General features: G+C 42.2%; 2 protein-coding genes across 3 annotated transcripts; both read left to right on the top strand.

The window, feature by feature from the left end:
- Positions 1-55,455: 55,455 nt before the first annotated feature.
- On the top strand, positions 55,456-129,868 carry fat1a (FAT atypical cadherin 1a). Of its 2 annotated transcripts, XM_008282080.1 has the most exons (29): positions 55,456-55,645; positions 57,117-60,406; positions 73,819-74,133; positions 84,908-84,969; positions 89,719-90,048; positions 91,001-91,217; positions 93,180-93,319; positions 100,037-100,312; positions 100,590-100,800; positions 101,790-105,863; positions 106,472-106,668; positions 106,792-106,945; positions 108,341-108,574; positions 112,864-113,250; positions 113,943-114,157; positions 115,718-115,855; positions 116,084-116,227; positions 117,839-118,036; positions 118,595-119,191; positions 119,810-120,032; positions 120,504-120,635; positions 120,788-120,945; positions 121,804-122,275; positions 122,852-123,005; positions 123,291-123,401; positions 123,551-124,194; positions 124,825-124,962; positions 126,755-126,790; positions 128,228-129,868. In XM_008282080.1, exons 2-29 carry the CDS (start codon positions 57,145-57,147, stop codon positions 128,899-128,901), a joined length of 13,893 nt encoding a protein of 4,630 aa, XP_008280302.1. In that variant the 5' UTR covers positions 55,456-55,645; positions 57,117-57,144; the 3' UTR covers positions 128,902-129,868. The 2 variants fall into 2 exon arrangements, with proteins under 2 accessions (XP_008280302.1, XP_008280303.1); XM_008282081.1 differs by lacking the exon at positions 126,755-126,790.
- A 2,425-nt stretch (positions 129,869-132,293) lies between these two features.
- Positions 132,294-137,940, top strand: LOC103357498 (protocadherin Fat 1-like). Its single transcript, XM_008282083.1, has 4 exons — positions 132,294-132,318; positions 132,895-133,032; positions 134,827-134,862; positions 136,300-137,940. Exons 1-4 carry the CDS (start codon positions 132,294-132,296, stop codon positions 136,971-136,973), a joined length of 873 nt encoding a protein of 290 aa, XP_008280305.1. The 3' UTR covers positions 136,974-137,940.
- The last annotated feature ends 6,239 nt before the right edge of the window (positions 137,941-144,179 follow it).

The following is a 144,179-nucleotide window of genomic DNA, read 5'->3' as shown; positions in this document are numbered from 1 at the left end:
ACATGACATGTGACATGATCGAAAGCTCAGAGATTTCTGAGCGGACTTTGAGGCAAGATTTTTTTTTCATTAAATTATACATCGATTGATTAGTACCAGTAATCAAAATCATTCAGGCTAGATCCCCGGGCCATGTGAGCTACCAGTGGAAGACTGTGTGGAAGGCTGGAAGCATGTACAGAAGGTTCATGTCAGAATATTGATATCAGCGTGCTAACCTGCTGATATGTAGCAGACATGTCCGTCCTGTCCAACATGTTAGAGTGTAAGAATGCTAATTTGTGCCAAATATATGGTAAAGCTAATGAGTTTTTGCAGGTATTTTGTCATATACACAATGCACCTGCTGTTTGTTTGTGAGGTACGACCTGACACACTTTGGTTTTGGCTGAACAATTACAAAAATTAGATCATATTTCTATGCAACAAACATACACGTCTCTGTTACACATGAAGTTTGTTTTTAAAAAAAAAACTAAAGTGCACATATCAGCAGCATTGCACAGATTCTTTCATGACTGGAAAAATTGATATCACACAGATTCTTGTATATATTTTTTAATAGAGCTTCGCGTTAGTTCAGACAGGCATGGAGTCAGGGTGTCACATGGCCCCTCCTGTCCAATCGTCATCGCTAAAGTCCAGCCACCCACTTAGCGTGCTTTATAACTGAGGCAGCGTTCATTCATTCTGCCCGCTTCACCACGTCGCTGCTACTCCAGCCTCTGCAGATCGACAAATCTCCTCCTCCTCCCCAACCACCACCTTCTAAAAACAGTTCAATCTCATATAACCCCGGTGTTTCCCATATCGTGGGACTGTAGGTTGCAGATGGTTCATGATTGTACCTTGAACTATGTAATCTAGACTCTGTTGGTAAAGACTATTTAGTTGGTCTTCTGTTCTCGTGTTCATACCATATTTGAAAAATTGTAAATTGTAAATTCAAGGCTCTGCGGGGGTTTGTGATCTCAGGGATTATCTGTGTCATGCTTGCGCAGATCGTTCCAGAGCATCACGAGCAGAGTCACCGCCAAACTAAATGTATGTGATCTCAAATAAATGGTTCAAATCTGACAAAGTGTCCTGTCTGAAATAAATTAAACAAACAAAATATCAGTTTGTGGTTTCACCAAAGTCAGTAGACTCCATCATCTGGGGGTCATGACATTTTGTAATTCATTCAGTAGTTGCTGAGATCCTGTCAGTCTGAACCAGAGCCGCCTGTAACTTTTCCCCTTCAAGCAGATCTATTGAGCTTTCAGTAGAACAACATGACTGGACCCAGTGTTCCTCACAGTCATTAGAATAAATTCGAACAACAACGCTGCCTGAAACTGGAGACGGCGGTCCTGTGTGGGGTGACAGTTGTTTGAACGGTGATAGCGATCTAATGGCGTGCAGGCTGAGGGGGAGGGCCAGGACCTTGTGGGTACTTTGTGACCCGAACACGTCTCCCTGATAAACTGTCACGGAGGGCTCTGCTGAAAAATCTACATTCAGCCGAGGTGAGGGATGCTGGCAAGATGACCTTGCTATCATCATCCATCAGCAGCGAGCTCGTCAGCGATACATATTTGTTTGACGCCCACAAATTTATTCTCCGTGGATGAAATCTTATTTTAATCCATTGTGTGGACGCTGTGTTGTTAATTTTCTGTAATGACAATCACATATTGACCGCCGCTGAAATATGGCTGACCCAGAAAGTAGAGATATTAACAAACTGGACATGCAGCAGTTTGTCACCAAAGAAAAGATGAGCTTCTTTTCTTTCTTTTCCATTAAATACATCAGTCTGCGAGGCAGAAAGTCTTTGCATTTCACTTACCTGTAGCCATCTAATTTTCTCCAACTTAAGGGCTTTTCAAGAATTGCACTGACCTTTAGATACGTGAGGGGGCACAATTACAGGCGAGAAAATTACCTTAAATGATGCAGCGGAAACATACCTGTGCATGAAAGTTGGCACTTATATGGAAAAAAAAAAACACTTTTTAATGTGTGTTAATATCGAATGACTTCTTTCTACAGTTGTTCATATGAAAGACTTCATGAGTCAGATCAGGAAGTTCGGTAGGCAGGAAAGAAAGCAAAGTAGGGGAAAAGAACGGGGGCGGTACAGCACTTAGTTTTTATTTTTAACATCATAAGATCACAAAACTAGATGCAGTTAAAAATTCACTTTACACTGTTTATGCAGTACAATTCAAATAGCAGTGTTTTACTTTTGATACTGAATACCCAGTTTGACAGCCATAGTTAGTAGTGACTGTATTATTTAGATTCTCTATATAAAGCAGTTACAATTTGATCTAATAATCAAAAAGTTAAATGGTATGTGCGCCACTGTAATAGTAATTATTATGCAATATCACAGAGGCTGTTTCTCCACACATTCAATTTTTATGTCTTTTTTCCTTTAAATTGGCTGTGATTTCCTCGTCTTTCTTTCTTTTTTTTTTCTTTCTTTATCAATCATGGATTTTTACCCACTACCTGTATCTATGCTCCAAACAACAAGCCTACACAGAACGATCAGCCGACTGCCTCGCTCAGCTCTTCGGAGTATTTCGGTGTCTTCTCGGGTCATTGTTTGGAATTTACTGCAGCATTACTGTTTTGATTCACTCCCACCACTCATCTGTGTTTTTTTTTTGTTTTTTTTTACAGTTGCAGCAGGCAGCTGTTTGCAGTGAACAAACTGTGATAGAAGCAAACGGCAGACAGCATATTGTAGCATTTAGCATTTTGTGTGATTGTTGGCGAATGGGCTGGATGTGTTATTAGGCGGCGGTTTCCGAGCAGGTTAGCTGTAACAGCTTTGTCAGTGTGTAATATTTCAGTGTTGTTGTCGCGCTACACAAAAAATGGCCACAAAAATCAGTTAGAGTTGGTGTAAACAGCATTCCAGATTGGCATTTTGACATGTAAATGTGCAATTTTAACGCACGTTTTTGACAGAGACACAAAAATAAATCCATAAAAAATGGTGGAAATCTGGCAGCAAATCAGTGGACTACTGTAAAAACTGTAAAAATTAGATGCAAATATCTTTAAAATAAGTATATTTTTTATTTGATTTAAATACAGAAACAGTTTTTGGACATTTTATTCAATTTTATGCTTTTAAAAATCCTTAATATACATAATGTTTGTTTCAAGCAACAGCAAATATCTGTAAAATAATCTTGTGGTATTTTTTTCCAGTAAAAGTTGTGTATTTTCAGTCAAATATTGTAAAAGAACAAATACCATTCATATATGTATATATTTTAAAATTGACTTTTAGTGTTGACAGTTACTGTTTTGTTCTGTTTTTTAGCGTTAAACACACTTTTTTGTGATTTTGCTAACTTTTGTTTGTAATTTAACAAAACAAGGAAAATCTGGAAACTAACATTAAACTGTTTGAAGAAAAAAAATACACTGATTTAGTTTTTACAGTGCCCATACATAAAATGAAGTCTTTTTCCACGGCAGGGTTGCTACTTCCACATAACCTCGAAGGTGTTTTCATTGGTTTGACTGATTTGAACTTTATGTTAACGTTTTTTTTTTTATATATGTTTACTTGACCTGACCTTTGCTCACTGGATGTTTTTCTCTCCTGTTTCCGCACTCAGCTTTCAGTTTAGGAAAAGATTGCTACCGGTGTTATGTGGCACACAAACAGCAAATGTACCCATAATAGTCGCATTGAAAGCCAGGAGGGTGAAATCTGGATGTTTTGTGTTGATCCCCAGGGTGCTGATTACTGGATCTATACAGCTTCGCGCTAAAGTATCCTCCAGTGTGAGATTCAGAAAGTGAGGATTTATGTGAATAAGCACAACTATTTAACTCCTACACCTGAACACCACAGGACTCAGGCAGAAACCTGCTGTGACTTCCAGCTTAGTCACTTTTCAGTAACTTCCTTTTGTCACACACACACACACACGGTGAGTTTCCTTTGCTGTTTATCTTCACTGAGAAAATGAGTGTATGGAGTCTGTATGTATGTATGTATAATGGGTGTATGGATTCTGTGAGGCCAAAATGAGCCAAGACATGCCACTGGTCCAGTCATGAGGTCCATTAATTAATGATGATATGCAGGGAGTGTCCCTGTGTGTGTGGACACAGAACCGGCAATCTCAAAGGGCTGCTAGCCGGAAGAATATGATGAATATTGCATGGCTTGTTTGGAGAAGCCTTTTAGAGGGTAATTGTTCCAGCAAAAACAACTAATACGTCTGCTTGAATCGGAGACATCCGCCGTCCATTAAAGGCGTCGTGAGCATGCTAAAGCCCACTGCTAATGTATTAATAATTATCTCACTTCACACTGTGCTTACTGTCTCAATTTGCTGTGCAACAATGTAGACTTGCTATCTTTTAAACAAAGCAAACCTTAATTTGTATTTCGCTCCATGAAGCTGCGGATATGTATGCTGCAGCTGATAAGTGAGAATTAATAAATAATTGTCCTGTTTTTGAAGGAACATTGGAAGCAAAAGAGTGCACGAGCATGTAAGACAGCGGTGACTTTTCTTAATGGCATACGTCATACGTCCCTAACCACAGTAATCTATCCATCCATTATCTATACACCGCTTAATCCTCACTAGGGTCATGGGGGGCTGGAGTCTATCCCAGCTGAGTTAGGGTGAAGGCAGGGGACACCCTGGACAGGTCACCAGTCTATCACAGGGCTACACTTAGAGACAGACAACCAAGCACACTCACATTCACACCTACGGACAATTTAGAATCACCAATTAACCTCAACATGTTTTTGGACTGTGTGGGATGAAGCCAGAGAACCCGGAGAGAACCCACGCTGCACGGGGAGAACATGCAAACTCCACACAGAAAGATCCCGGTGTCCTAACGCAAGCCGGAGATCTTCTAGTTGTGAGGCGACGGAGCTAACAACCGAGCCACGGAACTGATAGTACGAGGTGTGACAGAAAAAGTTCCAGGACTGGTGTCACTAAAGATATATTTCAAACCCAAACTACAAACTAGGAGTTTTCTCCTTAAGATGATCTACAAAGAGATCCTGCAGCGTTTGCTTCGTTCAGTGTGCGAGAAGAGGCCAGAGTTGTGGCAGGACAAGTCGTGGCTGCTTCACCATGACAACGTGCCTGTTCACAATGTCCTGAGCATCCGACAGTTCCTGGTTGAGAAGAACATGGCCGTGCTGGAGCAACCTCCCTACTCACCCCACCTGGGTCTGTGGTGTTTTTTCCTCTTCCCCAAGCTCAAGGGGGTCATCAAGGGGACCCGTTTTTAAGACGTGGACGACATCAAGATGGCTGTGACGACGGAGCTGCAGAGGATCCTGGAAGAATCCTTCCAGGAGTGCATGGCGGTAGAGAAGGCTGGGGAAGTGTGTTAGACTCCAGGAGGATTACTTGGAAGGGGACAACTTGTAGTTTGGATTTGAAATATATCTTTTGTGACACCAGTCCTGAAACTTTTCTAACACACCTCGTAAAAGTGACTCTATAGAATCCAACAAACAACAAACTTAGAAAACAACACACTGCTTATATACTGTATATGTAGTTGTTAAACTCAATAAACACGTAGCTTTAGAGAACTTCCAAAAATGTAAAAGATAATGCGAAAGTTTTACTGCAACTTTTTTTTTTGTACCCAGTAGGAACATTGGATTTGTTGACGCCGTATTAAACCCAAGAGTCCTGCAGCATTGTTCCAAAGACGTACTGTATTGCTGTGAAGAGCTCTCTTGGTATCAAGCATAAAAAACAAACTGGAGTGGATGTGAGTCATCCGTGTTAAGTGCAGTACAAATTTGTTAGAAAATGACCCACATGGGTATAAATCAGTGGGACTGCTGCTCCACGTCGGCCCACTCTTGCCTCCCCTGCAGAGCTCCCACTCAGCATCACGGCACCGCGAGGGTCGTAGCAGACAGGTCTCGGTGTGAGATTAACAGATGCAGTACGTTGCAGGGTACCTGCCACGATGATGGTGCTTACATCGAGATGGCGAACAGCTTGTAATCACCAGTGTGGTTGAAGATTTTCTCCTCCTGTGAGCATTATGTGAATATATTTAAATACACCGTTCTGCACAGACGCCACTTGGAACACTTAGCCAGCAATGCTTTAGATTGCAACCTGCAAATTACAGGTCTCAATACTTTTTCTCATTTAAGATATCAAAAAATGGGTACCAGCAGGATATGTATAGAGGAAGCTGACAAAACGCGAGTGGAGAATATTTTTTTAAATTGCGTATTTCATCATTTTCATTAGCAAAGCTTTATTTAGTTATGTTGTAAAGATTTATAAATGTGGAGCACCTCTATTGAATCTATTTTACAATCAAAACTGATGTTAAAAAGAGAAGAACTTTTATGTTTGTGAAGTTTGTGGGACAAATGAGCATTAGGAATAGTGCGACAAGATGAATGCACTGTTTAATCTAACAAATGCAGTGAGCAAAGGCATGCATGAGCAATTCCAAACGAAGGAATAGGTGTTACTGGTGTTGTTTATTCTGGCTGCATCAGCAAAAGAAAGTAATAGTGTGATTTGTAAAATAAAAAAAGGAAATATCTGCAACGTAGCACAGATGATGTTTTTAATTGCTGCCAGTGTAATGAAGGAATGTTCACCCTCAAAATCGACTTTTACCAACATCCCCTGAACGCTGGGTGCTGCCTGCCATTTAACAAAACAAGCTGGTCACATGCACAGATATTTTTCCTCCTTCATTCACAAAAAAAAAAATCTGCAGCCACGTTAAAGTGCAAAAACACAACTGATACCCAACAATCCTGACCCCAAACCCATGTTGGCCAATCAGAAGCCTGAAAAAAAAGCTATTACTGGTTCCAGGCATTTCGAGGAAGTGGGGAATTCATAAGTGTGGACTGGTTGTGACGCCTCCGACGCAGAGGAAGAGTAACTCTACATTTATATGCAAACATGTAAGAAAAAGTCTTGTTCGCAGCAGTACTGTTTTGATCGTTATATTTTTCTGCTTGCCTCATCTAAACGCCGCACACTGTGACTCTCACAAGCCGAAACTTTTTCCTCCCTGTCTACATTGCAAAAGGAAGTTTCTAAAAAATCTTTTCGCTGGAAGAAGTTCTGCAAAAGGTTTACTTTCAGCGACCAAAAGCTGTTTGCATGCGGATAAAAGAGCAAAACACATAGAAGAAGCTGCAATTTGAGAAATACTCAGATATACAGTTGCAACCAGAAGTTTACATACACTGTACAAAATGACACGTAAGCTTTTTTGTCTCACTGTCTGACATTAAATCAGACTAAACTTTTCCTGTTTTAGGTCAGTTAAGACTATTTCTATTTGGTAAATGCCAGAATAATGAGAGAGAGAATTTTTTTAAAGATTTTTTTTCTACTGTCTTCAGAGTCATATTTTTCCACACATTTCCTTAGTATTTGGTAGCATTGCCTTTCAACTGTATGACTCGGGTCAAACGTTTTGGGTTTCCTTCCACAAGCTTCTCACAATAGTTTGATGAATTCTGGCCCATTCCTCCTGACAGAACTGGTGGAACTGAGTCAGGTTTGTTGGACGCCTTGCTCCACACGCCTTTTCAGTTCTGTTTGTACAATTTTGTACAGGATTGAGATCAGGGCTTTGTGATGGCCACTCCAAAACATTTGACTTTGTTGTCCTGAAGTCTCTTTGTAACTAATCAGGCAGTATGCTTCTGGTCATTGTCCATTTGAAGACCCATTTGCACCCAAGCCTTAACTTCCTGGCTGATGTCTTGAGATGTTGCTTTAATATTTCCACATAATGTGCTTCCCTCATGATGCCATCTATTATGTGAAGTGCACCAGTCCCTCCTGCAGCAAAACACCCCCACAACATGATGCTGCCACCCCCGTACTTCACAGATGGGATGGTGTTCTCAGACTTGCATGCTTCCCCATTTTTCCTCCAAATATAATGATGGTCATTATGGACAAACAGTTCAGTTTTAGTTTCATCAGACCACAGGACATGTCTCCAATCACCATCCTCACTTGGGTTCATTTTTATCTTATGTGTTACTTTTCTAATGTCTATCAGGCAGATGTTTTCCCCTCCCTGGTTCTTCAGGAGGTTTCTTGCTGTTAAAGGGAGTTTTTTTTTTCTTTCCTCTGTTGCCAAAGAGCTGCTCAAAGGGAACCTTAAGCCTTCACCTTGCTGTGTGAAGTGCCTTGAGCTGGCATATGTTGGTCATTTGTTGCTGTATAAGTAAAACTCGAGCTGAAGTAAGTTTTTAATTAGCAGTTAATCTGGTTCTGATTTTGTTCATGGTTATTTCATCTCTATTATCATATCTGCTCGAGTGGCAGATTCAATTTGATACTTTTAGTAAAATCCACTACAGTAACAATAAAAAAGATGTGGTTGTTTATGTTGCTCTTCTTACTTGTTTCCTGCTCTTTCAAACAGTTCTCTCGCACAAGTTGACTTTGTGTTTGTATTTTATATTTAGAGTAGCTTGGTGGATTCTGTGAACCCCCCCACCACAGCAGAACGCAGCCAAAAACGCCCTCTTTGTACAGTCACCTCCAGGTTAATTAACACATGGAGAAGGAGCCATCTCCCCTGACTGCCACTCTCAGTACAGTCTCCTGCCAAAAGCAGCTGCAGGTGGGCCAACCAATGAGCACAAACAAATCCTGCCTTTGTAGGTCACATTAATTGCATCCCACTCGAACAGAACATACCAACACCAGGTGCTGCAACCAGATGGATGCCATCTTACAACTGTGGCTTCACACCAAAATTCAGAAGCGCTCTTGGTCATAATCAGTTGTCACTCTCTTTGTATCAAGAGAATTTTTTTTGGTTGACGCGATGCCAGGGGACCCGCTGAGGTGAAACTACTGCTCAAACAAGTTCCAGCCCTGTTTATTGTAGCAGCATGCATTTGCACTTATTTGATTTTGGAAATAATTCTCAAAAAAAAGAAAGAGAGAGATGTTCTGAAGGTTTAACTTGAAGTGATGTGTTCTGTTGTACCTTATCCAGCAATCTACTGAACCTTGTCTGTCTCCTGTGTGGTTGACCTTAAGGTCAGGTCTTATTTTTGATGTGATGCCCCACCACACTGCTATGATGAGCAGCGATGCAGTAAATCTCTTGCCGGGGGAGTCCCCATAACAGAGCCGGACAGTCTGCAGGCAGTTAGGGAGGTGTTCATGAAAAGGACTCACCATGGAAGGTTTCTATCACTACACAGTCAGTTCTTATCATTTCTCCCTTTGATGAGAGGAGAGTGGGGGGGAGATAATGTCTGAAGGTCAGCTTTCAGCAGCGAGCAGGAGTCTGATAAGGACTGAGAGTATACATCGAAAAAGAAAACCTCCAGACCTGACCGACAACCGGTCGTCTAACTACGCATCTCAGAAAGAGACAGAGAGGCTCCTTTGAACACAGCAGCAGAACATATTTGAAGTTAAGATAAACTGTTCACTGAGTGAGACATCTGACATGGAGAGAAAAAAAAAAAAAAGTGCCATTCACTCTGATCTCTTTTTAATTAAAAGTTACGCTATAGTTAGATTTCTCCTCAGTTGTTTGGTAAACAAGCGTAAATATATAATGACACTCCAGCTGTCCCGTGCATTTTTATTTCTTTTTCAAAACAGGATACTGCAAATATGCAGGATGCGTATTGCAAAAACTATTTTTGCACCTCGTGTTTGTGGGGGTTCTCATGAGAGTGGTGCACTAACATTTGGAACCTGGTGTTGCTCAGCAGGTTGAGCACAGAGACCAACACTGATCGGTTTCTCATTCAACTTAGAGTCAGCTAGGTGAAGTTAGTAGTAGTAGTTGCCATATGCAGAAGGTCTTTCGGATCCATTGGACCCCAAGAAAGAATATGTGCAAAATATTTGTTGGTATTCATCATAGATTTTTATACTATGTTAAATACATTTTCTGATATGTTGACGTATTTTTGGTTCCAAATGCATGACAAATGTCCCTCTTTTCATATTTAAAAAAAAAAAATCGTAAAAAATAAAACAACAATACCTGTCACATAAACCAAATGGCCTGGGGTCCAAAACACCCCTAAAGTCCTAAATATGGTTAAGACATCCGTCTCTTTAGGACATTCAGGTTATATTTCATGGAAATGGGATCTGGGGTTGGTGGTCCCTCCTGTCCGGCCCAGTTGTGAGCACACAGCCCTTACACATGTAGCTCTTGGACGTATCATTTTCAAAGCTTTCTGGCTATAAAACCTTTGTATTCATTTACCCAGATCTCTCAGACTATTGGTTAGAAGACTGCTGGAGAAGGACTAATTTTTTGGTTTAAAGCTGATAATAAAAAAGAACAGTCGTGGAATCTTCATAGTTGTCATCACACTACTTTATGCACAGCAGCTGTCAATCATGACGGCACACATACGTTTGTATAGCATCAAATCTCGTGGTTATCAGTCCAATGAATGGCCTTTTATCACTTGTGGCCATTTCCATAGATATGACTAGAAGGCACCATCCTCCAAAAACTGTTATCACCTCATTAAAGGAGGTGCTTCCTGAAATATCTCTAAAAGAGGCAGAGCAGGCATTTCACCAAAGATACTGCCATTCATGCACTGTCGGGGACCATTAGTATTGGTTTGTGTTTAGGCTTTTGTTTTATTGTAGGTTTTGACTTACAAAAATTATTTTGTTAGGTTTATACAACAAAAGTATGTGGAAGTGGCGTCCAGTTTGTCCAATGTGAGCCATCACTATGAGAGTGGTGACCAGTGATAGTAGCAGTTTGACTCAGGTGCACCAAACTTAGGAAGAAAAAAAACACCTGAACAAACATCAGCATTTGCCGGTTTGCGTCCCGGTTGAGGCACCGGAATCTTTCTGTGTAGAGTTTGCATGTTCTCCTGTGCAGCGTGGGTTCTCTCTGGGTTCTCTGGCTTCCTCCCACAGTCCAAAAAACATGTTGAGGTTAATTGGTGATTCTAAATTGTCCGTAGGTGTGAATGTGAGTGTGCTTGGTTGTCTGTCTCTAAGTGTGGTCCTGCGATAGACTGGTGACCTGTCCAGGATGTCCCCTGCCTTCACCCTGAGTCAGCTGGGATAGACTCCAGCCCCCCCGCAATCCTCGAAAGGATTAAGCAGTGTATAGATAATGTAATGGAAACATCAGCATGATGAAAAGTAGTTTATATGATAGAAACCATAGTTTAGCTCCTGTCCCATCCACTAACATGGAGTCTGCAGGGGTTTAAGGCCTATACGGGCAGCCACAAGGGAACGACTGAGATATTTTGACTTCACTTCACTTCATCTTTATATTCAGTCTATGGTTGCCACCGGATGCTAACTTTCATTCCTGTTACATTTGTGTGAGTCACAGTGTGTTTGTCCTGCAGTAAAGAAGAGTCGAGCTCAGGTTAGCTGTCTCTTCATGTATACAGCCATTAACTATACCTGTGTATCATTTTAAAGCAGGGGTCTCAAACTCAACTTACCGCTGGAGATAGAGAAAAAAATGGTTTCAAGTATTCCAGAAACAGTACAGCTGATCCCATCTTTATGAATAACAATTCAGGACATGAATATTCTTCAGAACATAGGCTTCTCCTACCTGGTCCTTGCTACCAGAGACCTGGCAGCACCTCGTCTTACACAACTGAGCCACGTTTGACTTGAGGGAGAAAACAACTGAGACCCTCAGTCTGGTTTGAAGATGCTCATGAGTGAGTTTGGACCTGTACTTTCTCATTCATGACTCATTAAAGTTCATGGTGGAGCAGAGCTTCTCACACAGATAGAAAAAAGCAAAAAAAAAAAAAAAACACGTTTGCACTGGGTGATAGGATATAGTTTCCCTCCACTCGGTGACACTCCCAAATTACGTTTCAAGTGACAAACTTATTCTGAGCTATGGGAGCCCACAAGTGATATAAAATATGAAACGCCCAGGGCAACGACTCGCATAGGTGAGAAAACTTTGATGTCAAGTAGGGGGCCACAAAATGTCGTTCCGTGAGCCGCAATTGGCCCCCGGGCCACGAGTTGGAGACCCCCTGTTTTAAAGGGTTGCAGCATAAACTGGAGCCTTTCCCAGTTGACGGAGGGTGATAAGGAGCTCACCTTGGATGGGTTGCCAGTCGGTCACAGACACATCTTTCTCAGCTACTTGCAGTTATGGTGACAGCAAATGACCAGAAATGACTTTTAATGCCACTTTGCTGTTTGCTTAAAAGTCAGGATTAGATCTAAAAAAAATAAATGTTTTAAATTCATGTCATGTAATTCTGATTTTCCTTTTTGTGCTACCCAACAAAAAAAGAGGCATTTTGGAATGTCATAATTTCTGGACGCTTTCTACTCAGTCACACAGCACGAGGCCAAATCGCCTCAGACTCTGGACGACAGACAATTGCTGCTGCCAAAGCGAGAGCAAATGTGTGAAAACAGTAGGGACTGGAGAAACCTACTGACCAGCTACAGAGAGTAATATTTAGGCAGCTGTTCAGAGTTCCCACACTGAGAACGACTTGAACAACCCCTCTGAAGACACGGTCTATTTTCTTAAGTTTGTCGCTACCAATTTTCTAAATTCCTAAAAAAAAAAAAGGAAAAAAAAAAAAAAAAAGACTTTATTGCCTTTTTGCTATTGTCAACGGTTGGGATGGACGATATAGTTACAGGTGCAGTGTATTGTCAAATAATAAGTAATTAAATTCCTCTTTTCTTTAAAATACATAGAGACGGCAGACAATCACAAACCCACCGGAACCAATCGGTTGTTATAAAGAAAATAAGCCACTTATTCACTACTTATTGTGTCCATATTCAAAGATGTGGGCTGTTCTCCAGTGATAACAGATAGTGGCGGAATAATATTATCTCCCCCCCTTTGTATTTGAATTTAAATTTATTTGAATCACAATGGAATGTACGAAATGCCGCCTCTAAGAGATATAAAGAACATTTCAAAACATTCCGATTTGTGTTTGTTAGTTTCATCTAATTTATGCGCGCATCTCAATGAATCGCTCGACTTTTTTTTTTCTTAATGCTTCAAAACCGTCTGTCACTCACTTTTGTATTCGCAATAACACATTTCTATCAATCACGCCTTTTTTTTTTTTTATTATTCCTTACAGCGCCTCAAATGTTTTCAAGCCAAACAATTGTGAATTTAATTAAGCTCATGTTATCATCTTTCTTTTAATGTTGTCTTTGAGGCTTCGCGCTATTTTCATTGCAGCGGTAGCCGCTCCGCTGTGGGAGCTAGTGATCAGTGGACTAAAGTTCCCACAAGAGGAAAAAAAAAAATACTCATCCAGCTAAAGCCAGGAAATTTCAACCAATGTTGACGCTAAAGTAAGAGCTACAGTAATAACTTTCAGCCATATTTCCATTTGGTGCGCCTTACTCTGTCGAAAGACCGAAGATGTCACTCCCCATCCTAAACGTATTGAACACCAGCTTCCCAACAAGTGATTCAGCCTTTCACTTCGGGGTCAGGAGGGTCGTTGCATTTAGCAGCCCAAGTACACCGTGTGCTTTAACGGGGAGATGCAAGTAATTACTCTGTATGGTAATTACTCACTGTACTATTACTGCCCTCATCCAGAGGTAACACAGAGGCTACGGCAGTCTGAGGTCAGCCACATGGTTTGAGGGTTTCCAATTTGCCTAATAATACAGTAAAAACATACTAAATACCCAGCAACAGCCGCTTTAATGCAGTGTAATTTAGATCTTTGCTGGAACGTGCATCCATTGACCCTCTGAACTTCGAGCAGTTTCTCTTTTTCATTCACTTGGGGACTCATTTTTTCACTGTGTTTATAAAATCCTGCCACTCTACGGAAACAGCACCACCACGGCTGGACGTAGACGGAAAATGTCCTCAGTGAAGCATGATACGGTTTTCATTCCAGATATCATTAAAAAAAAGCATACTATATATACAGTTGTCCTCAAATGTGTTTCAGTTTCGAGTTATTTGAGCGACTGTTGTGAATTTTGCCTTTTCTTTAATAGAAGGGTTTGAATACATTTAAGGACGACCGTGTATAAATATTTTAATTATTTGAGTTTTAAAAATAAGAAAATCTGAAATCAACATGTAAAATATTTTTCCAAGTGTCCACAGGAAAAGTTACCAACACTGGGAAAAAGTGGTGACTCTACATACTATAGATATTTTACCATCGTAGTGAGCAGTGGCGTCTCTGACATGAAAATACAGCTGTGAGCAGCAAATGATTCCTCTGTGATTCATACAGTACAAGCTGAGATTGATCTGTATTGAATGAACCACATAAAATGGCAAAACCTACACATTACATGCAATTTCATATCAATGTAACTCAAGAATACAACCTATCTTTTATGCATAGCATTGAAAATAATGGGTCACTAAAACATGTCACTCACAGGAGCTGTTGTGGCAAAGTGCTAAATGTAGCCCCTACCAAGAATCTGCTTCATTTTTTATTTTATTTTTTTGTTCGCTCACAATGAAAAGCAACCTGGCTTGCTACATACTACATACCAAAACTGTACACCTTTATTAGGCCTTGACGTATATCATTCCTGTATTTTCATTGGATGACTTCGGCTGTGCCCTGCGGCTGTCTATGGAGAGCAGTTCTGGACATGTGCACCATGATTTCAGCAGTTCATCACTTAAACCAACGCTGATGGGCCGTCCCATTCTCAAGTGCGTCAAGAGGAATGAGGCTACTTGCCGGCATAAATGTTTATCACGAAATCGTCTTGGTAACATAATTGGTCTTTTTAGAGTGTTATTATCCATCCATCCATTATCTATATACTGCTTAATCCTCATAAGGGTCATGGGGGGGCTGGAGTCTATCCCAACTGACTTAAGGCGACGATAGGGGACACCCTGGACAGGTCACCAGTCTATCACTTAGAGTCAGACAACCAAGCACACTCACATTCACACCTACGGACAATTTAGAATCACCAATTAACCTCAACATGTTTTTGGACCTTGTGGGAGGAAGAACCCGGAGAGAACCCACACTGCACGGGGAGAACATGCAAACTCCACACAGAAAGATCCCAGTGCCCCCACCATGATGCGAACCGGCGACCATCTTGCTGCGAGGCAACAGTGCTACCAACTGCGCCACCCTGCAGCCCCAAGTATTATTATTATTGATAAAATATTCTTTATAGATTATTACTCTATAAAGACTGATTTTTTTTCTCCACTTAGTTATTTTAAGCCAGCATAGAGCTCCACAGTAACATTCGGCCCAAATGCAGAGACATCACTGGCAATGAGCATCTCTAAATGTTACCACTGTTGTGATTAGCTCATAAGGGAGACCTAAATGCAAATACAGGATTCAGGAAAAACAAAAACAAAATAAATCCAAGGAGGAAACAGGAAGAAGGATTGAAAAGGAGAACACATAGACGATGAAACAGTTGGTGATCCATCAGAGAACACAGGCTACATGCAAAACCATGACGGACAGGGTGATCATTTTTGTTTGTTTCCAGGACGAGCTCACAGGACACCTTTAAGGGACATTTCAAAAGAGCTACAAAAAGTGTAAGTGCTCGCAGGATAAGATTTATATCATGACTAAGCAACTGTTCATGAATATTGATGCGCTTTAGGCTTGCCCTTTCGAGGATCATTATTCAACTAAATGTGGCCACAGTGTATCCGTCAGACATATTTAATCCACATTGCAATCAGCCCAATGTTTTTACAATCCCATACAGACGGCAGGCTTCATTTTGTTAGCCAGACGCGAGCACGTTGTGAAAGTGCAAAATCACATGAAGCTGGAACTGGAGAGGAGGATGTATGTAATATGTAAGTGTAAATACTTACAGTCCAATACATATACATGTTGTGTGTATGACTGCTCGCCTGTGGGTGTGTAGACTAAATCCTAATCCTTTTTCTGCTTTGCGCTAATATCCATCCCTAGTCACATTACGCTGCATTACAGTACATTTGCATATATTCTATTCTATCCAAAACAAACTGCAAATAAAGCCCCCTGTTCATCGTGTTACATTACGTTCCTTATGTTGACGCCAGTGCTCATAAAGCGTGAGAAATTATTGCCTGAGAAGGTGACATTTAACCAACAGTAAAACTTCAAAAATACAATTCTGGGCAGGGAACAACTGGCTATCTATGAGGGAGTCAGCACAGTATCTGCTTTCTAACCAGGTGGGCAGGTTTTTTTATGAGCTGGAGTGAAAAATAGAGTAGGGAGGTAAAAAAAAAAAAAAAAAAGTACCAATACTTGGACAGACTTAAGAAAATAAATGAGAAAGTAGAGCAAAGAAGGGAAGTACATTGAACGTGGGAGCCAGATAATGCCTTATCTCACTGCAGTCAAGGGTACTCTGACCACAAATTCTGACACTGCAAATAATCCCAAATGGTAACTTTTAAAGTTTTACCTCTTATCCATGAAACTTTATTATTCCATCTATTTTCTTTTATTTACATAGACATTCTTAAAATTGACCTTGCAGTTTTTTAGCTGTGCGCCGTGTGATGAAATTAGAATTGATTTTATCGACCCGAGTTTCCCTCTGTTGCAGTTACTATGGACTAAGTTGCACTTTCTGATTCAGTCTGCAGAACATTTTGCAGGTAATGATCATAATATAGATCTACTGATGAGCACGAGGCGTCCAATAATTGAAGACATTACCATTTCAACAGTCTCATATGCCGTTCCATAGTCACATTAGAAACTGGCGGAGCAGAATCTCTTTGTTCATCCTCGCAAAAGGTGATGCTGGTGACTTTACAGTGACATGAATTGTGTGTTTTGTGGTAGAGAGCTGTTACTGGAGCAGCTGTGACTTTACACAAACAGCAGACTTTTCTGTTTGTGTGCTGTATTGTTTTAGAAGTTTTATTTCAGTGTATTTACATTTTATTTACATAGTCAATACATGACATATGTCAGGGTTCTCGAACTCCGGTCCTCGAGGGCCGCAATCCTGCAAGTTTTAGATGTTTCCTTCTTCCAACACACCTGATTCAAATGATCAGATCATCATCGAGCTCTGCAGAAGCCTGATAACGCAGGATTGCGGCCCTCGAGGACCGGAGTTCGAGAACCCTGACATATGTCAACTCAGTAAGTAAGATGAAGGCCAAACAAATGCAAAGAAAAACCCAACAAATCAAAACATTCCTCTGGATTCCCTTGAGCAGCACTTGGCAGGAGTGGGAAGGAAAAAAAAAAGAACTCCCCCCTTATCAAGAAGAACCCCGTTAGCAGAACCAGGCTCAGGGCAGGCAGCCGTCTGCCTCGACCAGTTGAAGCTAAAGGGTGGAAACACTTTGGAGGTCGGTGAGGCCAAGAGTAGCTCCACAGAGATGTCAAGACAAAACACAAACTAATAAAGGTAGCAGTTAAGAGGAGAACAAATCTGGCTAACCAGCAAATAATGTTAACTAGATACGTGTTAACAATCTTTCTCCAGAATCACAGCCTCACATTTATTAGATGATTGGACGTCTTTGAAACATTTGTCCTCCACACTTAACCACACAAATAAAATTATATTAGACAATCCAAAATCCCAGCTTCCAACAAATGCCAATAATAGAAAAAATGTAGCTCTTTATAATATCAGCAGAATTAACAGGATGATTAAGGTTGATGAAAGATGTGTTCGGAGCAAATAAGCGGTTCTAAAAGATGGGTACGGCACTTTTTGATTAATTGAAAGGTAAGTGATAAATTCAGGACACATCTGCACTCCCCTCATCTCCTCACCCTTACTTTGTGAGGTCAGGGTGGATGGATGGATCAATGAAGCATTACACTTTTATTTTTTCCAGCATGACAGAGATCGTCCTCCAACCTGAACTATGAATGTATCGATGTAACCATAATGACATCCTTAACAAAGTAGTAATTGCAATCAGAAGTTTCCTTAACTTAAATTAGGAGCTTATTTTAACCCAAATCAGGATTTTCCCCCAAACCTAACCAAAGCACCTTTATGCCTGAACCTAATTAAACCTGATCCATAATGTTGTCACATCATAAAACAGATTTGCGATCACAGTGCTCATAGACGCAGATCAGAAAATGCATAATGCTGAGTTTAATTCATTCCAAAGCATGAGAAGGACCCTGAATATACAGTCAGTCGTAAAGATTTACCGTAAAGGCACTACTTTTTCACACACTTTGAACACTGCGGCTTAAACAGTGATGCAGCTAACTTAAGGATTTTTACGATTTTTTCCGAATTTGCCTCAAGACGAAAGTGACATTGAGAGCGACAACGAAAGAGGGACTGAGGAAGTGTGTGATGGAGTAATTCTGAGGCTGTTCAATTCCGACACTGAAGAAGACGACTTTAGTGGTTTTAGTGCGCAGGAGGAAGATGAAGATAGCCATCAATGACTTTTCCTGGTAGGCTACTGTGTTTTTAACTTTTTTAACCAGCCGTGTTACAGGCAGTGTTCGGGAAAAAGCGTTTCCGGTACGTATTTGTGTATGTTACTGGTACTTATTTAACTGAACGTTTGAAAAATCTTTCTGTGTAAATATCTTGTGTTACAACGTGCGGCTTATAGACAAGTGCAGCCTCTATATGTACTTTTTTTTCCCCTTCTTTTTAAAGTTAGTGGGTGTGGCTTATATTCAGTCCGAAAATGACGCCACCTTCAACGACAAAAGAACAAGGAGTCCTGCAGCAGATGGTTAAGTTGCTGCTGAGCTCTGATCTCAACGTTGTGAAGTCAGTCTGGGATTACACAAGAGACAGAAAACAGTGAGACAGATTAAATCCACAGAACAACTCCGACAAGTTCTTTAACAGCCTTCCTGCCAAGTAGCTTAAAAACTGTGTGAATAGCAACCAAGCAGAACTGGTGCTGTTCTGGTCACAACAAAATATCCATGTTCTGCACTATTAATCAATGAAAAAAATGAACCATGCAAATCGTGAAGCGCAGAATCGATATGCAAGTAACTCCTAGGGGGCCGGCTGCTAATATGCACAAATACACGCCGAAAAAAAATGATGTTCAGATCAAAGCCATTGATCCACTGCTCGGAGACGTTGGACCAAGCATGCGCCACACTACCAAACATGAAATTCACATTTAATGAAGGACACAAACCTAGTCCCGGAGATGTTTCTGTGATTGATTGTTTCATGCACAGATGATCTATCCATCTTTAATGAGTCTTAAATGAATTAGCAGTAATGATGATCCCACTTTGCTGAAGAGTCATTCTTTATGGTACTTTGCAGTTCCCTGAGTTCAAATGAATTTAAAGCCCAATATTCTGCACAGCTGGTCTTCTGCATTATTAAGGGAAAGTGGAGGAAAAAAAATAATTGAATGAAGAACAACGAAGTTTTAGTCTCTAATTAAAGTCTGCTCTGTTCTAAGGCTGCACATCTCTGACGTTCATAAGATGTGGAGGACCACGTTTCTGCTTTGTGTGTAGATACTGTACAACACAGCCAGGAGTGAAAGTGAGAAGTTCTACATTTACAAATTTTTTTTTTTTTCCTAAATAAATATTATGGATCGTTCCACAACCTTTATGCCTCGTTCCGTCTTTGCCTCGGTGTCCAGGAATGCTTCACAAATCAATTCAATCTGTCTGTTCATCTGCCCAACTGCCCCCCCAACCCAAACCATTTGCATGTCCTCACGCCCACGCACTCACTTTTTTTTTTTTTTCCATCAGCAACGAGATACGAAGATCACATACAAGAGCCTCTCTGCGCCCCCTCATCCCTAATATCAGCCTGCTCTGTCTCCACTTGATTCGAGTAGTGACTGGCAGCGAGGAAATTTTCTCTGAGACTGGGCTGATGCCAGAGACTCTCTGCGGTGGTTCAGTTTTTTTTTCTCTCTTTTTTACCACACCAGCCTATTAGATCATACATCTATTACTCATGACAGACCAAGGAAGGATAGGAGGAGAGATGTGAGGAGATGAGACATATAAAAGTTCCCTCGAAGATGAGAGCGAAAAGGAAAAACACAAGCATTCATTCACGAGCCTCGTGTTCCCGTGTCAAGATGTTTAAACGGGACGCGCCGTGGGATGAGGTTCAGGTAAAGTGCAGTTTAAGCAACTAGATAAGGTTAAGAGAAGATCGGGATTGTGGTAAAGTCATTCTTGAACCTGCTTTAATTGATATTTGTGTTCAACCAGTGATTTACACACATGTCCAGCAGACACAGAGCAACATCAGCTTTCATTTGGAGCTGTGCTTCTGGCTTTATGCTGAAAATATGAAAACAACAATGACGATAAAGCGAATGAAAATATTAAAGACGTCGGCAATAAAATCAAAAACAATGACACAAAATGTGCTTTTGAAAAACCGGCTCCACAGAGCTGATGAGGGCTGTAATCACTGTCTGGGGCTTCATCACTGGAAACCCTGTTTGCATTACATGCTGTTATTTTTGAGCCGTTGTTGATAGAAAAGTTCTGATTAGAGCTGCTTTAAGTCTGATTCATGCTATCAGTAATTTACAAGGCTGCAACGGATTCAACCCACGCCAATTATTATTCTTAACTAGCCCTTCCTGGGGTTGTTTTTTTTTTCATTACAAATGGCCTTTATCGCCAAACTGTGTCAACAAGTGTTTGTGCGATTCACACCGTCCCCGTCAGAGCCGAGGCGTCCGTCATTAGATGCAACACAGATGGAACAGAGTGGAACGTGTAATAGTTCATGTTGATCTGTGAACTGACATGTTTTCAGGTTTGCTCCTTTAATCAGACAATTAAACAGAAAAATAATGAATCTCTGGAGTCGTTAACACTGTGGGGTTTTAAGCGACAATATTCATATTAGTTAGAATAAGTTCTGTAACTTAAAATAACATACAGTCGTGTCAAGCTTTATTATTACATTAGCTAGGTTATTCTCCATAATTAATAACACCGTGGGCGCTCACTTTAATATATAATACAGTCAAGTAAAGCTGTATTTCCTGCAGTTTTTGTGAGGTTTTATTCCTAATATGTAAATTCCTCAAGTATAATGACACCACAGGGGGGAGGAGGAGCAGCTCACATGTGCCATATAAAACAACTCACTATTTTATGTTGTTTGTTTGTGAAAGGTGCTCCACAAATAAAGTTCTGAATGGTATTATGATCTTATTATCTCCTATAACCCACATTAATGGTTTGATAGTCTATAGACAGGAGTAGACTAATGAGGAGTGGCGTCAAAGAGGCTGGTGAGTAATCTTATCATTTCATATCTTGTGTAATATTGGTTTAATCTCTCGAGTTGGCAAAAAGAATAAAGCGCCATTGTTTCAGGAACTGCAGATGACAGCCATAAATGTTGCTGAAAGAGTTCACAGGTCAGCCGTGATAAATGTCATCATAGAGTCTTCAGTTTAGTGATAAGTGATGTTTTCCTTGAATTTTACTTTGGTGCCTTTTCTAACCCTTGTTTATTAGCTGCGTAAATGAGCCACTTAATCACTGGTTTCACATCACTCCCCCTTTTTTCTTTTTTTGTCCGGCGACCTTAATCACACACACACACCGTTGGTGGACCCAGATCTCAAGGTGGGCCATCCTCACAGGTTGCTGAACATGCTTTAACGCGATTCCATTAGTGGTCAATTGTGTCCGATGCGGGTCAAGGACTCTTTAAAGGAGCTGTCTCGCCAGATTATAGCCTATGGGAGTGTACGCTACCCATGAAGCATATAGCAGTTCATACTGTTTACAGAGACGCTCCAAAATGATTTTATATTATGGCAGTTGAATTTAGAATAAACCCAGCTTTGGATCTGCATGGTTTCACCTTTTTTTCTTTTTTTTTTAAGAAATTACAATGCCGAAGAATTTCTTTTGTTACGCAGGTGTCGGATTTCAAATAATGTTCCGCTGAGATTTATCAAAGGAGCGCAACACATGGTGGAAAATGACATTTTGATGAGTGTTTTGTCTGTTTGAATTTGTCCTCTGTTAGGTTACGTGGAACTGTAGCGTGGGCAAAACGGGGCCTCTGGTCGAGGCGGTTGCCCATGTGATGTGCCGTTTAGGAGCCGGAACACTTGCGAATGTTATTGGAGGCAGAGGGGAAATGTGAAGGACTCATTAGGTTTAAATCCAGGGCAGGGAGCGAGGGAGGGAAGATGAGGGGAAAAAAGCGTAGGAGAGATTGGAGGAGGAAAAGGGAGGAGGGGGTCGACTTTATAGTTTGCCTGTGACGGGGGGGGAAAAAAATGATCCAAGAGGGAGTCGGAACGCAAGAAGCAGGCAGGCAAACCTCCTGAGGGGGAGAGAGGGGGTGATGATTATGGTAAATGATAGACAGCTGCAGGGGTTGGATGAGCTGAAATGATAAACGATACATAATCTGAGGCACATGAAAATCATGGGGCCAATTGATTGACAGATAGGCCAATTGGTGGCGGACGAGTGGGGAAGGCGAGCTACAAGTCACGACTAAGTCAGAGTCCATCATTACAGTTCCCGATTTATTTGTCAGAGATAAATCTGTGTGCTCTGACAGACAGAGTGGGCTGTGTGCAGCACTCACAACGGATAGAGATGGAGTGCACTAACACTAACTTTAACGTCCACACAGGAGTCTAGTTCAGAAGTCTGAGTGGGATAAATTAGAATGCTAAATATTGTCCTCAGTGGTTATTTTTAAAGACTCGGTGGTTTCAAACAGTCATGAATAAACCTCACTTGTATTAAATTTACAAACACGGACCTCTCTAAGTGATGGAACGCCTTTTTAAGTCATGCAATACAATAGGTGAATGTCGTTACAGCCGCTGAATAACACTCAACATATCACGGTTAAGGGATTAATGGAGCCACTTGAGGGCTGATGTGCCAGATGAAGCCTTTAGTAACAGTGTGGCTCCAAATATTTCTCATATTAAACTGACCCGCCTGACACGAGCGCCGGGGAATGGAGTTCACATCAGTTTCACACGTGTCACTTTTTCAATCATTTCTTTGGAATGTATTTACCCCAAAGTTTGTACTTAAGCAGTTCATCGAAATGGGAATGTATTTAATGGTGGTAAGGTAGGTACAGCGATATGATGAGTCTGGACACAATAACAATGCGATATAATATGATCCAGTACCACCAGCACTACCAGAAGTTCTTACTACAAGGCTGATATATTGTTATATATTGTATTCATTGTGCCGCTGAGTTCATCGTCGTGTCACAGACATCATCATTTATAAGAAAATATCCACATTTACTTGTAGTAACGACAGCATTATTATTATTATTTTTATGGTTGTGTTTAGGTGTTCGCAGCACTTGGTTTAAAGACCCCTATGGTGTTAGGATGTCCATATGATGTTGTTTTTGTATGCTACAAAACATATCATGATATAAGTAGTCAAAGCCATGGCTGAGCATTTCCACCTTGAAGCTGCTCTGATCTGCTGACAGTTTCAGAAACGCAAATTCTGCGGTTTCACATCCGTCAGATGTTTGCGGTTTAATAACTTTTAATCACCACCTCCTGTAGTTTGTGCTGGGGAAGTTTCAGGTGTGAACAAGTTTCCCCCCAAGGAGGAGATAAGCAAAAATCAGCTGTAATGCTCGCTGGTTTTTCAAAGTTTCCTGTCAGGCTTACAGAAATGTCAAAGTGACATTTTTATGCATCCCGACCTGCTATACATGGCTGCCGAATTTCATAGCTCTCCGTGAAAATTTGTCCCGACGGTACTCTGTTGAAATTTTCAAGGTGGCACTGTGGAGCCATTTTGGAATTCACATGTCCAAGTCCTTTAAAATGTTCACGAGTCCTGGTGTGTCTGGCGATTTTGGTGAGTGTCTGGGTGTGTTTAGACCCTCTAATTTGCGTTTCTAAAGTTGGTACAAAAACAATCACTGCGGTTCCAATGGGGTCCTTGCACTGTTAGTGCTCAGACACTAATTAACCAATCCTGTCAACTTGGAGAAAGAGACTTCCTGTTTCACTGCTCTTCTTCTGAATCAGTTTCCGGTTCAAACATGTATCGCTGAATTACTCCATTATTACTGCTTGTGTAGCAAAGAGTAGCTTTACAGTGTCACAGGTGAGCTGGTGTGCTTAGCTGCAGCGAGTGGGAACTTCCTAGATCTAAGCATTCTAAAGGGAAGCAACGGTGTAGAATTACATCTATGACATTTTAAGGCAGAAAGGGATTATTTTCATTGAAGAAAACACACAGAAATGAGTTTTTAGGGCTTTAATCAACAACCAGGGAGGGGCTTTAATGTTAGGGAAAGTTTTTGGTCTCATTTTAAAGTCCACGTCCACTTGAGACAGGGTTAGGGTTCGGCAGCGTGCTTCAAAATGACAATCTTTCCCTAACCGTAATCTGGTGGAAGAGTTGTGTGCTCTGTACGCCCTCCATCCACCCCAATCACCGCCTGCCAACCGTGGTGCTGTTTATAAATGTGACATGCCATCTAATCAAAGAAAACTTTAGCCTGTGAACATTATTCAGCCAGCGACTACATTCCCACCACAGTGTGATTAGGAAAGTAACTCAGTCTCCTACAAACGTAATTTGCAGGAGACGGCAGCCCTTTTATTTATATATTCCTTAAGCACTGTTTTATACGATGTAAATTTTCCTAGTTTCATCCTTGAAATCGTCTTTGACAGAGAGAGAATTTCTGATTTCTTCTTGTGAGTCATCATTATGGATCTTGTGAAATGGATGATATGTGCAATGAGATGGTGTGTCTAAAGGTTCCCCGCAGAGTTCCTGACCTCTGTTTTTCTGAGTGGGTTCAATAGCCTGCCAATGGTGTCACATTATTGATCCACAGTTGACCGTAACGCACCAACAAAGGCCGAGAAAAAGAAGACTACTAACCAGTAAAAAATAGAAGGAGGAGGGAAAAAAAGCATTTAAAATATTTGCTTTGAAATGTTTTATGAGGATGGAAATGATTTCAGCACATTTATTCAAGCTCAAGGATTCACACAATGCATTTTTTTTTGTGACTAACACAGAACATAAACACAAGTTTAATTTGTTTACACAAGGTGCTTTTTAACTTGTACTTTTTAATTAACTTTTTCCTGAGCGTAGCTTTTCTGGCTGAATGCTGCTGTGGCTCTTCATCCTGCAAATGCTTTAATGCTGAACACATGAGCACACTCCAAGAGCAAAAAGAAGGGGGGAAAAAAAAAAAAAAAGCACCGTCACCGTTTATTATCCAAAATGTTTTATCGCGCTGTCGTCATATAATCTTCCAATCACATTCGACTATAAACTCTGAGGCCTTGAATTGTAAATGGTTTGGAGATTAGACTAACAATGAGTCACATTTTACGCTCCAAAACAAGATAACAAAAAGGACTAGACCTACTGTAGCCATAAAGAACTCCACAAAATGCTTGTATATGAGCAAATATAGCCGTTTGAAGCACCTTAAAGCTAAAAAAAAAATCACTAAATGTTACACACAGTATAAAACTAAATGATGATAACATCCTGTGAACTTTATTTACAGCCACTGTAATACAATTACAGCTTCTTTTTAAAGTTTCCCTAATCATTCCATCATGAATAATGCAACTTAAAAGACACACAAATAGCTTATAACTGATAAAACACTTGAGGCAGGGGAGGAAAAACATTAAAACAATAGTTAATTTAAACATACTGGACTAAATTACAGCTACTACACACTAAATGTGTTTGTATAGTAGTGATCAGCCAGTCTTTGCTATTTTAGCATAAAAAACAGAAACGCCGGGTGAAACTTTAACCCTTCCCCCTGGTGTGGAAACAGCTGTGGTCACTGCTGTGCAAACACAACACACAGCTCATTCAAAGTCATTAATCAAGTGAAGCTTGTCGTAGCAGCATCATATATCATCAACCGTAAACCCTTCTTCCTGTACAGTAACTCTCACAGTCCAGAAACTGCAGCTCTCGCGCCAACGACATTTGACATGCAAATTAAAAATGTATAATTCATCATTTGTGGCGTTGGAACATTAAACAGGAGACGTGGAACATGCGGCAGGGTAGGTGTTCTTTGAGTAACATATCAAACGGGGGAAATTTTCTGCCTCGCGGCTGATAAAAAAAACGCTATCACCCCCTTCCCCGGTAAGTTATAGCCTCACCTTCTCCAAACATTCCTCGTCAAAAAAGGTGAGGCCGGCGATTCTTATCGGAGAAAAGAGGAGAGTCTGAAGCTTTTCTTACGGGTGACTTGTACTGTTATTTGATTCCTGCGGAAGGAGTAAATGAGCTGTGAAGGTGAGGCAAGAAAAGAGAGGGATTGACACCTTTTTCTGACCATGGAAATGTGTTTACACTAAACCTGCCCCCCTCCTTACATAAGTCAGCAGCTGGGCAGTCCACACAATAGACACACACACACACCTTCCCAGCAGATGGAGACTTCATTATTCCAGAGGAGAAACAAGCCTTTGTTTAGAGCACAAGCACAGCCAACTCAGACTATAGTGGAGGGCTGTCAGTCTATTTCCAGCAGTAAATTAACTCTGCGTGTGATTCTCCCCCTTTGTGACACTCTTTTGTTTCTTATAGATGTGATCAGAGGGAATTATTATTTTATGGCGTTTTTTTTTTTCTTTTGGAAGAGAATACGACTTGGGCACTTGAGAGAGAAATTTCACAGCACTTTCTGTGGGGTTGTTTATTTAAAAAAGAAAGAAAGAAAAAAATCACCATAGTGCTTGAAAGTGTCTCCCCTCCTACTCTCCTGTCTATCTGCAGCCACAGCATCGTAGCGCCTGGCTGACAGTCCCTTGGCAGGTGGAACAGCGTGCTGCTCTGGGATTCTGCTCAGATGTTGTTAACTGCAAATCTGTCCCTACAAGCAAGAAACAGCGAGGAAATAGATTTGCCCCCCCCCCTCAACCCACCTCCTACCCCCCGTTCAGCACTTTGGGATATACAGTACCGGTAGCTGCAAGCCTGTGTGACCACAGAGAGCATATTTCATTACAGCCAAACAGACTCTGTTGCGGTGGCTCAGTGTAGCCAGACATAAATACAAATAATTAGTAGTCCTCGTGCGCACACACATACGCTATTGCCTTTGTAATAATGTTTTATAGAGACACGCGTGTAGCTTGGAAACGCGACGGCGCGAGTGTAAATCAGAGGTGATTATCAGGTAAATGTCTCGTGAACGCCTGTGAACTGTCGAAAATAAATGAACCCCTACACTATATAATCTAAGCCCGTATCACACTTTGCAATAGGCATCGGTGTGATAAAATAGGTGATAAATATTCATGTGTGGATGATGTAATTGTCAAATTGCAGGTTGGATACAAAGCGAGGTTTCATTTGCTTAGACAATGGATAAAACATGACGGAAGTTTCATGTCAAAATAAGAGCTGGGCAAGTCAAGAAAACGCAAAAGGAACAGCGGATCTGTAACATCGATGTTTGTCTTGTGTATTCCAGTTTCGTCTGCGAGTTTTCACACTGTGACCTTTGCACATTGGGATTCGCTCCAACCTTCCCCCCCCCGCCCACCATCCATGAGCCGGCACAGGAACCAACAGGTGACGGAAATAATGAATAATGTTATCTCTTTCTCAGCAGATGTATAATCACCCAAATATATGCAGGCGTGGCAATGCAACAAGTCTATTTATGAAGCAAATTACCAACCAAAATGCAATTCAAAGCGCATCAAAAACTTTAAATTGGAAGTTAGGCGTCAAAAATAGAGAGAGAAATGAGAAAGACAAAGAGAGAAATATATCCAATTAGGACGTGAGACGGGGGTGGATGAGGTTCGGCCAAAAGCGGCGGAGAACATAAACATTTTTTTTAAAATCAAGATTCAAAGCTGGCAAATCTTTATCTGTTTTTGCAGTTTGTTCCAGGGTTTTTTTTGGGGGGGGGGGGAGTTTTTAAAAGATGCTGCATGTTTAGTTGAAGCTTTGGGAACAATTAGCCCAGTTAAACCCGAGATATACGAGAGTAACAAATGGGTTTTGAGCTTAAACTGTGAAAGGAAAATCTTGAAATTGGTATGATGCTTTCAGTTCTGTTTGTCTGTTTTAGGACTCTAGGAGTCAAGTGAATGAGATTAAAAAGCAGTAGAGAAGCTCAACTTAGTCAAGTCCTTGAATTCTGTTTGTAAGAAATTTTAAACTTTAATGCAGCCATTAGTTTTTAGAGTTTTCTTTTTTTTGTTTCCCAAAGATGGATCATCAAGATGACAAAATAGTTATTCCATTTGTGTCTTTATTTAGCTCAAGAAAGTTAAGGCGCATCAAATCCTTCATTTGTTCAATTTGCTCATGAAAAGAAGCAATGGAAATGCAATTGCACGCAGACAGAGCTTTGCATAAATAGAGCAATGGAAGTGTGTCAGTGTTAAATAGAAGAGATCTAAGAAGTGAGCCTTGGGGTACGTTGCATGTCAAGTTGAAATATGCGCTACACCAGTGTAATCACATGTGCAGTGTGTGTCCACAATCAAATGTATTTTATGTGTTTTTTTTGTGTGGTGTCTCTGGTCTGTTTAAAAGCAAAGGGTCTGAGAGGAGCCCACACAGCTTTGGCTAATTACACTCTAATGACCAAAAGCTCTGGTGGCCAAAAGCTCTGTGAAACTGACAGGAAATGCAGATGTGACATTTACCAATAATGTCTACATGACAATCTCTCCCTTATGTAATAGAGCAATGATAACAAAGGACAGAGACATCTGCCCCCTTTTTTTATGTTAGCCTCCAGTGGCTCCTGCTTTCCATACAATATGCCTCCATCAGAGCCTGACAGTGGAAGAACCTCAGAGTTAGACGTTCAGCCGAAACATTCACTTTAAACTCTAAGTAAGGTTGTTTTTGCACTCAAGGTAACTCTGATCCATTTGCCCCTGGTGTCCTTTAAGATCAGATTGCCAGAGAGAGAAAGTTATACTGAAAATAATCCTCTTTTTTTAGCCCTGCGATAAAATACCAACCTGGGATTCTCTACATTCTGCCCAGTGGATAGGCCGCTGCCCTCAGTCAGCCTAACTGAGGATAAGTGTGTAGGATGGATGGATGGATGGATGGATGGATGGATGGATGGATGGATGGATGGATGGATGAACAGAAGAACAGAAAGGAGAAACAGATAGATGGATGGATGGTTGATGGACGCCTTAACTGATGAATGAATCGTTGTGTGTTGAATGAATGGGAGGATGGGTGAGTGGTTGGATGAGTAGAAAGATGGATGAAAGGCTGAAAGACTGGATGAGTGACATACTACATATTTGGATGCGTAAATGGTGGAATGCATGGATGTATGGACACATGGCCGGATGGATGGATGAAGTGACCTATGGATGGATAGATGAGTAGAAAGATGAATGAATAATTCATCTACTTATTAATTAATGGAAGGATGGATAGCTGTGTGAAGAGAGAGTCCTACCAATAGATGGGTGAACTGATGAATGAGTGAGGGATGAATGGATTGATGGCCACACAGATGCATGATCGGCGGCCGGAGGGCCAGATGGATGAATGGATTGATGCAGTAATCCTCTTTGTCTCAGTGAGAGATGGGCATCAGCGGCAGTCACTTACTGAAACCGAGTCCTGTTGGAAACATGCAGCGCCGCGAGTGTGTGCATGTCTGAAGCCCCCACGAGAACCATTGTATCTTAACAAACCTCCTTTTTTTTCCCTTCTTCAGAGGCAAACAAGTGATTATGCAGCTAACTAAGCTTACAGGCAGGATGAAGAAGAGTCTCCGAGGATGCGTGTCTCACCACACAGAGCAAAGCCGTGTGGTTCCGGCGCTAAGACACGCCGCAAAAATGTGAGAGGGCTTTTTTCTGTACAACAAAACAAACGTAGCAGCTCGGAGAGGGTGGCCGCACACATTTTTTTTACTGATCTCATTATTTTTAATAGATATGCTTGCACACTTCTGCGTAATATTTAGATGTTTTATTCCAACACCCCAGCCCACTCAAGCACTCTTTGTTGCCTTTTTTTTTTTTATTATTATTTGTAGCAGTATTCATAATTTGAGCTAAGCCCGTCATTCAAAAAAAAAAAAAAAAAGAATCTCATGCAATTTCCAAGATGGATTTAAGGAGCGTTTTGGATTCAAGCCTTTGGATTTCTTTTGGGAGATGCAAGCGTGTGCGTTTGTCTAATGCCTCACATTAACTAGTGCGTGTGGATGCCGTGTGCTTAATGGTCCAGTGGAAGTAGAGATGCAAAGAGGTCACCAACAATGCCCTCTGATTGTTTTTCGCACTCCTTTGCTGCATACACAAGCCGACACGCCAAGCCAGCTGCTCTCTGCCACAATTGCTCCTGGGATTTGTGTGTGTGTTTGTGTGGATTCATGAGTGTGTTTTATCATAGATTATATCATAGATTTTAGTTCAATATTCTAATAGGTACAGATTTATAGTATATTTTCAGAGGAGATTTACCAGCAGTCAGGTGTCCTAAATTTTATGCTATAAAGCGTGTGTTTGCATGTGCGAGAGGGAGAGAATAGAGGGGAAAAAAGTGCACGTGTCTGTGCTGCAAAGCAACAATACATGAGTCACATCATCCTCATTGGCCGCTTTACAAAAGGAAATTGGATAGTTTTGAAAATTGTTGGTAAAAGCAGCTGTTTAAACAAATTTGCTTCCTATTTCATGCTGCCCAGCAAAATGTTTTTTATCTGGGGATAAAATAATTATTTTCCAGATGCGCAGCTACAAACATCCAACACGCTGTTACACTAATAACAGCAACTACCAAAAATTTCCCAGAATGTTCCGAGGCAGCCGGCCAGTTCCGAGGTTGGATTATAGACATCGAGCCACGTTTGTGTATCTCCGAACCGTCAAAGTCATCTCACGCGTTAGGACCGTCCTTTGATGTTGTGCCTTACAGCCGTGATGCTGTGATCTCCACGGCTCGGATAGAAGCACGATTCACCAGATACTTACGACTGCAACTTACACATCGCTTTGATTCCTTGATATTCATATCTTGTGATCGTCGCAGTCGGAAGCACTGAAAGTAATTTGTACTTTAGGTGAAAAGTTAAACCGTTTCGTATGTGTAGCTTCTTTTTTTTGGGACGACGAGATGAAAGAACGTGGCGTCCCCTCGCTTTTTCAATAATATATATATATAGAAAACAACTTTAGTAGTGTCGACTGGTTCCAGCTTTTTAAGACTCAACTCTCTGTCTTTATAACTGGGAAAAATATATCCTATTAAAAGCACTGAGCCAACAATAAATTGACTTTACTAACAAGTATTATGTGGGTCGCCAAAGCCTGGCAGATTGTATTCCCCTGTGCCACAGAGCTCCCAGAGCACAATAATGAGGCACACTGTTGCACTTGGTGACATGTTCCTAAATTGCACTGGACACTACATACTATACTTTATGTTAACTCGGTGCCACCTACAGCCTCATGGCGCTGTAAATAATTAACAGTGTGCGTCCACCCGTGGTTGAAGATAGTTTGTGTATCATTTGCATTAATTCGTGTAACATTTGCTAAAAGCTGCAGCGTCAAATGACCGTATATGTTGTCCCTGGTTTTCAGTGGCTGGATGCCGCAGACAAAATTGTTGATGCTGTTTCCAACCATAAACACTGATGGTTGTGATCTTCGCACAAGTATCTCACGGTCGTCTAAGAACTACGTTTTGTATGCAAATCGGGTTCTCTGATCGCCATAATAAATTCAGAAGATTGCGCAGCCTTGGCAGAAGTATGCTCTGTTTCATGGCCACAATAGCTCAAGTTTTTTTTATTTTTCTCCAAACAATATAAACAATGAAAAACCTACAAAGTCCCATAGCATCCATTAGTGAGGCTGTTTACGCATACTTAGCGTGAAGCTGTGATCAATACTCTGGCCGTGGGGCGCACTCGAATGTGATTTTGACTGCTCCGTTTTCAAATCTGCCCATTTTCCCCATCATCATCCTCTGCCACCAACACCTTTTTACTGTGCAATGCCGGTTACCTGCCTTCAGGTGTAAAACACCAAGGCCAATTTTCTTCTCTCGGCGCCTCGCTTGAAGATCGGACCTATCAGGGCTACGATGTAAAATAATGGCCCGAAGCGAAGCCCAGATTTGGAATCAGCCAAGAGGTTAGAGTGCCCAGCTGATAAAAAGTATAACTGTGGGATATAAGATGACAGTAATCACATACACATGTAGGCGCCGGTGAGCAGCACAGTTACAGCTGTAATCAAGTGCAGTGGGGTGTAACAAAACTGCCCTCTCCATACCATAGTGTAATACAATTTTTATGTGGGAGTTACCAATGGCCAATGCTTCATTCTCTCTCATATAGCTCCCAGCGTCTGTGTCACAGAGCCGACCGGCCCGACCGCCCGGCGCACACACACACACAAATACAGACATCACACATACATACTGAACAGCTGTCTTGCAGCTTCACACTCCCTCCAGGCTGGTGGATGGTACATGTGAGCAGAATGTAACCTTATTTATGAAGCGAATAACATTCTCTATGGGGAAAAAAAAGCATCTTTTTTTTACTATCTTAACTCAAATCTCTTCATGTTTTTTCAACGTCAGCTTTGCTTTGAAGACGTGTTACAAACGGCGTCTAAACACATCCTGTGAGGCATATTTTTGTATTTAGCTCAGCGGTATCTTTAGTTTATCTGTCTGTTTGTGGAGTAATCTACTTATGACCCTCGCCTATCCTTTTATCTCTGAAACCCAATTTCGCCACGAGTTCACATTTCCGTAAAGGGGATGGAATTAAAACCTAGCACACGTGTAAACACGCTGTTTCGCGAAACAGCATTAATTTTCTGATTTATAGGCGCGTGGAGGTCAAGGGAAGAGAGCCCAAATGTGGATTTTGCATCTTCATTCTGACGGAAGGGGAACTCCGCGCTGTCAGTCAGACTGCAGTAAAACACTTCCCACATCTCAGCGTGACATGCGTGGAGTCGGGTTACATGTAGCTTTACAGCTACAGCGCTTCTAGAATGTTTTTTCTACAGATCACAGACGAATCTGACCCTTCACTAACCCCCATCGTCCTCTTTTAATGTTGCTGCGAAGCATTTCATTTCAGCACAAATGCATTGATTACAAAGATAGGAGTGGCATTTTACCATTAAGAACAACTTTTATTTTGAAACAGTGACTTCACATTTATAGAAAGATAGAACGGTTCAACACTGAATACAAAACAACTATTCGCAAAAGTACTAAAACATATGTAATAGCAATATTTGTTACATGTAATGTGCAAAATATACATTATATAAAATATGCAGTGCAATACTGTAGAAACTCTCTTGTGTAAAAACATGCAGCATGCAAAATGACCTGCATGTATCCAGTGTGCAAAAAGTGATGCATATGTATGTCTAAAAACTCCATATGGCATAAAATAGACAAACATACATCAGCATATGTCTCAGAATGTGTGTAACATATGTATAGAAATAAATATTTCAAGAGAATCATTAGTAACTGATGTGGAGTTACCACACGTGGCCACTTTTTTCCCTGATATTCTGAATGTAGCGCACCGCACATCTCTAAATGTACGACATATCCAATCAGTATTTTTGCTAATGGTTCAGTTGTAAATGGTGGCTAATAAGCCAAGTGAGCCGATGTCACTGTATTCTCCACAGGATAGATTAAAGCCGCTGATCAAGGGATTCAGAGAGCAGAGATCACATTAGAATGAATTGTTAATTAATTAGGTCTATTTGTCATTGCCACCAGTGTGCCGTGGGACTGCACAGAATCCGTACTTGTGGATTCTGGTAGCTGCAGCTGTGGGGGTATCAGATTTCCCCGGAGTGTCGGTGTGGCGCAGGCGGGCTGAGAAAAGAGTGAGTGTCTGGTGGCTGAGGCGCAGACAGACACGGCCTGCTGACCTTTGAGCCAGTTGCTGATTCTGCGGGTGGTGGCATGAGGGTAAATAATGGTGACGTGCCTGTCACCTCAGGGTACAACTGCTCAGAAGTTTGGGGGGGGGAGGAAGCTGTCATAAATCCACCCAGGGGCCAGATTGGGTGGTCTGCCGCTTCAACTACAGAACATTTACATTTGGTTTGCAGAGGAAGCTTAATGAACTGAATGCAAAAGCAAGAAAAAGACATTTCAACCCATCTCTGATCATTAAACATCAGCGCATTAGCAAACAGAGCGGTAGCTTAGAGTGCAACGGCCTCCAGGGACCTGAACAAACAACACGTGTTCTTTTCTCTCTCTCTTTTTTTTTTTTTTGTCATCATTTGAAACTCAATGAATCAATGTATTTCATATTAACTCCGCATCAAATTTATGAAAGAGGTTAATGATGAGAAACAAATATCAGTCAGCTGGAGCTTTTTTTTTTTTGCCTCTTCAAGCTCATTGTTTTGCTTTTACTGCAAGGTTGGGTCACCACGTTCTCATCAAACCCATTTTCCAGCAGGAACAGGCTGTTATTTTCAACAAACAGGCTCTGATAAAGTGAATGCCCTAATCAGCCAAGGTGGACAAATAAGGATGGCAGCTACGCGGAGCAGAAAGGCAAATATTTGACATTAGTCTTAGGGGCAATTACGTCAGTATGATTACATAAATAATGCAACATTGTGTCTGTGTAGATGTTCTTTTGTGGACTGTCTGCGTTGTAGGTTTATATAAGAACATCTGTATCCCATCAAAGCAAAGAAAATATACAATGGTTTAGTCTATGACCACCAAAGCAGACGCTAAATATTGCAGATATGGCACTACGGCCTCCGAAGACAAACTCCTAATTGTAATTCAGAAAATCAATTCACTTCATTTGTCTCCTTCCACTGCCAGAGTGGTCCCAGCATCGAAAATGCTTCTTAGCAACTTAAGGGATCAATAGAAAATAAAAGCCTGACAAAGATTTATGGTGGAAGCGCCATCTTAAGAATAAATGAGTTGGGGAGGGGGAAAAATGAAGTGTGTACCTTTTGTTCATAGATGCGGTCAATACGCGGGAAATACATAAGTCGTGGGTGACATTGTAATTGTCACCAAACACTGTGGCAATTTTCTGCTTTGAGCAAGCATCATTTTTCTTGTCTGAGTGGAAATGGAAAGTTGTAATTTCCGATTCTTATCGTCGATATGGCTGAATGGGAGACTCTAATTGTTTGATTTTTTTTTTACTCGGCAGATAAAGCTCAGACAGTTTGCGGATCTAATCTTGATAAACCTCGACAGATAAATAGTTTGTGTAAACGGCGCGTTGCTTGTGTTTCGGGATTCGGCGTTACTCGGTGAGGCCAGAGAGCCACCAGTTTATTACTGACAGAACATCCCAAGACCTCACCTTTATAGGTTGTTATATATTTCTTCCTAATAGAAGCCAGTTGACAGATAAATGGATTAGGCCCAACTAGAGTAAAGGCTGTACAACATTTTTCACCTTTGTTACACATAAATACCTACTTACTAGGAGGTCTGTGGTGTAACGTTGAAAAAGGCTGCAATCCTTAACATTTTTCATTAAATCAAACTACATTTTTGGGGCATTATTTATGACAAAAACCCATTCAAATGTCTCGTAATTCTTTCTACACTGCTTTTATTGTTAGTGGCGGAGTCTGCCGTTCCTGCTCTGGATTCAAATTACGTCTCCACAGTCCAGGAATTCACAGGAGGTGAAACATGCATGTCATCCAGCATGGCATTGTGTAGTTTTATCTATAATGTCAGCCTTTTACCTTACATCACTGCTTTCTAACTACTGCCGTTCATATTTTAAAAAAATCTTCCTGGAAACACAAGCGGGGGTTTCTATTGTGAAGCAGTCACAAAGAGGTAATTCCTCACTGAGCGCTTATAATGATTGTCAATCAAAAATCCATCTACAAAACAAGTCGTGGTCATTTTCTGTATTTTTTTTTCCACAGAGGTTATTTTTGAATATCGTGATGGTGGAAAATAACCGACTGACTTCCTCAATACTTGAGAAGCCACTTAAGAATAGTTTCCTGTGGCATTAAGGCTAATTTGGGGTTTCCGCATCCATGTCCTCTGACAGCTGCCGACCCAAAACAGTGGACCTGCACGTGCTTCTATATATACTACAACATGGAGTATGTGGAACCCTTCAGACTCGGAAACCGTGACTGCATTCCAAATTGAACACTGTTTCCTTTTTCCTCACAGTGTGTTCTGTAGCTGCCTTTACAAAGACCGTGCTGCTCTGTGCAGTGTGCATACAACACGGACATGTCAGAGTATTGCACCTTAAACTTTTACACCCTTTTGCTTATACATCAGTGTGTTGTGCAAAATAAGCTGTCATCTGTGACTCTGACCATGCATTTGACATACTATGCATTGGGACATACGAAACCTTTTCCTTACATACTGTATAGTTTGGTAGCATTAGTACTGAACTGGCCGTTAAACTACACTTGCTGCTACCAGTGGTTCTGTTTTCCAAATCAACCAGGGCTGAAATCTTCAAGCAGAACTCGACGGATTTTATACATCAGAGTGCATATGTGAAAACGTCGTATAAAGCCTTTTGTGACTGCAGAGGGAACCACATGAAGCCGAAAATAGATTCAAGTGATGTCACTTCAGTCGGTCGGGACCGGAGACTCTATCGCATGAAAACCATCTGAGGGTGTGTAGAAATAAGGGATGTTACCAGACCTCTACCTTTTCTGTGTCTCGTTTTAATAAACACAGTTTAATAAATTATTGTTATTATTCTGAATGTTATTAATGTTATTATTAATCCCCTAAGCAGTCTATTCCTACCATTTGTTTTCTCAAGGAACAGCAATAAAAGAAACATAACAGCATATGGCCGAGCATAATGCCCAGATGTCATTGCAGAAGCGTTGCCCTCCCCTTGACTCATGGGTCACCACGTCAGCATCTGTGAAATGAATAAATGTATAAATATATTGCGTTTCTTACCGTGAACCCACAAGCCTTGGTCATGTGCTCATGATCCTTTAATGACATGCCTTGATGCTCGAGCTCCAGCCGTTCACACAATGAAAAAAGACTAAGGGCATAAAAATGCCAGAGCCTTTAAAAGGTTGAAGATTGGACTGCATGTCTCACTAGCCAAGGGCAATTTTCCGCTCTGAACTAAATGACTGATGATGATAATAACATCCCGGGTCACCCCTGCACTTGTGTAAAATATTTCTGTCCAATCTAATGTATTTTTGGATTCTCCAGTATCAGCCGTGTCCACAGGCTGTCCGTTGGCCACCGGGGCCCTGTTTTCTATATATTGTCAGATTATGATGAAAGGAAAGAAAGCAATATCCCCTTTAATTTCACTAACTCTGAGAAACCGCTGCAATTTTCATGATACTTTACTGCTTATGATAAAATAGTCATAATATTCATTATTAATATTTTAACCTCATGCTGTAGCTTTTTCATGCTGCTTGCAAGAAGATGAAGATTCATGCGTTATTTTGAGGTTATTGCTCCTTTAGGCTCAGCACATAGACGCTACTGTGTTGTGTACAAATGACCATGTAAACGTAATAAAACCCATTCGTTAATTCTGACAGTTTCCCAACATATAGAGATTCAGTCCCGCATTACCACATTACATTCGCACTACATTATCCGAGCATAAAGACAGCTCCTTGTCTCCCTCTTCTCGGTTTGTCTTCAATCCCAGAGGAGTTGGGAGATACTCGGACTGATCAAAGAATTTGAATGAATCATTCTGTAGTCTGCGAGCCTGTAACTCCACGGAGAGTCACAGCCTGATTGGATTTTCCACTTTCAGGAGCAATCTTCTGTAATGTCACTGACACCTCACTAAAGCAACACTGTCATAGTGCGTTATCTGGTTCAATATTCTCCTATTGGCATTTTCCTGTCTGCGTAGAGCTCGGGCCATACCAAGAAAATGAGACAAGTGATGGAATATTCCCCGTGTTATTTCCAGCTGGCAAGAAAAGGGAGAAAAAGATGCGTGTTTTTCTTTTTTTTTCTTTTTTACCTTGACAGAAATACGAGGCGGCCCTTCTCTGCAGGGAGTCGACTGTAACAGCAATTTAATTCAGGGAACATTACAGAGCGCCATATCAAACTTTTAAATCCACAAGTACAGCAGCACTTCATCAATTATGCCCAGCGACTGAGCATGCAGACTTATTGACTCTCGTGGGAGAACTCAGTCTGTTCGGCGGGCTCGTGTGTTTGTGTTCCAGCATATAATAGCATATTGCGTGTGTTGTATCATTAAATATCTAACAGGAGTTTTGACAAACCCTCGTCTATAAGGGAACTCTTTGAGGTGGAAAACGGACAGACTACACTTATCATTCCGGGACTCCGAAGTAGATGCAATAAAAGTCGACAAATTCTCCTCCCTCCTGCGTTTATTCACCTGAAATATGCTGCGAGCTTAAAATAGTAGATGAAAGCTCACCTTGAGATTAGTCACAGCGGTCTGTCAATTGTACTTATGTTACTTTATCATTTTCCCTCCCGGCTGGAATTCTCTCTGATCATCATGTATAAATATCTGATCCCTTCTTTTGTTTTCTCTCAGTTGCTTTCAGTCTTCACGGTTTGACATTTCCCTGTGATTACCAAAAGTTGAGCCAGGAAATGCAAAACTAAGGCAATCTTTCTGTTTTATAGTCTGTGCTGCTTATGTCGCACTGATACGTCTCTGTCTGATTCAGCTAAGTAAATTCTGCATGCGTAAGGCACTAGACAAACATAAATATAGTCGTTTATGCAACACCGTGGCGTAATCTAATAAACTTTTTTGATTTAGGGAAGTGGAAGGTGCTAAATTCACCTTTATCTTATCTGTATGTATGCATATTACAGTCTGACTGCAAGGCCAGTTGGACAGATAAGCGTATTAGATATATGGAATCTGTGAATGTGATGGATGTAATGCAGGTTGTTTTTGTTCTAAAGAGTGAAACTGAATCATTATGTTGCCTAATGTGCGTTTAACTCGTCCTGGAAACACAAAATCTGATGGACTTAACTCACCTCCTCTGTGTCACATGTTGGACGGTGATGCATTCACTGTAAATGCATTACAGTAGTGCAGAGTATGTTGGAAATTCAGTAATTGCGTTACAGCTACTAATCCGAATAATGGAGTTTGCTTTTATTAAAGAAGAAAAATGTGCCTAGGAAGTCAAAACAAATGTAAAATGAGCTTCACCTACATGCAGTCAGCACCACAGCTAAGCCAATGGGAGCTGCTGATGGTCAGTAAACACCCCGAAGCCGTAGATACTTGTGAAAGTGTATTAAATAAAGAAGCGTGTGGGGGTGTGGAGGCTTTGACGATGTTTGATGGGAACTTTTGAGGGAGCCGGCTGAGTAGCATTTGATAATTTATATCATAATTGCTTCCTCTGTTGAAGAATTCGCACAGTAATATAAAAGAGTAATGTGTGATGAGAAACTGATAACATTTTTTTCATTTAACTCGCCCGGCACTGATCAAAGCAGACATTTATTCTCCCATTCTCAACCAATAAATTTGCTCTCTATTACATATCTGTGTTGAACGGTTCCTATAGCAATAGCAGGACAAAAATGCGTTTTAACTCAGCGAATTCTTTCTGACATCTCGCTCAGCCTCTTGACATTACAAAGGCCGGTTGCTGGTCTCTGGCAATTTTTAGGAAATGAGCACAATTTCTTAAAATGCTAACCTTCCCCCCGTGCAAGAGAAATGACAGAATTGCTTTTGCCAATCCCAACAGGATTACACGGCGGCAGCGGTGCACCCGGGAAAAGGTAGTAGTTTAACGCTGAACGTGGAAGCGGTAGAAAGTAAACCTGCAGAGGTCAGGGAGACCGCTGGTTTACATATATACGTTTGCATTCTCGCAAAGAGGTTTTTCTTTATGAGAAAAGGTAGTGAAGTTATCATTTTTGTCAGACCTTACAAAGTTTGTGAAGCAAAGAAAAAAGGTAATTCCTAATTCCTGAAACCAATTTTTAATTTTTTTTTGGTAAAGGGGTGACATCTGTACACACTTTGGGTACATTTCACGGTTTCAGTTCATTCCTTCAACTCCTATGAGTCTATTTTGTTGCACTGACAGCGCTGCTCCTCCACTCTGGGAAACTGTCACTGTACAGAACAGCCTGTTCCCAGGTGCAGTCATATCAAGGCTTGCACAGGACAACCATGTTTGAACGGCCTAATCCTCAGCCTTCATTCTTCCCAAACTTCAATAGCTGCCGCTGTTGCCACTTCCCCCCCACAACAACTGCCTCTGTAGTGTTTTGCACACAAACCCGAAAGAGGGCCTCGGCTGCAAGAAATATTCGTTAGACCTTCAAAGGGCAGCCGAACCTGCTTGATGATAAAACACTGTTTTGACCCATCTCTTTGAAGAGTGTTACAATACATGAACTGTACCAAAATCCTGAGCGCACACATGCTCTGTACAAACTGTCTTATCGCACACACACACACACACACACACACACACACACACACACACAGGGTCATACATACCAAATGACACAGAGATAAGATGGATAGCTGGAGCAAGTATAGTCCATTTTGCAGGAACCTTCAGATCAATCCAAAAAGGAAAGGGCAGGGTTCTCGCCCTATCAGAATAACAGAGTCTGTTGACCTTTTTAAATGAGTGAAAGATACGCTAAGGTAAACAGTGGTTTGCTTGCAGCATCATGGCAAGCCGTATTGATCCCTGTTCTCAGAAAAGGTCACGCACTTGAGAGGTGATTGTTATTAGATAAGCAAAAAACAGACGGTGAACTTTTCAGTTTTGCCAGCAAAGAGACAGACAATGGCATTTAATTGTATTAGCTTAGTATTATTTCAGCGCTGGAAGTTTATTTTCACGTCCTGCACATGCAGCTGTGTTATGCGTGCTACAGTGCTTCGGCTTGGCTCTGGCTGGACGGCCGTGCTGAATCAGCAGCAGAGCTGTGTGTGGCAGGTCATTAGCTAACGAGGGCCAGTCTAATGTCTGCTAAATAGCTAATAACTGCAGTCAGAGGGAAGGCAGCCAGGAAGGAACAAATGTACTTTCAGCAGTTTCCACGTGATGCTTTTATTTATTTATTTTTTATAACTATAATGCTTTATAGTCCTTCTTTGGTGATCAGGTCAGGCTTTCATTGAAAATGTAGTTGTGAGGCTGAGAGTTCCATAAAAACAACCGTCATCTCTGTCTCCCTGTCTGCTTCTTTCTTTCATCTTGCCTTTTTCCTTTTTGTTGGAACTGGAGCTCAAAAAAAAAAAAAAAAAGCATAAATAATTCATGACTACCAAATTGTTCTATAGGCATGTAAAGGTACTCTCTGTTGAGATGTATTTTCTTTTCAGACACAACCCCTCAGGTCCTGTTCCATCTTTGTACTGAAATGTATGGTGAAGTGAATAGGTCTCTATACATACACAAACGCTGACAAGAAAGCATGAAAGCCACATTTAGATTTAATCCAGTTTTGATTCAATGAATTTAGGTTCCCTTCAGTTTATTTAACTTCTAACATTCTAGGCGATTTCCGCGATTGTCGATTCAAAAAGAATTACGTAGCGCTGTGTTTTTTGTTTGACCGACACGTGTCTGTCACACTCAGCTGTGGTTCTTGTAGTTTGCTTTTCCTCATTCCCGAAATTTGAATTTCCAGGATTTGACTGCCAAGTTGACAGCAAGCAAATCAAACCCGACTCGCCTTCAGAACATCTGTTCAGAAAGTTGCACATGACATCACAGATCAACAATATCCTTAATTTCCTCATGTGTGTGACGTGAAATGTATTGTGATGCCAAACATGAACAGCTGTCCCACTCAACTAGATCTGAACATAATCTTGATAAAAGGATAAAAGACATGAGAAGGCTTCAGAGCCTCTCATCCTAATCCCAAGAATTATGCATTCTGCTGAAAAATAGAATATGTTTGTATTTTAAACGTTAAAAAAAAAAACTTTAAATTATCAACACAAGGTGATGAAATAACAGATTTGATGTTATGTCAAATATAGTTGAATATTGTGTCATTTACAGTGATTAGCCAGCAATAGGTAAAGTGTATCATACTGATCATCTCATTACAATGCACTGTTCTGTTAAAAGCCTTGTGTTCTGGTATTCATATAGATGTTATTTTAACACCTACTACCCACCTAAACATTGATCTTCCCCAAACACACGCCCCCATTGGAATAACAACATCCTCCCTGAGCAGGATATTGTACTCTGCTACCACACAAGAACAGCTTGAGGAACACGACCAAGAGACTCAGGTGCCGACAAAGCTTTCAAACTCCCCAGACCCCAAACCGATTGAGCACTCCAATGTGCAAAAACAAAGCCCAATCCTCAGAGGCACCACCCAATGGATGTCACCAACGTCTGGCTGTCAGACACCATAGGACCCTCACCGAGGCCCTGTGAGGCCCTGACAGTTGAATTTAGTCGGCAGGTGTTTTGAACGTTGTGTCTGATCCGTGTATGTATTGTGTTGCAGAAATATCCGTTGAGGTTTCCGTGCAACCAGCCCATAAAACCACTTTGTACCTCAAGAAGTCACAGTGAGTAACTCTGGTATCCAGTCTGCTGTCAGTCCTGCATGAGAGGAAGAAGACCTGGCGCTGCCTAGAGGGCGTCCTCAAACTTCCTGTCAATCTTGTTGAAGGAATCGCAAGCAAAGAACAGAAGTGAGAGTAATACAAGCAAAAAAAGAGGCGTTAACATCGACGTTGCTTTCTCCTGCTGCAGACAGTTCAAGATGAGTAAAGCGATGAAATGTGATGCTGAGCTGATAGCATTTCTGCTAGGTCAGTGTAAAAGGTAGCTAACTGTCAAATGGTACTGATAGTGGTAATAAATGTGCTGAAGTAGATATTTGTAGATATTGTTGCTCAAAGCTGCTATAATAACTGTATTAGCTCAGTTAGCTCGCCGTCTAGGTATTTACCAAAAGGAGGCAATTGTATACCATACTGACGTTGTTGATCCATCCATCCATTACCTATACACCGCTTAATCCTCGCGGGGAGCCTATCCCAGCCGACTTAGGGCGAAGGCAGGGGACACCCGGGACAGGTCGCCAGTCTATCACAGGGCCACACTTAGAGACAGAAGCACACTCACATTCACACCTACGGACAATTTAGAATCACCAATTAACCTCAACATGTTTTTGGACTGTGTGGGAGGAAGCCGGAGAACCCGGAGAGAACCCACGCTGCACGGGGAGAACATGCAAACTCCACATAGAAAGATTCCGGTGCCCCTACCGGGACGCGAACCGGCAACCTTCTTGCTGCGAGGCAACAGTACTAACCAACTGCACCACCTTGCAGCCCGCTGACGTTGTTGAGACCATTCAAATTGGATCTTTAGCGCAGCTTTTGACGATACAAACCACATGGAAATACTTTCCAAATGGCAGTATGGTGTGATATGGTTTTGCTAACACTGTGCTAAGACAGCAGTGTTGTCTCAAGAGGCCTGTCAGAGTTTTGGGAACCAAAGACCTTTGGGAGGAACAGCACATTTTCCATGTTGCTTACGATACAGGTGGACACTAATACCACAACCTACTGGAAAAATGCTGCTATCCTCTCATTTTGAATGCTAATCTTACATATTGCACCTTTATATGAATCTTTATCAGTGTCTACACCTTGTGCCAATAGGGACAAGACATTACTCATTTCAAAACATCGTCAGGACGGCCACTTAAGCTGTAATTTTCTGTCACATCAAGGAAAAGAAAAATCAATAAATGAGTAATGATGAGGACAGTAACAATAATATTAAATTGAATGATTTAGTGGTGAGTGCAGCTACCTGAACTTCAGTATTAGGAAGCAGAATTACCACTTGAAGCTTTAAAACAAACAACAAATGTTTTTTTTTTTTTTAATATGAACAAATTAAGGCCTTCACAGTTGGATTAAAAACTTCTTCAAAGGCGTCAAGACTGTTCTGTGCAACAAGTATCAAAATGTCAGCAATTATTGTACGTGAAATCAGTCTTTTGAGAAAACTGATGGAAACTGATGTGTTAAAAATAACCCTGAGCACTGCAAGCATGCACTTTGTACCCCATTATATTTAGCTGAATGGCACACACACTGAAGAAAAGGCTTTCACTCATGGAGCAGCTGACAAGCTTTCACAGTTTCGAAGAAGTTGATGAAAATGGAGCGATTCCTTCTTTTGCCGTGTTTTTAATTCTCTTAAATGTTTCTTCTGAATGAAATCCTGATTTAGGCGAACCGCGACATGCTAATGACCCTCGGTGCTGCTGTGCGGCAGTGTGTGTGTGTGTTTGCCTCCTGCTAATCTCTCTGTGCTGTTGTGAGTTCACCAGACTGCCGCTAAGAAAGATAGAAGCCCATCAAACATTGATGAATGCCACTCTCTGCCTGCTGCTCCACTGATTTGCATCTCTGTCCTGGCACTGATTTCCAGCTCTGGGTCTTGCAGAGGGGACTCAAACACGCAAATGCATGTCAATTAAACTGGATATCTTAGAGCCAGTTCATTTATATAAAATGCTGCCATTTTAAAGCAGACAAGCATTACACACAGGAGCACACACTCACCGAGGAGCATATTGCCTTATTTCAATAACAACACTGTTAAGGCTTCCTCTCTGCACATGTCCTGTGGGCAGATTATTTGCCACCGAAGCACTTTGCTATTTCCCCGCTGTGAGGGAAGGCAGAACTGATGTCCATCGCACACTGTCAGTTTCATGCACATAATGCACCATGAGAATGCATCTTTTATGTCCCCTGAATGGTTGTAATTCTTGGGAGCAAGATGCAAGCGTGAAACTGTGTTTTTGGCGCCCTGGAAATCAACAACCAACCATATGACAATGTATAAATAGCCAAATAACCACAGGGCTTGTTAGGTTGTTAAATCTGCCCCAATTAGCTATTATTGCTACACTTTTCCTTTTTTTTTGCAAGGTAGTTTGCAGTAATAACGGGAACAGATTTGTCACAAAAAAAATCTTTTCAACAGTGGTGCATTGATTTCAGGACACAGGCAGGCTTCCTAGTTCTACCCTTGCTAGCGGAAATGAGAGTTTTTTTTGCTGGCTTGCTGGCTAATGCTATTTTTAATCAGGCGGATAATCCAGTGAGTTAGTCCTGGAATTATGATTAGGACAAAAACACAGACTTGTTTGGATGCCTAGTTTAATGAGAGACAAATATGGGCAAGAAAAGCAGAAGTGATGGTGGAATCTATGCTTTTCAATGCTACAATAGTGCTCATATATGCAGGGTAACAACTGGGCTGAGGTGCTTTAGTCACTTGTCTAAATCAAGACCGGCATCTGAAAATAGCTGCATCCAAAACCAGCTGTCACATATTGGTTAAGAGGGTGCCCCCAATCCTAAAGAAGGCTTGGTAAACGGTGAATTTAAAAGTGTAAAAGTGACCCACTGTTTAGGGTTGCATGCGACAGAGAACTGCCAATTCACAGGTTTCAGCAACAGGACACCTATAATTACACGTTTAATTTCTACCTGCTGTGACAAAAGATACGGTCTGAACATGGTGGGTTGCCTGTTTGCCACAGATGTGATTACTCAAAATGTCTGCAGGCAACAACCAAGCTCCCATCCTCCATGACTACAGCGACTGTGCCAAGGACGCACACAAATTATTCCAGGACTTAGTCACACAAATGTTCTCTGTTTTGTATACAAGACGGGAGGAAACGAGAATGAGAGGAACTTTCCGTCTTTTAGGTCTTTTTATTCGCTCCCGGGAGTGATCTGACATCCCCCAAATTTCGGGATTAGGAGGCAGCATAAAGGCCCCGGGTTATTCCCCGAGCTGTCGATATGGTTCCTATTAGATAAGCAAATGTATATGTAAATGCATAATACATGACTGCCATAGCAGTATAACTGGTTTGTTTTTGTACAAACAATGCGACTGAAGAGCGAGGGCTGTGTCTTGTGGAGCCCGAATGAATACAGTTAGTGCTTAATGGTTTTGTTGTATTTGCAATTTTCTGTTTTGTGAGCACCAGTTTGTTCAAGGGAGAATGTGGGCTGGGTGACAGTGAAAGGCAGCATCATCCTCGGGGGTTCAAAGCACTCCCAATCCTCTGTATCGCTGTCTGAAGCCCTAAGCTGTAAATGAACATACAGCATTTAGTGTCTGTTGTCTTGAGTGGCTTGTTGTCGACGTGTGAAACTGCCCTTATGAAGCAGAATATTTCTGACTCGGGCATCTGTTTCGCGCTGATACATATAAATTCCCAACTTTTATAGCAATGAGAAATTATCTGGTCTCCCCGGGTGGGAGATGAGTAATGTGTGTTAACATGAAGCGGAGCGCAGAATCATTTTAATGTGCAACAACAAGAATATGGAGGTTTCTCTACAAACACGAGCCTCCATTACAAGGCCTTACTAATCCATCCATGCAAATCCATGTCCAAAATGCGCCTTTTGTGTATAATCCCGACACAATTTCTGTGGGATTAGGATTTAGCAAGGGGGGGGGAGAAAATGACTGGTGGAATACAGTACATTGAAAATATCAGTGAGTGTTGTGTTCAATTTGCTGTTTATCCCCCCACTGCCTTTATATATTATATCACATCAAAGAGCTGGCCTCTCCAAGGAGGAGGTCCGCTTCAGAGATGTTTTAACCAAAACACTGTACGCCGGCGCGCTGCTTATGTGTGACTATGACATATGCACCACACAGCCGGAGAGTTGGTCTGTAAAAGCAGATTAAATGACTTCGCCCTGTGTCATGATAATTTATTTTACTTTAGTCTGGCTTCTCGCACGCTCTGACACCGCACACATAGACCGGCCTGCATATGGTAAGCAGTCATGATATGTTTAGTATTCTTCAAAGATATTATCTTCCCAAGCCATCTGCTCTACTCGCCATTCAATCAGCACACCGGAGCGCGGATTCTCTAGAGGAGCGGAGGTGAGGGGCTTTGAGGGGAAAAAATATATTCCAGTACATCACAGATGCACGATTAAGCAAGCCCAAATCACAACACTATCTCGGGCGAGCTTAATGAAATAGTTTGACATATTGGCAATTGAGCTGTTTTGCTTTCTTGCGGAGTTGTATTTGAATAGCGATGCCACACCTGTATTGACTGTTAAATACAAAGCAGCCATTTAGTTTAGCTTCAGACTGGAAATGGGGGAACAGCTAATCTGCCTCTGTCTGAAGTTAGCAAAATGCTAATGGAAGCTCTAAGGCCAGGTCATGGTGTCGCATCCCTGTGTAAAGATTAGGGATGCACGATATATCTGCGACCTCAACGGTATCGGCCGATTTTAGTGTTTTTTCTGATATGTCGGTATCAGTCCGATGAACAAATTTATCCGATGTGAAAAACTGATGATTGTCTAACATTAGTGCCTTCGTCTCTATATTTGATATTGCGGCTATTTCACAGATGTTTTTACTTAAATGGTCCTGGACTTGAATTTTAAATATGTTAGAATATGTTTAAATATGTTTTACTTTTTTTTTTACATAATAAAGACGTACATGGGCTTCTTTTGAATAGTTTTCACGTTCTCAAAGTGCTTACTCATTTTTCAGTGTGAACAAAAATTGAATATCGACATTGGCAATATCGGTTATCGACGATATCAGAAATCTAAATATCGGATATCAGATATCGGTATCGGCCAGAAATTTTAACATCGTGCATCTCTAATAAAGATGGATACGCATACAGTTGCATGCTTCTCATTCAATACCTAAAAATGCACAGGTGTCCAATGGATGTTTCTGAAAAGCTGGCTGTGACTTTGGCTTTTTTTTTTTACAGCACATAGCAGACCAGGCTGCAGCACCGTGTCAGTGGGCTTATTCATCAGGTGTGACAAGCAGTGTGGGCAGACATAGCACGAGATTTCTGGAGAATTTAGAACTTCTCACCATGTTTGGCCTCAGTCAATGGAAAGCATGTAGCAAAAATAAATCAAATCACCTCCTGAGTCCAGCAGTGACTGCTTCAATTACAACTCTTTTGATGATGAATTATAAAGGTGTGGATGGTGCAGAATCTCCTCGCGCAGGCTCTCCTCATAACAAGCATTTGTTTTGAGCGTCATTAGTTTTCCTGTTGCATGCACAATGGATGTGCTTGCAGTGTGTAGAGTCAGTGAAGACTCACAGACTTGGGGAGATGATGGAATTGACATCACGCACACTAACCCTGGCGAACATGTGCATGTGGCAAAATGAAGTGGCCTGAAAACTCACGAATGAAAACAAAGTATTGTTTTTACCATGAAGTTTGTGTACAGATTAAGCAATAATAATACATAATACTTATATAGTGCTTTTCAAGACACCCAAAGACACTTAAACAAGCAGGTTGTATTGTGCTAATTAGTGAGCTTGACAGATGCTGGTAGTTGGGTTTCGCTAACTTTGATAGTTTGATAGTTATGGCCAGTCTTATACTTCCTGCATCCACATGTGCATAAGGGTCCATGTGCCATTAGTTTCCCAACAGATCTCTCTGCAGCTGTCCACAGACATCCCTAAATTGGCATCTATGCAGCAGCAGCAGCGCTTCAAGGGCAGCAGCACAAATGCTCTGCAGTATGTGAGCATGCACAGAATATGTTGACCTGCTGTGAATGTATGGAACAAAGTCTTCCCAACGCATAAAAGTGAAAGACAAGTGGACCAGAAAGTAGCATCATAACAACTACTTTGATTGTATGTCCAATCAATACTCTTAGCCGAGTTAACAAGTTTCCGCCTGTATATTCATAATATCGATTTTCTTATCTAACTTACACTTCTGTTTTTGTATGAATTTGCATTTTCGGCTTCTTGGAAAATACTATGATTTATTTTCTGGCCATGAGTTAGTTAACAGGACAAATCAGTTATAAATTGGTTACCAAACTAGTTAAATTATTGATGCCTGTATATAGCACACGACTTCCCATAAAGCCACTATCATAACATTTTTACACTTTAGTTTTTGTATTGATTAAATCCATTCCGTAAGGTTTAGAGGTTCTGGAAGGCAGATTGTGGTGCTTTCACATAAAAACCAGGCTCCCTGTTTCCAGTGTTTTGCTAAGCTAAGCTATGCTACACAGCTACAGCTTAGTTTATACACTGATCAACCACAACATAAAAACTACAGACAGGTAAAGTGGGAAACATGGATCATGCTGCTACCATGCAATGCTCTGCTGGGAAACCTTGGGGTCCTGGCATTTATGTAGATGTTACTGCCGAGCACACAAACCCCCAGTGGCAACATCACTTCCCAACACCAGTAGCTGCCCCCAGCAGAATGATGTACAATAGAAAAACTGCTCAAGAGCAGCTCGAGGAACACAACCAAGAGCCCAAGGCTTGGACCTTCAATTCAAACTCGAGCATCTGTGGCATGCACTGAAATAATCCACATCCATGGAGACCCCAGTGTCCACAGAGCTACCTTAGAGGCCCCTCGTCCATAAAGTGATGGGTAGAAGCTGTTTTAATGGCACAAGAAGGGACCTGCACAGGTAATAATCTTTTCCTATGTATCACCCAGAATGTTTAAGTGTTTCTTTAAATATTTACAGCAAATCAGCAGTTTTCTATTCAGATAGATGACAACCTTTGTTGCCATTTTCTGCATTGTCAAAAGGAAATACAATTCAGTAAATTATTAAAAACATAAAATCCCAATCAGTGGCCTTTTTATTCCTGGGTGACTCGACGGACTTTGTTCTCAGGACTAATAAGGCAAACAGCCTGTTTACAATACCTTTTGAGTGTACTACTGTGATCCACCTGGGGGACGTCTCTGAGGACGGCCGTCTTATTTGGATTACGACCCAGTGAATAACAAAGAGCTCCGAAGTGCAACACAGTCTGAGTCAAATGTTGAGTTTACAAGCAGGAAAAAAGAAGGGGGGGCTTAGTAATTTCCCCAAGGACAGCTCTTTTCGATAGCCTTGCATGAGGAAAGAAGGCCACTAATCTATTTCACACGTTTCATTTTATTTTTTTTACTTGCATGCTCTCTTAAAGCAACAACGCCAATAAATAATGCAGTAACGTTAACTCTCCAAACAGGTCATTCCAGATATAGCGCAGTATATTTTAGTGTCTTTTTTTTTTAGGTAATTATGGAAGCTTCTACAACCAAGGGGCTTTGCAAAGATAATCTCCTGCTTTGCTTGAGGCAGCAGAAGACTTTATTCTCACAGCGCAGTGGTTTGTCTCTAGCTTCAGGGGGAATGTCAATTGTTTATTATTATTATATCCCATAAATTTCTTGTGTTATTTTTTTTTTTTTTTTTTAAAAACTCCTCATATTCTGCCATTGTATAGCAGAACACTGCTTAACGTGAAATGTCTAGTGTACTCATTGTGCAATAATGTGCTCTCTTGTTGCACTGAGGGTGATCTTAAGAACACTGGCACCAGCTCCGGGAGGGTCAGTGTCTTTACTTGAGGACACTTCAGCAAGATGGATATTGAATTATTCTAATCTCTCTTACAGTTAAACTCTGCCTCAGGATTCAGATTCTACACCGATTGGGTGGTTGGGAGAAACAGATACCTGGGTGCTCCATTGCTGCAGGCGCGCTACAAATCATCTGTATCTTTTCCTGATCTCTATCCAGTTTCAAGTTGCAGCGAACCCACAGCTTAAGACATTAGTCACAGGAAAAGGAGAGGCAACTCACCCTGCAAGCCGGTCCGTGCCTGTTTCCTAAACTTCTCCCAGCAACATGAGGACAATCTGTAGCAGATTAGTACGATTTCAAAGGGAAATTGAGCCTGCAGTGCGTTACACGGGTAGAAGGTGTGCGACATTCTGCAAAGTGAATGAACTGTGATGCCTTTAGAAGACGGGAGTCAGTCGTGGACAATGCGACACGGCGCGCAGTGAGGAAGAAAGAAAGAAAGAAAAGTCAATCTGCAACAAATAATACAAAAGATTATTCCTCAGCGGTGTTGGGCAAGCTGCTTGGAAATGTGATCACCTCATTACACATGCAATCCCCAAATGCATCACAATTAGGCGGCATAACAGGAAAGGATATTAGGCTAGTTATTTTAATTCTGCTTTGGTTACTTAGCACAGGCCCGTTAAAGGATGCGTTTATAAATCATCTGCATTCACACATTTTTGTATTTAATGCACAGGAAAATACAATATTGCAGTTAACAAATAGTCAGAGAGAGAACAAAGCAACATAGCTGTAATTTAATTAGCTGATGTTCAATTATAATCTTTTATATCTCTTACATCTTTACTGCTGGCTTCTCTGCGGTGCATTTGTGTGGCTGTTTCTTTGAAGTTCCCCTCCGGTTATTCATTAAACCCCCCCAAAAAAACTCACCTCCTGTCTGTTAGAGTTACATATTTCGAAGCTCTTTTTCTTCCCGTCTGACTACGGCTAACATGTTACTGTTGCTTCCTCAAGAATGTGCAGATCTGTGAAGTCTCCACCTCTCTCTGCACTCACCCCTCCACGCTAACTCGAGCACACCAGCTCACCTGCAGCTCTGCTGAAATGCTGATCTACGCTACACAATGGTAAGTTGCAATATTTGAGTAAATCAGTCACACGTGTTGGAACCATAGACTGTATAAAAGATGGACGTAGCTACCATGACGTCACCCGTTGAGAAAATGAAGCCAGGGTTTTGCTACTTCCTGGTTGACATCCTGAATTTTTGGAGCCAGTGACGCAAAAATCGTCGGAGGGGGGCGGCGCCATAGGAGCAGCGATTGGTCAGATGGATTGAGAGGCGGGCCCTCTCTGCCCGCCCACATCTACCACCTTATGCTCGCTTCATCTGTATGGTCACTGCCGACTGTCAATCAAGCCAGCCACGCCCCTTGCCCTGCAAAATTTTGACGATTTTTTAAAAATTCAGTATTGATTTATTTTCAGATTGGCCACCTGATCTCTGGACTTGACCATGAAAACTAATTTTAAAAAAATCCTGAACTGGAGAAATGCGGTATTTTGTGATCTGTGATCACTTCTTTTCCAATTCATGTCAATGGGAGCCAGGGCTTTTTGGAGCCAGCAGCTATCAGATGTAGTGATATTGCAGGTTTTTGACCCTTGGCTTCATTTTTCAGGGCCGGTTGCTACGTCCATCTTTTATACAGTCTATGGTTGGAACCGGAAACTGAATCTGAAGAAGAAGAATGATGCAGAAAGTCCCAACGTGCAGGATTGGCTCTTTAGGTTTGTTACATATGAAAGCCCCAAAGTCTGAATCTGTGTTTTTGAGACTGTCGTCAGTAAACTGCACTTTTATGGTGGAAACACTCAGTCATGGTCTTGACTGTTTATTTCAGTGCGTATACATAAAAAACACCATATGGGCTTGTTAAGAAGACAAAGAGTTTATATATATTTATCATGCAATATATTTTCACTTGTTTTTGTCTCCTTTTTGACCTTATCTGCCAGCAGCTGAAAGATTTAATCAACTTGTTTCACACGCGGGTCAAAGGAGGTGTGCTCCGCTGCAAACCATCAGCAACATTCAGTTACCCATAACACCCTTCTCTGCTGGGTTTGTAAACAAGTTTAAATGCATTTATGAAGAGGAATAATACCCTCCCTACCGCCTACTGTTTTCCAGTTTATCTATAAGTATCTCACTTGATTTAAGTAGTTATTCTGATGCTAGGAGAGCTTCCCGTTGCCTGCGCTATACATCCATAAGGTCTATAAGGCACTAGGACCTGACCAGGACCAGCCAGGACTGCAAACACTTGGTGCAGATCAAAGCAGTGGAACTAGCCCTGGGCATCACCTGACCTGAATTCAATTAAAGCTTTACAGGCAGATCAGAGGGGAGGCTAAGAGAGAAAAGGGCATTTTCAGATACCTTAACATTGTCTGGGACAAAACTGAGAGAGAGAGACCAGCAGAGAGGAGAGAGATGAAACATTACACAGTTGCACTCTGACACGAAAGCTCAATCTTTCTCTCCTTCCCTCTTTCTCTCTCTCTCTCTCTCTCTCCCACACATGGACATGCACACACACTCACACACACCAAGCCCATAGGTCTCATTCGTTTACTCAGCCTGTGGGCATATGTGACTTTAATGAGCCAGTGCTGAATGGACATTAGGCAGAGATTCTCACGCTGGAGCTCCAGCAGCCCTTCTCTGCTCTGGCATTTTTTGGCAGCCACTTCACAGCACGGTGTCGAGTTTAGTTGTTAACCACATGTTCCAGGAGCCGAACGAAGACACTGGCCTCTCTGAAGTGCATTCATTGATCACCATTAAATCTGGATGGTAAGGCCTGGTTTCAATGAGGTCACGGGAGCACAACTAATACACAGAATGAGCTGTAAAAAAATAAAAAATAAAGCAACAAAATGCTTCTTTGAGGCGACTGCTTACATTGTGTACAGAATAAACACAGCCCACACTGAGCTGTGCATGCACGGAATGAGAAAGGAATCCGTGACGTCTGAGCCTTCTCTCAGACTGAGGGTGTCATGGTGAAATCCTGGGTGCCTTCAAGGGGATCTTATGTCCCCACTTTTAAACTCTCCAGTGACTTTCAAGTGCTTTCGCTGTAGAAATGAAAGCACGGAAGCCTGTGCCAAAATATCTTTTAAATGCTTGTGCAAAAAAAAAATCATCATAAGCAGAAAATATGCAGCGTTCAATTTTAATTGATTCATTAGACTGAGTGGGATTTATCTGCCTGACAAACAGCCTAAGAATCATCACTTTCACCATCAGTTGTTGATGTGACTTCCTCTCACTCCGCCCCCCTCCTCCTTCCAGCAATCCCTTTACTTTTCCGAAGGGCAAGAAGAGCAGTAGGCAAGAAAATCCCGACGTTGCCGCGTCTTTACTATTTTTATCTTCTTGCGCGCTCCTGCCGGGATTGCGATATTTCCGATATCACCTGAAGGCAGCAACAGTATGCCACTCCACCTGAACCAGTGTGGAGGAGAGGAGCGAGGCTGAGCGCAGCCCACAGCTTTAACTGTTACCACCATGTGTGATGACTCCTAGCGGCTCTGAAACTGCGAGGGACTGAAGAAGAGGAATAAAGTGGCGGATTCACACGAACAGAAGTCTCCCCTCATCCGAGAGATGCTCGCGAAACACATTTACCCAAAACTACCGGGATTTATGTGAAGGGGAAGTTTGGAGCGACAGCCAGCGGTCGTCCAGCTGGTGTGGTGAGTAGCCTTGAATAAAATCAGAAGATTTTGTTTCAAGTTTTTCTTTTTAAAAAACCCACTCTTTAAAACTTTGGACTCAACTCAAAGCGTCTTTCAAAGGAGAGAGAGAGAAAAAAAGTGAGCGTTTCCGTGTGACTTGTGCCAAAATAACCAAATGCACAAATACGCACGCTTTACGCACGCAACCCACACAGACACACACACACACACAGGAGCAGGACATGTTGACAAGTTGTCAAGCTGCATGCAAGCACAGGCTTTCTGCAGGCGCACCAGCTGGATCACTGCAGTCCGGGCAAGAGCAGTGAGACAGCGCCATCAATCGCATAGCAGCCACACTCCCGTGAGCTTGTGGAGGGGAAGGTAGTGCAGCTTTTGGTGTGAGGAAGCAGGCTGGATTGTAGCTGTGTGGAGGAGGAAGGAGGAAGGTTGATGGGATCAGCGCCTTCGTGGCGAATTTACTCCCACAATCAGTCACCGGTGCTCTAATGCCAAAAAACCCAGACCCCCGGGGACGCACTGCTGGCCACTTTATTGTCAGCCTAATCCTGGATATTAGGGGAAAAAAACAATAACATCACAGAATAATAAGATCACCCCAAGAATTGATGTCAAAATGCAACAACACGAGAGGGAAGCTGTGCATTTGCAAGTGTTATTAGTCTATTTATCATCATCAGAGAAGAGAACTGCGATTTCATTTTCAAAAACGAGATTCATTTTGTTTTAAAAAATGTGAATTCAGGGGTCATTTTTCAGCAAAGTAAATTATGATCTAATTGAAAATGATATTGTTGCAGGAGGTCATGGGGGAGAAAGGTTGGATAAGTGGTGGATATTGGGTATTTGAGGAGGTTTTTAATCCTTTGTAAGGCTATCTCTAGTGTCCCACCCCCAGAGGCCATTGTTGTAGGTTAGTACAATTTAGATCACTATCCTGATAAGGAAAAAGCAGAAGGAAATGCTTGAAATTTCACCCGTATGCATGAAAAATCCTATTCTCATGAGCCCACATGGTGTAAATAAATAGCCTGGATTGGAGGAGGGTTTTTTTTTCCTGCAGGTCTTAAAAGTGGGATGTATGGAAAGTTTTTTTTTTAGTGATAAATAATAGCGCTATAATAAAGAGCAGGCTGCATTAAAGGGGGGTGAAGTGGCAGCTCTTACAGCGCTGAAAATGTGATGATTAAAGTGGATCATGGTCGAGGGTTCAGAGGTTTTTTTTTTTTTTTATCCCGCTGCCAGCCAGAGAAGTAGATCCGGACGTGCGCAACGCGGAGAGATACCGGGCAGCTCCGGAGTGCGCGAGAGAAAGAGAGAAGGGGGAAGCGGAGAGGAGCTGGCTGGCTGCTGGCAGATGGACTAACGGGAGAGCACGGAGCGAGTCCACGTAAATTACCATGCCGACATTTGGACTACACAAACTACACCCAAAACCTCCCCATCTATGAGATTAATAATAGAAAAAGGTACGTGAGTCGCCATTTTTTTTTTGCTCCTCGGCTTTTTTTTTCTCTCAAAGTGAGCGTCGGCATCTGTTAAAAAAAGTTGAGATAGGTTAGGTCTGCTATTGTGAAGCTTGAAAGAACCCAGGGAGAAGTTTAGAAAGTTGAATGTTGCATAGCACGTTTAATAAGTAGTTTTTAGTGTGGTTAAATGTGCAGGGTGGCTTTTTTTTTCTTTTCTCTCTCTCAAGCAAATCTGTGCTCGGCGCTCGGCTGCCATCGTTTCAAGAAGTGAATGGCTCTTAGTTGGGGGATGGGGGTTAGAAATGAAATAGACTCGAGGCACCTAAACTTCTTCAACTTTTTTTTTCTCCCCCGTATTGAAAACGGTTTTATAATTAGAGGTTGCAGGGTAATAAAATGTATGCTTTCTGTGTGTGTGTGTGTGTGCGTAAAAAGAGAGCCACAAGTTAAAGTTTGAATTTTTTTTTTTTTTTTTTTTTTTTTTACAATGGTCGCCCACAAGCAGATGGTTCTTTTGTACCTGCAGGCTATAGTTTGAGATTGGAGGTGATTCGTGCTGTAACTTATTAACCCCGCATAAAACATTAATAACTAAACCCGGGTAGGGTCATTTGAGACACACCAAAGGTAAATAATGTTTTTTTAAATACAGAAAGCTCTCCAGCAGCAGCAGCAGCGTCTCTGGGTTTTTATTTGTCTTTGTACGGACTCCCACGCAGAGCAGGAGACGCTGTAAAGAGGCTGTAAACGAATGAATCTGCAATTTTAAAGCACTTTCACACTCATCTGTCCGCTGGTTTGCAGTCCTGATTGGACTTCGACGAGGATTTAAAAAAAAAAAAAGCAGCAGCAATGCGTTTGAGTCTCCACGGTAGCTGCTTTTTTTTTCTCTCTTTTTTTTTCGTATTGTGCTGTTTCTGCTGTTAAAACTGTATGAAAAGTCCAGTGTTGGTTGTAATCTTTTATTGCAGCTGGTGTATTTTTATTTTTAAAAAGATGTTTGAATTCCCAATGGATGAGCATACATATGAATGATTGCATTTCCATTCAAGAGGAAACATATATTTTTTTGCTTCAACTATGAAAGATTTCTCTGTTCATATGTTGCTTTCTCTCAAGCGGATTCTTGCAGAAATGAGGTTTCACTGCTGTGAAGTGCCCATACTTAGCATATGGCATTGTGCAGACATGGGAGCAATGCAGGCTTGGATCTCGTCACCTGACTACTGGCTGCTCTGCTTCATCTTTTTTTTTTTTCCCCTCCACATGGAACCTATTTATCTATTTATCAGGCCAGCCATCACTTGTCGTGACATTTTGGCTGTTTTCCCAGGTTGCTCGGACTGAGAGTGATAGTAACAAAAATGCTTATTTATTATTTAGATTTTGTTAATTGCAATAAATGTTTGTGCACGATTCTGACACTAAAAATTCAAATTTCTTCTTTTTTTTTTTTCCCCCCTCCCCCTAGGTGGTTCTGTGAAGATCACGGTACGATAATGGGGAAGCACTTGGTTCCGCTGCTTGTGCTGCTGCTGCAGCTCCTCTGTGGCTGCGCAGGGAACCAACGGATGGTGAGGGATGCCTCCATGCAGTTCACCCACTCTGTTTACAATGCCACCATATACGAGAACTCTGCTGCTAAGACTTACTTAGAGAGTCACACCAAGATGGGGATCTACATCACAGACCCAACGTGGGAGATACGGTACAAAATCATCTCTGGAGACAATGAGAACTTATTCAAAGCAGAGGACTACCTGCTGGGAGATTTCAGTTTTTTGCGGATAAGGACCAAAGGAGGCAGCACTGCCATTCTGAACCGGGAGGTTAAAGACCACTACATTCTGACTGTTAAAGCTTCAGAGAGGGGCACCAATTTAGAGTGTCGCACTAGAGTGAAGGTGCAGGTACTGGACACCAATGATCTGAGGCCTCTCTTCTCGCCAACATCCTACAGCATCTCTCTGCCAGAAAACACGGCCATACGCTCGAGCGTGGCCAAGGTCACGGCGACTGATGCAGATATCGGTACGAATGGAGAATACTACTACAGTTTCAGAGAGTGGACGGACATGTTTGCAGTTCATCCAACGAGCGGCGTGGTGACGCTGACCGGCAAACTGGACTTCTCTGAGACGAAGCTGTACGAGTTGGAGATCCTCGCCGTCGACAGAGGGATGAAGCTGTACGGCAGCAGCGGTTTCAGTAGCATGGCCAAACTTACAGTGAGGGTGGAGCAGGCCAATGAGCATGCACCTGTGATTACTGCAGTCACCCTGGCCCCCTCTGATGCAGACCATGACCCCACCTATGCCATTGTGACGGTGGAGGACAACGACCAGGGACCAAACGGAGAGATAGCGTCGCTGAGCATCGTGGCCGGTGACCCTCTTCAGCAGTTCAAGGCTGTAAGAACCAGCCCCGGGAGCAAGGAGTATAAAATCAAGGCAGTGAAAGATGTAGACTGGGACAGCCAGCCTTTTGGATATAACCTCACTTTACAGGCAAAGGACAAAGGCAGCCCCCCTCAATTTTCATCTACTAAATTGGTACATGTCGCTTCTGCACAGTTCAAAGTGGGCCCTCCCATTTTTGAACAGGCCGTTTACAGAGTCAATCTGAGTGAATTTGCACCTCTTCACACACCTGTCACTATGGTAACAGCTGTGCCAAAGTACCCACATCTAAAATATGCTTTTAGACACAAATCCGACAAGAGCAAGTTTACCATCAATCCAGATACTGGCTTAATCAGCACTGCAGGACCAATCAATGCTGATGCTTCCTCACAGTTTGAGCTAGATGTGGTGACCAGCGACAAAAAAGCGGCAACAAAAGTGGTCGTTGATGTGATTGATGTAAATAACAATGCGCCCGAGTTCCAGCAGACATCTTACAAGGCCACCGTTGATGAGAATGTGCCTATAGGGACCAGTGTGATCACGGTTAAGGCCACTGATCTCGACAGAGGGGAAAATGGCTATGTGACCTACAGCATTACCAATCTGACTCCTCAGCCGTTTGTCATCGACTACTTCTCCGGCGTCATCAGCACCTCGGAGGTCCTAGATTATGAGCTCATGCCCAGGATTTACAATCTCAAAGTCAGGGCATCAGATTGGGGATCCCCTTTCAGAAGAGAGGTAGAGGCATCAGTCACCATCACGTTAAATAATCTGAATGACAACAAGCCCTTATTTGAAAATGTAGACTGTGAAGTGACTGTGCCGAGAGATCACGGCGTGGGAGAGCAGATAACAACAACATCCGCCATAGACGCGGACGAACTACAGCTAGTGCGGTACTACATTAAAGCTGGAAACGATCTTGATCTGTTTGAACTGAACCCGAACTCTGGCATGCTCTCGCTGAAGCATACGCTGAGTGAGGGAGAGGCAGCTAAAGTGTCCTTTCATAGTTTGCAAATCATCGCAACTGACGGCGAACACGAGACCCGGCCGATGATCATGAACATAACTGTCATCACGGCACGCAAGCCGGTCCAGTTAAAATGTGTTGAAACCGGCGTCGCTACCATGTTGGCTGAGAAGCTACTTCAAGGCAGCAAAATCCACACGCAAACTGAGCCAGATGACAACTTTATGGACATTCACTCAGTCAACCGTTACACTCCTCAGTTTGCAGAGTCTTTCCCAAGTGTTATTGAAGTTAAAGAGGACCTCCCTGTTGGGGCCCGGATTGTCCATTTAAGTGCCACAGACTCAGATAGTGGCTTCAATGGGAAACTCGTGTATGTTATCTCAGGAGGAGACGCAGAAAGCCGCTTTATTGTAGATATGGAAACCGGTTGGCTTTTGATTTACTCTCCTCTTGACCGGGAAACCACCGACCATTACACCCTCAACATTACAGTTTACGATCTTGGGATTCCACAGAAATCCTCGTCACGTCTTTTGGATGTTAAAATTTTAGACGCTAATGACAACAGCCCTCAATTTTTGCAAGACTCTTATTCAGTTGAAATAAGCGAGAGCACACCTGTCGGGACGGAAATTATCCAGGTGGATTCAACAGACAGGGATCAAGGCGACAATGGAAACGTCAAGTATTCCATTTTGGGAGGCACAGATCATTTTGCCATCAACGAGATAACCGGCGTAGTGACTGTGACAAAGCCGCTGGATCGTGAACTCCATCCATTTCACGTCTTGAAAATCGCAGCGCGTGACCAGGCGGCGAACGAGCCTCAGCTGGTGTCCACAGTTCCACTTAAAATCACCTTGGAAGACGTGAATGATAACCCACCTAAATTTGTGCCCCCCAATTACCGCGTCAAAGTGAGAGAAGACCTCCCTATCGGTACTGTAATTATGTGGCTGGAGGCTCACGACCCCGATATCGGGCCTTCCAGTCAGGTACGATACAGCCTCATTGACAACGGAGACGGCAACTTCGAGGTGGACAAACTCAGCGGTGCTCTGCGGATCGTTCAGAATCTAGATTACGAGACAAAACAGGTGTATAATCTGACAGCAAAAGCTAAAGACAAAGGGAAGCCCATATCTTTGTCATCAACCTGCTTCATTGAGGTGGACGTGGTGGACGTGAATGAGAATCTCTACAGGCCGTTGTTCCGATCATTTGTGGAAAAGGGATTTATAAAAGAGGATGCTCTTGTTGGGACTTCTGTGATGACTGTAACAGCTGAAGATGAAGACAGAGGACGGGATGGAGAGATTCGATACTCCATACGAGACGGGTCCGGCCTGGGGATATTTTCCATTGACGAGGAAACTGGTGAGTGTCTTTATTCAATAGATCTATGTGAAACGTGTGTGAACCTCTGAAACTGGCAAGCATCAGCGTGAGGAAAGTTTTATGCAGCAAGAGTTTATTCAGTCATGTCCCCACTGTGTGGAACAATGAGGTAAGGGAGTCCTCTAAGAGACGGGTGAAGTTCCTGATTCCAGTCATTTTTCTTCTTTGGGAGAACTGAGGGCAGGAACAGATGGACCAGCTGTCTGTCAGACCTGTGTGGAAATTCCAGAGTAGTTTCTGCGGTACTAAGAACTGAGTATTTCACCTCCTCTTTTCTCCAGCTGTGCTCTCGCTCCACACACATACACGCTCCTTTATAAAATAGTTTCAATTTAGAAACGGTCAAATCTGTTTGACCTGAGGTTAAGATATTCTGATGGCATTTGAAATGGTTTTTACAACTGCGTTTTTTTTACGGGATGGTTGTGACGGCAAGGATTTGCTTGTGGATTTCTTATTATATTGCAGAAAATATGTTAATACTTGCCCAGCTGCCCGGAATGATTTCGACAGCTGACTCAAATTAGCTCAAAATAAGCAGTCTGGAATTCTAGGAGTTCCTACCCCAAACCCAGCAATCACCTGAGTTGGATGTTTTGGACCTGGCTCGCTGCCCTCCCTTTTAAACTCGCTAACCACATTCTTGGGCGGCTTAATGTGACTTTTTCCCCACATGAAATTAAATTTCTCTCTGCACTATGCATATTTAATGTCTAAATGAGGCAGTGAAACTTAATGCATAATACATTGATTCCTCTTGGCACATGTAACCTCAAAGTTTCACATTCACATAAGAAAGCAGGAAATGCGATTTATCAGTCCGCTGCTGACTTTTGCTGTTGTTAAAGTGGTTGCTATCTTTAGGTTAATGTTTATTAAGAATCAGACATACGTGAATTATTCATAAGTTGACAGGAAGCCTCCTCAGTGAACCTGTTGGGAAATCCTTTCTTCTGCCTGGTAAATTTAGCATAAGGAGATGAGCCTTTATGAAAGATGCGTCCTCCAGGGCTGTTTGTCAGCTGTTTGTGATTATTTCTCTGGTCGTGGTTGGGTATCGGATTTGTAATAAGATTGTGCTTTATGAAGAGGGATGCTGGGATATTTAGAGCTTCAACTAGTGACTGCCTGCTTTCAAGAGAAACTGTTTCAATTCGGTTTCTTCCTATTTTTGTACTAAACTGACTTTAATGGATTTTGCAGGAAATGGTGCAGATTTAAGATGGGTTGCAGTTCTGCTGTAGGCTCGGGTGTTATCTGCTTTTTTATACCTCAATATTTTACCAGCATTTCACCAGGTTGTTTTGTGTATAGAAAATAGAAAAGAGAAGTCGTTATTACACATGTATGACATTGTAGCAGCATGCAGTGCCATTTAATACCCATCGCTTGGGCATGTGTTACTGGGATTAAATGCTTTTGTCCCATCTTGACATGTGGGATACAGATAAAGTCAGTCATTCCTAGTGCCAAATAATTCTTTGTCTGTTTTAATAACGTTTAGCTAAAGCACTTTTGTCAGAGTTTGGCAGAACATGAATGATAAATAAGCTTTTACAAAAAAGCGCTGAATAATTTAACCTAATTAAATCCTAAGTATAAACTTGCCAAAAAGTAGCTCCTTTAGTTAAGCGCATACAGGTTGAGTGGACCCAGTTAATGAGCTTTTGAGCTATCATTTTGGTTTTCGTCGGGTAACTGTATCCCTGCTGTGCAGGCTGTTCATTCAAATGCTGCACTTATGTAAACTACTGGGGGTATTTATAGGGCACCCTGGTCAGTAGGGCTTTGATGCGTAACCTGTTTTTGACACAACTTTATCGTAGCAAATTGCGCACAAAGCTTTGTTCGCGTTGGTTCACATCTGGTGAACCGCATGCATTCTGGTGAACACTCCAAGATGGGAGGCCTGTATCTCCGCAAGTGTTTTCTGTCTTTTCTAGTTTGACTACCTCCCTCCTCCACCTAATGCCACGTGTTTTGCACCACAATACACTACATAATGAACTTACACGTTAGGTTATTATATCTTTTGACTGATCATACTGGGATTTCTAAATACCACTGTATTCCTTATTACTATCATATTGTCCGAACCTAAGCTACAGTGTTAGTCTCGATGGAGCCACATGCAGGCCTGCGACTGGTATCCACGTCTAACTTAAAATTTCGTGCAGGGCAAAGATTCTAGGAGCCTGGTTTGATCTCCTGCTTAATCCCGGAGGCATATATTAAGTGATTATCAGGAGGTGCAATGATAGGATTGTCCTGGGCTGGGTCCTGTCATTATGGATTACATCTGAGGTCAGTAGACAACTAAATACAGCCAAGGTGGTAATGCCCCTCCTATGATTTCACTAGACGAAGGGTGTGGTCTGTTAAGCTACCATATGCGTTTAGAATATTATGCCTCCAAAAGGAAAATATAAGCATGGGTGCACACCCCGCTATATATTCAGAGCTGCAGCTGCATGTTGTGAATCTTAACCAGAATGTTTTAAAATGGTTTAAATTTAGAAAACAAATGAATAAGTGGTGTGAGGAAAACTGCCAGGAGCCACACACCTTCAGTTATGAAATTTGTTTTTCCGTGTGGGAAGGAGTGAGGAAATCTGCTGAAGTTTTTTTTCCCTGTTTTATTTGTTGCTTGTAATCCTTAACCCATGCACAAGTGTTTGATGAGACTACATCAATCTGATGCTCTGACTTCATCTGGGTTGCAGTGTTCTGCTTGTTTATAAACCACTGTTCTTTCAGCTCTTCCTCTTATAATGACATCCACAATAACGCAGTAACAGCAATACTACGACGGGGGTAACAAAGCGTTGCTGTGGAAAGCGTTGCACTCTGGAGTGGTTGATGCAAGTAGACAGTGAGTGGATCTCGTAGAGTAGGTGTATCTAACAAATCCGAACAAAGGATGTATTTTAGAACAGGCAAACAGGCCGTGCTTGCTACCCACTTGACTGACGTTCTCAAACCATGCAAGGAACAAACAAGTTATTTGTTTGAGACACAGCGACTAAATTTAAAAGCGGCATCCATTATTGCTGTTTATTGAATACCATCCTGTTGTCATCTAACTTCCAGTAAATGGAGGCCCTTGTGTGCCAGCCTCGTCGTCTTCCTCAGTTGTCGTTCCTGTTCTGTGGGACTGCTCAGGGAGTCCATGGCAACTGTTTGTCCAGACATTCTCTCTGTTATTAAAAGCTCTGTGGTCATTGGATTGCTGCCATCTTAATTTAAAAGTACTCTTATCAAGACTGTTTTCTGAGTCCTTTCTCATGCTGTGGACCAAATTTACCACTTTTGGCTTGAATCGGAAAGTTTGATAATAGATGATTGTTGACCAACAGGGACCAAAAACAGTGCAAGACACTTGAGAGCAACAAAACTGAATATGCTAAAAGCTTTTGACATACTAAACATTATATATCTTACATTAGCCAACACAGAGTTTCAGCAGAAACAGCTGTCAAATCTAACTCTAATATGAGATTTTTTGTCCTGGTTTGTTCAATTCAACTATGAGAAATTCTGCATGTCACTTTTTTTCTTGTATGAGACACTAGTGTTCTTTGTTTCTCCACCATTTTGCTGAGAAGGAAGCGTACACTTTACTTGTGAGGGCTTTCATGCCATAAGTGGTTGGCTACTGTTTTATGTGTTGGAGCCCTAGAGGTCAGATGAGATGGGTTTTCAAGGGCAGATGCCAATTTTGAAGAGGCGAGCGTGGCAAATGGCTGATTTAGTGATTCCTTTTCTTACCCATTTCCTCTTTAACAAGGCTTTGCAGCTACAAGGCTCTAAAAATCATCGAAAAACATTTTTAAAGAAATGCTGGCACTGCTGGGCTAAACGTTAAACCCTGAGGTGTTGCTCAGCTAACTGTATGGTTGTAGGTTAATCCAATGGAGAACTACATATGTGGGTCAGTACTGGGGAAAGTTGTGAGGATTATAACTCCTCAAATTTCACACTCTGCACAAATTGAGCATTGCCAAAGAAGCATGTGCTTTTGCAGAGTCGACTACGGTGGCATTTCTGCACTTAGAAAGGGCAAAATCTTTATATCCATGAAAACAAGACACGCGCTAGTAACAGTTGAGACAGTGTTTGAGTGGAAAAAAACCCCCCTATGAACCCATTTAAGGTCAACTTCCAGTCCTATTTGAAACACACTGGCAATAAAACAATGCTTATCTTGATGAACCTAGGCAAGTCTCTACTCCTCAAAGTACACCTGACTCAGCCTGACACACCTTACATCCGGCACCAGTCAACAGATTCCAAAGAATAGGCACTTTTTATTGCCAGTGAGTAATTGTCTTTTCATTCGGCTTTGTCTGCAATAACTAAAGATTGTGCAAATCAGGAAGCTGCGTCCTAATTGATCAAAATCCAAAGTAGGCAGCTGCATGAAAGTCAGAGATAAATAGAGAAGAGGCACCTACACAGGAGGCCTTATTCAGCACTTCCAGTAAAACCTTCAACTTTCACGCTGCAGGGTGCAGTGATGTTAGGTGGAAAGAGTCGGAATTGAAGGATTTGGGTGACTAGCACTCAAGAATCTGCAGTTAGGAATGTCTGTAGTTAAGCATTTTTAATAAATTAGCTCGAGAATTGCTCATTTGTTTTATGGCTCATGCATCAAGAAGGAAGTATGTGATGAGTCAAAATAAAGGCAGAGTAAAAGGACAGTGTTGCTAAGGGTCAAATCACACCTTTGTTCATGATGTACTCTTTTATATATTACCTAGATTATTATACTTCTCTTTAAATGTCACTTAACCTTATTTCTAGTCTCTCAAAAGTAGGAATTCCACAATACCAGTTCTCAATACCACATTTGAGTCCCTAAAAAAACAAAAAATCAGCCAAATGAGTTCCTGATCATCGAACTCACATGCAACTCTATCTACTGTTTTATATTCCCACTTAAAAAAGGAAGGAGTAACTCAGGGATGTGTCTCTGTGGTGGGGATGCAGACACAACTTATTTTGAAAGTGTAGTCAAAGCAAGTTGCTTCTTATCTTCCAGTGGAATTATCCAATGACCGGAGCAGTGGTGTTGAGTCTACGCGAGACGCAGATGCTGATTGTATAATGTATGCATTGCCCTTTCTTGTTGGATAAAATATGCATTGCCCTTTCACTTGAAACTGTTTGCTGCCTGTGCTGTGAAAGCGTTCTTTGTGAAAGCAAATGAAACAGTTTGATGCAAAGTCCTGTTCCATTTACACACACACAAAAAAAAATTGCCAGCTCTTCACTTCTTTTTTTTTTTCCACCACGTTAAAGTAAACACATTCTTAACAATCATGAAAAAGACTATGCTTGTACTTGTTTATGGTCAGTCTTTTGGCATCAGATGTAGTCTTAAAGTGGTAGCTGTTTCCCTCTGTCCCTAATTTTCTATATGTTTGAGATAAAAGTTGGACTGCTAAGTGGCACATGATTCCAAATAGTCCTTGCTTGAGTGCTGTTACTGTGGAGATGGGACCAGGAATGTGCAGCGGGACAAAGTTGATTGTAGGTTGCTAAATGAAAAACACACTTTCCCTAGTTAAAAGTATGTTGTTCTCTCAGTCCATTAAATCTTTTTAAAGAAACCTAGAGCTGCCTGCTGCAGAGGACGTGCTTCATTGTGCGTTAATTTATGTCACGCCACATTCACCCATGAATTAGATCTATACTTTCTATTCCTGGTGATGTATTGCATATTTTGCATTTTAGAATGTTTGTCTTTCAGTAGTTGCTCCCTTTGGAAGTCACTTTTAGTTACTTCAAGTCACTGGTGCTGAAGAGATTCGGTGCCCCCGTAGTACTACAAACAACAGCGATATTTTGAAAGCGTCCTCCCCGCAGACACAACTGGGCATCTTCACTAGGGGCCCTCTCTGCTTAAATATTGACATGCTTTTGTCCTTTTATTCAAGTTTGAGCTACTACTGCGAGCATTTATAGTCAATTTCATGCTGTGTGATACTTGACAAGGGATGGCCTTGAACACAAATACACTCGAGTGCTGTTAAATACATAAAAATACATTTACCCAACAGCCACTGAAACAGCAGTGTATCCGTGTTGATTCATATAAACTCTTTTAATTCGACATTTTTCTGGTCTATTTGTCAGTTATCATAGCTACTTGTTGGCCGTTTTAGTGGCATTTTGGCCTTTGTCTCCCCCTACATGTACGAGTCTTACCTCACAGGACTTACTTAGAGCTACCGGAGGTGCACATGTGTAACACAAAGCATTTAGCATTTTGGGAAGTATGCATACTTGCTTTAATGCTAAGAGTTGATGAGAAAATACCACTCTCATGTTCGTACAGTAAATATGATACTCCCACCAGCTGTCAGTTTAGCTAATGCATGCAGGGAGCTGCTCACCAGCACCTCTTCAGTAGGGCTGTCTAGAGCAGAACTTTCAGCTGACACTTGATTGTCATACAAATAATTGTGAATAATGATTAAATTGCCTTTTTTTTTTGTTTGTTTTACGCCTCTTTTTCTTTCAGGTTAGTTGTATTAATGTCTTTGAGTGCTACCTTTTTGCTGCAAATCCAAAAAATCGCCTCCTCCAGGTTACTGGGCTCGCGTTTCTCGTCTGGCCTTAAACCAAAATGTGCCCACAGTCAGCGCGGTGGTGTTTTGTTTTGCAACTAAATCCTCTACGTTAATGTCAATAGATGCTCATCAAAATGCAGTCAGTTGAGAAGCCTTAAGATAAACAGTTGGCTCGTTAGCATCGTATGAGAAGGGGGTACAAGTGGTGGTAAGCTACGTGGAACTAGTGATTAGGATACGACATTCCTGTTCGTTTCATCCAACTAAACAGGTGAATGAAAATAATAACAATAATACCAGTCATGCACAATTATCATGGTCAGCTCAAAATATGTGTCCAGGCAATTATGCCAGAATGTGACGGACCTCTTTCAAAGATAGCTTTTTAATTTTGTTTGTTTGATCCATTGAAAAGGTGAAGTGTAAAAATAACACGTTGGTATTATTGTGTACCAGATTATTTCATTGGAGTCCTGTTGTCTCCGTCAGGTTGCCAGGCAACCAGCAAAGACTCAAGAAACATAATGTTAGTGAGCTGCTCGCTGTAGCTTCATATTTCCTGAGCAGTCACCAGAGTGGTAGCTAACTGTCAGCGAGAAGAGCATTAAGTATCCCAAAATATTCAACTACTGATATAGTGTCATGATAGCATTACTGTTCTCTTGTGTTTTTTTTGTTGTTGCGACCATAAGCAGGTATTGATCTGTAGTCATACGTGACATGAATTGGCTCGACTTCATGCATGAGAAGCCAGAAAGAGATGATTTTTTTTTGTTCGTATCTCCAGAGTGACACTTGAAGAGATAGCATGATTCTCTGCTCATATTATGTTCCCCTGGGAAATTGTTTGCTGTCAACCAAAAGTCTGCAGCACAGGGTATACAATGACAACATGGTATATGGATAGATATAGATGAATAGGCCAATAGAGATATAGATGTGCAGCTACAGACAGTATAGTGTTGGAAACTAGGAAAACATTCAGAGTGGTGGGGTACTGACGTGAATGGAGATGGACTCATTGTTATCAGAGGAACAAGCAGCGAGCTCTTCAGGGCTGGGAGGTATAGCAACTGCTCCGAAATAATACTGTGATATTGAATCAAGGAGTATTGCTCTGAGGCCTTTTTGAAAGCCCTTTGAAATAACACTGTTCCCAGTAACAATGGAAGCTTTGTATCGTCAGCTAAATCCCAAAAGCTATCTCAACTGGAATTAATAGGCATTTTTTTTATTTTTTTTTTAAATGGGGGGGAAAGAAAAATCCATTCAGTCATGCATCACCAATATGCAACAACTGTGTCAAAAGATATATTTTTTCCCCGTCTCTGCTGACTCAGATGCACAAATGAATGATTTTCATGTTTTCCTTAGACATGATTTTTTGTCATGGATGAAGGAATTCGGAGCTCAGTATCAGCGGTGGGTGCGCTATTGTTTTACACCCCGCTAAAAACACAAAACTTTCCCCTTAGCCAGCTGTTGACGGCCATATTTCTGCCACCAGTAACAGTATGTAACATGCCCAGTGATGCATGAAGTGGAAATGGCTCACTGGCTCAATAGGCTGTAATAGGCTGTCCGGTAGAAGGAGATAAGATAGACGTGGTTTGGGTGTGATAGTCTATCATCATTATGATTATCTCTGAGACCCATCCCAGTGCATTATGACCTCTGTGTGACTTAATGTGAGTCATCCTGCTTGCTGTAAGCCTGTTTATAATCACATAATGCAAAGGATTTCAAGCATGCAAGTGTAACTAGAAAGTAACAGGAAGATTAGATCAGTATAGATTTGTGACCATGGGCACCTTTTTTTTATAAAAGAAATAACATAAACTGAAAGGTAAAAATGTATTTCTAAAATAATCAGCTCTTTGTTGGTTTAGATTTATACATTACTGAAATGAAGAAGGGTTACACTTGGTGCCATTGTCACCGCCTCTCCACACGCAAGAATTCCAGTCTCAGCTATATTGTAGAAAAATATATTTATGACCTATTTCTTATTCAGTGTTTTCCACATATTGATTTAATCGGGGTGGGGCCACCAGAAACATCAATGGCTGCCGTAGTATTCGGCAACACATTTTAGTATTTCTTAATTTTTCATCTAATAGCAGCACTCATGATTGATTACAGTTTTACATTGTTTTATTTGTGGAGGCCCGCCACAGTATTTTATTGTAAAAGTTAAGTTAGCCAGCTCGCTCAGGCCCGTCCCGTCTTGTATTTACCTACCAGGTTCTTGGTGGTTCTTTGTCATTCAGCTGCCTGTCCAGTGAGTCTTTTGTTGCACAGACAGGCTCCAACTCCAACATTTTGTCACAAAGTACTTGGCAATTAAAATATTTGCAGTGGAGCATCATATATACAAATATATTTAATGCTATTTATTAATTGATTTAAAAAACCATGCCTCCTTCCAAACACACGTGCATGGCACTTTGCTGAATTACCTGCCGCTGTAAACAAAGTTAGTGTAGCTCACACAAATGCTAAAATGCATGAATAGTACAAATTCTAAATTGCTCCACATTGCTATGTTTCTATGCATTTGCAGGTATAAATTAAACAAATAAGTAAAGTAAGGGTTAGCAGTTAGCCTTAATATGCTAATATTGTAATTTTTACAAAGTCGTGCTAGCTTCTGCTGCAATGGCTTTTTGTTTCGATAGCTGATTGCCAGCACTGTTTACCTAGAACTGATTTAAACACAGTATTGAAGTCTTTAAATGAAGCTTAAAAGAAGCGATCTGACACAGTACAACTACTGGGTAGTACAAAGAACTGGGGAAGGACTTACCATACAGACATTTGAATACATTTATGAACAGCTCATGCAGCCTGGCCCAGACACATTTTGTTCCTTTTCAATTTGTGTATTAAAAGCATCAAAATATTCTTGAACGTCACAGTTTTTATAGCTGCTAATGGTTTCAAATAAATCTATTTTTTGACCTGTAATCACCTCATCTCGGTGCCTCGGGCTAAGCATTTGCATGACAACAATTTAACATACTTTTGTACCGTTCATTTAAATTTCTTAAGTTTTCACAGAACTTTCAGGCATTAAAACTGCATGACTTGATATCTTTTGTATCCTGGCGACACATGTCTGTGAACTTCGGGATGATGTGGTATGAAGCTGCTGGGTAGCAGAAGGCTTAGTTTGTAACTCTTTTTATTACACTAGGCCCAACAACGAGCTGGTGGAATTTGAAGCATTTTGCCAGGCTGTGGAAAGAGAAGAGCGAGGGGGGGTTGAGAAAGTTTATGTAAGCATGTGAGCTAGAGGCCTGAGAAGGCTGAGGAATGTGGGGTAGGGGTGAGTGAAATTAACGGAGGTAGTTCAAAGCAAACCCCAACAGAACGTACAAGGAAGTGCTGGTTTATGTTGCATTACCTCTACATAGTCAACACTTTGCAGGTCAATGGTTGATCTGCGAATGCATATTTCCACAGTTGGGTCAGAAATGTGAAAATCAGCACAACAGACTAAGTAGATATCGTCTAATCTCGTATTGACGGCGTACGCTATATTTAGAAACTTTCCCTTCTCGCGCTAGATAACTTGTGACATGCAGTGAAGTGTTTAAAGCAGGTTTTTTTTTGCAGCAAATTTCACCCTCTTCAAACTGTGGATAAGTGAGTTTCTGAAGAATAAACTCTTTGTGTATCTGCGCAGGATGTTGATTTAAGTGCATACATATAAAATACCTGCTGGTCTTGATAGTTGAAAATCTGTTGGCTGTCTGAGGATTCGACCACACTGCCACTGTGCTCAAGCAGCTTTGAAGAACAAAGCCAGAGGGAAAAGAAAAAAGTAAGGGAAAAAAAAAAAAGCGGAAAGCAAATCTGGCAGAGGCTGTTCAACAGTCTGTTTTTTTTTTTTTTTTTTCTTGTGGCCCAAGGGCAGGTTTTGCTTCTGCTTTACTGGGTAGGCTAGGTATATAGAGTGGGTGTGGCAAGTAAATTCTTCAGATTCATCTTTCACGTGCTTTGTTCGTAGCTATTCTCCCAGAGGCTATGGCAGATAGCTTTTCATAAGTGCTGTTTTAGACATTTAAGGTCAGTTTTTCCTGATAAATATGAACAAAAAGCTCGAGCATTTTAGAAATGGCAGACATGTGGACAGCAACCTCTGTGAGATCCTCTTGTTGCTTGTTTTTTTTTATCCTCAAAATATGAAGTTTTCTTATGTATGCTGATAGCTACAAGGAGAGGAACTATGAGCAAAAAGCATGACCCTGGTGAAAATGGAATTGTTCTGCTACGCTGGTGTCTGCCACTCAAATAGATGAGCACTCAAGCATGGGCATCTCCTTGGCAGAAGCACAAAAGATATCTTGTACTTTCCCAATTGTCTCTTCTTTTCTCTTGTACTTTGTCTTATTAGTTCATGTGCTTGTGCACACATGACTACTTCTGCTGGGCTCTACCTTCATTCCTTACACCAACCTCTCTTACCTTCTCACCTGCTCGTTCATTTAGCATTCTCTAGTTAATATTCCTTTTCCGCTGCTTCCTTTATTGGATGTTTGAAAGTTTTACCCCCGTATTCTTTTGCATCTCTGCTCATTGTGCCTCACATAAGAATTTCTTATTTATGTCAAACATTTGTCCTGCATGTTTTCTTCCAGTCGTGCTCATAATATCCACTACAACTGGTCAGCTTCAGTGGAATCACAAATCTGCCGTTATCATGGTATTGCAGTAGCCGATTTTAAAAAGTATTGCAATCATTTTGTATCTGTTGGTCTCATTTTGCGTTTTGGATAGAGTCATCTCATTTGCATTCTGGATATACTGCCCAGTGTTGTTTTTTGCCACGGGACTCTTGGCTTTGGGAAACATTGGGGAGCTACCTATTTTCCCTTGCCTGACTACCCTTCTTATTACATGCCTGAAGCTAAGTTGAGAGAGCTGTAATGATGACTAATGACAAGAGAGGATCCCAGGACGAAAATGCAGGGAAGCCAAAGTAAAGCGGGGCGAGAAAACAAATGAGCTGTACCCACAAAATCCCCTCCCGGGGTGCGAAATTTGTGACAAGTCATTTTGCTCGCTATCTCTTTTTGGAGTTACGTTTGATTACCCAAAACAAGTGAAACTCCTGGTAAAACTTCTTCAGCGCAGTTTATCAGGTTACAGCGAGTGAACAAAGGCTAGAGCAACACAAAGACACTCCATGTAAACTACTCAAACTTTGAATTGTGTCTTTATGCTTTTGTCGAGGCTCTGTATCTGGGCCACGAAAAACTGGGAGTGTACTATAGCTTCAGGCTCGCTGTAGGAAATGGACAACACCCCGTAGCCGCTAATGCTACGGACGTGATTCACTTTTATTAGTTTCACATAATAACAAAATCAAATATAGCCATAAATTCCATCGCAGCTATCAAGGTTAAACAGGTATTTCAAGTAACACAGACATGGAAATGGCTGCCGTTATTAAGGTTGTCAGAGTTTCCATTGTCTGGAAGATATTAGCGGGTTTATGTTGCCCTTCACAGAGGCAGATTTTGTGCTTGTTGAAATAATGGGACCCCACGTGTGCAAGTTATCCAGATAATACGCTGTTGTTGTTACATTAGCTGCTTTATTGCATCCGAGAACCTTGTTGTTTTGTTTTTGTTCTTACTCTTTTTAAGCACTGTAGCAACAAAAGGAGAAGAATTGTGCCAATTTAACCTCAATCAGTGCATTTTTATTCACACAGTAACCCGATGAGCCAATCGAGGCATCTGCTAGAATATGGCGTTCACAACCCTTGCAGTAAATTGATTTTTTACACTGTATGAAGAATCCGGATGGATGAGTTGTAGTCACCAGGAACTCAACAACCCCCCCCAAAAAAATGGAGGAGCTTAGATTTTATGCTGGTGGAAAAGAATGTCAGTGTTCTTATTCAGCACCTTTGGCAAAACCGCACTTTTTGTTTTTGTGACATTTCTTTTTGTTCTTTGTATAAAATAAAAACAGGAAGAAATTGGATCTCGTGCACCAAGGTACACAATAATTAGAAAGATTTAGGTCAATCTGGATTTGTAGGTTGTGCACACTCCAACTTCAGGTAATCCGGGGAGATTGTATATTGCAGGAGCAGTAATTAAGGTATCACCTCAGACTGTGTATGTAGCACTTATCACAAGTAAACTAACACAGAGAGCACACTTCCTCTCTCCCAAACCGATAGTCCTACCCCTGCTGACAGACACACACACTCTCAGTTATCCCTTCCTACAGCACAGCGTACCTCCTGAGCACCTGGTGAGTTCTTGTAAGTCGAGTCAAGACGGGGAAGGAAAACTGCATTGTTTTTAAAAGCAGGTACACCGATGCTGAAGACTGCATTTAGACTTTTTTTTTTTTTTACTCGTCAGCCTCATGTTTTGCCATATCCCCCGTTTCCACATTACAGAATCTACTTATTCGTCAGTTTAACCGGTGTAAACCTATACAACTTGTGTGCGTCTGAAAGCTCTTGTTTGCTCAGCTGAAGGTTACAGCCCCCACATGGCAGTGAAATGTAAACAGGAGAGCACTGACTTGTTGTTGTTAATATACCACCTTGACATCTTTTCAGGCAAAAGGCCTTTTCAGTCAACCCCTACATCTGCCTGCTCAGGGGCATCTGGTGTTCGAAAGCTTCTGTTCTCTTCATTGCCAGAAATCGATTTCAGAGATCACTGATAGTGCAGGCAGTAATGTTAGACTCAGGTCGTGTATTGCACATAAAAATGTTCTCCAACATGATGCGGACTTAAGAGTTTATTTATGTCTTTTTTTTTTTTTTTTTTTTAAATCTCTTAGGTGTCATTCGAACCCAGGAACTGCTGGATCATGAAACAACGCCTCACTACTGGCTGACGGTGTACGCGATGGACCGTGGCGTGGTGCCCCTCTCCGCCTTCGTCGAGGTCTACATAGAAGTGCTGGATGTGAACGACAATGCACCGCAGACCTCCGAACCTGTCTACTACCCGTCCGTCATGGAGAACTCCCCCAAAGATGTGTCGATCATCCAGATAAACGCCGTTGATCCAGATGCCAAGTCCACCGATAAACTCACCTACAGGATCACCAGCGGCAATCCCCAGGGTTTCTTCGCCATTAACACCAAGACAGGTAAGATGGCTATTACGAGGATGGAAATTAATGTCACTATAAATTGTGTCCTCAGAATGGGAAGTCCATGACCTCGTGTTGTAACACGGGACAAATTGTACCCTTGAAAAAGGCTGTTAGATTGTGTGAAAGAAAGCTTTTGACGACTACAAAGAAATCAGCTCATCGGGTGTCGCTATCGACGGCGGCCTTGTTCCCAATACACAATTATATTATTATTTCTTTTCTTTCTTCTGACATCGCTAAGGTCACACGGGAGCGTAGCTGGAAATACCACATGTATTTTCCTCACCTAGATACGCTAGCTACTGTAAAGGTCATAAAAACATACAAAGATTTTCTACATTTTAAATTGTCTTTTGAGACTCAATCCAGAGTTGTACAGTAGAGCACGGCTGACGAGGTTGCAAGCTTCTACGAGGTTTCCTGTTTCTTCTCTTTTGAAAAAGAAGAGCAGTGTGAACGCAGTGTTTTCACCCAGAACAGGAGTGGGTTAAGCCTGCTGGGGTTTTTCCACTCTAACACTCTAAAGTGTGTTCTCATATGGTAGTCCGGAAATGGTGTGATGATTAATATTTCATTGGACTCTTTTAAAGTTGCTAGAGCAGGCTATGTTTAGTTGAATAGAGCAGAAAAAAAAAATACTTGTAATAGTTGCAAAGTGAAGCCTTATGCATAGACCAAGCTTTTCTGTTAATTTACAGATTGCTTCTTGTTGAATTCAGGGTCACACAGAAGAATTTGTCTAGATTTTGTGCTGTAACGACACATTTACAAAATCAAACAAAGCATAGCAGTTAGCGTAAATAACATTTGCAGTAATTAGATAATTAAAATTCTGACTCTGTCTTTGAAAGGTCCCGTCACTGAGTTAGTTGAACCTAGCTTACACACAGGCCTCTTATTGCTGTGAATGCAAGTGATCATTAAACTGAAATGAGGAATGGGCAGTGAAGCAGTTGCTCCAGTTTGTCCTCACTGCCGTGTGTGGTCCTGTTTCCCAAGGTAGTCGCATCAACAAACTGGAGTTATTTTTGTTGGAAGTGGCAATGTGAATTTTCTGACCAAATAAGGATTCCTCATGTAGCGTGCCTCCCGAGCAAGGCCCACGGTAACGCCGGGCACTCCCCTATGCACAGGAAGAGAGAGAGAAAATAAATGATAAAGAAAAAAAAGAATAACTTTAGGTATGCACACATATGAGTGGATGTTTTGTCTGCGTGCATGAGAAGATCAGCGAACGCACGCTGATAACAAGTCTGGGATCCTGAAAAAAAAAGGCTGCAGGGAAATTACCATGCAACAAATAAGTCATAAATAACACAGTTTAAATAACACTGGCTGATAGGTGGAGGGAAGATCTTGCAGTTGTTTATGTGTTACGTATATCCCAGTTTCCTCCTTATACTCAGTGGCAGCACAGAAGCAGCACGTCTTGAACCGAGTTGCATCACGTTTCGGTCTTTCGTTTTGCTGCAAGACTGTATGTATTAATTTTTCTTTCCTTCTTGCCTGCTGAGGATGACCTTCTACTTCTGCTGAATTCTTCTTAAATAATTTCTGATTGAAGCCCAGATGCTGTTGTTTCTGGATGTTCACAAATGCCCGTGGTAAACTTACAGTTCATCACTTATTCAGCAGTCGAATAAAGTCTTCTCTGCCCACATATCTGTAGTGAATATTTCCTACTGCAAGAAGTGCACGATATTTATGAAGCTCATGGTCATGTCCACTGTGGGCAGAACCTCCTTACAGTAAAACTGGCCGTATCTTCATGTGTTTCTTTCTTCTGCCCGTCAGAAGCGCTCGCTGAACATGAAAATGGTTACACTGAAGCATAAGGATAAGGCCCGTTCATGCATATCAAAGCATGTTAAAACTTTTATTAGCGGGACACTAGAGCCCTTCGCATAAGGTTCAACAAAGAGTGGTTACTTCATTTAATCACTGCTCTTGTTGCTTTGATTTTTTTTTTTCTTTCCCTTCTTTGTTTTTGAAGATTGCGGCACTGAGTGGAGGTAGAGAGGTGGGTGGGGAGAGAAAACAAGAGGAAACAGGCTTCCAAGTGTAGCCAGAGAAGACAGCGAGAGCTTTTTAAAAAGAGAGACGTTTTTTTTGTTTGTTTGTTTGTTTTTTTAGCACGGAAATGATTGCAAATTATTTGTTGCAATCGGAGGTATTGAGCATGTTCAAAATAACCTGATATCTGTCCATTTTATCAACTCAGTATGACATTCTCACCGCATATTACAGGTTTTTGAAAATGTTTAAATTTACAGCACGCAAGTCTCTGTAATTACACGTTCTAAAATTGCGTTGGAAGCAAAGGCCCTGTCTTGGCATATCTACAAAGCTCTACAAAGGGGTGGGAAAAAGGAAAAGGCCTATGTTTTTTGTGTGGGTTTTGAAACTTCATAGGCATGTGTTCCAAACTAACTAGCTAGCGCTCCGTCGCGGGCTACGGCTATATGCTGCTACCAAGCAGCCAGTTCAGCTCCAAGCATATATGAAGACTTTACTTGACGCCTTGGGTGGCGTTGGTTTGCCCTTTTTCCACACAGACCCACAGTGGCTCAGTAAAGCCCAGGATGAAAGGCTTAGGACTGCTTTATTTCTGCCAAGTAAACAAGTCCTGCTGTTTTGGATGTTCCCTGACTTTAGCTTGTCATTAAAGTGCAAGGCCAGCTCTTCTCTTCAGCAGACACTATTGCAATCCCAATGTCTGAAAGCTTAGAACTTAGCTGCTTGATATAGCCTTGCTTCTGGAGGGATTGGAAAAAGGGGAGAGAAGAACTAGGCAGATCCATACAGGAGGAGGGAGGATTGTGCCAGTCAGCTAGATATGAATTATGTGTTCTATATCAGTGTGAGATCAGTGAATTTGAATAATGCTGTATGGCTCTAAAAATTTTAAAAGACGAACCAGTTGTCTGGTGGCACAGATCTTATCCCACCCACAGACAGACAACGATGGCAAACCAAACGCAGCATGGTGAGAAACGTGGAGGAAAAGAAGCAGGACTGGGATTTTTGTGGCTCATTTGATCAAAGCGGCGTTTTTTTCTACTGTGAACTGATCGTGTTCCTTTTTATTCTTCCTGTATATTTTGAAGAGTTGTTCTCTTCTGTCTTTATAGGTAAGAAGATTTAAATTTCCTTGGCAGTGAATCATGGGCTTGTTGCTAACGGATCACAACAGGAAGTAGGCCAGATCCATGTGTGTTAATGTATTGAGGAGCAATCACGAGTTGTTTATTATTTGGGCTGTAAATTTAGAATAATGATGCTTGGTCCACGCATAAAGCACCTGAGACAGCCGGCCCACCGGTTGTCTAGTTTCATTTTCTCATGATAAAGGAGGTGTCAGCGCTCCGAGCTAGTTCATTTGAGGTTGTTGACATGCGTTGCCCACCTTTTCTGTGGGAGAGCGAGCCGTGTTCATTACCTGGTGAATCACTCTCTCTTTTTCTCTGAAACGCTTCGGCTGTGCAATGAATCCGTGGACTTTGAACCAGAGGCCTTGTGCCAGAACATGCATGTGTTAGGAACGAGCAGCCAAGCAGAACATGTAGTCAGAACACGCACACACACACAGAGGAAGTTTTCCATATTTAAGTCAAGGAGAGAGAGCTGGAGCAAAGATCGCCCACGATAGCTATCTTATCTCGCTCAATGCTCATTACTCTACTTCCTGTTGCACCTCCAGCACACTGCGTTCTCTGTGTAGTATTAGTACGTAAAGCTTCTCTAATTGCCCCAGCGTTGTTCACTGACACCGTAGAGCAGATGATCATTTGTCTACGTTGACGTGACACGTGAGATTTCTAAAAGCACCCGAGGCCCGTTGAAATCTCCACCCTGTAATAACTGCAGCTATCTGTGTTCGTCACCCGACGGTGGTGCAGTTACAGCTGACCTGAGCGTGTCTCTAATAGGATGTAACTGTCTGCACACGATTGTTTTTGCCCTTTAATGGCAGCTTTCATTCCAGCGGTTACGCCCGTATGAAAAAAGATACACTCAGGTGAATTCTTGTTGTCGTACTAAACCATTTTAGCCCTTCCCTGTTCTTCGCCTGCAGCCAGCAGCTCATTGTCTTCAATTTAAAAAGAGAGAATGCTGCTGGTTTTGCTCTGGCAAGCTTGGATTCCTTCGACAGATTTTATGTGCATTTTTTTTTTCCCATCCTCGGGGTTGAATGTAAAGGTAAGGGAAGCAGCCTGTGGGATTTGCAGCGAGGAATCATCTACTTTTTGTGCTGCTCATATCCACTTTCAGAAACGCCTTCTCTGTTTGAGAGAGAAAATACACACACACACACACACACACATGCAGACACACACATACTGTTATCAGTGGTTTACCAAAGCCCCAACCACCATCAGGGGAAGTGAGATAGGAAATGGATACTTCCAACAACTTCCTGATGTTTCCGGTGATTTTGAGGGCAAACAATTGTCACAGCTTTCAAAAGAGATTATGAGAAGAAAACGTGGCAATGAGAAATGGCTGATTTTCCTCTTAAAAACTTCAAAGAGTGGCCGTGGTGACTCGGTGGGCTCAGATTAAGTTTAATCATGGTATCTTTGAAACAAATCCAACCTGAAACCTTTGCGGCATGATAAGTTTTAGAAATGTGGAATTCATTTTTCTTCCCAGTAATGAATACCAGAATCTTAAAATTGCCGGTTTCTAAAGTTTCGATGGAATCCTGACTAATCTCCTTGAACGCAGATTTGAAAATTGAAATTCCGTGTGCAGACTTGATATACAAGGGATGAGTAAACATTTGCTTGTCTCTCGACTTAAAAACACAACAGACAGGAGAGCTGCGATTTATTCAACTGCAAGTCGTTCTAAACAAGCTAATGCATGCCAGGTGACCAACCTCATGACCCAAAAGCCAAGAAAAATAAATAAATAAAAGAGGAACATTTGACCTATTAAGATGAACCACGGAAACTATGACAACCATTTGTGGCATGAACACAGACCACCTTTAAATTTGACCTTAATAGAAGCTGTGGTCAAGACAGCGTATTGACAAATCAGTCAACACAGAGATGCACTACCGGCACTGTTCCAAGGAGGTTGAGTGAGATAAACCAGAGCTTACAAGCGTCAGGCAACTGAGCAGAACTGAACACTGTTCCTGACATTACAGTATCACCGCGCAATCAATTTACACTGCACAGAGCTTTAGTTTGAATGTTTCATCCCCTAACAGGCTGCTGCTCATAGTTAACGTTACAAGCGAGCACTTCAGGATGAATAAATGACCGGTACCAAGGTGCAGTTAATAAACTGCTGTATGCAAATTAGTAGGCTGCTGTTACCTGTGTGATACCTTGTAAAGGCCTTGTCACATCTTAAGTTGGCAGCAAAATTAATTGGCCGGAGTCCTGAGCACGGCTCGATTCGTCTGTAAGGGACGGACGTAGTGTCATTGGAGCATCAGTTGTTTCTCACTTCGAGGCGGTTTCCACGGTGAAGCACCTCCCTCTGTTATCAGAGAACCAGGGATTACGTTAAGCAGCCCAACGTTCGCGGGGTTTTACATCATTTCAATCACGCTTTCTTAGCGAGTTAACGTCTTGGCTGGAGATTTAACCACGTAATGCTGCCCAAGAATATGCAAGTGTGCATGAGAGCAAAATCCTCCACTCGCAGTGTCATCATTTAATTTTTTCCGATACTTCTTATGATATTTCCTTCTTCCAGATTTTATGTGCACGTATCAGAATTGACATGAGTCAAAATGACCAGCTTTAGCTTCTCCATCGCTTCCAAATGTCCCATTCATTCACTCGATGCGACATTTACTTTCACAAGCATTTGGGAACCTGAGTCCCCCCTGTAGTCCCAACTCTTCCATGACGTGGCTGTGTTTTCAGATTACAAATAAGCCCTGCAGCTGTGAGGTGCTGAGATGTCTCAGTGCTAATGTAAACAGAGCGTCCCCCTTAATGCTTTTTACTCATTTTCACTAAGACCTTATGCATGTATGAATGTGTTTGCATTCGCTCACATGGCCTCTCTTGGTTGCATTCGTCAAATTCTGTGTTGCTGGACAGGATATTTATTGGACTGGACTCGTATACGGCATGCCAAGCACTGCGTTGCTTTTCAATAGAAGTGAATTGTCAGCATATCTTGTTCATTTTTGGAGATTTGTGTATTGAAAAAAATAATAAAAAAATGGACAAGCAGCTCCTTATTTTGAGGCGAGCTTCTCTTTACAGTCCCACAGTTTGGATTTCCTTGGATTTTAATGTTAGCATGCCACAGTTTGCATTTGAGAGTATTGATGGCTTCATGAGTTATGAAAATATGTTTCACGTCTTATTTTAGGCTGGAGTAGTAGACACTTATATCCTAATGACACTGAGAATATTGATGGAGTTATTTACTCTTCTCTCAAGATAAGAACTGTTACCGTTATTTTCCTCACAAGACAAAAACAATAAGTGTTTTTAAAAAAAAAAGGAATTCACATCGCTCAGTGCCAGTTCATCAACGACACTAACTATCTCAGGGACTTGAACATTTCCAGCCACTGCAGACACCCAGTACATTCCTGATGGTCTGGAGTCACAGCTAAATGTGTGTCACATAAATATGTGTGTCACTCTCGAGACTGCTAATCACAGCAGCAATGCCCGCATATGAACCAGCCCAACAATGTCCTGCACTCCTCAACTCACTTCAAGCCTCCATTTTGGAGCAGCGGTTGTAGCGCTCAAGGACATGGTTGAAAGTGCCACTGCTGCTTTGCTGTTGTTTTTCTCCCCCTCTCAAAACAGCATGGCTATATATAATTACTGTCGGCCCAGCTCAACCCACGCCTGAGGATGGCTTTGTGTGTGTGCGTGCTTTTGTGTGTGTGTGTGTGTGCGTGCGCGTGTGTTACAAAGGCTGCGGATTGGAAGTGCAGACTTGAATGGTCAGCTCTGGCTCGCTAACCAATCATTTTACAGTTTCTTAACATTTAGGTAGCAATAGCAATGTGTGCACCTTTATTGACTTGAACACTAGTGCCAGCAAAGTCCTGCACAAAAGGCCCGTTCCTGGTAAGTGTGTAGCCCTGTAGGATGAGCTTAAATAGATTCCAAAATTTTTTTGAAAAGTTTCATTTGAATTTTTTTTATTTTTTCAAAAAGTGGCAGTGGAGTTTTTTTCTGAAAGTGATATCAGCGCTCGGGCATTAGAGTGGGCGGCAAGTCCCATGGTCCGAGGTCTGGCAGCGAGCTGGCAGCGTGTCAGACACAAGTGGAACAGAAGCAAACAAAAGCATTTTAAGCCACAAAACAGCATGCATCAAAATAGCTTTACTCATCCACCGCAGATGCAGCATGTTTTTTGCATTTCTGATGTTCCCCTCGCAGACCCTGAGAAGGTTGCCGGTTTCATGCTCCATCAAAAATCTAAAATACCTTAACTTTAAAAATGTCAGAAAGCACTAAAGTTGAGCTGGTGTAAAACCGTTTTGGAGGCAGTGCCTCAAATCTTCCTTTCTGACTATTGTAGAGCTGAATTCCCTTATCAACACAAAATAGCAGCTATTTTCACAGAAGATTTAAAATAATTTAAAAAAGAAAAAATACAAAATTACCTCTCTGCTGTGAAAATGTGCTGCTTTGTCCTTTATAATAGTAAATTCAGTGTCTTCTTGTTTTGACATTTTGGCCATGACATCAGCATTTAAATGTGTCACATAAAAATATAGACCGACAAGATTTAATCAATTAACTGACATAACAATCGCAAGATTTATTTATTTATTTGGCCTTTTTACCGTTATTTGACAGGACAGTAGAGGGAGAGAGACAGGAAAGTGGGGAGAAGAATGGAGGAGGCACCTACAGCAAATAGCAATGGGCTGGATTCGAACCCACGACCGCTGTGTTGGGGACTATAGCCCCAGTACATGGGTCGCCAGCTCAACCAGTTGAGCTACAGCGGTGGTCCAACAATTGCAAGATTAATCGATAATAATAATGATTTGGTGTAAGAGTACTTACGACTGACGCGGAGCAATCTCTAGAAACAGAAGGATTAAAGACGGTTGTGACTATATGATATGACTGACAGTTGCACTCGTTGGCAGGGATCGTTGTCGCCGTGCTGCGAGGAGGTCGGCACCCTGCTACTGCCAAAGGAACAACTGTACCTAGAGGGATACCTTACCAAACACCTTGTCGATTGTGCCTCTGTGAGCAGTGAAATTTCAGCAGGGGCATAGTTCATAAAAAACATTCTGTCTGTGGGCTGCTGGAAGCTGTAGCTGTTGTTATTTTTACTTTAGCAAATAACCACAATTAAACAAGGACAAATAACTTTACAGTTCTTGTTGCTTTCTGTTTTGTTTGCCAGCTCTCATATTTTTAAAACACATTTCCCATCCCTGTATTCTAGCAGCGCTGTCAGTTGCAGAACGAGAGAGAGAGAGAGAGAGATTATATCTAAACCAAAATACACACAGTCTTTGAACATAAACAAACATAAGACAAAAGAAACCACTGATACGCTATCCGTTGTCACTAACTCATTTTCCAGCGCGCCCACTGCTGCAGCATTGAGGTGTAAAATATGTTTGTGAAATGGAAATTTGTCTTTGCAAAGCAGAGCGAAAAAAAAACAAATTTGTGTTTTCCAGAGTGGGCTTGGGATAAAGGCCAGTTGTTTCCTGATTTGATTGGGTTTGCTAATGTTGTTTTTGTTTGCTGTACAGAAGCACGGCTCGGAGTATGCAGTTTACATTACAAGCTGTCTGTTGTGATACCTTCCCCAGTCTTGATTAGGCACATGATTTGCAGAGAAATTACAAACGACGACGGTTACACTTTGTGGTTAATGTCGTCGTCAGTATTCTGCTGTAGAATACGTGCTCGGGGAGAAGAGTTACCTAACGCAGCTCGCAGGGGAGCTTAAAAACATTACCATCCATCATCTGAGGCCTTGCTGAAGCACATGAATAATTAGTCAGCGTGGCCTGTTTTGATGTGGCACAGCACAACTATTAGTTTTGATGATGGTAATCTACAGCTTGCACTCATGTAACCCATGCTGATCCTCTGCTGAGTTTTGCAGACGTCATGCAGCATGGCAAAGAGTAATCCCTGCAGACTTCACTTGTGTTGTCAGTGTTGGAATACGTTATTCATTCAGCGGGTATGGGGGGGGATGGTGCTGTGTTAACAGAGCTGGTGAAAAAGGGAAGACAGAGGCAAGTTTTCTCTTTGTTTTAAGTGAGATTTGTCAACAGTGAGCACTGTTATATATTAATGTAAAATGGAAATCGGTTGCTCATCAGTTCGTGTTAAGTGAGCAGAGCCAAAAAAAATGGGTTGCACCTTCAGGAAATGTGTTATTTATTTTTTTCTGACCAAATATCAGTAGACTTAAATCTTTGCAGCTCACTGTGAAGATTAACTAAAGCCTAAGAGGGAGTGGATAAAGAGGAGAGAGCAAAAGTGCCTCGCTTATGTGCCTCAATCGCAGCGCTCGGGACGGCTATTTCAGGGCCTGTAAGTTGTGGCCTGCTATTCTTGTTGCAGGCATATGTGCCATTGATGGGTTTGGGTTTCGGAAATCCTTTGCTTTATGCTAATCAGGCACAGTGTGGCAAGCAGACAGCTCTGGTGCGGTTGGAGTTGGCATGTCTACTCTACACTCAGTGTCTCTGCAAAGTTGCAATTACATTGGGAGTGAGAAGAGAATGCTGCCTATAATGTAGCCGTACCCTCCCCCCTCTTTCCTCCTCTTTTCTTCCCTTGTTTGCGAATTTGAATCAAAATTGGATTAGCCCAAAACTCCCATCTTTCTGCTTGTTTTATTTTTACTTTTGTCAAAGCCTGGCTTAACGAAGTTCCCCCTGCGTGATTGATGTCACACGACATCAGTCATCCAACTTAAACTGAATGATAGAGCTCAAGAAGACGTTTGAAACACTCCAACTAGCAGGAGGGCCTTTTTCTGAAGTTTCTTTTTCTCTGTTACTAAAAGTGCTCGGAGCTGCGGGTGATGTCTGACTGGCTGTCTATTTATTCAGCTTGTGGAAAAACTAAAAGTAGGGTGTCAAGGCTATGCTGCTGTTTGGGCGCTATTTGCAGATCTTTGTGATATTTCACATATGTAAGGCAGTATAGTGGGCTGTCTGGCAACTGGGGAGACCAGGAACAGGCAAGACCACAGGGAGAGCACTCCTCCAGATCCTTAACTCATGGGTGACTGATGTGATAACCAGCAGGGTTCACATTATGTCACCCAACAGTGAGGGACTGGATTGTTTTTTGTCTTGTTGCTTTGCTTTGTACCATCTCAGGATTAGAAGTTTGTCTTTTTTTTTGTCATTTAAAAGGGGAACAAAATGTATGATTGAGGGTTTAAAGAAAATAAATCTGGTAACTATTCAGGCTTGTCTATGCAAAGATCTCTTCAGTTGTGTCGATCAAGAATCGTCACCAAGATATATGCTGAGCAGAATATTTTATAAATTAAAAATAAACTTTTCATTGCATTTCAGACAGACAGACAGTCTACTGGGTTACAAACAGTAAGATTACGAAACTGTAACGTGTCTAAAACATGAATGCAATTAGCTAATAGGTTGATAATAAGCAAATAAGTCTAATATTTTTGTTTGGGGGCCTTTAGTTTGATATTTCCTGATTGTTTTACTAAAATTACAAAATAGAAAGCAATGTAAACACAACTTTGCTTGATTATTTCTTGATATATTTTCCCTTTTATTAATACTGATTGTCTTCCACAGGTCTGGTTACAACCACTTCAAGGAAGCTGGACAGAGAGCAACAGGATGAGCACATCCTCGAGGTGAGCGCTTTATTTTCACTGATTTCCGGCTCTACAGAAACGAGCTTCTTTGTGAAAATGAATTTGCAGCGTGGTAATCATTCAGTGCCAACATGTTCAGTTCCAAACTTTTGAAAAAATGGAACTGGGAATATTCCATTTCTGAGGTCGGACATTCCAACCATCTTGGCCCGGTGCCACGTCTTTGCCAACAAAAAAACGTCTTCTTCTATTTGCAAGAAAGGTCGGAATAATTTCTCCTTGTACTGATTTCCGGATGGGGTAGGAGGGGGGGAGATGGGAGGCGCGTGGGAGATCCTGGTGACTGTTCCTTTGTTCTTTCCCACTGTTCCGTCTCGTGGATGGAGCAAGCTGGGACAGGAAACTGCTGTCAAACCAACGGGCCAACGTCTAAACTTGCGGGTTTTAATTGAGCTCGGCTATGCGCTTTTCTGATGCTTCACTCCCTCTCTGTCGCCACAGAACCAAGGTTGATAATAGCTGTTTTTTAATTGTGTTTCCGGTGCTGACGGGGAGCAGATTGGACGCCTTTTAATTATTGTTAGAAGCTACACAATTCAGTGATCTCTGGGTGACAGTTAATGCTGGTGCATCTGGTGCCAGAGCAGCGTCGTATTTCATACTCTGATTGTACATTCCTCTGCACTAATTGCATTACAGGACTGGGAGTAAATGATAGGGATAAAAATAGGGAATAAGGGAGGACTGTTTTTCTACAGGGAAATGCCTAGCTGATGACTGACACTGAACGTTAGGGAGATATTTTGTACTGTATGCGTTCAATTTGGGAAGAATATAAGACATCAGGGTCAGAAACCAAACCATCCAGGGGTTTGCTGCAGAACTTAGAATTGCTTCTTCCAACATGTGGGTAAAAGCTGTCGAATTACAAAGTTGGAGTTGGCGTCTGATGCTCTTTGTGTCTGTGAAAAGAAAAAGAAAAAGCTCTTCCCTCCTAAGCTGAGTTTGTGAATGTTGTTCATTTTTCTCTTTTGACAAAATGCCTCCAGACAGAAATTTAATAACCACATTAAATACTCAGCTCAAACTATTCTCGGCTTTAATGTTAAGCCAAATTCATCGCTTCTATTCTCTTCATGCTAATATTCCTGTTTTTCTTTGTAATGTTTATTACCGAGCTTTAATCAGACACTTGGATTGCTCTGCATAAAGAGACAGACAATTTCAGGAAAAATAAGTAATCAAAAGTGTTTCTTGGGCTTTTAATTTGAATATGAGTTGGACTGACAGTTTGCTGCGAGTTACTTTTTACCTAAACACGTAGAAAGCGGGTGAGTGAACACAGCCTTAAAGGAAGTGTGCAACCATGGCAACTTGAGAAGTTTGTGCGTGATGGTCACAGGTTATTGGGATTTCAGCAGGAAGCTCTTTATTGGGCTGCACAGTCGTGGAGATGCACGGATCCTTAAAGTCTACAATTTGGCACTTTGGCGCAAGCCAAGCAAATCAAATTGAAGTCCTAACTTGTGCTGAAGTTTTTGTGCTAGCTTGTTGTAGGAGAAAGAAATGGAACATGTGGGGCCATGTGGAACATGTGGAGCAATTAGGGTGGGGGCTGTGTCAGCATTGTTTGCACCAAATGCCAAGAAGAGGTGGAGGGAGCACAGGGGGCCTTCAGCTTTTATGATGAGATGGATGGGGGTTGGTAGTCGTCGTGTGCCTGTGTGTGAAAGACAGAGAGAGAGCTAAAAGCAGAAAGGCAGTGGGGGAATTTGAGAAAAGGCAAAGCTGCTCTTGATGGGCTGAGTGTGGGCTCTAGCGGCAGGATCAGAGGCCTTCGTCCGTGCAGGGAGGGGGGTGGGTAAATAGCAAAAGTGGGACATGCCAGGACATGCTGAGGATTCAGGCCTGGGAGTGTAGAGAGCACATTGTAACGTAAGAGCAGAGGTGAATGGACTGTTCGCATCTGTTGCCTGGAGCCGATCCCAGCATGCAGTCTGACCTAAAAATATTAGATCCTGCCCAGTCCACTTTTTCTGATTAATCGGTATGTGTATAAAATGTCAGGCAAATACTAGCAAATCAGCATGGTGCCTTTTCAAAGCCTGTCAGTTAAAAATAGCACACATTTTCAGACAATGCCCAGCTCCTCTGGCACTGCGCAGTGCTGTCTCATCACAAAGTGGAGAAGGTGTGATTGTTGGAGCCTCGGAGTCGGGTCCTGACTACATGCAGTTTGGACATAGCATAAATCCAGCTTACAGACTGGGAAAATTAGACTGATGAAAGATTAAAAATGGAGGCTGACATTTGTCAGATTTTTCCCATGTGGTGATTTAATACAGTCATCCAGTTGTTCTTTGTATTCACATACACATCTGGCCTTGGCGCCCGTTTGTTTGAGAAAAACTAGTGTGGAAGAGAGTTTATCTGGTTGAAAGAAAGCTCCAGATTTCCTCAGAAGGTTATTACAGTAGGCATTATTATGCACAAAGAGAGACAGTTGCACTATGTAAGCTTTACAATTTGTACACATCTACTGACAGCAGCTTCACTTATCCATGTCCTGTATTAGGGACAAGCACAATACATATACTATTTTCAGTTATAGCTGCTAACTTAAATCCTTTACACAGTTTATTCTTTTCAGATAATTTGAACTTGCATTGAAAACATTATTACCACATCGCTCATATTTGGTCAGTGAGATATATCTCAAAAGTCTCACAACACGTAGATAATCAGAATATAATGGGTTTTCTCAGTTTGCGGCTTCACAGCAGTGCGGCACTGATGCAGTGACACTCACTCCCTCTGGTGTAACTTCTCTGTCTTTTGTGTGGTTTGCCCAATTATCACACAAAGGCTTTTGATGAAAATGTTCCAAAGAGATTCACATGGTGATGGATAGCTGGGTGGCTGCACTGTGCAAGCACACAGTCACACTCATAGCAGTGTTGATGAGGTGCAGAGCCGAGGCGCCAAACTTAATTTCAACACTCGATGCGACACCGAACGTAAGCAAAGAAACTCTTCAAACTATTTTAGAATATGGGATACCAGGCACTTAGCTGCAGCCAAACAACTCGTGTGATCATAATGGAACTCTCCATTACACGGCACAGGATATCATTCCTTAGAGGGACATTCACACTCAGGTTCCATGTCATCCCATTTAATTAATTCTGCCCATGTGAACAGCACGGACAGCTGCACACACTGCGAGAAAAACAAAAACACATTACTTTTGTAATTGAAACTATGGCTCCAAATGGCGTTCGCCCGGCCCTGGACTCCCTCACTGTTTTTAGTGAAGTACTTAGCAGATGGTTTTAAATGACTGTGACATTTGTTCCGCCCTTCTACAGTATTTTGCCGCTTGAAGCGAGAAACGCTCACATCTCTGCCAGCGCTCAGACGCGCCACCCTTGAGCCCATTTTTCTGGGACTCAATAAAAAATTGTGTTTGTTTAGGTCAGCCTGTGGCTCTTTCCTTTGAGATTAAGCTCCTTAGATTGTGCACTCCGATGTGATGTGTTGTTAAACTGTGGCACAAATTACAAAGTCTCAGCATGCTACCAGTAACACTCAATGTCATGACTTAAATTAAAGCCCCATTAGTGATGCAGTTGTTTGACACTGTCTTTTATTGTGAGTACTTCTGGAGTTAAAAAAAAAAAAAAGAAGCCTGCAGCCCTTAGTTGAGAGCATTAAGTCTTAATGTTTGTTAGCAGTTCAGCATCTTTGTGTGCAAGCTTGACACGGAGCAGCGGAGTCAGTGCAGCTGCTGCTGGTGGACTGAATAGGTGCAGCTAATTAAAAATAATTAGCTATGGTGTGTTGTTCGTATCCCAGCCATACAAGCTGCTGCTATCATGATTACAGGCAAATACATTTCTTTTTTCAGATCAAGGAAGTTTTCAGATGAAACAAATCATGTTCACCCAAATTTGTCAACTCCAGCCAGCAGCTCTCCAGCAGATTCAGCATTTAAAATACAAAACGCCTTGTTCCTGTTGTAATTGTTGCTTAATTAGTAATCTAAACATTTTTTATATTCGTACAACGAAGAGACCAAACTGTCATTCCAGTCGTGCACTCTGTGTCTCTCTCTTCCCATGCATAAAATCCAATTTAGTCCTTCTCTGTTGCAGATATAAAGGTTAGTATTTATTGGACGGGTTATTGTTTTGTGTAACAACATCACACGTTTTTTTTTGTCAGTTAAGAAGCGTGCTCTTTGGTGTACTTTGTGACTGTTTGACTTGATTGTTACGCTAACTTCTCTCCAGCGATAGAAGAATGCAGAGCAGCCTGGTGCGGTTGTGTATTTGTGTTTTTAAGTGAAAAATGTGTTTAAGAAAAGACCTCCTGACAGCAAATCTCAGAGGGAATTGCCTTTAATTTTGGCCGCCTTAACTCTCTGAGAAAGGAGTGGAATGAAAGGATGATGAAGGAAAAAAGCATGCTTCCCTTTTTCATCTTTGCTTTGATTAATTTTCGGCTCTGGCATGATGGATTTCTAACACAGTGTCTTGATCTTTACGAAAAATTCCCAGGATAGTTGTGCATAATGTTTAGTAATATTGCTGACATTATTCGCTGCGTCTGGTTTTCAAACTATGAAGGTTAAGGAACACAACAGGGGCATTGTGACTTGATGAGATAAGAGTTATTGAATGTGATTTAAAGTTCACTACACCAGATAATACTTGCTTCCTTGTTGCCAGCTCTAAACCTTTCACTCGATATACTTCTTGGTCTAAAGTCTTCATTCTGTCTCCTCAGATCACCATCACCGACCACGGCGTTCCCGCTAAGTCCACCACTGTCCGCGTCATCGTCCAGGTCCTCGATGAGAACGACAACAGGCCATTGTTCCTGGAGAAAATCTACAAGATCCAACTCCCTGAGCGGGAGAGGCCAGAGAGAGAGAGAGCCATGAAGAGAGACCCGGTGTATCGGGTAATTGCATCAGACCGCGACGAGGGACCAAATTCAGAGATCTCTTACAGCATCGAGGAAGGAGACGAACACGGAAAGTTTTTTATCGAGCCCAAGACGGGCCTGGTGTCGTCCAAGAAGTTCTCCTCCGCCGGAGAATACGACATTCTCACAGTGAGTATCTAATCCCAGGGCTTCACGCTGCCCTCGGTCTAAGAGTCTCTCAGTGAGCAGTACATTTTTACAACAGATGCTTGTTTATTGTTTTACTGTTTCATTCGCCTCATCCTCTCAAGTTTTCTATCCCCCTTGGTTCTCTATCCTCCCTGTTTTCAGCTTTGGTATTTAAAAATGCAGTGGAAGTGTGTGTAAGAGAGACCAAATGCAAATTGTTCCATGTGCATCCTCTTCGATTACAAGTGTAGAGGAAAATCGTTTGCCAGAACTCCATATTTTAGAGAGCATGCTGCAACCACCAGTCAACACGGATGTATATTTGCTATTTATGTTTATTTTTTTGCTATGCTCTTACTGCTGCTGCGCTTTGTTTCTCCAGAGCCAAATTTATCAGCCATTGACGTGACATTACACTTCAGCTTTTTCCTTTTTTATAGTGTTACAGCATTATGCATGTTGTTTTGTTGAAGGGTATCTTGGGATAACTGGGAAATAAATGTGTTATGTGTGTGAAAATCAATGCTATCTGTCAATCTTCCACCTGTAAGTAACTCTCATTTAGTCATCGCAGTTGGCTGTCAAAATAGCTGTGATACATTTACTGGTGGTACTTAACGCTGTTTTCTTGAGTTATAGTGATTTGTCTCCAGATTTATGTCTCCAAAAGTTGTGTTCCTGCTGCAAGATGATATTGCGAAACACGGTTTACAGTGCAGCACGCTAAAGTCCGTACAAACGGTCGAATCACAAAAGAAGACCACACAAAAGGTGTTTTGTTATTCAGAACTCCTGCCAATGTGGACAACTCAGAGTACAGAAATTCTTTTACAATTCACTTTTGAAGAGTTTCAGGGAGATGATCAGTTAGAGAGCTGTGCAAAAGCTCATTTGCAACATAAGCGTTGCGTAACACTGCATGACAGACTTTCATTCCCTGCCTCTCTCTTAGATTAAAGCCGTTGACAATGGACGTCCTCAGAAATCCTCCTCTTGTCGTCTGCACATCGAGTGGATTCCAAAACCAGAAGTGCCAGCCGACGCAGCTCCGCTGCTTTTTGAGGAGTCCCCCTTCACCTTTTCTGTAATGGAAAGCGACCCTGTGGCTCACATGGTGGGCGTTGTTGCCACTGAATCATCTGATGTTCCCGTGTGGTTTGAAATTACAGGTACTGCCTCTTTTACATGCATATCTGTCACTGTGTGCATGCGTGCTGAATAAATGCTTAATGTCATGGTATTGCTTTGTAGGTAGAAAACACTTTTGGACTAACAGAGTTTTTGTGTCTGTTACGGCTGGGCATATGGAACAGTACTTAGAAGAAGACAAAATATATTTTATAGCTCCACGTTGTTGTCATATGTTGTGTGAAAGTCAAATATAAACAGCTTATCACTTCCTTAACCATTTTAGCTGCCTTAGACATAAATCCAGTAATAAGTTTACATATTTGCCCAAAATTAAAAATATCATCCCATAGAAATGTATAATACTGCAAATAGAACATATGAAGCTGCACAAGGCAGAAAAACAGATGAGACAAGAGTAATTAGCCAAAACTAAAACTGCTGTTTTCTAGAGTTGTAATTGTTTGTTAACAAGCATCTTGGTAAATCATTTTTTTAAATTTCACATTTGCTAAATGAGGCTGTAGCAGATTCCAGTCACGATGGAAATAAACACTTTATGTTAGTTAAATTCATGTTAATCCTGAGTATCTGTACTCAACAGGAATGAATTTATGTTGGTGTGGTGACACCAATATGCTATATATACTAAAAGTAGACAGGCAGAGACATGCAAAACAAACCCCACTAACTGTGGACTGTAAATAACCCAAATGAAACCAACAAAAAACAGAAAGAAAGTTACAAACATGTTCTTCCCTGGAAACTGGATCTTTTGTAAGGTCTATGGCCGTTGTGCCGTTTAAATCATCCTAAACAGGCTCAAAATGAAAGTATTATATCCTCTATCTTTTCTGCAGTTTACATGCCAGTCTGAAAACTTAAAGCCATCTTTCTCAATTTTACTGCTTGTGCAGTTACTGCTCTCCGCCTTTATGGAGCAGTTGAGATAACAGAATTGTATCATGAATCAGTAGGTCAGTATCAATAAATACTGGTACTTTTCTTGAGGTTTTTTGTGTGCGGCAGTCGAGCTGCAGTATATTTCCTTACAATTTTAACTGCCAACTATGTTTTGAAGTGTTAAAACATAATTCCTCCCTTCCTAAAGTATGTGCTTTTACTTACAGTAGACACTGTGTGCATGAGAAGATTTCAAAAGACTCCTTTTAGAAATGTTTGCCTCCTCACCCTTCCTCCCAGCCTGTCTTCCCTCTAATCAATGTCTGACTGACACGTCTCTTTTCTTCTCTTCTTCCCTGTGCTCTTTTACTGCTTTCCTCTTTTCTCTGGAATGTTCTGTTTGGTTGGATTTTTGCAAGACGGCATAGAGGATACTGAGATGTTTTACATCCTTCAGATGGCTTGTGACCACAACTGTACAGCAGAAGGTAGCTGCTGGGATCTCCTAATAGGCTGTGCTGTGTTAAGAGATCATCCTACATTGTGTGTTGGTGCTGCCTGTTGGCTGTGGTTGACTGTACTGTGCCACAGGATGGATGTTGTGCTACATTTTCCCCCTTAAACCTGTGACCTGATTGGGAGTCTCATGAGGGCTGGAGAAATCTCCCTTTTGCTTGTGTGAATTAGAGCTCCAATATGTATTATCCACTGTTGAATGATTTATCCTTGAGAGATCAGAATCCTTTCATTCACTGTGCATTGTGTTGTGACACGTTCATCACCTCGCCCTTGTGCAACCATGCTATAGGTGTTGGAGTTAATTGCATGAAATAGCTGTTATACAGACGTTTTTTTTGTTTTTTTTTGATAAACAACAAATCTATACTGATAGCTAATGACACAAATGTAATGATACATTAGTGTGTCTGTTCATTACAATCTTCGACATCAGCAGAGCAGAAAATTGATGTGTACATGTCCATCTCAGTGACCCTATTTATTGTTTGTGCAACCTTGCTACATGCACACAATGAATTAATGATTTGTCTCTAATCTGTTGCCTTTCCTTATTGTGTGTACAAAAAAAAAATATTCCACAGGTGGTAATTATGACAGCCGCTTTGACGTGGGCAAGGCCAGCGGAACCTTGATTGTAGCGCGGCCCCTGGACGCTGAGCAGAAATCAAATTACAACCTGACGGTGGAAGCCACAGATGGGACACGAACTGTCAGCACCCAGGTAATTGAAACACTAATGAAACGGTTGGAGGCTGATGAGGCAGTTGTCATGGTTCTGTTTTCCTCGTGTGAGAAATAGCAGGAGTAAAGAGAGGGGTAATGAGTGAAGCAGTGGCCAAACTGTTCCTATTGTTGGGATGTGCTGATGTTGTGACGCTATCATCGGTCTCAACCGGCCAGTAAAAAATGGCACTTTAAATATTTGAGTTCTGTTCCTACATGACCTGTTTTCTAACTGTATAAAGCCGGCTTGAAAAAATAAAAAAAAAGGACAGATAATACAACTAATATGATATGATAAGAATTTGGAGATCTGCTTATATCGTCTGGTGCTGCCTGTGATGTGTATTTGAGTTGTGTTTTTCATTAGATTTACTGCATTTTCACATCAGCACACGAGATACGGAGACACATCTTTGAGTTAAAAAGTTTAAAAGTTTGACATGTTGGGAAATATGCTTGACTTTCTTAGCGAGAGTTAGATAAGAGAAGTGATAACGCTTTAATAACTGCTCAGAATCTGCAGCCAGCACGTCTAAAAAAAACTCACAACACGTTATAGTTCATTTGTTTAATCTGTGCAAAAACTAAAGTGCAGAAATGACAGGTTGTAGCTTCACGAGGGTTATGTGTGAGCCTCTTTTTCTTGGCTAGGCTCACCGACTTCTTGGAGTCTTCGCTGGTAGCCTAGCAACTTCATGGCAAGGATAAGAGTCCAAGACTGTAGAGGTGCGAGTACGAGCACTTTCACCCTTTGACAGAATCAGGCTAGCTGTTTGTAGTCTTCATATTGAGCCAAGCTAACCATGTCATTGCTGTAGATTCTTCTTCACTGTGCAAATACAAGAGTGGTATCGATCTTCTCTTCCAAACCGTCTAAGAAAGCAAATAAGTGTGGGCTCAAGAACAAAGAAAAAAATCTATAGTGGCTTAAGAATGACATTTTTTGAAATACCTTTTCCAACCGTCATACGGGTCGTCAGTGCTCCTTCCTCTCCTGCTCACTCCCATCTCAGTTGAGCGCTCGGCTACAGGAAACTTCCATTGTCTCATTCCTGATGCGGAGCTGCCATGATGATGGTGCCGTCTCGCCAAAGTGTACATTCTTGAGCCCCCCTCAGCTCCTCCCCTCTGCTGTGTCTCTCCCTGATCCTGTGAACCTTCTCTTACTTTTTCTCTGGGTGGAACAGATTGGATCGGGCCTTTTATGAATAGACCAAATTACTAAATATGGAATAGATATGTTGCTCCACAGCTGATACCGAAGCTGAACTGCCACGATAAAGGCGTCTAAGCTCGCGTGCAGCCTTTGGTTTTTGTTCACGTGGTCATGCCTTGTCCATGAGATTTTCAACATTTTTACATGGTAGTTTGGGTCATATGGGATCGGCGGCATTCAAAATGTTTTGTCCTTTGTCCTCAAAGGGGAGCTTCAGAGAACTGTAGCTGGAAAAGAATCTATTTGTTGTCACTCCGTATGAATAAAGCCTTTCATCATCTGGCTGCTGTGCTCCACTGAGCCTCGCATGAAGCGCCGCCTTCGCTGGCATTTCGCAGCTCATCCGCGGAAGCAGCACGTCCCATAGTTTAGTGCAGAACCTTCAAAAAACAGCCAGAGAGTTCTTATTTTCTCAGTCATGATCTTCTCTTCCTGTAAAGCGCTTTCTTAAAAGCCCTGGCAACAGACACTTATTTAAAAGCCTCTCAGCAATACTGCATGCAGTGACATTTTAAGTCAAATTAATCACATGCAAAGGTTAACCTATTCAAAATGTCTAATTTTCAGTGCAAGCTTGATTTTCAGTGGGACTGGCTGTACGTGCAACCCTCTTACACTTTTTTTCTATAATTGTTCTGTATAATTGTGTTACTCCCGAGCACTCCCACAGACAAACGGTGAAATGTTTTGAAACTTACACTGATGTGAAGACAGTTTTTATGAGGTTTTCATCAGCCTTTACTGAAATTACATCTGGAAACATACACAGCAAATGTTGATTTCTTGGCGCTGATCTTCTTACATTTTTTTTTTTCCACCTGCATACTGACAATTATCTGTACAGATCACAGTGACAGTGTGATAGAAAACTTTAAAGGGCTGCTGGATGATGAGCATTCTGAATATTCGTTCATCCACCTGCAGTTTTCTGTATTAGACTGAAATAGGTCAAAGAAGCATCATTTGTATATCAGATGGATTTTATTGACTGCAACAGCGGACCTGTTGAAGCTGTCTGCAGGTTGTTAATGTGCATATTTTTTGTACATATCATTAGAGCTCTGACTGATCTGCTCCCTTGCAGATGAATGCTGGCGCGTATTATATTGTGTGCCCAGCTGACCACTGTAGGTCAGCTGTTTTCTGTCGAGGGAACGGATTTGCTGAATTTGTATGCTCTATAAACCACACTTTGTGATGTAGGCCAGCTGCTTGGGATATTCTGACAGCCTAATGGTGACTGAAAGAGGCCTACAGTATTTGCAGAGACCGTAATAATTACCCAGATTTGGTTGGCTACCAGTAAACACATCTCTGAAAGTGAATCAGAGATCACATTCTACAAAAAAAAAAAAAAAAAAAAAGAACCGTGAAAAATCCAAAACTTGTGCTGGCCTCGGTGGCTTTCATGTTTTCAATATCAGCGTTTAGGTAAGAAGGAAGCATGTGTGTTTAGTGTAGCCTTGATACGAGCTTTATGTTTAAAAAGCAAATATACCATCGTACCCGTTGGTTGACATGCTCTCGGCAAAGCTTTGAACGTCCTGAGGATTTCAGGGAAGCCATCTGAGTGTTTTGGCTACCAACTTGTTTATTCGATAACATTGCATTGACAGTATTTGCTCTGTTAGTGAGGGATTTAACAGATACTGTCAGCACACCTCTTTCTGGGAAGTGTTTTGTGACTGTCTAAAGGATGTGTCAAATCACACTGAAATGCTTTAATTTACGTATTCACTCGTTTGCTTTTCAAGGCAGGCAGGTAATATAAAGCCCGTAGTTAATCCCCCCTGACTGTACAGTATTGGGATTAACCATCAAACACTTGGAGAAACACAGTTTTAAAACGTGTAGATTATTACATGAAAGACAAGATTATGCTGAGTAATCAATTTCCCCATCACGTGACGTACAATAAATCCTCGAAGATATAAATTCAATAGTAAAGCACATGCCAGTGAGTGGTTGATTTGATTTTTTTATTTTGTCATTGAGTATGAATCAGTTTTCTCATTGGGGACAGTGTTGTATACTTCTCAAACAACTCACACAGACTCTCACTGCAAATTAGATCCGCCCTATCACACACCTCGTGAAAGCTCAAAGTCCGACTTATCTGTTCCTCAAATCAAAGTCATGTGGATGCTGTGCTGCCAGACGAGCTGGCCTATTTTCTCTCTCCTTGGAATGTTTTTTTTTTTTTTTTCCTTTTTGTTCTTTCTCTCTCCTTCTAGCTTCCTTTGTCTTTCTTCTTGATTTTCTCTCTCCCAGTTTTTTTTTCCCAAAATCTCCACATTTATTGGCCAGGCACGCAGGGTTTATGATTATTCTGTTTGGGTAGAATATAGTGCAAACAAGAGCACTGGACCTCTGTGGGTAGTGGGCTGTGTTAATCCTGTTTTGGGAACATGTTTGAGTGCTCGGTGCCAGTGGCCTCCCTTTGCCCAGAACCTGCCACCTGGCAGGGGGGCTTCCTCTCCTACGCATGGCACAGGAGGACAATGAGCACAATGAAGGCTCCCTTGTGTCCTGTTCTGGATACCACACAAAAGGTGCTTCGTTATTCAGAAGGCACTGTTTTAAGCACACTTTAGCTCGTCACTTTTGTTCAAATTAAAGTGACACCCTATGAGGTGAAAATTGCAAATAAGTTCAAATCTGAGCTTGCTGACATTCTGGTTCAGTTGGTCGTTTTTTTTATTTTATTGTTGCGTTTTCAGTTTGACCGTTGTCGTTCTATGAAGGCGTCTCTGAAGGATCAGCTGATGTAGACAAGGGGTGCCGCATTCCAGCTCGGGCACCTCATAGCCAGGAGCTGCGCCAACAAGGCAGCCTCGGCATGCAGCCCAGCATCCCTTCCCCCATCTCAAGCTATATGACATCCTCCCTTGGCTGTGCAGAAGTACCTCAAGCTGTTCTGCTCACAATCTGTTCCTGGTCTTCTGTTTCTCATGTTATCTCAGTCCACATTACAAAGACTCTCTTTATGTCTCACTCGTAGGTGCAGTTTATTCACTCACACTTACATATTTTCTTGTTTTCAGTATCAAAGCTGACTATTGCATCAGGACTCTTTCTCACCTGGACTTTTTTTCTTTTTTTTCTTTGGTATTTTATTCTCAGTTGCATCTTTTGTTTGTTTCTTGTTTATTTCTTTCATTTTCCCCCACAACCTGTGTTTTCTAAATTTGACCATTTCCCTCAGCTTTCTTTGTTTTTTTTTTACTGTCACTTGTGTTTCTCTCTGTCATCTCACCCTCACAGCCCTTTTTTTTCCTTTAGTATCTCCATCTGTCACGTCTGTGTCTCAGTCCCAATCTTGTTCCTCCTCAGCATTCCCAGAGGAAGTCATATACAAAGACTACAGAGTTTTCGTCTACACCAGCATTTCTGCTGCAGTCAGACTGTATCACACTGCTTTGTGATGTTTGGGGGCAAAGTTCTTTGAAGTGTTGTAGAGCCGCCTTGCAAAGGGAAAGGCAAGTTTGTGTGCATACGTGGGGTGTGTGTGGGTGGGGGGTAGCCTTTTGTGTTCTTTCTAAACCATATGAAATAGTACATTGTGGGTAGATGTAGGTGCTACTGACCAGGTTCCATTCCTTTCTGCTTCTTGACAGGCCTATCGGTTCTCGCCACCTTACTCACTATTCACAAGACATGTTATCTGACGCTGGCCAGATTGAGACACATTGTAACGCCTCTTTGTGTGCATGTGTGTGGAAGTGCACATTTTATGAGCCTGTGCTGGTGTGTGTGTGTGTGTGGGAGGGTGGGTGCATCTGTGTGTGTGTAAAAGGTGGATTGTGAGACACCAGGGATCTGGTTCTATATGATGTCTGGCATGGCATGAGAAGACATGCTTGGAATGAGATAGTTTGTCACGTTGCTGAGGGTGCAACATGCACCGGAGGCCCGAGTCCTTGTGGTTTTTCCGGGCTAATGCCGTGTTAGAAAAGTGTGTTTGTTTTATATTTCACATCCTGATTAACAGTGTGACATGGATTGTTCATGACACATGACTTGTGGAAAATAGTTAGATTAGAGGCCTGACAGACAGCATGTAGTCCAACGCTCCCCCTGCAAGATGACATCTGTGAGCCTCAGCAGCGTTGCCAACATCACAGCACACAGCAGATTGTAAATGTTATCAGTCCTGTCAGGTTGAGTCTATATTTGTCTCTGATATACGCTCACAGTGCTCAACAAATAGTATTATGACAACAAACAACAGCAGGTTGATGTTTTGACCAGAGATCTGACGAAACCTAGTCGGCTAGTGAGCTGTCACCTGGTCAGAGCTTTTGTGACTACGGCCCCCCTTCAGCCTTCCTGCACCAAACAGCTCGGCCTCCACAGTTTCCTTACGGGACATCACCCCCTGGTGTCTGGTATGCAGGTGTCTAATCTGGGCTGATCCCTTTGTTCCCCATGTTTGGCAACGGTAGAAGCCCCTCGCTGGTCTGGGAAGCAGAGATGGCATTCCAGCAGCTCTCCATAATCCTCTGTCGGAAGTCCAGTAGACGAGTGGCTGGTGTTGATAAAACATGCTCCCAGTGGAATTTTACAGTTTGGGGAAGTTAGAGTCTTTGTTGTATGCGGAGGGGGAAAAAAAAAACACTGCACTTTTTTGCTGTCCATAGCAGAACCACATATGCGTAGAAATCCGTTTCATGGATGTGAATCTGAACAATTGCTTGTGAATACATTAGCACATCTGCACAACAGAAACAATAAAACATTAAACATCCTCAAAGTTGCATTACTTTTTCGACATGCTATTGTATTAGTATCACCAGAGCTATCATTTTCACGATTCCACGGCTGACAGCTCGCTGGCATTTTATTTATCTCACATGTACTCTCAATTTACCCACCTGCTCCCGTCCGCAGCTCAGAATTCATTAAGATGCATTGTGGTTATCCAGCATCGATTTCTTGTTTTCACTGTTAGCAGCGTCAAGTGGCCACTCAGTTAAAATATTGCTTTTGCCATCATATGTATTGATCTAGTCTATGTCAAAACAACACTGCTTATTATTGCAGAGCTTATGAAAAGGATTTGGAAAAGTTTATAGTGGACAAAAGAGGGAGCGAGAGACTGAAAATAAAGATAATAGCGTCATTTAACACGCAGTTTGACCATTGCAGAGTACTGAACTCTGTGTTTTGCTGCATTTACCACAGCTATTTTAGTTTTAATGTTTTACTGGAACATGCATTGGCTGTTAACTATCATTACTCTGTTAAGAATCATTAGGTAAATTGTAGGAGTAATTTATGTGTTTGCACATATAAACGTAACCCTAGCTCTAACAGGAACCCTGCTCAGCTTGGATACCAGCACTTTAGAAATCCCCTCTTCATGCTCTTTGTGCAACGCGGAATTTATTTTGTCTGATTTAACCTCCAATTATCCTCGGAAACATGACAGCTCTTTGCACACGCTGACAAAATTAGAAAGAGCGTCAAAAAGACCTTCTGTTTCTTTTCTTCCTGCAGGTACTTATCCGTGTCATTGACACCAACAACCACCGGCCACAGTTCTCTCAGACGGTTTACACCGTGAATGTCCCAGAAGACAAACCTGCCGGGTCCGAGGTCCTGCAGATCAGCGCCGTGGACAGAGATGAGAAAAACAAACTGACCTTTACACTCCTGAGCAGCACCGATCCATTCAGCCTGAGGAAGTTCCGACTGGACCCGGGAACAGGCATTCTGTACACCACTGAGCGGCTGGATCATGAGACGATGCATCTTCACGTCCTCACTGTCATGGTAAGAAGCAGAAAAATTCGCAATGCTTTTTTTACATATGTTTACTAGAGTTTATTTTGGAATCGTTTGCTGTGTTAGGAAAAGAAACAGCCATGAAATTAAGACAGGCTTGTTTGTTCCTTTGCTTTTTGAAATGTGAATAGCTTTCTTGATTATGCTGCTTTTCAGGAATGAATTATACCTTGAGGGGCACTGACGCTGTTAACTATATCTGTTTCTTCTTTTTCTCCCTTTGTCTGTCTGTCTGTCTCCTTTTCTTTATGAATTTATTTCCTAGGTGCGAGACCAGGACATTCCAGTTAAAAGAAACCTTGTGCGTGTAATCGTCGACGTGGATGACACCAATGACAACGCACCCTGGTTTATAGGCACGCCTTACTCTGGCCGTGTGTTCGAATCCGCTGCCGTAGGCTCGGCCGTGCTCCAGGTCACAGCTCTTGACAAAGACAAGGGCCATAATGCAGAGCTTGTCTACAGCATCGAATCAGGTAAATGCTCACTAATTTACTGAGCCGCTCTGCTGAGCCCAAGGGAAAACAACCACAGCTTGACTTCAAAGCCAATACAGAAGTGCGTTAAATCAGCATTCTTTTAAATGGCTAGCAGAGGGGGACTTCACTTGCTCCAGAAAGAAAGTTTGATTGTCTATAAGTCCATGAAAAAAATGACCCTACGTCTCATTTGATTTATTAGCTCATTAAAAATTTTACGTGTGAGTTTATAGTCTCAGTCACTAGTTTCAAGTTTCTTTCAATATGGTCAGATGTTCATTTAGTGAATTACAGTCCCATTTAGAAGGAGACAGACGATAAAGTAGAGCATGCTTTAATGCTTGGTTACCTTGTATTTGACAAGCGGGCATGCAGAGTCTCCTCGGGTTGCCAGCCAGATCCACCATCTCATCCAAACACATCTGGCTTCAGAAAAGCAATGGCAAAGGCCAAAGCGCCAAACTGGAGGCTTCAGGTCCAAAAACCAATGGGTGATGTCATGGTAGAGACGTCCACTTCTGTTGTACAGTGTAATGTTTGAGCCACAGTTTCCCCTCATTTTTTTTTCCCCTAATAGCAGAAAGCTTTCACTGTAAAAGAAAGCAGATGAAATCAGCTCATAGAAAATGTATGAGTCAACCGTCCTGCTGCCCACTGGATCTTAAACATGAATGAAATACTTCACAAGGAGTAGGAGAATATTGAAGACTTTGTTTAGAGGATCTCTGAACACGTGGGAGATGGGATAGATCCCTCTCAGAATTTCCCACAGTGGTTTCCTCCTACAATAAGTTGCAGTTAGATTTTTGTTGGGACATATGCATGTTTGAAATAGCTGAGATTACTGAGTGTGATTGAATTGTTGTTTGTTTTGTTTTGACATAGAATGACTAAAGCTAAAGTGGTAGAACATTCATATTTTAAATGCTCATCAAATGTACAATATGCAGAAAAATCTTACTGTTTTTGTCTTTTTTGTTTCACAGGGAATGTTGCAAACTCATTTGTAATCGACCCCGTTCTTGGGACAATTACAGTGGCCAAAGAACTCGATCGCAGCAGCAAGACAGCGTTTGAACTCATCGTTAAGGCAACTGATAATGGAATACCTCCACAGTCAACAACAGCCAGTGTACACATTGTGGTGACAGTCTCTGACAACGCGGCCCCCAAATTCATTGAAAAGGAGTTCTCTGCAGAAGTCAGTGAATCAGCCCATCCAGGAAGCTTTGTGAGCTTGGTCACCGCGGTCAGTCAGTCATCTGTTTTCTATCAAATCAAAAGTGGCAACATCAACAACGCATTTGATATAAACCCAAACTCTGGGGTGGTTGTGACGCAGCAAGCTTTAGATTACGAGACCACACCTCAATACAAGCTTATCATACAGGGCACCAACATGGCCGGACTGTCCAGCAACACAACGCTTATGATTCATCTAAAGGATGAAAATGACAACGCTCCAGTCTTTTCCCAGAGGGAATTCAAAGGAGTAATCAGTGAGTCGGCTCCCATCAACAGTGTTGTTCTGACCCCTGCAAACACTCCTTTTGTCATTCATGCCTCTGATGCTGATTGTGACCAGAATGCCATGCTCGTTTATCAAATCGTTGAACCTTTTGCACACAACTATTTCTACATTGACTCGAGCACAGGAGCTATCAGAGTCACAGGAGCTTTGGATTATGAACAGAGGAGTGTATTCCACTTCACAGTTCAGGTCCATGATCTAGGAATGCCACGACTGTTTGCAGAGACAGCAGCCAACGTGACTATTGAAGTAATCGATGTTAATGACTGCCCACCAGTTTTCAGCCAAGAACTGTACGAGACCACCGTCATAGTGCCAACATACAAAGGGGTAGAAGTCATCCAAGTGAATGCTACAGACTCAGACTCCGGGCCTAACTCCAAACTTCTCTTCTCCATCTCTGAGGGAAATATTGGTGATAAGTTTAAAATGGATCCAATCACAGGCGTAATCTCTATTCAGAATGTCACGCAGCTCAGGAGCAGATATGAATTAAATGTTAGGGTTTCTGATGGTCGATTTGCTGCCGTTACAGCAGTGAAGATCAATGTGAAGGAAAACAAGGAGAGCAAGCTAAAGTTCACCCGCGAGTCCTACAAAGCCTACATTCAAGAAAATTCCTCTGAGAAGAAAACACTAGCAATCATTGCCGCTGTTGGGAACCAGGTGAATGAGCCTTTGTTCTATAAAATTTTGAACCCTGACATTAGGTTTGTAATCAGCCGCACCTCTGGAGTTGTCTCAACCACTGGAATTCCATTTGATCGTGAAGCACAGGACACATATGACATTGTAGTAGAGGTCACCAGAGAAGACAAATCTGAAGACGGGGCGCACGTTTTAGTAACTGTGACCGTGGAAGACGTCAATGACAACAAGCCTATGTTTGTGAACCTTCCCTATCATGCCCTGGTCCAGATGGATGCAGAGGAAGGCCAGGCCATCCGACAGGTCACGGCAGTAGACAAAGACATGGGCCCAAATGCAGACATCCATTACTACCTGAAGGAACATGAAGAACACTTTGAGATTAGTCCATCTGGTGAAATCTCACTCAAGAAGAAGTTTGAGAAAGACTCACTCAACACAGACTTCGTCATTGTTGTTATAGCAAAGGATAATGGAGAACCAGCTCTCTCAGCAGAAGTAGAAGTACCAGTAAGAGTTGTTAACAAAGCAACGCCTGTGTTTGAGAAGCCTTTTTACAGCATCGAAATCCCTGAAAACATTCAGTTACACTCCCCTGTGCTTCATGTGCAGGCCAATGACTCTGAAGGTCCTCGTATTGTGTACACCATATCTGAGGGAGATCCTTTCAAACAGTTTTCAATTGATTTCAACACAGGTGTTATTCATGTGAGTCAACCCTTGGATTTTGAGACACATCCTGCCTATAAGCTCAACATAAGAGCCACAGACTCTCTAACAGGAGCACACTCTGAGGTGTTTGTTGATATCATACTGGAAGATGTAAATGATAATGCCCCTGTGTTCCTGTCAAAAACCTACTATGCCAATATTTCTGAGGCCTCCGTTATCGGTACGTCCATTCTGCAGGTTGATGCCAAAGATTTGGATACTGGCAATAACCAGGAAGTGTTCTTTCAGCTGGTTGAGGAAAGGGGGAAGAGTTCTAATTATTTTACCATCGACCGTGACACCGGCATAATCTCTACAGCTAAAGTTCTTGATCACGAGGAAACCCAGCAACACAAGTTGAGAGTCCGTGTGGTGGATGGAGGAGTTCCAGCCCTCTCCAGTGACGTGATTGTGACGATAGACGTTACGGATATGAACGACAACGCCCCAGTTTTTACAGAGCACACGTACAAAACTACTATCAGCGAACTGGCTCCACGTGGACACTTCGTCTGCCAAGTCCAGGCATCTGATGCCGACAGCTCAGACTCAGATAAGCTGGAGTTCTCAATTATATCTGGAAATGAAGACCAGAACTTCGCCATCAACAAACACACCGGTGCTATCGTCGTTTCCAACCACCGCAGGCCACATATGCAGCCTCGTTACAATCTCAAGGTGTCGGTGTCAGACGGTGTGTTCAGAAGCTCAGCTCTGGTCGTGGTAACAGTTGTTGGTGCCAACTTCCACAACCCCACCTTCTCTCAAGTGGACTATTTGGTCGAGCTTGTTGAAAACTCCCCCGTTGGTACCCTGGTAGCAGAAGCAAAGGCAACAGACGATGATGAAGGCATTTATGGACAAATAACATACCAGATAGTCAATGACTTTGCAAAAGACAAGTTCTCTATCAATGAAAATGGAGAGATTTTCACTCTGGAGAGCCTTGACCGTGAAAAACCAGATGAAAAGGTTATTCCTATTTCTCTCATAGCTAAAGATGGTGGCGGAAAAGTAGGCTTTTGTACTGTCAATGTCATTGTCACAGATGCCAATGACAATGCCCCACAATTCAGGGCAGTTGAGTACAAAGCCACTATTGCATCAGACGTCCCAAGGGGAACCTCGGTGGTTAAAATCGCTGCTTCGGACATGGATGAGGGAAGCAATGCTGACATTGAATATTCGCTTGAAGCAGACGTTGAAAATGTGGAGGAAAACTTTGAAATTCACCCAACCACCGGGGTCATTGTAACCAAAGAAAGCCTCATTGGGCTGGAGAATGAGCTCTATGCATTCTTTGTGAAGGCAAAGGACACTGGGAATCCATCCAGACATTCTGTTGTGCAAGTTTACATCAGAATTGTCGCCACAGAGGTGCCAATTCCTAAATTTGCTGAACCACATTATCGTTATACAATTGCTGAAGACCTTCCCATTGGCACTGAGATAGACGTTATTCAAGCTGAGAGTGAGCAGCCAGTTCTTTACAGTCTTGTGAAGGGCAACACTCCCGAGAGCAATGAAGATGAAGTGTTTGTTGTAGATAGAGACAGCGGAGCCTTGAAGCTTCAGAAGAGCCTTGACCATGAGACGACCAAATGGTACCAGCTCACTCTGCTTGCCCAAACCACACAGGAGAATTATGAGGTAGTTGCATCGGTAAATGTGAACATCCAGGTGAAAGATGTTAATGACAACAATCCAAGCTTCGACTCAGACCCTTATGAGGCTGTCATTGTGGAAAACCTTCCAAGTGGGACCCAAGTAATTCAAGTCAAAGCCACCGACCACGACTCTGGAACCAATGGCCACGTTGTTTACAGCCTTGACCCCAAGCAGAGCTCACAGGAGATCCCTGAGCTGTTTGCCGTCAACAGTGAAACTGGATGGGTGACCACCTTAAAGGAGTTAGACCGCGAAAAAATGAACAAATACACCATCGCCGTCCTAGCAACAGACCAGGGCGACAAAGTCCAGCATGTCACTGGCACCAGAGTGGAGGTGACGGTGGCTGACGTGAACGACAACCCACCTCACTTCACCGCAGAGATCTACAAAGGCACAGTCAGTGAAGATGACCCTCCTCCCAGCGGAGTGATCGCTATCCTCAGCACCACGGATGACGATTCTGAAGACATCAATAAACAAGTGAACTACTTCATCACAGGTGGGTGTTTATTATTTTTTGAAACAGATCATTAGCAAGCCCAGAGTTTACTCTCGACTCCTTTGTGTAACATTTTTTCATAAACAAAGCTTGGAGGGGGGGGATTATTCGTTTATGCCACTTAATGTGATGATAATATCTCATCTTTGAAACATTACACAGTCCTGTTATCTGTGCGGAGTCTGAGTTATCGCCTAATCTGCCCAAGCTCTAGGCAAATATTTAGGTCATTATACTACAGAATGTATAATTATCTGAATAATGCTTTGAAATAGACTGGGGGAAATACTTCCTCTGGTGCTAATTAGCAATTGTGAAAAACTGTGCCAAGTCAGGAAATACCAAGAGGAATCAGAAACTGGCACTATCATTAGTTTGTTTCTGTTTCTTGGTTTACAGAATTGCTTATGTAGAATCGGTGTTTGGTTTAGGAATCAGATATGGAATTGTGAAGTAGCCGTGAATATTTAAATGATGGTAATTATTTACTGATGTTTAGTGGGATAATTGAGGGCAAATCCTTATGTTTGTATCATTTTAATGCCTCTGGTTGCTTCCAGAGTTTATGGTGATGCTAAAATGATATATTTCCTTTTAACACCAAACAGGAGGCGACCCTCTTGGCCAATTTGCCATCGAACACATTCAGAATGAATGGAAGGTGTCCGTCAGGAAGCCTTTGGACCGTGAAGAGAAGGACAATTATCTCCTCAACATTACTGCCAGTGATGGCATCTTCACTGCCAAAGCCATCGTGGAGGTCAAGGTGCTGGATGCCAATGACAACAGCCCAGTATGCGAAAAGGTAAAGCCTGCTTTGTTGTAATCTTAGCTCTTAATCTCCATTTGTTGTGCTCTTTTTGTCTGCTCGTTATTCACTTCAATTTCTTCCTCTCACCGTTTTCCTCTCGCACTGTCTGTCCTCCAGTCTGTGTACAGTGAAAGTGTCCCAGAGGACTCCCCTGCTGGCAGGCTCATCTTGCAGGTCTCTGCCACAGATGCTGACATCCGCTCAAATGCCCAAATCTCCTATGAGCTCCAGGGAGTTGGATCAGAATTGTTCATCATTGACTCTGACACAGGTGTGTATCAGTGCAGCAACAGGCATTTGTTCACATAGCGTTCTATACAAGGAGCAGTTATCGTGTGATGTTTGGTTGATGGTGGTCAGTGGAAAATCGCTAACAGCGAGTATTACATTTTATATGAACAATTTGTCTTTTCTTTCTTTACAAATCCATCTGTGTCCACAGTCATCGAGTTAGGTTTCATTGCAGCTGTGCTGGAGGTTACTCTGCTTGTTAGGAAGCAGTATGTGGGACACTCCTGTTAAAAGTCTCCCATGAAACACTCCTGGCCCTTTGCTTCGAGCCATATAATCAAAAAGGCAGCTCAGCATGACAGCACTTTTACATTCTACATGAGAACTGTGATCCTTGTGCGAAACATTATTGTTTTTGTGTGTGTTTCTGTGTGTGTGTGTGACTTATTATCAGCTATGACCGAGGCAAGATAGTGTTCTCGTGCCCAGTTGTTATTTACTTATTCATTTTTAAAAGAGCCAAGAACATTTCCCTGCAGGGCAACTGAAAGACCCACAGTGGTGCTAAAGTACAGAGTTGTACACTTATATTGAATTTATGGCTGCTACACTTTTTGCGTGCAAATAATTTCTTCTGGGAGACCCTCTAAATCAGACGTTCCATCTGGCTGCTGGGAGAGAAAAAAGAAAACTGAAAAAAACACTCAATGCCAATTAATCCAAACCAACCAGTTTTCAAAAATAAATGCAAAGTAAAAGGACAAAACAAACTAAGCCAGGCGATTTTAACAGCTCAACAACGCACCTGCTGTTGCAGAGAATCTCAAAGTGTTCAGCCTTAATATGCTGAGGCTGACACCAAGACAGACAATAAGGCAACAATGCAATCCAGCTGTCTTTTGGCAACCCTCGATATTGAGTTTCCAGCAGCAGCGCTACTGTTACGGAGAGGGAGAATATTATTTTCTTTTTCGGTGCAGACAACTAGGATTATTGCTGATGAAGACCGCCAAGAGGCTCTGGAGTTTTCCAGAGAGGTTGTGGTAATGTTGGCTGCCACACATCCCAGGACACTTCCAAGCTGCTCTTAGCTGCCAACTCTGATGTTTTCCTTCATCACCCCCCCTCTCTTCGCCATTCCTCCCCCTCCTGTCGTGCTTCAATTACTTATTTAGTTCTCTCTCTTTCGCTTGAAAGCCATTAGTTGTTTGGATGCTTTTTGCTTGGTTAGTAGACAGTAAATAAGAGCGTTACAGTGCTTTAAAGTGGACGAGGTTTGTTGTCTTGTGCATAAACTCAATATTTGGATTAATTGCTTCCAAATAATTCATACACATGTAAAGGGCTTTTTAAGCTGTTGACAGTAAATGACATCTCTCTACATCGGCCAACATTTTTTTGTATTTTTCTGACAATCACTCTGTCTCACCCTCAGGGGAGCTGAAGACCTCGCAGCCCCTGGACCGAGAGGAGCAAGACGAGCACCGGTTCAAAGTGCGGGCGGTGGACGGAGGAGGGCGCTACTGTGAAGCCGACATCCACATCGCCGTGGAAGACATCAACGACAACCTGCCGCAGTTTTCCTCTGATCCCTACACCATCACAGTGTTTGAGAACACAGAGACGGGCACGTTTGTGGCAAAACTGCAGGCAAATGATGTTGATACAGGTGAGGAGTTTTATTCAGGCACGGCTCCTCTAACAGGAAACCACCTACAAAAGAATGAAGAGTAGGTAGACTGACCCCATTACTGACTGTGAAGAATGATCCTACATTCATTTGAAATGGTAAATCTGCAGCAGTTTGGTTAAAGAATAGGTTATAAAGCTTTGGTTTTGCTTCCTGTTTGAGCTCAGTTTGTATATGCAAATCTAGCAAAAGCCTTCATCCATATATTTAAAGCTGATTATCTGTGGACAAGACGAGTGGTTCATATTTGAAGCCGGCTACTGTCAGTTTGCGATTACCTCAGTTGGTGCACCTGCCAAGCTTTACCTTGTCACACAGCACATATGCAGTTTCCAATAATAACAGGACAGATGTACCACTTGAAATACATGGTACTTGTCAGACACTGGGTCCTTAATACCATGCAGGGGCAGATGAAAGCATGCTTCTCATTTCTTGCCACTAAGCCTCCATGTTGCTGCCTTAAAGGATGACTTATAGAGCTAACTTTAACTTAATGTTATGTTTTAAAAAAGAGCAACCTGGGAGAAAGGTTTTATCAGAATATATCTCAGGCATGTCAGAATCTTCATCTTCATTGATCCATGAGGATGGCATGGATCACCAGCTCTTGTGACTTCAGTTTTGGAAAAAAAAAGATAACACCTTCCAGTCTGTGTAAATGCTGGGTATCAGTCTCTCTGCAGCCCCGTACTGTGTCAGCATTTGGAGAAATCTAAAGCTTGGCCACACAGTCACAGCTTAAGGAAACATTTTAGCAAATTAACAGTTAAGATTTAATTGACCATTTAATCAACGTTAGGAATTTGATATCAAACATTTTGCTCGGAAAGAAAACTCTTCGAATCCCTCATTTGTTCTGGTAAAACGATGTCTTGATTTTATTTCACCTGTTTAAAGAGCTTTTAATTTTGTTACATTTAAAGTGCCATAACATCGCTCTGGCAGCAGAATAAAAGGGCATCACCTGTTCTTTAGATAACCGTGAGACACTGGAAGCTGTAACACAAGCTGCTTCAATTCAGTTCTAAAACTAGGCAATAAAAAATTAATTGTAGGACAATAAGCTCACAAATGCCTGTCCAATATTCTTAAAGCATCATTAGCAGCTATCCAGCGCGTTACTCGTGATAAAATAGCACGCACTTGTGCTTCAAGAATACACTTAAAGCTATTTTTTCTCGCATCATGTTGTATGCATATGCAGCTCGGTTCGGTGCTGACCGGCCATGCACAGGTTATTATCTTTCCATTGTGGATCTGCATTACACTAAATGGCAAGAGGGAGGGATAACAATGTGAAATTTCATGAATGATCAACCCCTCAAATTAAAAGCTCCATTACACTCTAATGAAATTCTTCTCTCTTTAAGCTGAATTCTCAAAAGGGATGATTGCAATTTTCCATTTGCCTGGTGCAAAGCCACAGGGCCACATATTTATCTCAGGCGTCTCCTCCTTTCAGCAAACATTGCCAATCACTAAGAGGCTCACACATGGATAGGTCTGAGAGCTTAAACCGTGCAGTTTAACACTCATTTAAACTCCAGGAGACTTTTTTTTTTTTCCTTTTCTCCAGGAAACTAACAGACCTGCCTTTCCAAATTGCACCTTAGGTTTAGTGAAGCAGGACACGCTAGCTTGAAGAACCATTTCAGCCTTTTAACTGACAGAGAATCGACACTGTCTCTTTCTATTTCCCTTTTTTTGGGCGGACTGACAGCCTGACAGAATGAAAAGGATGCTAGAACGTTAAATGGTGAAAGGAAGGAGTTGGCATTAAGACATTTCTTCCCGGAGGCTTTACTGGCACAAAATTTGCTTCACATTTTGAATATCAAGGATAAGGGTACTTGAAGGAAGGGTGGAGGAAAAAAGGTGCGCCCTGTAGTTTAGCCAGGGGCAATAATTATTTAGAGTTACACTGAGTGAAGGCCGAGTGGGATTTGATCAGTATTTCTCTCACACGCATGGGTATTGCACACATCAAGACTTATTTTTTTGTGTGTGTCTGTCTAGTATTTTTTGATTTAGTTGCAAGCTTGAAGCACAGCTAGCAAGTCCCAAACAGACATGCAGAGTGTTCAAAAAAAAAAAAAAGGCGTTGTAGCTTTGACCCAGTTCACTCAGGCTTCAGTCAACTGTCTTTGCAGCCAACCATCAAAATGCAAAGCCTAATGTAACCCTCCTCCTAAGAGAAAAGAGTTGCTTTATCTTCCATATTTGCCTCTGCATATCTCTGAGTGGACTCGTTCTTGGCAGTGGTTGCTGTGTGCCACAGCCTCTATGATCCTTCTATAATGTTTGATACTTACCCACATCGCTGCTCCCCAGTTCAGCCTGCTGTTACAATCTCTGAGAGGCAGCACTTATCAGTGTGTTATGAATATGAACCAGACAGAGAAACAGACCCAGACTGGTGCCCTTGATCTGTGATAAACTTCTAAATTCCTTCTCTGATTCTGCTTTGTCCTTTATCACTGGATCCAAGTGTCTCTCCTCTCCCCTTGCACTGCCCTTTGTGTTTTTTTTTTTTTTTTTAATTTAGTTTCTTAGGGCTGCAGAAGACTTACCAATTTAATGGTAGACTGAAATGGTGCCTACTTCTTAACCAGTCGCTCTGCACATTATCTGTAGATGAACTAAGTCAGCCACCGTGCACTGAGTGCACTCTACCCACCAGCTGATTTAGCCTATTCAATATTTTATACTGAAATGGTAACAGACCTGCATGCGTCGGCCCTTATTCATATGATTTTTGAAAACAGAACTATATCAGTTCATGATTCCAGCACAAGATCTACTGAGGAACATATTTCAAACAAGTTTGTCTCCTGTTTTCATTTTATCTGCCATGTTTGGCTGTTGAGCTGTGATATGCAAGATGCTGTTTGCAAAGTTCACACTTGACTATTTGGCCATCTGCTTTTACAAAATGTTGCTACACCGACAACTTCTTCGCCATGGTATTGATTAGTTTGGAGCCCACTCTGAGTAAATGTTAAGTAAATAAGTGAGACCTCGATTAGGTTGGGCCAGATTCAACATTGAGAAAACACAGGGGTGTTCAGAGGGAGTCGGTTCCAAAACTAATCCTGGAAGGCTCTTGATGTGGCACTTTTCTCCTTATAAAAGCAACACAGGGGATTGTCTGATCAATGAGAGTTGGGTTGGATGACAGCAAATTGACCAACTAGTCGACCTGGATGCTACTGTCCTACAATTTCTAATACGAATACTTTCTTTACCTTGTTGCTGTGCTCGATCCATACGTGTTCTTCACAAGCTTTCCACCAAAAGCTTCAAAAAATCTTAAAATACCAATCCACTTGTGAACAAAATGAAATCTGTCTGCAGTGAAGATGAATGTGCAGTGTATTTGCTTTATACGCTAAGATTAGAGAGATTTAAATGAGTAATAAGCTTTGCAATATTGTCTTTAATTTAGGGCTACAACTAGTGATTGTTGTCATTATCTTCTTGTCTAGGAAATGTTGAAAATAGATTTTTGACAGCTGAAGGTGATGTATGTAGTGGGAGGAAGTTTCCATTTTTATTTCCTGTCAATTGACCAAATCTTCGAGCTCTGCTTTACTATTTAACCCTCCAACCACAGGACTATGTAATCACAAATATCTGTGTATTAGGCCAAATAAGCAATCACAATTCAGTTCACTTAACCACCATTAAGCAATCATCTCAAAGACGATCAGACCGGATGAAAGTGATGAGAAACCGTATAAGCAGGGTTCCCCCAGGTAGGCTCTCCGGCATGATAATGAGATCCACCGAGGATGGGGCCACTTACCTGATAAATGGGAATATAATAGCGCGTTCCAAATGGGGGCCACCTGCAGAAGAGCATTATGATTATTATTGTGATCCGTCTCTGTCTTGTTTCTGGGACCGTCTTGCTTGTGGGAGGACATGAGTTATGAGGATTGCATGGATTAGACGTTTACAGCTCCTGTTTATCAGAGGCTGCGTGAAAGATGGATGTTTTGGGATGCGGATAGAAGGTGACGGTTTTTACTCATTTAAGAATCAATACATCAATGTAAGAATCAGTATGCTTATTGACACCCTGTATTTCTGTTGACGTGGCCATTATGCTTATTGTTTATGATAAGGGCTGAGATGTGGGTGGCAGCGTGATAGGTCAGATACCCAAACAAGTTGTCAACTGGAGAGTTTTTCATCAGAACTAACAGGGAATGAAACATTTATGTTGCAGAAGAACTGACTTGTCCCGTTTTTCCTCATTCTAGGTCTCAACAGCGACATCCTCTACTCACTGGTTGACTCTGCCGACGGGTTTTTCTCAATTGACGAGCACACCGGTGTAATGAGCCTGGAGCGGCCCCTGGACCGCGAGGTGCAGTCAGTGTACGAGCTGAAGGCCCGAGCCAGCGACCAGGGCTCGCCTCGCCTGTCCTCGGTGTGCCAGGTGGTGGTTTCGGTCCTGGACATCAACGACAACCCACCTGTGTTTGAGCACCGGGAATACACAGCTACCGTGACTGAGGATGTAGCTGTGGGTACGCAAGTGCTCAGAGTGCAGGCAGCCAGCAGGGACACGGACGCCAACGGAGAGATCTCATACAGTATCATCAGTGGGAACGAGCACGGCATGTTCAGCGTCGATCCACGCACTGGTACGTGGTCGCATGAAAACTTCTTTTGTTACTGTCCTCTTTAGTATTACAGAATTTCTGCACCTATTTCAGCCAAATTAAAGTTCACATGAAATGATTAAAACTTTTAAGAATTTGACTGAATTAGAATACAGTTTCCAATCACCACCTCAGCGTTTATGCAAATACGAGGTTATAAATCCAATGTTGGAGATCACTTTAACAGCCTGCTTCCAGCTTTTACACTGTCATGCTAAATTGCAATTAGAACAAATGGCCAAAAAGTAGCATCAAGCAATGCCAGACACCTTGACCTGTACACAGATATTTACAAGTGAAAACAAGCAGCGACGAAAGGCAGTGTGGCAGAGACTGGTTTGATTTTTGAATGACAATTGACAGCCGGTGACGATTTGACTTGTGGTTTCAGGTGAATTTGAGCAGAAGATGTTTGCATGTAGGAGTATAAACCTAACTGACACAACTTATGACAGGAGCAGCAAAAGGACTTATTTGCAGCAGGTTACTCCTCTGCAAAACAAAGCTGCAGATGCAACAGATAAAAATAAAAAAGCAGTGGGTGTCACCATGTTGATTTGTGTTTTTTAAAATGTACTGCTATATCACAAGGGTTTTCCTTTTTTCATTTCTTAAAAAAAAAAGTCCAGCTCTCCCTACTCTCCTGCCTTACATCCGTCTGTCTTTGTCCTCAGGTGACATCTTCGTGATTGAGCCGCTGGACTACGAGGTCGCCCATGAATACTACATTACCATAGAGGCTACAGATGGCGGCTCCCCACCGCTCAGTGACATGGCTACCGTGAACATCAACCTGACTGATGTCAACGACAACAGACCTGTCTTCAGCCAGGACGTCTACACAGCCGTCATCAGCGAGGACACCGAGCTGGGAAAGACTGTGATGGCGGTAAGAATGTGCACGCTGTCTTCAGGGACGTGTTTATATACAGCAGGTTGCTTGCTGTGGGGGAGTAACCCCATAATTACTATAAAACTACATGCGGGGCGAGAGACATTTTTCATCTCCTCGTCTTAACTTTCCTCCAGCTAAATCTGTCAGTTCGTTCACCTTCTCACTCAGCCGTTCATTGACTCCCTCACAGCCTTTTCTCCTCTCTGCCCATTACTCACTGAATGCACTATCACATATCTGCACCTGTGGCAAATCACCATCTGGTGGAACAGCTAAATTAGGACCAGTGCTCTTCATGCTCACTGCACCCCTGTTCTGGTTGCACTATCTGACACACATGCTCAAACAGTTTAATTAAAAGGCATTTGACTCATTAAGCTACCGTCCGAGATAAGGCGTTTTCAACCTTTTGTTCCCATCGATTGCCGTCTACGCCTGCAGCCCACCCCCTCTCCCCTCCCCTCGTAAAAGACCTCTGCTTATGGCCATTTATCTGCGAGTCTAATGTACCTGAATATAAATTATCCATCAGAAAATTAGATTTTAATACCTGCCATTGTCCCATACTTGTAAATCTTCACTGTCTACTGATTTCCCCGGGGATCCCTTTCAGTGTGTGACGGCTGGTGGGTTTTAGGACTGTGTGGAGGAGGGTGAACGGGAGGACCAGGGTTGTAGCATCTGTATGATATCGTAAGGCTGCAACGAACAGTTTTTTGTTTGTTTGTGATTAAACAGACATTATTTCTAGATAAAGTATTTCAAAAATAATGAAAAAAACCAAGGTAAAGTAATGTTTTGAGTGACTACGAGTTCAACCTGGAGCCGCTTTGTTTAATCCAATATAAAAGAGAAACGTAACATCTCGGACAGCGTTCAACTGGGAGTACTAACCCTCCTATTACCTTCAAATTTACTGACATCTGTTATCCTTGGGTTCAATTTGACCTCCAGCAATTTAAACCTCCAGAAAATATCAGAATTAAAATTGTTACTCAAGTTTATGTGTAAATAGCCCTTTAAATAAAACTGAAAAAATATATCAATGACTTATTTAGAGATATTAAACATTAAATGGGGCTAAATTGACCCCAAAGATAACGGGAGAGTTGATCAGTCGTCAAAACTGCTGCTGATCTGTCGACTGAGCAGCTGATCTAATTGACTAATTATTTCAGCCTTAGAGCTTTAAAACTCCTAAAAAATCTTCAATTTAAATCCCCCCAAATTCCCATGCAACATTAATTAAATAGTCAAAGATGAAGTTTAGAACAATGTAACTGAGTGTTAACCAGCTTTTAATTCAAATGTGACTAAATCCTGATTGGTCCATGAAGTGTGACAAATCATTTCCTGTTAGTCTCTGTGACAAGAACATACATGGATTGGACGCACAACATCATCTGGAAATAATAATTGGGTTCATTTAGTAACCCCCAGTGAGAAAGTAGGTTTTTGGAGCCTGTGTTGGCATAACGTGTACACAGGCAACTCTTCTTCAGGGATTGCTGATTGACTGATTGATTGCGGTGTTTATGTTTGATTGATTCAAAGGTGATGGCCGAGGACACCGACGGGCCTTCCTACAATCACGTACGCTACTCCATTGTGGACGGTAACCAAGGCAGCCCCTTCACCATTGATCCGGTCAGAGGAGAGCTTAAAGTTGCTCGCCAGCTGGACAGAGAGCGAGTAAGAGAAACAGCAGATACAATGCTGACTGTTCACATACAGTTTAATCCACCGAGGAACTAATTGCAGTCTATGCAGAATCCAATCAGAGTCATGTCAGGCCTAATAGGGAGGCTTGTTTACCGATCTCAGCTGCATTATTGCTTACAAAAGCAGCTTTGCGTATGGATGGTGATTCTCTCTCTCTCTCTCTCTCTCTCTCTCTCTCTCTCTCTCTCCCCCTCTCAGACATCTGGGTACACTCTGACGGTGGTAGCCTCAGACAACGGGGTGCCTCCTCTTTCCAGCAGCGCCATGATCAACATTGACATCTCAGACGTCAACGATAACCCGCCCCTGTTCTCCCAGGCCAACTACAGCCTCATCATCCAGGTGAGAGAGGGGTGGTGGTGGGGAAGAGAAGGGGGTCAGTGCAGATAACTGATTAAGGGTGGAGAGAGAATGAAGCAGATGGAAAGGAAGAAAGAGAGGAGGAGGTGCAGGGGGGGGATTGCAGTGGACACAGAGAGAGGGATTAACAGGGAGAAATAATGGGAGACTGCGACTAGAATGTCAAGAAGCAAGTAGGAGGATGGAGCGAGAACAGAGGTAAGAAAAGAGGAGGAAGAGGCGGGTGAGGGGATTGAAAGACAGAGGCTGCATCTTAAGTATAAAAATGCAAATCAGGAATGAAAGGAAAGGACTGTAAAGGAGGAGAAAGGTAAGGGAGGTGAGAGATACTAAGCTGATAAAGGCTGGAAGAGCTGGAGTGATGGGGAGGTGTATAGTAGAAAAATTACAAGTATCTGTGCTCCAGTTTTAGAGATAAAAAACAAAAAAAGAAAGCTGTGAATCCAAAGGTAGGAGGGAAGATGAATTGTTTCCAATTTTCCTGTCTATTTAGAAAACCAAAAAAAAAGATCAGTTTAAGAGATGCTGTGAGGAGGCATAGTACACGTTGCAAACACGTCAAACTCTTCAGGATGAAGCCCGGTTCTGCCTCCTCGCTGGCTTTAATTTACGCACCATTAAGCCTTGATCAAAGTACAGTACTAAATCCTCCTAAAACAGAGCAAGTAAAAAAGCACACAGCACGCATATACTGTACGCACCACCAGAAAGATCAATAGTTTTTTCAACACTTCGGAATAAAAGTGAGTTTTGAGCGAGGACATAAAAGAGTCAACAGAAGGGACAGATGTGAAGCCCATTCAGGGACAGAAAAACAAAGACAAAGCCTATAAAACTGACGTGCTCTCTTTTACTGTTACTCATCAGAGGCTTAGCTGCAGCGCTGTGTACAAGCTGTTAGACAAGGACAACTGACAAACATCAGTGCCAGATTCATAAAAGCGGAGCTGTGCTTAAACACAGCAGGCTAACAGTGACAATGCTGCTGTTGACGGGCGAATGTTTGCTAAGTTAACCATCTCAGTGGAGCGTGTTTGCGTGATTACATGGAGCTGAAGGTTGGTGGCAGCGTCAGTAGGTTTGAAAGTATGTTTCCATCAATGGAAGTGTTTGTCAGATAGAAACTTTGACCTGATTGTGCTACATGCAAAGTCAAGGGATCAGCGAAGTAATTGCAAATCATGCGGAAGAGAACGAATCTGTGTTATAATTTTAATCTTACATTTGATCAAGTTGTCCTACAGATGAGTAGTTCAAGGACCGCTGCAAATTTTTACTGTTTCTGGCTCCAAGAAATATGGAAAGCATGTTTTTTCAAACCTGCCAGCAAGTTTTGGTGTTCATCGGCTTAAATAAAGCGTTCAGGAGTTTGGGGGGTTTTTTTTAGCTCGAAAAAAATAAATCGTCCAAGGGAAATTAAATGAATTCCGTTTCTGACAGTCGTTGTTGCTGCAGCGCAGCAGCGTTCTCTAAGTGCATAACTCAACTTGTATTTGTATTTGAACGTAGCAGAATTCAACATCATTCACTTCACGACAACCTAACCTCCTTCCCCCCCACAAGTGTTAAACACACCTCTTTTGTTCCCAACAGGAGAATCGACCAAAAGGCACAAGTGTTCTTCAGTTCACCGTAACGGATCGGGATGCTTCTCACAATGGCCCACCTTTCACCTTTGCCATCGTGAACGGGAACGAGGGCGATGCTTTCCACATCGACCAGCAGGGAGCTCTGCTGGCCGTGGGGGCGCTGAGCAGGAAGAGTAAAGAACACTACCTACTTGAAGCACAGGTGAGTCACAGCACTGAGGAGGAGCCAGAGTTGAGAGGTTGTATTGATTGAACGGTCAGTGTGCTCTATTTGCCTTTTCTGTCAGCGTTCCTCTCTGCATCTCCATCCTTCAACGCTTCCAAATGAATTCTAAATGCAGCTTGTATTGCTGCAAACAACTTCATGTAAGACGTTCACTTGAAACAGTCGTACTCTCAAGGAGAAGCAGAAATAAAAGACATTTGCTGTGATTTAGCTCGATCACGTGTCGCCTTAGAGGAAAGAACAGAGAAAAACTGAGTGGGCAGATGGGACATGAAATGTAAGTGTGATGTCTTGCTACACATGAAATGCACCCTGAGATCTGAGTCATCTTATTTCTTGCAGAACCGTTGACCATCCCTGTGAAAGTGTTACAATGTCTGCTCTCATAAATGTCTGCTTGGCTTTAATGTCTGGTGCACCTACAGTGTATAGATGCTGGTATCTTAAGGATATGAGGAGCGCAAGAGCTTGATTGCCCTCTGCTGTTGGAAAAAATATAAAACGATGTGCCTCCTTCTCTTTTCTCTTGTTCAGGTGTCAGACAGTGGCAAACCTCAGCTCTTTTCCACCGCCTTCATCAGCGTGCGTATAATAGAAGAGAGCGTCTACCCTCCAGCCATTCTCCCGCTGGACATTTTCGTCTCCACTGCTGGGGATGAATATCCTGGAGGCGTCCTCGGCAAGGTCCACGCCACCGACCAGGACGTCTACGACACGCTCACCTACAGCCTCGCCCCGTCATCGCCCTCAGCCTCCGACGAAAGCGGCGCCTTGTTTTCGATTTCGGCTTCCGATGGCAAAGTCATCGCCCTGCGGCCGCTCGACGTGGGCCACTACCCTCTAAACGTGACGGTGACCGACGGACGCTTCACCACGCCTGCTGATGTCACCGTGCACGTTCGACAAGTGACCCGTCAGGCCCTGGACAACTCCATCGCTGTGCGCTTCGCTAATATCGCCCCGGAGGAGTTTATCGGGGACTACTGGCGCAACTTCCAGCGAGCGCTGAGAAACATCGCCGGGGTTCGGAGGAGTGAGGTTCAGCTGGTGAGCCTGCAGCCTTCAGAGCAAGGAGATCTGGATGTCCTGTTGACGCTGGAGAGATCTGGCAGCCCCTACCAATCTCAGGAGGTAAGAGCAGCCAGTTGCAAAAATCAGTGGTGGATTGTGCTGCTACGGCAAACGATTTTACTAACAGGTTATTATCCTGCTATTTACTAATCTGATGATTATTTCCCAGATGTCAGCATGTCTCAGAACCCAGGCTGATTTCTTTCAGTTGTTTAATTAGAAAAAATTAACAATTCTTCTAAATGAAAGCTTTAATACACAGAGATTAGTGATTTTGGGTTTAATCAATGACTAGAGAGGGACTTTAGGTAACTGGAACAAGCAAATGTTTATTGTTTTTGTATTAAAAAAAGTGACTCAGTTGTCAAAGTAGTTGCTGAATAATTGACGTATCTGATTATTCAACTAATCGTTTGAGCTCTAAACATGTATAGTGTAGAAATAACTGAAAATTAACTGCTCCTGAAAAAAGGACAAAATGCATAATCAGTATCGAAATTAATTTCTTAACTGATTAATCAGCCGATTGTTTCAGCTTTTTCCTTCAAATGAAACCAACCATTAATCACTTATCAGACCTGCTGCTGCTTCATTTTCAGTCTCCTAATGGTTTAATGGAGTTCTCATATCAGCGCGAATCCCCTTTATTGAATCCGTCCGTGTTTCTGTTTTCTTCAGGTCGTCTTCCGGAAGCTGAACTCCTCTGCGGCGGTGATCGAGGAGATGACGGGGGTCCGCATAGTGCGGGTGGTGCAGAAGCTGTGCGCCGGTCTGGACTGCCCGTTACACTTTTGCGACGAGGTCATCTCCCTGGATAAGACCTCCATGTCCACGTACAGCACGGCCCGCCTCAGCTTCGTCACGCCGCGACACCAGAGAGTCGCAACCTGCCAGTGTGAAGGTACGCTGACGACGCTTCCACGCAAACAAACTCACATTTACTCATGATTGATCTATTAGTACGACGGGGTGTTAGGGCCACATTGAGAAAGATCTTTTACCACAGATTCGAGAATAAAGTTGAAAAATTACAAGAATAAAATTGTAATTTTACAAGAATAAAGTAGTAATTTTACGAGAAAAAAAGTTGCAATTTTATGAGAATAAAATGAAGATAAAGTATCTCCTGGTTTGTGAAGCCGATGCTGAAGTACAACGAAATGCTCCACAGCCCTCATTTGAACACCTTTCCTCTTTTAGAACAACTGGTTTCAATGTTACGACTTCATTATCATATTATTACCACTTTTTTTCTCGTAAAATTTCAACTTAATTCTCGTAAAATTATGACTTTATTAATGTGGCCCTAATACTCCGTTGTACAATCAGAGCTGCCGTTCTCAGTGGAGTTTTTTTTTCTTCTCGTATTTAGGCAGCAGATGTCCTGTGGTGACCAACCTGTGTGAGAACAACCACTGTCCTGAGGGTACGGAGTGTGTGGCAGATCCAAGAGATATTGTGTACAGTTGTGTGTGTCCTGAGGGCAAAAAGGGCAAATGCTCTGGTAAGACTCTATCTCTTTATCTGTGATCTTAGATATTTTTTGCCCTTCTCTCCCTAACTTTCTCTACTTGCTGCGATAAAGAAAATAATCCAAGAATGATGCCCAGTGTTTGACTTTTTTCTGCTGTTTTGTCCTTGCTCTTTTTAATCCAGATGGCCACTCGCTGACGTTCAATGGAAACGGTTACGTGAAATACCATCTGATGGAGACCGAGAACAAGGAGCTGATGAAGCTATCACTGAGGCTCAGGACCTTCTCCAGCCATGCTACTGTCATGTATGCTAAAGGGACCGACTACAGCATCCTTGAGGTGTGTGTTTGTGTGTAAACTATTTGTCGAGCCCCAACAAAATCAGAATCAGAATTGCTTAAATAATCCCTGCAGGGAAATTACTCCGGCTGAGTCACTCAGGGGTATATTTATTCTTTCAGTCTTTTTTCTAAAAAACTGAATTGATAACCATCCTTATAATAAGTAAGTCTAGACTGACTGTCCCCCTGCATTTCTTAGCCCGTCTCTATATTATTGCCCAGCATTTCCATATCAGAAGGGCTTAATAAACACACAACTGACCTGCCCTCCCTCGAGACCAGCCAGCCATGTGTACCAACCGACTGTGCTGAAGGGTTCAAAAAAAGCCATTTTAAAACTCCTTTCACATGAGGGACTATGGGAATGTGGTGGTGGGCTGAAAAACACACACATGAGCTATTTTAGTACTGGGAGGGAAGCAGAAAGCAGTTTTCCACACATTCCTTTTCGAGTCTGTCTGGTAAAGCAGTCTGCATGCCAGAGTTCAGACAAAGAACCTGGTTGACTACAACACAGTTTTGTGTCTCAGGTCGACATGTAAGGCTTTAAATATCTGCACTTTGTGTGTTTATTTTAGAGGCTTGAACAGAAGTTATATTGTTGTACAATGCTGGTGTACAACAGTATATGCTGATAATGTGATGTTGTGTAATACGATTAGGAGAATTGAAATGTTCTTTCATGGCATACCAATAAGAGGATGTCAGAAACTGATTTGTAACAGCGACTTGATGATTTGATCAGCGTGAGTTTTAATTTTGTGGAGTGTTAATCTGAGGCAGGAACAAAGAGCAGAACCGATGAGATGATATTAAACATGTTCTAACTCTTGTAACTTTTCCGTATTTAAACTAGATCGTGAACGGCCGCCTGCAGTACAAGTTTGACTGCGGCAGCGGTCCAGGCCTGGTGTCAGTCCACAGCGCTCAGGTTAACGACGGAGAGTGGCACTCCGTCTCACTGGAGGTGGACGGCAACTATGCTAAACTGGTGCTGGACCGGGTGCACGCTGCCTCAGGCACAGCACCGGGCACTCTGCGTACCCTCAACCTTGACAACAGTATTTACTTTGGCGGTCACGTACGCCAGCAGCTCACCTCGGCTCGGCACGGCCGCAGCCTGCCCGTCACCAACGGGCTCCGCGGCTGCATGGAGGCCATCACCCTGAATGGCCAGGAGCTGCCTCTCAACACCAGAGCTCACCGAGCCCACGCTGTGCTGGAGGACATCGTGGACGTGGCTCCGGGCTGCGCGCTCGCACCTGCTGAGAGTTGTTCCAGCAACCCCTGCACCAACGGCGGGAGCTGCACATCACTGCCTAATGGAGGTACGCCATGTCCTGCTTAGCTCGCGGCACTCGTTTATTTCTCCTTCTCAACTACGTGCACTTTCACATGAGTCTGGGTTAGATTAAGACGTTTAAATCTTTCTCTGATTGTCTATTGTTGCCTAACTAACTTCAAATCAAGCATCGCTGTTTTTTCTGCTATTCTCAATAAGGGTACATTTTCAGCAGAAGAGTTGAAAACCATGCTTTTAATCAAGACTAGCTATTGGAGGCAGGCCTAAAGTAGTAATTCTGTCTGTTTTATAGGTATGCATAATCATCATTTAGTATTCCTGGTGTGTGCCATTGCTGTGTTAATTTGCAGTTGCAGCCTGTGTTGTTTGCTGTTAATGCAAACTCCACACTTCTGCATCTGTTTCACATTACAAACCTGCCAGTGGTCCGGGGGCATAATTACTTACCATCACCAGAAGGGTATTTGTAAAACATCTGCAGGATGTGTTGAGTTTAAAAAAAACACCAGGCTTGTAAAAGGAAAAAAAAGAAAAAATTATCATGAAATTATGATTTCTCTGTAGTATTTTCCTGATTAGCTTTGTTTTCTGTCTTCCACAGGCTACTTCTGCAAGTGTCCGGCCTCTTTCATGGGCACGCATTGTGAGATTGCCATAAGTCCTTGTGCCTCCAACCCCTGTCTGTACGGCGGCACCTGTGTACCTCGTGCAGATGACTTCTACTGCCAGTGCAGAGGGCAGTACTCAGGACAAAGGTATTACGGTGTTTTCTTTCTGATCTTCATAAAACGAACACTACCCGCCACAGCATTGATGCCATGTTGGTAAAAACATTTTCGTCATAGTAAAGAGATAATCGGTGTCCTTAAAAGGAGCTCGTGTCAGTTTAATATTAGCCAGCAATGATATATAGTATGTATTTATGTCATTTCCTCCAGCAACATTTAACCTGTTTGGACCCAAAAACTCTGATTGCATTCACAAATCAAGTTTTCATGCCATTCTTACTGTTCACATGAGTAACCTTGTTTCAACTTCAGGTGCCAGCTGGGGCCGTACTGCAGAGACAACCCCTGCAAGAATAGCGGGAAGTGTATCGACAGTCTGGACGGTCCGGTGTGTGAGTGTGAGGCAGGCTTCCAGGGAGACAGGTATGTCAGTTTTTAGTTCAAATTTATAAATCAACTCACCTAATTATTTAACATCTCCCAACTACAAAACATCTGATGATTTGCTCCAGCGGTTACAGCCAGTGTTTCTCCCTCCAACTCACCTCGCTGAATTCCTGTGTCTCGTCCAGGTGCCTGAGTGATGTTGACGAGTGCATCAAGAACCCGTGCGCCAACGGAGGCCAGTGCCAGAACACGTACGGCTCCTACAAGTGTAACTGCTCGCTGGGTTTCAACGGGCAGACGTGCGAACTCCGCGTTGAGCTCCGTAACGAGTTCGTCTCCACCTCCTGGAACATCGGCTTGGAGGAGGTGATCGGCATCGTGATCTTCGTGTCCAGCATCTTCATCCTGGTCCTCCTCTTCATCATCATCCGCAAGAGGGCCTGTCGCAGCAAGTCCAAGTCCGACGACGACGACATGCGCCCCGGAGGTTCAAACGTGCCTCACTCCTTCCTCCAGAGGCCTTTCTTTGACGCCAAACTCAACAAAAACATCTACTCGGACATCCCTCCTCAGGTTCCCGTGCGGCCCATCTCCTACACTCCCAGCATTCCGAGCGACTCGCGAAACAACCTGGACAGGAACTCGTTCGAGGGCTCGGCCATCCCGGAGCATCCCGAGTTCAGCACCTTCAACCCGGATTCTGTGCACGGACACCGCAAGACCGTGGCCGTGTGCAGCGTAGCGCCCAATCTCCCTCCTCCCCCTCCCTCCAACTCCGTCTCAGACAGCGACTCCATCCAGAAGCCGAACTGGGACTATGACTATGACAGTAAGTTTTTCATTGAACTTCGCTCATCTCATCCAAGGCAAGAGTTGCGTTCAGTTCCAAATGAGTACTATGATTACTGTCATTTTCGGACTATTGAGTGCACCTGAATATAAGCCACACCCACTAACGTTAAAAAGAAAAAAATACATATATAGGCTGCACTTGTCTATAAGCTGCAGGTGTCCACGTTGTAACATGAGATATTTAAATATGTACCTTTAGCAAACACAAATACATACCGTAAATGTTTTTTCCCAAACAGCGCCTGTAACACGGCTGGTTCAAAAAATAAAAAATGCAGCAGCTTACCAGGAAAAGTCAATGATCGCTATCTTCATCTTCCTCCTGCGCACTAAAACCACTAAAGTCTTCAGTGTCGGAATTGAACAGCCTCAGAATCACTCCGTCACACACTTCCTCGGTCTCTCTTTCGTTGTCACTCTCAATGTCACTTTCGTCTCGAGACAAATTCGTAAAAACCCATAAATTAGCTGCATTATTGTTTAAGCCGCAGTGTTCAAAGCATGTGAAAAAAGTAGCACCTTATAGTCCGGACATTACGGTAATGATCACCTTCTCCATGTTACAGTATGGAGGTTATACGCTAAAACACTGTGCTCTGTGTTCCAGCTAAAGTGGTGGACCTGGACCCGTGCCTGACCAAGAAGCCTGTGGAGGACAGCGCCTGTCACCCCTACAACACCAGAGGCAGCATGTCTGAGGTCCACTCCCTCAGCTCCTTCCAGTCAGAGTCCTGCGATGATAACGGTATGCTGCCATGTCAAAGCGCTTCCTCTGTGGCGTTTCACATGAAACTAACATAGTTTGAAAAATGTTGTATTTTGTAACACATAAATCAATGAGATGTTTTATTTATTTTTTTTGTTCTGATCAGCCTGCAGGATTTTTGCAACAGTTGCCTTTGTCCTGTGTTGATTTCAATGCTAACGCTTCTTCTTTGCATGCTCAGAATGGATGGCCCGATAGTGGCTGTGGGGTCATGTGTTCTTTTCTCTTTCTTTTTGCTGCGGGGCTTCAGCTCCCATATGGATCAAATCAGTCCACAGATCCAGAACAAGGTTTTAAATAGGGGGTCCAGCCTGTAAGTCCTCAATCACTACCGGTACAGACGGAAGCAATCACAACAACTGTGTCATTCTCCTGAGATTATTGATCAAAAACGACAAATCTGACCTTGTTTTCTGTTGAGTTAAGCTTCAAAAAGGGGTTTGATGACTTACTCCAACAGCAGTTATTTTCTGTTTGACTCATGGGATCATTGACTTTGCATTTTTACTTCTTTTTTTTTTTAAATTTACAAGCATGCCTTTTCTTTTTCTTTTGTTTGTCTGTTCTTTTTTTGTTTCTCAAAACATAGCTACAAGCGGATGTTTAAAGCAAATATCAAGGAACATATCACAAGGGTATACAAGCATATTTTATGTTCTCCCATTTTTCCATCACATCACTCTTAATTACCCGTCGTCATCACCGGGACGCCATGATGGGGACTGTGCTGCTCATAAGTCATCAAAACCTTCATCCTATACCTTCAAAAACAAATCCTAAATTTCAATTAGAACCGTTCCAAACAGGTATTTTCTATTTCCTCATTCCCTCAGTTTGTTTTCCAAACACACACAGCCTTTTTTTTTTTCTCTCTCTCTGTGTTTAGGGTTGGAAATGTGTTTATATCTCTGGGGAATTTCACTGATTCTTCCATCTGTACTGTCAATGGCACCCGCTAGCATCTCAGTATGTTGTTGTTGTGTGTTATCTTGCACAAACAAAACCAGACCCCCCCTCCTCTCCTTCCATCCCTCCACACACACACACACACACACACACACCACTGTGTTGCCTTCCTCCATTGTCTTGTGCCCAGTCATGAAACCCCCTCAGACACACAACAGACAAAGTTCGTCCAGCAACAGGGACGACAACATTTGTGGGAAGTGTTGGCACCACTGCGCATTCCATATGTGTCTCTTCTTTGTTCTTCCTTTTCTTTCTTTACAAATGATAGACGCATTTGTACTAATGAAAGATCTCTTCCACCCACTCCCCCCCCTCCTCTCCCCTGCCTCTCACAAGCCTCCATAGTGACAATAATCCACCTTGTCAACTCTGCTGTTGACACGGTGGAAGGAGAAGGTACTCGTCTAGCTTTCATCTGCCGCTAGTTTTGTTCTCGGTGTTGGGATGTGAAGTGTAGGTTGTAGCGCTGCCATTATCTTACACTGACAAACCTCATCCGACCCTGACTTCTGCCTTTTTTTTTTTTTTTTAAGATTCAGCTGCTAATTAAAAAGATATGCAAATACAAAATTAAACCGGCAGCTTAAGCGTTGCCTCGGCATTGTTCGTCTCCAACTCGCACTTTTAAGAAGTCTGTCTAAGAAAATGGCAAAGCGGTTGTGCATTCATTTACCTGTCATTCCCGTCATCGTTACTTGTGTTCCTCATTTCGTTCATGTTCTCAGTCGATTGTTCTCTCCTGTTAGATTTTAACGTGACTTGTTCTTTCTCTTTTTCTCCCTCTTCTTTGCCTCATGTAAAGAGTCTTTTTTGGCTCATGATCTCAAGAACCCAAGAGGTGACTTGTTTTTTCATCTTTGTTTGCCTGGTTTTACCCTGATCCCATCCTCTAACTTCTACCCACTAACCCTAAATCCTAAAAGAGGAGCTTTAAAGCTGCTGTGACGCTGAGCGCTCTTTATGCAGCAATGGTCTTCTAAGGTGTTTGTGTCTGCCTCTGTAAGACTACTTATCGCCCCAGAAACACTCCTTTGCATGGCTTTGATGACATTAAGATGATCAAAGGTGTGGCTCAGTCACTAACTGGATATCCTCTTAGTCATGTTGTGTTTGTGTGTTTGTGCTACCAGTGTTAAGAGTGTGTCAAAATGTCGTTTTATTTTGAAATGTGATTACGGAGGTGGAGGGAAGGACAACTGTGCATTTGGGTGAGGTGTAGTTATCTTTTTAACCTTCTGAGCCCCAAAACCCACCGCTTTAAAAGACACATCAACTTTTTTTTTTTTTTTTAATAGTTGCCACTAATCAGAGCCAGAAACTATAAAAACAGAAAGAATTATCCGACAGTCATTGAACTGCTCACCTGTGATCAGAAAACTTCCCTTTTCTACATGTGTCATTTAAAATTTTGCTAAACTGCTAAACAGATTGGCTAAAAAACAAAAAAATATGTGATCCTCAGTGCACCCGGAAGCCAGTAGTAACTATTTTTTAAATCTTTATAAAAGAAATCATCAACGAAATTCAACTTATGATGCACGACAATAAACATTTACACAGAAGACACTTTTTTACTTTTCTCTGATTGTAGCCGTGGTTGTGCTGTTGCCATAGACTTTAATTGTAAAGAAGCCCAGAGTGAGTAAAAAAAATGCAACTGGAGCAAAATATGTTGCTTATATTTAATACATTTGTTCAGAAGTGATGTCACTTAGCAACATATTGGCACAATAGCTGCAGTAGGATGCAAAGCTGTATTTTATACCTCCATCACTGGTGTTATTAGTTTGAACTTAACAATACCAATAATTGTTTTTTTCCAACCGATGTCCAAACACACTCCTATAACACCGGCGATTATCTCTCTGCTCGCTGCAAGCGTTAGCGCTCATCTTTGATTAGACACATTTATGAATATATCAAGAAGAGCCATCAAAAATAGTTTGACGATTTAAAAAAAACAAGGAATTTTTTTGACATACTTTTAGCATTTAACAAAAGATAACTGAACAAATAACAAGGAGACTGAATTAGATCTGTTGTTTTTTTGTTTTTTATTTCACTGTCGTTGCATTTGTGAAGTGTGTTAAGATGTTGTTCAGACAGTTGTGTGACGTTAAGTTTTGTTGGTGTTACTTGGACCTGTGTTGCTGTTGCATGGTGTGGGGTTTTAACATTAACAAGATGGCATTTGGTGGATGTTAACAGCTCAATGTGTTGCATTGAGCTTTGTCACAGACCTAATATTTGTCTTTGGTCTTTGCTTTTCACACAGGATATCACTGGGACACATCTGATTGGATGCCAAGTGTTCAACTTCCTGGAATCCAGGAGTTTCCACAGTATGAGGTTGTGGAGTCACCCGCCCCTCTGTACAGTGACCCGAGTGCCATCGACACCGACTATTATCCAGGCGGCTTTGACATTGAGAGCGATTTCCCTCCGCCGCCAGAGGACTTCCCTGCCAACGACGACCTACCGCCGCCACCTTTGCCAGAGTACAGCGACCGCTGTGACACACTGCGGCCCCTCGGCAGAGACTTGGACCCGTCTGTGGGCGGTTCGGGCGGCTCAGGTGGGGTCCGCCAGCGCCCAGCCCTGCCCCAGCTCTACAGCCTTAACCAGTATCTGCCACAGCACTCCTACCCAAGCGATGGGGGTGACACCGAGGGCCAGGGCACCTCCTCCGCCACCATTACCCCGGCCTCCACCATGGGCACCGGCGGTTACAGAGGGGGCTACCCTCTAGGCTGTAGTCGGGACTTTGACTCCTCAGCTCTGGACAACATGTCCATGTCTCTGTACACGTCCACGGCCTCTTGCTCGGACATGTCGGCGTGCTGCGAGGAGTCCGAGGTGATGATAAGCGACTACGAGAGCGGAGACGAGGGCCACTTCGAGCGGCTGGCCATCCCGGCGCTGGACTCCCAACAGCACACTGAAGTCTGACACTGGATCCAAACAAAAGTGCCTGAACCCACAGCTACACCTTATGTTAGCCCTTGACACACCACTCACGGTAAACACGCACAGTATGTGGACACATAAACCAACACCACACACATACATGCACACTGACACAAACGATGAATCTGAGTAAAAACAGGGGTTGTTGAGACTGGTTGAGGGCCATTCGGCTGAGAAGATCTGAAGAAACTACAGGAGCGACTGTAGCCTCTTTGCATCTGCTCGGTCCAACTCCTGCCCCTTTGAGTTGGCGGTGCCATTGCTTTAAGTAACTGTCATCATACACAGGAGGTGGATCGTCTGAAGGATCAACATTTCAATGTACAACAGGAAAAGCATCATGAAAAAAAACAAAAAAGAATATTTCATGAAAATATCTTTGTTTCTATAAACAAACCAAGCAAAATGTTTTTATACAAGTCCTCATTTTCAATGTAAATTTAAATGTACAGTTTTGATTTCAAAGTTTACTAGGTTTTGTAGATATTCTATGCTTTTATTTTCAACAACAAAAAAAAAAGAGTTAAATGGTGTGACATTATCAGCCTTACTGTGCTTACATTCACTAAAAAAAAATAAACATTAAAAAAAGAGATAAGAGAAGAGCGTGGCTTTTCTGAACACAGTGTACTCGTAAAAGTTTATTGTCTCTTGCTCATTTCAAAAAGGGTCTTCAATGAACGACTGCATATTCTTGTGTTGTTTGTTTTTTTTTTTCTTTTTGTTTTTTTTAATTTGTTTGTTTGTACATTTTGACTTTGGAACCTCTTTATTTTTCCACCAAGAAAATGGGACCCAATATATTTATAGTGCAGAGTTATCCATGGACACGTGACTTTTTCAGGTGTCTATGTGCGTCTGAGCAATGCTATGGTCTTGTTAAGGTTTTTATTGAATACTGCCACAAGCTCACGCTTTCCTACTGGCAATAAATTATTCCTAAAAAATACTCTGAATGTCTGTGTGCATTTATTTCTTGTATTAATCCAACCAAGATGCAGTACTAAGTAGTAATTTGGTTACAACAGTGTCATTTGTGAGAATGACTTGAGTTTGGACTGATAAAAATATGAATATAAACTATTTAACAGGTCATTTTTTATCTTCAAATTTACACCCTTGAACTAATATTTCTGTTTCGTTCAAGTGGAGCTGAAATGATCCGTTTAATAGTAGATTAACAAAAGTTTCTGGACTTTTTAAACAAAAAAAATCAGATTAAAGTAAACATTTGTGTGTTTTCTTGGTCTCATGAGAATGCAGACATTAGTCAGACTTTATTTACTACAGTTAAAAGACTGACTGAACTGCGGCGATGCTCTCTTCGGTACGCTGAACATTTCGGGTTGTTGGACTGTTGGTCAGACGTTGTTCTTAATAATTGGGCCAATTGAGTATCTGAGAAACTTGTAGGCAGACTGTTCCTGAAATGAATCTTTAGTTGCAGTAACACAATGAGCTACACTTGAGAAACGACGAGTCATTTGTATCTTGTCACTTCGCAATCCCTCATCGACACAGTGAAGCAGCGCAGCATCTTGTTGGAGGCCTCCCTCATGTCTGCCTGCTCTGTGTCACCTCCCCGCTCTGTCTCCCTGCAGCTGCTTGTATCAATAAACCGCGGTTGTCTCACACGAGGTTGATAAAATAACATGACCCTGATACCTCCAGGCCCGTTCCACCGCTGCAGTCGCTCTGCGCTCTGTATTTTTCCACTGTTGGGCTCTCTGCGCTGTCCTGACCTGGTCGTGACTCCACAAAGGATTGACTGTTTTCCTTCCTGGGCTCTGTGGTGGAAGAACGACCTTCTGACCTGCAGCCAGGACAGCACAGTCACTCCACGATGGCAGTAATAGGCCGACTGCCGTCAAGACACATCTCTCCTCAGCCTTCCTCTAATGAATCTTACCATGTCACCGGTATGAGACTGTCTGCATGAGAGCAGAGTCGCACGACTAAATCACAGGCTGCAGAGTTACAATCTGCTCTGGTTTGGACTCAGTTTTTTTATAGCTGTGTCGGGAAAAACATCATTATACTGAGGTAACACGTCTAAAAAACAAAAATTAAAGCAAAGATATGACATCACTGTATTTAAATCAACAAAATCCTATCAATTAACTGCTCAACCGCTACAGGGAGAGAATCTGAGAACATGAAATGCTTTATAAAACCCACTGTACAGAATGCAGAAAGCTGGAAATGTTGCAGGTTTAACAGCTGATGTTATGATTAGAGGTGACAGGACTCGTTCTATCAGCAATGCTCTGCAGATCTGATAACCAACTGTAAGGTGAGAAACTGTTTTAACTTCATAAAATGCTAAAAGTCATCAACAGGGTCCCAGATTCCTCCGTTTCTAACAATCTGCAGTTATAAATATAGTACGTAGCTGTAGTTACATGTTTGTTTCTTACTGATCTGTGTGACTCCGACTGTGTTCAGCTATAATTTACAAGGTCATAAAACTTTTTTATAAACAAGGAATGCCTTCTCAGAAAGTTGTTTCCTTCTTTCTCGGCAAACAAATACATGGTGCTTGTTCGCGTCCAAACCAAAACCGCATTTCGTTGCTTTTGTTAAAGGTTCTGTGTGCAACCTTTCAGAGCCACAGGACGTTGTTAGAGCGACCGACGTCTCAGACCGAAACAGGTGCATCGGCCACGCTTCCCACCTCGCTACATGAGAGGCAACAAAAAAAAAAATCCAGCCACAACTAGTCGCCCACGCTAGTGTTGTGAAACACATTGAATGTCTGCAGCTCAGGTTACCTTCACTTCATCTGTTTCTCTGTGCTTGTGTCTGGACCCACGGACCAACAGAGTCTCCTTGTGGATGAACTGGAGCAGACCTGTGTGTGGAAACAGAGCTGCATGAAGTGAAAGAAGACGGACGCAAGCGGAAGAATAAACAGATGGAAAACATCCATTTATTATCTATACATCGCTTAATCCTCACTGGGGTCACCAGTCTGTCACAGGGCCACACTTAGAGACAGAAGCACACTCACATTCACACCTATAGACAATTTAGAATCACCAATTGACCTCAACATGTTTTTGAGCTGTGGGAGGAAGTCAGAGAACCAGAACCCAGCGGCACGGGGAGAACATGCAAACTCCACACAGGGTGTCCTCACTGGGACGTGAACTGGGGATCTTTTAGCTGTGAGGCGACGGTGCTAACCACCGAGCCACTGTGCAGCCCCAGATAAAAAACATCAAACAACCAAAAAAAGAAAAAAAAAATTAAATTCATTTGTATATTTGGGACACCAGCGGAGCTCTGAGCAGCACTTTTGCGTTCATGTTCAGTGTCAGTCATGGTGTGTTTCTAAACTCAAGCAGGGCAGACTTTCAAAGGGAGGACCTCACATGCACNGGGACTATGACTATGACAGTAAGTTTTTCATTGAACTTCGCTCATCTCATCCAAGGCAAGAGTTGCGTTCAGTTCCAAATGAGTACTATGATTACCGTCATTTCCAGACTATTTAGCGCACCTGAATATAAGCCACACCCACTAACTTTAAAAAGAAAAAAATACATCTATAGGCTGCACTTGTCTATAAGCTGCAGGTGTCCACGTTGTAACATGAGATATTTAAATATGTACCTTTAGCATACACAAATACGTACCGTAAATGTTTTTTCCCAAACAGCGCCTGTAACACGGCTGGTTCAAAAAATAAAAAATGCAGCAGCCTACCAGGAAAAGTCATTGATCGCTATTTTCATCTTCCTCCTGCGCACTAAAACCACTAAAGTCTTCAGTGTCGGAATTGAACAGCCTCAGAATCACTCAGACAAATTCGTAAAAACCCATAAATTAGCTGTATTATTGTTTAAGCCGCAGTGTTCAAAGCGTGTGAAAAAAGTAGCACCTTATAGTCCGGAAATTACGGTAATGATCACCTTCTCCATGTTACAGTATGGAGGTTATACGTTAAAATCCCCACTGTGCTCTGTGTTCCAGCTAAAGTGGTGGACCTGGACCCGTGCCTGACCAAGAAGCCTGTGGAGGACAGCGCCTGTCACCCCTACAACACCAGAGGCAGCATGTCTGAGGTCCACTCCCTCAGCTCCTTCCAGTCAGAGTCCTGCGATGATAACGGTATGCTGCCATGTCAAAGCGCTTCCTCTGTGGCGTTTCACATGAAACTAACATAGTTTGAAAAATGTTGTATTTTGTAACACATAAATCAATGAGATGTTTTATTTATTTTTTTTGTTCTGATCAGCCTGCAGGATTTTTGCAACAGTTGCCTTTGTCCTGTGTTGATTTCAATGCTAACGCTTCTTCTTTGCATGCTCAGAATGGATGGCCCGATAGTGGCTGTGGGGTCATGTGTTCTTTTCTCTTTCTTTTTGCTGCGGGGCTTCAGCTCCCATATGGATCAAATCAGTCCACAGATCCAGAACAAGGTTTTAAATAGGGGGTCCAGCCTGTAAGTCCTCAATCACTACCGGTACAGACGGAAGCAATCACAACAACTGTGTCATTCTCCTGAGATTATTGATCAAAAACGACAAATCTGACCTTGTTTTCTGTTGAGTTAAGCTTCAAAAAGGGGTTTGATGACTTACTCCAACAGCAGTTATTTTCTGTTTGACTCATGGGATCATTGACTTTGCATTTTTACTTCTTTTTTTTTTTAAATTTACAAGCATGCCTTTTCTTTTTCTTTTGTTTGTCTGTTCTTTTTTTTGTTTCTCAAAACATAGCTACAAGCGGATGTTTAAAGCAAATATCAAGGAACATATCACAAGGGTATACAAGCATATTTTATGTTCTCCCATTTTTCCATCACATCACTCTTAATTACCCGTCGTCATCACCGGGACGCCATGATGGGGACTGTGCTGCTCATAAGTCATCAAAACCTTCATCCTATACCTTCAAAAACAAATCCTAAATTTCAATTAGAACCGTTCCAAACAGGTATTTTTCTATTTCCTCATTCCCTCAGTTTGTTTTCCAAACACACACAGCCTTTTTTTTTTTCTCTCTCTCTGTGTTTAGGGTTGGAAATGTGTTTATATCTCTGGGGAATTTCACTGATTCTTCCATCTGTACTGTCAATGGCACCCGCTAGCATCTCAGTATGTTGTTGTTGTGTGTTATCTTGCACAAACAAAACCAGACCCCCCCTCCTCTCCTTCCATCCCTCCACACACACACACACACACACACACACCACTGTGTTGCCTTCCTCCATTGTCTTGTGCCCAGTCATGAAACCCCCTCAGACACACAACAGACAAAGTTCGTCCAGCAACAGGGACGACAACATTTGTGGGAAGTGTTGGCACCACTGCGCATTCCATATGTGTCTCTTCTTTGTTCTTCCTTTTCTTTCTTTACAAATGATAGACGCATTTGTACTAATGAAAGATCTCTTCCACCCACTCCCCCCCCTCCTCTCCCCTGCCTCTCACAAGCCTCCATAGTGACAATAATCCACCTTGTCAACTCTGCTGTTGACACGGTGGAAGGAGAAGGTACTCGTCTAGCTTTCATCTGCCGCTAGTTTTGTTCTCGGTGTTGGGATGTGAAGTGTAGGTTGTAGCGCTGCCATTATCTTACACTGACAAACCTCATCCGACCCTGACTTCTGCCTTTTTTTTTTTTTTTTAAGATTCAGCTGCTAATTAAAAAGATATGCAAATACAAAATTAAACCGGCAGCTTAAGCGTTGCCTCGGCATTGTTCGTCTCCAACTCGCACTTTTAAGAAGTCTGTCTAAGAAAATGGCAAAGCGGTTGTGCATTCATTTACCTGTCATTCCCGTCATCGTTACTTGTGTTCCTCATTTCGTTCATGTTCTCAGTCGATTGTTCTCTCCTGTTAGATTTTAACGTGACTTGTTCTTTCTCTTTTTCTCCCTCTTCTTTGCCTCATGTAAAGAGTCTTTTTTGGCTCATGATCTCAAGAACCCAAGAGGTGACTTGTTTTTTCATCTTTGTTTGCCTGGTTTTACCCTGATCCCATCCTCTAACTTCTACCCACTAACCCTAAATCCTAAAAGAGGAGCTTTAAAGCTGCTGTGACGCTGAGCGCTCTTTATGCAGCAATGGTCTTCTAAGGTGTTTGTGTCTGCCTCTGTAAGACTACTTATCGCCCCAGAAACACTCCTTTGCATGGCTTTGATGACATTAAGATGATCAAAGGTGTGGCTCAGTCACTAACTGGATATCCTCTTAGTCATGTTGTGTTTGTGTGTTTGTGCTACCAGTGTTAAGAGTGTGTCAAAATGTCGTTTTATTTTGAAATGTGATTACGGAGGTGGAGGGAAGGACAACTGTGCATTTGGGTGAGGTGTAGTTATCTTTTTAACCTTCTGAGCCCCAAAACCCACCGCTTTAAAAGACACATCAACTTTTTTTTTTTTTTTTAATAGTTGCCACTAATCAGAGCCAGAAACTATAAAAACAGAAAGAATTATCCGACAGTCATTGAACTGCTCACCTGTGATCAGAAAACTTCCCTTTTCTACATGTGTCATTTAAAATTTTGCTAAACTGCTAAACAGATTGGCTAAAAAACAAAAAAATATGTGATCCTCAGTGCACCCGGAAGCCAGTAGTAACTATTTTTTAAATCTTTATAAAAGAAATCATCAACGAAATTCAACTTATGATGCACGACAATAAACATTTACACAGAAGACACTTTTTTACTTTTCTCTGATTGTAGCCGTGGTTGTGCTGTTGCCATAGACTTTAATTGTAAAGAAGCCCAGAGTGAGTAAAAAAAATGCAACTGGAGCAAAATATGTTGCTTATATTTAATACATTTGTTCAGAAGTGATGTCACTTAGCAACATATTGGCACAATAGCTGCAGTAGGATGCAAAGCTGTATTTTATACCTCCATCACTGGTGTTATTAGTTTGAACTTAACAATACCAATAATTGTTTTTTTCCAACCGATGTCCAAACACACTCCTATAACACCGGCGATTATCTCTCTGCTCGCTGCAAGCGTTAGCGCTCATCTTTGATTAGACACATTTATGAATATATCAAGAAGAGCCATCAAAAATAGTTTGACGATTTAAAAAAAACAAGGAATTTTTTTGACATACTTTTAGCATTTAACAAAAGATAACTGAACAAATAACAAGGAGACTGAATTAGATCTGTTGTTTTTTTGTTTTTTATTTCACTGTCGTTGCATTTGTGAAGTGTGTTAAGATGTTGTTCAGACAGTTGTGTGACGTTAAGTTTTGTTGGTGTTACTTGGACCTGTGTTGCTGTTGCATGGTGTGGGGTTTTAACATTAACAAGATGGCATTTGGTGGATGTTAACAGCTCAATGTGTTGCATTGAGCTTTGTCACAGACCTAATATTTGTCTTTGGTCTTTGCTTTTCACACAGGATATCACTGGGACACATCTGATTGGATGCCAAGTGTTCAACTTCCTGGAATCCAGGAGTTTCCACAGTATGAGGTTGTGGAGTCACCCGCCCCTCTGTACAGTGACCCGAGTGCCATCGACACCGACTATTATCCAGGCGGCTTTGACATTGAGAGCGATTTCCCTCCGCCGCCAGAGGACTTCCCTGCCAACGACGACCTACCGCCGCCACCTTTGCCAGAGTACAGCGACCGCTGTGACACACTGCGGCCCCTCGGCAGAGACTTGGACCCGTCTGTGGGCGGTTCGGGCGGCTCAGGTGGGGTCCGCCAGCGCCCAGCCCTGCCCCAGCTCTACAGCCTTAACCAGTATCTGCCACAGCACTCCTACCCAAGCGATGGGGGTGACACCGAGGGCCAGGGCACCTCCTCCGCCACCATTACCCCGGCCTCCACCATGGGCACCGGCGGTTACAGAGGGGGCTACCCTCTAGGCTGTAGTCGGGACTTTGACTCCTCAGCTCTGGACAACATGTCCATGTCTCTGTACACGTCCACGGCCTCTTGCTCGGACATGTCGGCGTGCTGCGAGGAGTCCGAGGTGATGATAAGCGACTACGAGAGCGGAGACGAGGGCCACTTCGAGCGGCTGGCCATCCCGGCGCTGGACTCCCAACAGCACACTGAAGTCTGACACTGGATCCAAACAAAAGTGCCTGAACCCACAGCTACACCTTATGTTAGCCCTTGACACACCACTCACGGTAAACACGCACAGTATGTGGACACATAAACCAACACCACACACATACATGCACACTGACACAAACGATGAATCTGAGTAAAAACAGGGGTTGTTGAGACTGGTTGAGGGCCATTCGGCTGAGAAGATCTGAAGAAACTACAGGAGCGACTGTAGCCTCTTTGCATCTGCTCGGTCCAACTCCTGCCCCTTTGAGTTGGCGGTGCCATTGCTTTAAGTAACTGTCATCATACACAGGAGGTGGATCGTCTGAAGGATCAACATTTCAATGTACAACAGGAAAAGCATCATGAAAAAAAACAAAAAAGAATATTTCATGAAAATATCTTTGTTTCTATAAACAAACCAAGCAAAATGTTTTTATACAAGTCCTCATTTTCAATGTAAATTTAAATGTACAGTTTTGATTTCAAAGTTTACTAGGTTTTGTAGATATTCTATGCTTTTATTTTCAACAACAAAAAAAAAAGAGTTAAATGGTGTGACATTATCAGCCTTACTGTGCTTACATTCACTAAAAAAAAATAAACATTAAAAAAAGAGATAAGAGAAGAGCGTGGCTTTTCTGAACACAGTGTACTCGTAAAAGTTTATTGTCTCTTGCTCATTTCAAAAAGGGTCTTCAATGAACGACTGCATATTCTTGTGTTGTTTGTTTTTTTTTTTCTTTTTGTTTTTTTTAATTTGTTTGTTTGTACATTTTGACTTTGGAACCTCTTTATTTTTCCACCAAGAAAATGGGACCCAATATATTTATAGTGCAGAGTTATCCATGGACACGTGACTTTTTCAGGTGTCTATGTGCGTCTGAGCAATGCTATGGTCTTGTTAAGGTTTTTATTGAATACTGCCACAAGCTCACGCTTTCCTACTGGCAATAAATTATTCCTAAAAAATACTCTGAATGTCTGTGTGCATTTATTTCTTGTATTAATCCAACCAAGATGCAGTACTAAGTAGTAATTTGGTTACAACAGTGTCATTTGTGAGAATGACTTGAGTTTGGACTGATAAAAATATGAATATAAACTATTTAACAGGTCATTTTTTATCTTCAAATTTACACCCTTGAACTAATATTTCTGTTTCGTTCAAGTGGAGCTGAAATGATCCGTTTAATAGTAGATTAACAAAAGTTTCTGGACTTTTTAAACAAAAAAAATCAGATTAAAGTAAACATTTGTGTGTTTTCTTGGTCTCATGAGAATGCAGACATTAGTCAGACTTTATTTACTACAGTTAAAAGACTGACTGAACTGCGGCGATGCTCTCTTCGGTACGCTGAACATTTCGGGTTGTTGGACTGTTGGTCAGACGTTGTTCTTAATAATTGGGCCAATTGAGTATCTGAGAAACTTGTAGGCAGACTGTTCCTGAAATGAATCTTTAGTTGCAGTAACACAATGAGCTACACTTGAGAAACGACGAGTCATTTGTATCTTGTCACTTCGCAATCCCTCATCGACACAGTGAAGCAGCGCAGCATCTTGTTGGAGGCCTCCCTCATGTCTGCCTGCTCTGTGTCACCTCCCCGCTCTGTCTCCCTGCAGCTGCTTGTATCAATAAACCGCGGTTGTCTCACACGAGGTTGATAAAATAACATGACCCTGATACCTCCAGGCCCGTTCCACCGCTGCAGTCGCTCTGCGCTCTGTATTTTTCCACTGTTGGGCTCTCTGCGCTGTCCTGACCTGGTCGTGACTCCACAAAGGATTGACTGTTTTCCTTCCTGGGCTCTGTGGTGGAAGAACGACCTTCTGACCTGCAGCCAGGACAGCACAGTCACTCCACGATGGCAGTAATAGGCCGACTGCCGTCAAGACACATCTCTCCTCAGCCTTCCTCTAATGAATCTTACCCTGTCACCGGTATGAGACTGTCTGCATGAGAGCAGAGTCGCACGACTAAATCACAGGCTGCAGAGTTACAATCTGCTCTGGTTTGGACTCAGTTTTTTTATAGCTGTGTCGGGAAAAACATCATTATACTGAGGTAACACGTCTAAAAAACAAAAATTAAAGCAAAGATATGACATCACTGTATTTAAATCAACAAAATCCTATCAATTAACTGCTCAACCGCTACAGGGAGAGAATCTGAGAACATGAAATGCTTCATAAAACCCACTGTACAGAATGCAGAAAGCTGGAAATGTTGCAGGTTTAACAGCTGATGTTATGATTAGAAGTGACAGGACTCGTTCTATCAGCAATGCTCTGCAGATCTGATAACCAACTGTAAGGTGAGAAACTGTTCATAAAATGCTAAAAGTCATCAACAGGGTCCCAGATTCCTCCGTTTCTAACAATCTGCAGTTATAAATATAGTACGTAGCTGTAGTTACATGTTTGTTTCTTACTGATCTGTGTGACTCCGACTGTGTTCAGCTATAATTTACAAGGTCATAAAACTTTTTATAAACAAGGAATGCCTTCTCAGAAAGTTGTTTCCTTCTTTCTCGGCAAACAAATACATGGTGCTTGTTCGCGTCCAAACCAAAACCGCATTTCGTTGCTTTTGTTAAAGGTTCTGTGTGCAACCTTTCAGAGCCACAGGACGTTGTTAGAGCGACCGACGTCTCAGACCGAAACAGGTGCATCGGCCACGCTTCCCACCTCGCTACATGAGAGGCAACAAAAAAAAAAATCCAGCCACAACTAGTCGCCCACGCTAGTGTTGTGAAACACATTGAATATCTTGCAGCTCAGGTTACCTTCACTTCATCTGTTTCTCTGTGCTTGTGTCTGGACCCACGGACCAACAGAGTCTCCTTGTGGATGAACTGGAGCAGACCTGTGTGTGGAAACAGAGCTGCATGAAGTGAAAGAAGACGGACGCAAGCGGAAGAATAAACAGATGGAAAACATCCATTTATTATCTATACATCGCTTAATCCTCACTGGGGTCACCAGTCTGTCACAGGGCCACACTTAGAGACAGAAGCACACTCACATTCACACCTATAGACAATTTAGAATCACCAATTGACCTCAACATGTTTTTGAGCTGTGGGAGGAAGTCAGAGAACCAGAACCCAGCGGCACGGGGAGAACATGCAAACTCCACACAGGGTGTCCTCACTGGGACGTGAACTGGGGATCTTTTAGCTGTGAGGCGACGGTGCTAACCACCGAGCCACTGTGCAGCCCCAGATAAAAAACATCAAACAACCAAAACAAGAAAAAAAAGATTACATTCATTTGTATATTTGGGACACCAGCGGAGCTCTGAGCAGCACTTTTGCGTTCATGTGCAGTGTCAGTCATGGTGTGTTTCTAAACTCAAGCAGGGCAGACTTTCAAAGGGAGGACCTCACATGCACTGACGTGTTGGTCCATTTCCCCAAATTCTCTTTAACTCACTTTAACTTAATACATTTGTTCAAACATCTCTGAGGTCAACATGAGTCATGACAAGTAAATAGCTTTACAGGCAGAAAAAAATGTATTTTTTGACATTCTTTAGACATTGAACAAAAAACAAGAGACTGAATTAGAAACTTTTTCTGTTGTTTTTTCGCTGTTTGCAAAGTTGTGTGAAGTTTAGTATTAACCCTTACTTTGTTGGCGTTACTTTGACCTGCGTTCTTCTTGCATGGTGTGAGGTTCCTAAACATCAACAAGACGGCATTTGGTGGATGTCAATAAGTTGATGTGATTCATTGAACTAATGTATGTCTTTGTGCACTAACAACAGACAGCACACACTGCATCACTCTGCTGTGTCTTTACGTAGCACATCATTGTTAACTGCTATGTTGCTGCTATGTTTTGTTTAAGATCTTGTATATCGCAACATTTTAAGACAGACCACGTTTTTCTGCCTTCACTTTGATGAGACATAAGACATTTTGTCTTTTTTAAAACAAATTGTGGGCACCATCTAAAAGTATGTATTTTCCGCCCACAGGAGTCTGTTGTGAGGCCTCATTAGTTTCAGAGCTGGAACTGACTATTCTTTCTGTGCTGGCATGGCAGAAAGAATACAAACTGTGCTCGGGGTTCACACGTGGACTGAAACAGCTCCTCGGTTTGCGAGATAAAAAAGAAGAGAAACCTATATCCCAAACTCTAGCAGCGGTCGGTAATCGACCCACTCGGCAACCACTCATGTGCTCCTTAATCTCATGCTTGATGGATCCAATTAACTGTGGAAATGGCACCAGGTGTTTTTCTTTCATTAAATAAATTAAGACTTTCATACCTATTAATGCATTATTCATATTATGGAATCACGGAAGCGGTTCTCTGGAAAAGAAGGTGTTCTGCTTCGAGGGTCGTGGTTATTAGCTTTCGCTTGAGAGTTTGCAGTGCGAGCCGACGGCCACCAGATGGCTGCATACGCCAACTCATGAAGCGAACGATTCTGGGAGCCAGAAACTGCGGAGCAACCCAGCGACAAAGAGCCTCGTCAAACGATTGCACTCAGTAGTTCCTTGTGGCTGGATGAAGGAACACAAATCAGCCAAATCGGCTGATTCACGGATCAGTTGGTACGAGAACTCGCACAGTGATTAGTCTACATGATTTCCCCCCTCACAGCTCTGTCTACCGGTGATAATACTCTCTTCTCTCCTTAAAGGGTAGCTTTTACAAGGCTGTCTTCAAACAATCCTGATGTACGAGAGCTTCACTGTTCATTCCTCTCCATAGTTTCTTTAATAAGACGGCACGGTTGGAAATGGGACTTCAAATGAACTCCGACTGATGAGTTTCACCAGTCCTGCAAAATTAAACTGGTGTCATTCAAAAGTTACTGACGACTGACAGTGTTCTGAGTATATCTGTGTGACATCGAAAGGGGTTTGAATAATCAGGTTGTGAGTGTAAGCAAAAAATAAAAAACTCATATTGTTGCTAATAAAGACTAGAATGACTGCATTAGTCAGCAACAGTATTCACTTTAGCTGTGGTTAAACTATGTCATTGTGTTCAATTCAAAGTCACTTCCCTATATTCCGGTTCAATATTCAATGTATTTATGCTATTCATAAAATGGAAAAAAAAAACAAAAACTAGCTGTCACAGTAAGTTTAAACCAGTCAGCCCAATCCTTACTTTTCGACAGCAAGATTAGTTTTTCATCAGTCACACCTCACATTATGACTCGCTGTTTGCAGAGGATGTATGCACAAGGCCGTCTCTAAACACAAGCCCCAGGTTCCTCGTACAATATGCAAATATCAAATAACTCAAATATCAAGTCAAATTAAACAGAACTGTCTGAGAGAAAGGCAGACAGTGGAAGAAGGGGATTAGCAAGAGGCTGGCGTGTTGTTTAAACATGTCTACACGGCACTGGAAAGTCTGGAGGAAAAAAAAAAGAAAAGGGAGAAGAAAAGATGGACCTCCTGGGCCTGAAAATCTGCCCAGTCATTCATGAGAAATTACGCCGAAAGCGCCCCTCAGAGCCAGAAATGTCTGATCTATACAAAAAAGGCCGTGAGCTGTTATTAACATCGACCCTTACACTTCTAGTTTGGAGTTGCCAGTAATTCTCAGTGCGTTGTCCAAGAAGAGAACAGCAGCACCTCAGTCGACCAATCGCAGACTAGACAGGAACGGGCTGCACACTTGTCCACCAGCGTTCCTGCGGCCAAACACTGAAGCCCGCTGTTAGCCTCAGAAGCTCCTGCAAATTTGTTCTAAACGAAATAATGATTTAACCCAGTTTCTTATCTTGTTTGCAAGAATTCACAAGCTGCTGCTTTTATTCAGTCCTCTATAGCCTCCATAGAAACGAGCAGCTGCTGAGTCGTCTGACTTGATGTAGTGGAAATGCTGTCTGTCTTTTACAGTTTGATTTACGTGTGGATTTTGGGGTTATAAAGTAACAGCATCCCATCAGAGGCACTGGTTAGACAACCATAAGCAACCATGCTGAGAGAACTTTTTTTAGTTATGCAAACCATTAAAAATCTACGGATTTAAAATAAGCCGTGTATTAAAATGCACAAAAGTACCACAAAGTGAAACCAGACAGTTTTCCAAGCTCATGCAAAGTTGACATTTTGGAGACATGATGTTCACAGGAAAGTAATGATATGTAATAACAAGCTCGTGGCATCATTTAGTTTAAGTCATGGTCTGTATGTAAAAAGTGCTGCAAAGAATAGATGTAGCTACCAGGACGTCACCCATTGGTTTGTGGTTTGAAGCCTTGAAATCTGTCCATCGCTTGATCTTTTGAGACTGAATGTTAACTAACGAGGGGTGGAGCTGACTGTGAACGCAAAGACACTACACATATCTGCTTTATCATCTATTTTACTCAAGTTTGGAGCATGAGCTGCACGGTGGCTCGGTGGTTAGCACCGTCGCCTCGCAGCTAGAAGGTCACCGGTCCACATCCCAGTTAGGACGCCTGGGATCTTTCTGCGTGGAGTTTGCATGTTCTCCCTGTGCAGCGTGGGTTCTCTCCGGGTTCTCCGGCTTCCTCCCACACAGTCCAAGAACATGTTGAGGTTAATTGGTGATTCTAAATTTTCTGTAGGTGTGAATGTGAGTGTGCTTAGTCGTCTGTCTCTCAGTGTAGCCCTGTGATAGACTGGTGACCTGTCCAGGGTGTCCCCTGCCTTCACCCTGAATCGGCTGAAATTCAGGATTAAGTGGTGTATCGATAACAGATGGAGGTTTGGAGCATAATTTAGAGGACTACATTGGAACTGGACTCACATGGACCCTGCGTGGCCCAACAAAAGTAGCGGGAAGAGGTGGTTTTAACTTTGCTGTGGGTGATAAAACAACAAACTGTCAGTTGGAGTCAATAAATAAAGTTGAAAAGAAGAGTGAAGCACATTTTCTCAAAATAAAAGCAAAGTGAGGCAACTTTTTCAGGTGTTACTGGAAAAGAGTTGGACGTGTGCAGAGGATTGATATACAACGGACACAAACCTGGCGATGTCTAGTTTGATGTGACGCCTGCTCTGTTCTTCAAGGTCAAAGCCAGCTGTCCTCCAAAGAGAAAGTGCTTCTTCCTGCACATATTAAACAAGATAGTATCAGGAAATGCATCAAACCTGTGCATACAAGCTCATACGTTTTACGAATTGGAATTTAACTACGTCATTACTGGTAGGTTTGTGTCTGTATAAATAATATACGATTACATCTTCCTGCCAGGCTGGAGAAAATAGAA

Source organism: Stegastes partitus, unplaced genomic scaffold (genome assembly GCF_000690725.1).
Source record: "Stegastes partitus isolate 25-593 unplaced genomic scaffold, Stegastes_partitus-1.0.2 Scaffold256, whole genome shotgun sequence".
Taxonomy (NCBI): Eukaryota; Metazoa; Chordata; class Actinopteri; family Pomacentridae; genus Stegastes; species Stegastes partitus.
This window is presented reverse-complemented; position numbering and strand designations above follow the sequence as displayed.

What these genes read in the sequence shown, in the direction of transcription:
- fat1a (XM_008282080.1), top strand. Translation starts at nt 57,145, where the DNA reads ATGGGGAAGCACTTGGTTCCGCTGCTTGTGCTGCTGCTGCAGCTCCTC. An exon ending in GCCCCTACCAATCTCAGGAG is followed by an intron (nt 119,192 to 119,809) that starts GTAAGAGCAGCC and finishes TGTTTTCTTCAG; the next exon opens with GTCGTCTTCCGGAAGCTGAA. An exon ending in CTGGGACTATGACTATGACA is followed by an intron (nt 124,195 to 124,824) that starts GTAAGTTTTTCA and finishes TCTGTGTTCCAG; the next exon opens with CTAAAGTGGTGGACCTGGAC.